Raw genomic sequence first — 142913 nt, forward strand, 5'->3', positions numbered from 1 at the left:
CTATAAAAGGGGATGTTTGGCCCCTCCTCTCTCTCTGCTCCTTCTCTCCCTGACTCTCTTATCTCCCTGACCCTCTTCTTCCTTTCTCCCCTTCCCCATCCACTCTCTCTACTCTCTCTGCTCCTGCCCCCCCATCTTTCTCTGTCTCTACTTCCTTCTCAACTCTCCTTCCCATACCCTAAATTCTATTCTATACTATACCCATTGTAAGGCTGGTACCTCAGGGGGAAGGGATGCCTCAGCATGGGCTGGTCAAGGCACCCCTCCCACCTCACCATACCTAGCTCTCCAAAACATATCCTGGTTAAAAAACAAAAACAAAACAAAACACTGGGCTGGAGAGATGGCTCAGCAGTTAAGAGCACCGACTGTTCTTCCAGAGGTCCTGGGTTCAATTCCCAGCAACCACATGGTGGCTCACAACCATCTGGAATGAGATCCGATGCCCTCTTCTGGTGTGTCTGAAGACAGCTACATTGTACTCATATACATTAAATAAATAAATAAATCTTAAAAACAACAAAAACCACAGCAGTCATGTTCAATGAGATTCAGACTAGGGATTTGTGGGAAGCCTTACTTTTCTGACATAATAGTTTTCTCATTCTTTCTTAGAAAAACAAGAGCATGGTGGCTGGAGTTAGAATGCTGGTTTTGCAATATGAGGAACACCACAGGAGAACTTCAAGGAACCCAACTGATATCCTTGAGGGCTAGAAACAGTGGCTGGGTGTGCTGGCTGGTTTTATATCAACTTGACGTGTGCTAAAGTCGCCTGAAAGGAAGGGAAGCTCAACTGAGGAAATGCCTCCATAGGATCTGGCTGTAGAGCATCCTCTTAATGATTGATTCGGGAAGGCCCAGCCCATTGTGGGTGGAGCCAGCCCTTTGCTGGTGGTCTTGGGTTCTATAAGAAAGCAGACTGAACAAGCCAAAAGGAGCAAGCCAGTAAGCAGCACCCCTCTGTGGCTTCTGCATCAGTTCCTGCCTCAAGGTTCCAGCCCTGCTTCAGTTCCTGTCCTGGCTTCCTTCAGTGACAGACTACTATGTTGTAGAGGTGTAAGCCAAATGCCCCCTTTCCTCCCCGACTTGCTTTTGGTCCTGGTGTTTCATCACAGCAATAGTAACCCTGACTATCACACTGTGGTTATCACACTGTGGTTATCTAACACACATTTTGTTAGCTGTTAATTTATGTCACTGGGTTCCTGGGCTTTCTACAACCCATGGCTAAAAGCAATATTTAACTGACTCACTCAGCCATGCAAAATGTTAATGTGTGTGGTGCAGACATAAAACTTTGCAAGCAAAATACCCATACACATAAAAAGGTAGATTAGATAGATAGATAGATAGATAGATACATACATACATACATACATACATACATACATACATACAGAATAGGAAGTTTGGGGACAAATGAAAAATTAAAGCAGTACCAATGTTTTATTTCAGATGGTCACCACCCAAAACTGAATTGTATGGTTTAGGGTGCATGAGGCCCTGGGTTCAATCTCCATGGCTAAGAGAAACAGAGAATGAGGAGAGGATGGAAGATCTGTTGTTAAAGCAATGTCAGCTGCAACCTGTTAATATAATCTTAAAGTATGCTTGAAGAGCTGAGAGCTTTGTGCTCGTGGAGGCCAGGTTTGGGTGTCTCCTTCCATGGCTCTCCACCTTATCATTCAGAGACACAAACTCTCACTGAACCCAGAACTGATTGATTGACGCATTCTAAAGATCTGCCTGTCTCCACCCACCCACACACTCTCATGCCCTCAGATCATGTCCCTGCCCAGCCCTGAAAATCCTAGCCAAGACTCCCAGCTAGGGTTATAGATGGCAAAAAACTATGCTGGTATCTTTGTTCCTATTATCTATCTATCTATCTATCTATCTATCTATCTATCATCAATCTATCTATTTATGGGTGGATATATATATATTTATGTATCGATCTATATGTCTATGTATCGGATAGATGGATGGATGGATGGATGGATGGATCTATCTATCTTTTTATGTGTGTATGAGTATTTTGCTTGCAAATTTTTATGTCTGCATGATACCCACAGAAGCCAGAAAAGGACACCAAATCCCCTGGAAAACAGAGTCAGAGGTGGTTGTGAGCTGCTGTGTGGGTGCTGGGACTCAAACCCAGGTCCTTTGGAAGAGCAGCCAGCGCTCTTAACTGCTGAGCCATCCCTCCAGCCAGACATCAGGCTTCTTGGCCTGGGTGCTGGGGATCCAAATTCAGGTCCTCACATTTGTGTGTTAAGCCCTTTAGTGACTGAGCCGTCTCCCCAGGGTCAGCTTCTTTGTTTGGTTTTGCTTCTAAACTCTAAAATTTTAAGCAAACGTGGATTTACAGAAAAGTTACAGAAACGGGTCCCAAAGTTCCCACTGGCCTTTCTCCCACTCCCTCTGACGTTAACAGCTTACATGAACACAGCACATTTGTAAAACTCAAAAGATGGACTTGGTGGCTGCAAGTCTATTATTAACTGTTCTACATATTTAATTCAGATTGTCTAATTTTTTCCCGATGATGTATTTTTTTTCTCTTCTAGGTCCTTAATTAGAACATCGCCCTATGTGTAGATGTCCCATCTCCTTGGTCTCCTCTGGCCTAGGAGCTTCTCAATTTTCTTGGCTTCCGGGCCTGACACTTTTGAAGAGTAGTGGTCAGATCCTCTCTATAGCGTCTCTAAGTTTAGCATGTCAGGCGTTTGGACTAAGACTGGGCAGGAGCCACAGGCTGCCCTCATCACATGATAAGGGACAATGCATGGTGCCCACCGAGATCTTCCCTGGCCACATTTTTGTTCTCTAATCTTTCTGCTTTTCCATGTTGCTTACCCATGAGTCCATGAAAAGAGTGAGTCTGGAGAATTCCACCAAGGTGGAGGCTCAGGTTTTTTTTTTTTTTTTTTTTTTTTTTTTTTTTTAGAGAGGGAATTGGTGCTCTGGGTTTGGCTGGAGGAAGAAAGGGGAGATGAGTCTAGCTGTGACATCAATGTTTAATCGGTCTGGAGACTGGCCAGGCTGAGCTGGCGAGAACTTTGAGGACTACGTGGCAGCTGGCAGAATGGAGACCTAGGGCCTTCTGGAGATGTTTCTAACACCACATTATTTTCTTCTTAACTTAACTCTCTGGGTGAGGGTAGGGGCTACCTGCTACTTTTTGGCTATAGCTGATTCTACTGCAGGGGTGAGTCGAGTGGGCCAGACATGGAAAAGCACAGCCTCTGTTGCAGGTGCCTCTCCTTATTTGCTGTGTCTACACGGTTCTGCTAGATAATTATGGAGACCTGTTAGGAGCCACGGTTAGCGGTGACAACATTCGCCATTACAAGATGGCGCGGGCATCCTGTGCTCCCACAAGTAAACAACTAACTGCGCAGGTGCAAAAGGCAAAAGTGCACCAAAGTCACTGCCCATCCCGGGGCGTAATATGGGGTGATGAGTGAACAGCCAATCAGAAGTGAACACGCCACTCTAGGGTATATATAGCAGTGCCTTTCCCGGGCTTGGGGTCTTTCCACTTCTGCTGATACAAGAATAAAGCCTCGCTGTAGTAACTACCCGAACACTGCCTCACGTGTCTCTTTCGCGGGCAAAGGGGACACGGAAGAGGCCCGGAATAGAGACCCTTGCTTTTTCATAGGGTAACAGACTCAGAAAAGTCAACGATTTGCCCCAAATCAGATATATTTTAACAATTGGAGACCCATTAGGCCATGCGCTGGGAGGTGCAGCAAAGTCAGTTTGGATTCAGATATCTGTAACGTCAAACCTGTGCTGTTGCTTTCCCACACCACACCACATGCTTCCTAGAAAAGTCCATGAGGGGTGTGGGAATCCAGCCATGGGCTTGCTCTGGACTATTCTCCAGCTGGAAGAGTCTTTGGGTTCTTTATACTCTCTTGGCTTCTTCACAGACCCATTGCCTGTTATGAATCCCTGGATTAGCACGACCCTCCCACTGAAGCTACAACCTTCTGAGACCAAGAGCCCCAGGGAGCTGGAAAAGTTTTCAGTGGCTCTTCTTAGCAGGACACCACTATGCAGGGAGAAACCAAGAAAGCAAGGATGGGCCATTGAGATGGCTCAGTATGTCAAAGTAATTGCTATGTAAGACTGATGACCCAATTCCTGAACTCACTATGGAAGGAGAGAAGTGACTTGTAAAAGTTGCCCTCTGGGGCTAAAGAGATGGCTCAGTGATTAAGAGCACTGACTGTTCTTCTGGAGGTCCTGAGTTCAATTCCCAGCCACCACATGGTGGCTCATAACCCTCTGTAATGGGATCTGATGCCCTCTTCTGGTGTACATGAAGATAGGGCACTCATATACATAAAATAAATAAATAAATGCATCTTTTTAAACAAAAGCTGTCCTCTGACCTCCATGTGTTCCTGCACTTACGTGCAGTAATAATAAGACATTAGTAATAATAAGTAAAATAAAGAAAAAAATAGATGGGTGGAGAGAAAGATAGACACAGAGATAGATAACACTCGAACTTCAGATTTCTCCTTCTCTTTGCCCAAAATCCTGATCACATTTTGCCTCTGTAAGGATGGATCTTAGCTAAAGAGACAGCCTTACTTTTTGAAGCTACTTCAAGTTTGGTGTCTAATCCAGGGATTCATAATAGGTGATGGGTCTGTGAAGAGGCCAACATATCCTAATGGACACTTCCTGCTCACTCCAGTTTCTCTCCTCCCAGAATGCCACGATTCCTGTGGTCTTCTCCTGTCTGGGCCTCCAGATCTGTCTCATGAGCATGGCCTCTGGAGTAAAAACAATCCGAGGGATTGGAGCCCAGTCCAGCTACACGGCCTTGGACAAAGACTTCCGCTCTATCTGATAAATGCAGATGATCTGATTACTGCAGGAAAGATGCACCTATGAGGCAAGATAAGTGCAGCGGCGTAGACCAAAATTAGCTGAGCATTCGCTGTGTGGTAGCCATGGCTAATGTTCAACTCTCTTTGCCAAGCGCCTGCAATTCACTTGCTTCTCAATTCCATGAGCCCTCTGGTAGCTGAGGCCATTCTTTGACCCACATGATCATATCCCACTGGAAGCTTCTAGAGAAGTCTCTCTGGTGCTAGGCTCCATCTCAGCCTCTTGCGTGTCGTCAAGGACTACAATTGTATGGTCCGTGCCGAGCTGTATGCTGGTAAATATTTATCAGAGATGGCATCCTTGTGCAGTGATTTCTTGAGTGATTTCTCAATAAACATGAGACAGGACATTCCTTTGCCCATTGCTGTGACAGAATACACAGAAGCAACTTGAAGGAAGAAGGGTTTGTTCTACTTGGAGCCTGAGGGTTCAGCCCATCATGGCAGAGAAGGCATGGCAGCAGGAACATGAAGCGGCAGCTGGTCACGTTGAGTCCTCAGCCAGGAGAGGAATATCAACAGAGATAATGCTGGCGCTCGACTCACTTTCTCCCTTTTATTCAGTCTGGGTCCCCGGCCCAAAGGTTGATGCCCACATTTAGGAGAGGTCTTTCCACCTCAGCTCACTTAATCTAGAAATTCCCTCACAGACATGTGAGAAGGTTTGTCGCCTGGATGAATGTAGGGCCTGTTCAGTTGGTGATCAATATTAATTAACCAGCACAGGGAGGAGAAAAGCAGCAAAGGACAAAACAGAAAACGGGATTTAAAAAAAGAACTCCTGGTCCAGCTGAGTCCCACAAAGGGCACTACGGCATGTCCACTCACCTTCATGGGGTTGTACAGGCATGACTCAAGGGAGAGGTGAGGGTAGGGGTTAGTGGAGACACCTCTCAGCCCCTACCTAGTCAGGGTGCCAGAGGCCTTTGGAGACAGGAATTTGTATTAGTTGGGTTCTCCAGAGTCACAGAACTTATGGAATGTCTCTTAATATTGAGGGAATTTACTGTGATGACTCACGGTCTGGAGTCCAACTCCCCAACAACGGGCAGCTGTGAACGGGAAGTCCAAGGACCTAGTAGTGGCTCAGTCCCACGAGGCTGGTTGTTTCAGCTGGTCTCCTGTAGAAGTAGATTCCAACAGACATGCTGGCAAGTAAGTGCAAGGAAAAAAGAAAGAATCTTCCTTCTTCCAATGTCCTTATGTAGGTCTCCAGCAGAAGGTGTGGCCCAGATTAAAGGTGTGTACCACCACACCTGGATCTAGGACTGGCTTTGTCCCAGGCTGACCTTGAACTCAGAGATCTTACCTCAGTCTCTTGGGACTAAAGGTGTGTACTACCTTGCCAGGGCCTAAACTTTTCGTGGCCACTATGCCTCAAGATCTCCATGCCAAGATCCAGGTCAGAAATTTGTGTCTTCCAATCTCAAGATCAGGATCACAGGTGAGCCCTCAAATCTGGATTGTAGTTCATTGCAGATATAGTGAAGCTGACAGCCAGGAAGAGCCATTACAGAGTCACCAGAAAGTTCCACTGGCTGAAGGAAATCCTGAGAAGGAAATAGCAGGAACCTCTGAGTGTGACAGAAGCTGGGGGCTGAGCAGCCTGTGTGGGGAAGGCCATATGGCCAAGGCCTTGGTGTGAATCATTCTCTGATGGCCACCACTCTGACGATCATTTTCATGGAAAAGTGATAAGACAGAGATGTGCTGAGATTGGTGCTGCCACGGTGGAGGGAGTGTGTGGCACTGTGGGGGCGGTGCTGATGACAGTGACTACGACAACGACCGTGGCTGCGAGCTGTTCCTGGTGGGAGTAAAGGTCACCAGTGCCCACGCCCCTGTTTCTTCAAGGTTTCTTTCTTTCTCTCATGCTCTGTGTTTCTTCAGTTACCCTGGAAATTAGAATGACAACATTTCGTCTTGTCAAGCCACGCAGACAAAAACAGGATGGAAAGACTGGAAATGCAGTCATTCTGCCTGTGCAGACCTGCTGTGTGTATAGTTAAAAAACAAAACAAAACAAAACAATGCACACGTTCCTGGGGCTGTCATTTATTCTGTTTGCTACCGTGTGTCATTGTTTACTTTGAGCTAGAGGGGCGTGGTGACTTCTGGCTCCCTGACATGTCAAACCTAGGAGTAGAATTTAACATGCCAACATTGTACAGGAAGCCCTGTAGTTGCTGACATGCATCTCCTCAGCACCCCCCAACACACACACACACACACACACACACACACACACACACACACACACACACACGACACCAAACTATGGGTCTAGCTTGGGAGTATGAAAGCTGAAGCCTATCCCTGTGGGTCGGCAGGTCAGCTGGCAGGCTGTGCTTACAGTGTAGGCTGCTGTGTCCCTCTTGGTGTGTGACAGGGTCTCTGATCCCTTCCTTTCTCCTTTGCAAGGTGAGGCAGCAAAGCAGGGGTTATGCTCACTGATGCTTTAAGAACTTGCCACTTACAGATGTGATCAAACAGCTCTCTACCCGGGAGCTATACTGAGGCACCTGTAAAGTTCATTTGCCCATTGGGTATCAGTGGATCAGTGGGGAACTGGACACTACAAACGGGGGAAGCGCGCGAAATCCCTGCCCTCCCAAGGAGAGTCACATGCTAGTAGGTTTTAGATATGGCACATTCTGATTATAAAGGGAGAAACTGAGGCCTAACGAACCTGATCAAAAGCAAGGAGCAGAGGTCAGAGTTAACAGTGTAACTGGCTTCAGCCTCATTCCAAAAGCCCCACGTGACAACAGTTTCATACTGGGCGTGTCTGCCTGCCTGCCTGCCTGCCTGCCTGTCCGTCTGTCTGTTTGCTTGTTTTGTCACCCCACCACCTCCCTCCATTCTTCTGGTACCAGAGTAATTAGCTGCTTTCAGAAAACCACCCTCCACAACGCCATCTCGAAATGCCAGCTGGGCATGCCGCCTTCCTTCATTGAGCCTGCACTGTTTGACACTCTTCCTATTTCTGAGATTTCTCGGAACTGGGGCTTCTGGTATGCCTAGCTTTGCTTACGGTTCTGTGTACTAGCCTATGACTCTTCTGTAAGGCAGTATTTTCCTTCAGTTCCGCAGACCCCCGCTTCCGTTGCACGTAATCTGATACCCGGGCCATGGGAGTCATGCGCCCTCCAAGCTTCCGTGTGGACCCGCACTGGCTTCTCACCTCCTCAGTCCCAGCACCCACCTCATGGAAAGAAGGAGGAGGGAGACCCCATTTAGCTGACTGAGCCGGGCTTTGCCAACACCCCTGCTCTCTATCCCCTTCTTCAGACTAGGACCTTCCATGAAATGCTTCTCAGCTCTTCACGAGGACCTCAAACACCCAGTGCTGCCCACTAAGCAGAAGGGGTGCAGAGTTTGTCCTGTAGTTGAGCTGCCCTACAAACACGCATGTGCAGCCCCTACTGCTCTGCTTGGCCGGGAGGGTGCTAATTACTGCACTCTTTCAGGAAGCTCAGCCACGACAGGTGATAGCTCAGCAAGTTCAGGATCAGCCAGCCCCTCCTCCCTCGTATCTATTTTTGGGTCACCACAGGTACTTATTAATACCACATGCCAGGACTATAGGTCAGAAAAGAGACATTTCTTAGATAATAATACATCTAGTCAGGATTGCAGTGAGAGGCATGGAACAGAAATCCAACCAAGGAATTTTCCTTTTCTTACCTGACAAGGCAATCTGGGCTGGCACAGGGGCTGAAAAAAAAGTCCCGTGAGACAAAAGTTTCCTCCTGTTCTGCTGTCCTCAGTCCTTAGGAGCCGGGCTCCCATCCTCACAGTCACAAGATGGCTGGCCCACTTCCAGAAATCTTACCTATACTCCAAGCAGAAATAAGAGCAAGCAAAAGGGGGAAGGAAAATGGCCTGTGCTGGCTGAGTGTGTGTGTGTGTGTGTGTGTGTGTGTGTGTGTGTGTGTCTGTGTGTAGTATGTGTATCTGTGTAAGGAAAACTGGAGATTCCCAGAGAGCCCTATCACAGTCCCACCTACATCTTGTTATGCTATGAGGGTCTCTCAGCTCTAGCCTCCTGGAAGGAAAGAACTCAGTCAAGACAGGTAGTTTGAGCAGCAGTTTACCAAACCAAACACCCAAAGAGAGACTGGAGTGGGCTGCCCCAGGTAGTGAGAAGCTCTGGGGTTTCTGCTCTGTGCATTATAAGGAAGTTTTTATGAATATTTATGAGGTGGACGGTAGACTTACAGGACAAGGCAAACATTTTGCTGTCCCAGATTGTGGTGCATTCACTTAGGATCAACAGTCTCACGGATGAACGACAGAGTAAATTTTATTAACCTACACTGTGCGTATGGAGCCTCCATATTTCTGTTTTTAAAAAAAAAAAAAAAAAAAAAAAAAAAAAAAAAAGGATTTAATTAAGTTTGAACAGCATGGAACTCTCCACGGCTTCTAGATCTGTCTGGTCATCTGAACTGAAAAAGAAGTTTGTTCAAAATGCTGCACTCCACACCCAGGACCTAACAGTGAATGTTCTGGTTCCTGTGGCCTGAGGAAGAGACCTTAATGCTTTCTAAGTTTTCGGTGTGCCTGTACATCAGATTCACAGCTCCCTGTCTCCTAAGCCCGAGCTGTAAGGCATGGGCTTCCAATGCTGACAGAAACTTGAAAGCCAATGTTGAGGGCCAGGAACAGTGGAATACATCATTAAGCCCAGCACTTAGGAGGCAAAGGCAAACAGATCTCCGTGAATTAAAGGCCAGCCTAGTCTACATAGTGAGCCCCAGGCCAGCTAGAGCTATACAGTGAGACTTTGTCTAAAAGAAAGAGGAGGGGAAGGGAGGAAGAGGAAGAGAAGGAAGGCCAATGATCGAATTTGTTCACCAGAGATTCTGATGAATTAGATCAGGGCTTAGATAGACATTATATTTTTAATTTCTATTATACTTTTCAACTCCAGTTTTTAAAGCAAAGAGTGACCATTTTTAAGTGTTTGTGTGTGTGTGTGTGTGTGTGTGTGTGTGTGTGTGTGACCACGACAGCCAGCAGAGCAATGAACTGTGGGAGGCAAGAAGGTATTTCGGTTCAAGCTGACTCAGTAGCCGCTGCTGGTTCAAACTTCAAGAGTCTGACCCCAAGTAGTTTATTTTAGGCATATTTGAGCACAGCACAATTTGGCGAGAATTTTTCCGGTGATAATTAACTCAATCCCACGTGCACAACAAAGCTTTTAGACATGAGAGCATCAGAAGTCTTTTTGAAGTTCATGTGGCATCTTTTATACAGATAGGTTCTATACATTAGCTGAGAAAGACAAGTAAGGGTCTGGGGGAGGACGTGGTGCTACACAGATAGCACAGGGTTCACCAGGCTATTAGCCATGTCCACTTCCAGACTTTTGGGTGGAAAACAGGCTATGCATCTCTCCCTTTAAAGAGACAACCCTGTGTATTTAACATTCCTGGTTCCCCTGGGGCTTATATGTGAGCACAAGGACCTACGTACCTCCTACATACAGATGCATGTCTGAGTGTGCCATGCCATACATGTGGAGGTCAGAGGACAACTCTGAGGAGTTAGTTCTCTCGTTCCCCTATGTAGGCTCCCAGTTACCAAATTCAGGTTGTCATTCTTGGTAGCAAGCACCCTTACCCACTAAGCCCTGACTGGCCCCTCAGCTCCAGGCTTTCTGCATAATTCTATATACTGTTTTATTTCTGTTATCCCTTTGAGCACATTTAAGATAGTTCTTTTTTTTTTCCTCTTGGTTTTTCGAGACGGGATTTCTGTGTAGCCTTGGATGTTCTGAACACTCTCTGTAGACCAGGCTGGCCTCAAACTCAGAAATCTTCCTCCCTCTGCGTCCCAGGTGCTGGGGTTAACGGAGTGTGCCACCATGCCTAGCTTAAGAGAGTTGGCTTGAAGTCTTTGGTGACTAGCTTCTGTTACTTCATTTAGTTCTGTGGAGGTTCTTGTTCTGTTTCCTTGTATGCCTGGTGATCTTAAAGACATGTGTGTGTGTATGCATGTATGTCCTTCTGTTAAAAACTGTACAATTGGGGCTGGCAAGATTTCTCAGTGGTTAAAGGTACCTGCCTTGGAGACCTGATTTGGATCACAGGACCCGCATGGTGGAGGAAAGAATCTGAACTTGCAGGTTGTCCTCTGACTTCCGCATATGCTGGGGTAGATGCACGCGCATCAGCCTACAAACACAAAATGAGTTAACAACTAAGAAAAAATTGAAACGGGACATTTGACTGTGATAGTGTAGTGACTGGAAAATCGGGTCCTGCTCCTTCATCAGTTTGTCATTTGATTACGGAAGCAGCAGCCATGCTTGTTTAGTGATTCTTATAAGTAATTCAGAAAAAAATCTTTTTAAAATATTCCTAGGGCCAGGCATGATGTGCATGCTGGTAATTCCAGACCTAGGGAAGTTGGGGGGAAAGGATCTGGAGTTAGAGGTCATTGCAAGCTAGGCAGTGAGTTCCAGGGAACTAGTTTCAGAGAGAGAGGGAGAGAGAGAGAGAGAGAAAGAGAGAGAGAGAGAAAGAGAGAGAGAGAGAGAGAGAGAGAGAGAGAGAGAGAGAGAACTGTATTCAGTTTCCCTTGGCTTTTGTTCAACCAAAGTTTTTACAGAGGCAAACAAGAAATCCAAGATGACAAAACACACCTCCCTTGGTCTTCGCAGACAGGCCTATGTTGACACTCTCCTTCAACGCTAAACTGGGCTATTCAGAACTCTGTCTCAGTCTTTGCTTCCATGGCGGGAAAGGGCTGCTTCTTTTAAGTTGTGCTTTCTTGATTTGTCATCCACTTGGGTACCGTGACCGTGTGAACCTTTAACAGTTTTCTCCAGTTCTGACAAAGCTGGTTCTGATGTTTCTGTCAGGGAGTGTGAGAGCCACTTGCTCCTATAGACATGGGCCGCCCGTGTGAAGCATCCTTGTCCCTGTCATGGGTAGCGAGATTGGTGCCTGCTGCCGTGGGAACGTAATTCTATGATGGTCAGTAAGACTTTCGGGGCCTGGAGGTGAATTAAGTCCTGGGTCTGACCCCACGGAGTCTGGTTTTGGCCTCCCATTAGAATCTTCACACTTTCCTCCAGTCCCTGTAAGATGGGCAGGGTGATTGGTCACACTTAGTGTGGATAGCTCTCCTTCCTCTGGCCGGCTGTACATGTGGGCATCATGGAGACACCTAGTGGCAAGTGAAAAGATTGGTCAATGGCTCCCATAAAACACAAAAAAGGCAAGAATCCAGAAGGCACTGGATTGCTGCCTCTGATGGGGACAGTTCAGTTGAAGTCGGACCTTAATGTATGGACTGGGTGTACTTCTGCTGTAAATTCTCTACGGAGTTACTGCTGGCTTACAGGTAAATACAACGAAGAGGAGGCTGCTGCTCCTGGCTGCGTGGCAGGGTTTGCCACTCCCAGAGATGACATCCTTAAAGATGAAGTTCTTCTGGGAGAGTTCTCCTTCTCTTACCATGTTCGATCACAGATGGGCTTAAGTCATCTCTCTCTCATTTCTCTTTTCTGTGCATTGAGAACCATCATCATCATCATCACATCATCACCATCATCATCATCATCTTGCTTGAGTTCCTAGTATTCATTTGAAAGGTCAGCACAATGTATTGATTAATCACAAAATTAAAAAATAATCACGACTCAATTAAATAAAGCACTCTACCATATAAAAAAATTAATTACAACAAACATATAGTCTAGGAGCTGAGAAGATGACTCAGCGGATACGAATGTTTGTTGAGCAAGCATGAGGACCTGAGATCTAGCCCAGCACCCAGGTTAATGGCTAAGAATGATCACATATATCTGCCGCCCTCACGCTCTGCTGGAGTTGGGTAGAGACCGGAGGATTGCTGGGAGCTTGCTGACTTTCAGCCTAGCTACAAACCTAAGGAGAGACTCCATCTCAAGAGAATAATACAGGGGGTCATAGAGAAGGACACCTGATGTCCTCCTCTGGCTTACATATATGTATGTGCATAGTCACATACAGACCTTCACCACCTGTAACTACAGCACACACACAATAAAAAGAAGTACATGTTTGACCCCGTTTGTTTAAAGCTATATATGCACATATCCTAATACATATATGTTTGTCTATGTAAAGGCTTATATGTGCGTGTGTATTTATTTATTTAAGCACGGAATGAAGCCCACCACACTAGCAATGAGATCATGGGTGACTGTTGTCCCTTTTGCATTTCTCTAACTGGTCCATGACGCATATGTATTCTGCACATATGTATTTGACTAAAGAAATTTGAGTGTGGACACCAAGGGGTCTTATTGAGTATGTCTGCTCATCTGCTCATCTTTCCTCTCTCCAAATATCCTATGGAAACTAAGAAAAGCATTTCAAAGTTTTAATGAAGGACTTTAAAATAATAGTAACTGCATCTTGGGATTAAGAAGTTTATAATCTGCCGTGTGGCAAGTGTGTGTGTGTCTGTGTGTGTGTGTGTGTGTGTGTATGTGTGTGTATGTGTTTGTATGTGTGTGTATATGTGTGTATGTGTGTGCATGTGTTTGTATGTATGTGTGTGTATGTGTGTGTGTGAGTATGTTGTGTATGTGTGTATGTATGTATGTGTGTGTGTTTGTGTGTATGTGTGTGTGTTTGTGTGTATATGTGTGTGTATGTGTATATGTGTGTGTGTATATGTGTGTGTGTATATGTGTGTGTTTGTGTGTGTGTATATGTGTGTGTGTGTATGTATGTGTGTGTTTGTGTGTATGTGTGTGTATATGTGTGTGTGTTTGTGTGTGTTTCTATGTGTGTGTGTGAGTATGTTGTGTATGTGTGTATGTATGTATGTATGTATGTGTGTATATGTGTGTGTGTTTGTGTGTATATGTGTGTGTGTGTTTGTGTGTGTATGTGTGTGTGTTCATCATTATCCTTTGTGCTCCCCATCCATGGACAGCTCTAAAAAGAATGTTACCACAGATGATTTTTGACCATTTTACAAAAAATACATTATTGCTGGTTGGTGGTGATACAAACCTTACCCCAGCACTCAGGAGGTGGAGATAGAGGCAGGCAGATCTCTGAGTTTAAGGCCAACCTGGTCTACAGAGTGAGTTCCAGCCTTACTTGGGGAGCTTCCACTAAGTACCTTCTTACTGTCTTCCCCTATGCTTGGTGTCTGACAACAGAGCCTTCTTACCACAGCTGTGGTATGCAGTATGGTATCCACAAGCCACAAGCAGATGTCTAAACTTAAAATAAATGTTCACCTCACATCTGTACTGGCCATATTTTAAAGTGTCTGATGGCCACATGTAGCAGCCACCAACTGTTCTACAGAGCAGTATACAACCCAGGTTTCAGAAAAGTCTCTGGAACGAGGTGCTCTTGAGCAGGGGTTGGCAAACTCTCCCTACCACAAGGTCTCTGCTGCTTGAGTTTGTCTCTGTCAGTGTGGCACAAGAGCAGCCATAAACAATGCAGGGCCCACCTGCTGGGACACATGGCCGTAATCCAAAGAGACCTGATTTAGGAGCCCTGAGTGCAAACTTTGCATCATTTTCACATATCGTAAAATATTACCACCCCTTTGATTGCTTTTCTAGAGTCATCCGGAAATGTAAAATGGTCCTCACCCTATGGACTGCAGGTGAAAGTAGATTTAAGCCACAGGTCACATGCGTTGACCCCTGTCCTAGTGAATCGCAATTTACAAGATTTATGGCTGTTATTTTAGTGAGTTCAGAGAGAAAGTGGAGGCTAACGTATTTGAGGCCTATTTCTTTGAACCCAGATGTCTGATCATCTATTCATGGCCTGCACTTCGGGATCTGTGGATGAGGACCGGTCCTTCTTATGAATTCTTCTCCCTTTGTTCAGAACGATGTTTGGCATCTGACAGCGAAACAGACACATGCACACCAGCTACCTCCCGAGTGTCGTTTGGCTTTTTCCCTTGCTTCTGCCTTCAAGCTGAGGAGATGATTTCTGTCTGCTCAACAATTTTTATTCCTTGTTATCAACAAACACATTGACGTTCCAATTTTTCACCAGAGTCCCAGGAGCTCGGCTTATGTATTTTCACCTCTGAGTGACAACAGCAGCTCCCCTGCTGTGCAGCAGGCTGGTCACAAAAGTGTAAGCTGCAAGCGGATTTGATAAGAAGACTCATAAAAGAGACAGGAAGCAACCTGAAGAATGTCAATATGTGGAGAATTTTCAACGATGAAATCGCCCTATCCAAGATAAAGATGAGACGGCTACACAACACTCGAGCATTTCTGCAATTCCAAGAGCACACTGTACTAGGTTGCAGACGAGCTGAACGGGGTAAAAGCCACAGACTATATTAAAAGTATGCATGCCCATGAAGAGTAGTTACCTGTGAGGGCTATAGACTAGGAGGGGGCCTGAGAGAGACCTCGGGTGTCTGCATCTTCATCAGTTAGTGGCTTCACACATAGATACTTGCCTGGCACTGTCCTGTATGTGAGCTATTTCTTAAGTTTAGGAAACGAAGCCGAACATTATGTGAATGAAATCAAAACCACGGCGAGACATCATCACCTCGGATGGATAAGGGTGGTGACTGTGGAAGACAAAAGGTGGCCGGGGAGACGGCTGGCAAGGGCTTGCTGGGAAAGCATGAGGACTCGAGTTCAGGCTCCCTGCTCCCACATAAAATCCTGTCATGACAGCACACATGGAATCCCAGCTCTGGAAGGGGATAAAGAGGGGTGACTCCTTCAAGCTCTCCAGCCAGATAATTTAGCTGAGTCAGTGAGCTCCAGGCTCAGTGGGAGACCCTGTCTCATAAATAAATAAATAAATAAATAAATAAATAAATAAATAAATAAATAAGCTGGACAGCAACCAAGGGAGACAGACACCCAATGTCAACCTCTGCCCTCTACACTCATACACACACATTTGCACATGTGTGCACATGCACTGCTACACACAACACACACACAAACATACACTTCCACATAACACACTCACATTAACACACACAAACACATATGCTTATTTACAACACATTCACACACCAACAAAATAATAAAAATATTATGGAATGTTGGTAAAATTGAGCCTTTGAGCACCTGTGTTGCAAATGAAAATTGCCATTAAAGAAAAGAGAATGTGGGGGCTGGAGCGATGGCTCAGTAGTTAAGAACACTGACTGCTCTTCCAGAGGTCTTGAACTCAATTTTCAGTAACCACATGGTGGCTCACAACCATCTGTAATGGGATCTGGTGCACCCTCTTCTGGTGTGCCTGAAGATAGCTACTGTGTACTCATATATATAAAGTAAATAATTCTTTGAGAGGGAGGGAGGGGGAGGGAGGAACACAGAGAGAGAGAAAGAGAGAGAAAATGGTAATTACACCCCAAAAAAGTAAAAATAGAAGAAACATGAGAGATGGCTCAGCAGTTAAGAGCTCTTGCCACTCTTACAGAGGACTGGAGTTCAGTTTCCACATACATAGGGTGGCTCATAATTGCTATAACTCCAGCTACACACACACAGACACACGCGCGCGAGAGGGAGAGAGAGAGAGAGAGAATTCATCTTTCTGCTTCCTGACTATGAATGCAATGTGACCAGTCACCTCACACTTTCACTGTCACACCTCTCCTCCCATAACTGGCAGGACGTTCAAGCTTCGAGAAACAAAGAAATACCCACATGCATTGAGTTTTCAGGTAATCGTCACATCAATAAGAAAAGTAGCTAATACAGAACATTGGTACCAGGAGTGGGGTTGTTGTTGATAAACGGTGTCAGGTTTGTAGGCCTTTGGAACTAGTTTGTGGGAGAAATGTATGAGTTTGAACTGGCAAGCTAGGGAAACATTTGAGTGGCCTAAGCAGAGCTTAAGACATCATTCTGATAGGAGTTTAGGAGATGAGAATGCTGAGAAAAATGTGGACCACCAAAGTCCTACTCATGAGATTTCAGAGATGGACAAGGACCTTACTCAAAACCAAACTAGAGGCCATTCGTGTTATTTTCTGGCAAAGAATTTGGCTGCATTGTGCCTCTGTCCTAAAAATATGAGAGAAATTGGATTTAAAGGTAATTTACAAATGTATTTGGCAGAGGAAATTCCAGGAGAGAGTAACACCCAGTCTGTGGAACGGTTATTGCTTATTGCTCTTAGTCAGACCTACAGTGAGAATAGAAATATTTAAAAATGTGTAATTTGGCCAAAAGAGAAACATAAGCAAATTTAAAGTTGCTGACAAGGTAGACAGGCAGAAACCAGCTATGATTGTCAAAGAGATTCGTTCACATAATTAAAGAGACATTCTGAGCTCTGTACTAGGACAACAGGAAAATGTCTTGAGAACAAGGCTCCACCCGTCAACGACTCCACCCCACCAAAGGTTCCAATGTGTAAAAATGCAAATTCATCTGAGAGGAAAGAGCCTGGATTCAGAGCACCACAGAAGAAACTCCCTACTTGAAAACAATGCTCTTTGAAAACAAGTGTTTTCCCAGGTTCAGCCAGTGCAGTGCCCACTACAGTCACGGCAAATCTCCTTTGGAATTGTCAGAGCTTTGCATTATCCATGTGGCATTAGTTTTGTGGGCATGTAGGATATAGCACCAATGCAGTCACAGAGGTTCTGGAAAGCTGCTGAGACTAGGCAATGTGTAGAGGGGTCATATTCCCTGAGCGAAGTCCCTGGGCGGCCATTGCTCGAAGCTGTGAAGATAAAGGTTAAGTGGCTATGAGGTTTCCAGGATGTTGTAGCTGAAGGGACCACAGGATAGCCACTGAGGCGAGCTGTAGGCACAGAGAGGAGCCAACCCATGAGAGAGGTAATATATGCTACAGGCAGTGGAACTAAGGGGTGGAGCTGTCTGTCTTAGTTACTTCTTTATTGCTATGGTAAGACACCATGGCTGTCATGGCAGGGAAGCATGGCAGCGGGCAAGCATGGTGCTAGAGCAAGAGCTGAGTGCTCACATCTTGAGACACAACCATAAGGCAGGAAGAGCTAATGAGAATGGCATGGGCATCTGAAAGCCCACCCCCAGTGACACACCTCCTCCAGCGAGGCCACACCTCCTAATCCTTCCCGAATAGTTCCACCAACTGGGGGCCAAGCCTTCAAACCACCATACTATCCAGTTCTCATTCAAATCACAGCCCACAAGAGCTGAGAGTCGGTGCTGGTTCTGCTGTGTTTCAGTCTTGATTCATCCGATTCTCCTTGTTGGCTTCTTCCTTCTGCCTCTTAGAGTTGGAGTGTTTACTCTGCACCAGTTAGGTTGGAGACACACAGCTTGTTTGTTATATACTAAGGCTCAGAGATAGCCTTCAGTCCCAGGAGAGACTTTGGACATGTGAACAGTATTGGGCCTGCTTAAGGTTGTGGACACTTTTAGAGATGTCCTAAATGCACTTCGCATCACGAGATGAGCGGGAAATTGTAGAGCTGAAGTCCGAATGTTATGATTAAGTGATATGTTTACTTCTCAAATCAACAAAGGGTGAATTGTGATGTTTAACCTTGATTGTCAATTTGATGGGATTTAAATCACTTAGGAGACAAACTTGCCAACTTATCTATGGGGGGTATTGATAGGCTTAACCGGCTGTGAGATGACTCACTCTGACTGTGGCAGGGGTACCGGGACAGGGCGGGGCAGACAGGCGGGAGTGGGGGTGGGAGGATGTTGGGGGGGAGGGAAGTCCTGGAATGGAAGTGAGGAAGTGAGTAGAAGCCAGGCTTTGGTCTCTGCTTCCTGACTGGATGAGATAAGACCGGCACTCTACTCTTTCCCCATCATGACTGACGGGAACCTTGAACCGTGAGACAAAATAACAGCCTTCGCCAGGCATTTTGTCACAGAAGCAAGAAAAATAACCAATACTCCAGCATCAGCTAAGAACCGCATGTGACGGGCCCATGGCGAGCGCTGGCGGGAGGGGGCTGGCCTGAGTCACGATGTACAGCAGTGACCTTAGGTACTTGGAGCCCATCCGACCTTCTGCCTATGTGACAGCTGAGGCTGTGTAGCCTGGGCTTACGCCTGGCTGCAGGAGGGCTCGGACTGCTGGGCTAGGCTTGGACTGGACTCCTGACTTCTAACCCAGGCCCTGCTGGCTGCTCCCGCCATCTCTGAGTCATCCCAGTGTGTTTGGCTCAGGGCACAGGGAACAGAACCGATGGTGGGCAGGGCTCATTCCCTCCTGCGCAAATTGCTTCTCTTTGTGCCGGTAAGCGCGAGGTGTTCAGATAAAGGTCAAGAGTATGTTTTTTTTAGTATTCCTGGGAATGAAATGGGAGAAATACAGGGTGGGACGAAGGAGTAAGGACTGGGAAGGAGAAAGACAGGAGCGTTGCCAAGTTCCATGGCTGAAAGGCCCTCTGATTACAGGAAACGGTCTTTTGCGGAGGGCATAAATACAGCCTCTGGTTTTCTATCAAAACCAGCAGAAGTTGTAATCAGGAAGATTGAGAGATGGTTGAGCGGGCAGGCCAGGGGCTCAAAGCCACGCTCTGTAGGTTCTGGGCCCCTGCAACCGGTCTCCTCCTCCTCCTTCCTCATCTGAGCCCTTGCCAGCCCCCTCCCTTGGGCTGTCCCCACTGACTGGCCTCTCTGAACCTAGCTTTGTGGCCTCCTCTAGGGTGCCTCTTGTTCTCTGGCACATCATATCATGTCTTCCTGAATTGCATTTAATGAACTGTGTCAGCATTGCTCTTTAGAGCCATCTGTTGGTCCCAGTAAGACTGAAGGTCATATCCTGGGCCTCTGGCTCAGGTCAAGAATTCATTAAAAATTATGCTTTTTTTTTCTTTGTCTATATGATTTTTTTTAATGTCTTATATTCACTGTCCCAAAGTGAAAACAGGAACTTTTGCATAAAAAACACCAATTTCTGGTTTTCCTGGACAAACTGAAAACCAAGAAACACAGGCTCTCTTCTCTGCCCTCAGAGCAGTGTCCCCTTTGAAATGTGTGTGCCTTTTCCACTTGGTCAGAGACCACCACCACACCCTACTGTCTCCCTGGCATGAATGCCTCATGTCGAAGACTGTGTGTCACCACATGGGCAATAGTGGTTTCTCTTACACTGTCCTTTTACCCATTTTTCTCTCTCAAGCTCACTTCTCAGATTTCACATCACCAGACTAAATCCTGCTGCCTGGGCTCCGCCCCCCACCGCCCTGTCCTGGAAGACAGTTGTATTCACATCTGGAGCTTCCACAGCCTACAGTGGGCGGCTGGAAGGATGATGGCGACTTGCTACTGTCCCATGAGCGCCTTCTGGATTCTTTCCTCACCTTTCAACATATTCATTCAACAGATATTTGCAAGTGGTAGAGAGCCTCCCTAGCTTGCTGAGGCCCTGGGTTCCATCCCTAAACTGGAAGGGGTTAGGGGAAGAGTCGCTGGACTCTGGAACCACTTCCAACACAGGGTGCTCTGTTATCTTTGGTGCCCCAGAGCTTCTGATGGCCCCAAAATTATGAAACTCTAACCCTAGAAGCCAGTCCAGGAACTTCTTACAAGCCTGCCTCTTGGCAGTTCTGTCAGAGGGCATTGAAAAAAATCATTGACGAATCATAGCGTGGTGTTAACACTAGCGATAGGTTATTCCTGGGAACTGGGGTCTTATGGATAGGTACATCTCATTTCCCAATCATGAGGCACCACCCACCCTGGCTGTAGTCATGACTGTCAGTTCCGAGTAGGAAAACCAACAGGATAACAGGATGACTGAAGGGCTTATGTAACTAAAAGCTCCAGGGGCCAACACAACCCTAAGGTTGTGCAGGTGTTCTTTTCTTCAGTCTTCCAGGCTGGGTTTTAGGGAAGGAAGCAATACGAATTCTGTTTTGCAGAGGGGAAATCTTGGGTGTCAGGATTGCAACAATGTTACCGAGAGAGTCCCGCTAAATGCTCTTCACTCCCTCACCCCTCCACCCTCTTGCTATACTGAAGAGAATTATCAACTTCATTGGATTCCTCAGGGCCCAGAGTCCAGTTACCACCAAGCATGACAGAAAACACTATATGCCCAGTGGCCAAGCATCCCTGGCTGCCAGAATGTGCACGGGCAGCAGGCTCTGCCAACCTGCTGCATGGACCTCGGACTCGGAGCTGAACACTCAAGAGGAGGGTGTTATCTGGCGGTTTTAATGAGAGCAGTGTGGGCTGGTTCTTGTGATTTAATGGCAGTCAGCTTTGGGGTAACATAATATCTGCAGCCAAGGGATACCTGTATGCCAGGGCCAATGTAAATATGAGTGCCATTCTTGGATGCTTGACCTAATTTTCCATACCTTAAAAAAGTGTATAGCTGTTTTGTCTGTACATATACCTGTATACTACACATGTCTGTGCATGCCTGGTCCCCATGGAGGCCAGAGAAGGGCACTGGATCCACTGAATCTGGAGTTACCAGTGGCTGTGAACCATCATGTGGGCCCTGAGAATTGAATCTAGGTCCTCTGGATCTGGAGTTACCAGTGGCTGTGAGCCATCATGTGGGTCCTGAGAACTGAATCTAGGTCCTCTGGAGGAGCAGCCAGTGAGCCATCTATGCAGCCTCATCTCTCAAACTTACTCCACATCTTGTGGCTCGGGATGACGCCACGTTGACAACCGATGTGTACATGTGAAGGTCCATCTCCACACCCCCCACAAACATCTATATCTAAATTCTTCTCTCAGTTCCTTCAATATTCATCTTATTCTTCACATCAAATTTCTGTGTGGACATGCATGTGTCCCTGTGCACGTGTGTGTGTGTGTGGGCACACACATGTACCACAGCACGCTTATGAAAATCAAACAACAACCTTCAGGGATTGATTCGCTCCTTCCACCACATAAGGTTTGGGGATAGCACTCAGGTCATCAGGCTTAGTCAAGTGCCATTACCCACTGAGCCACCTCGGCAGTCCATATTTATTTAGTTGTTGTATTTTTTTTTTTTTTTTAGTTCAGCTTCCCCAGTGCTGGGATCAGAGGTGTGTGCAACCATACCCAACTTACTGCAGTATTCACTTTAAAGGATGTTAACCGCAGGAGTCAGTGTTTCTAAAAAGGGACTTGCACTCATACAGTGTCTCTCTCTCTCTCTCTCTCTCTCTCTCTCTCTCTCTCTCTCTCTGTGTGTGTGTATGTGTGTGTGTGTGTGTGTGTGTGTGTGTGTGTGTCTTTTCCCAGTATGATTTCCTGTGGCCCAGGACACCTTCTAATTCACTGGGTAGAAAGCAAACCCTTAGACTTCTAATCCTCCTGCCGCTACCTCCTCCTCAGTGCTGGGACCTCGGGCATGGAATACCACACCTGGTTTATATGGGGCTGGGAACTAAACCTGAGCCCCATGCACGCTAAACAAGAACTCCACCAAACCAGCTACAACCCCAACCCCGGTGCCCTCTATGATAGTCCCAAACTGCTCTGCGTAGATGACCTTCAGGCAAGCTCATCTCCTAGTGTTTTGGGGTCAGGCGAGGGTAGGTATTTTTTGACTCCATACCCCTCCTGGCATTCAGGTGGGCATGCTGGCCTCTCTGCATAGGTCAAGGACCTACAAAGTCACTTCTTACTGGAGCTCCAGAACTCAGGTCCCCTTACCCCAACTCCCACTTAGCCCTTCAGCTCCTTCTCTCCTTCCCTTTATAGAGTTTCTTCTTCTTTCTCCTAGTTGGCAATTTTAATTAGTCTCAGATCAATGGCCATTAGAAGAAGCTGCAGATAGTCGCAGGGATGCCCCTTAGTGATTCCTGCAAAGGAATCGTTTGCTCTCTGACTCAGTGTCAACAGCCCAACTGGCTGCCAGGGACTTTTACATTTATGTTTTCCTTTTACATTCTAGTCACCATGATACTTTAGATGGGATTTAAAGCTGCTCTTCGGCTGCAGTCAACACTAGGTAAGCATTTGTTGAGGGAAAAGATGGAAGAATGAATGATGGATAATGCGCATTTGATGGGTGGATGATGCCAGAGGAGAATGGAATGCGCTCTCTCCAAGAGCAAAGACTGTGGCCTAATGTGCAGGCGCCACCTGCTGGACATAAGTTAGTATAACAGGTCCATGTCTGCTGTAGGGATGGAAAAGGCAGGCCAGTGAGTAAAAAGAGAACGAACAAAAATTTAACAAATCACCCCATCTCCTTTGTCTAGACCTCTTAATTATACTGCTGATTTTATCAGTTATATCAAGCGTCATTTTCTAATCAAAATAGGCATGTTATTGCTCGTTCATAGCATCTGACACACTGGAGATACTGAGTTAAACACATGTGCCGTTGTTCACCCGCAAAGTAACTGCAAAAGGCAGATACTATAATTAGTGTGGCTTCAGATCAAAGTCTCAAGGTTCACAGAGGCCTACGGTGCCTTATAATATTGAAAGTCACATGACGGTCTGTTTGGGAATGGAATGAAAGCCAGTTCCACCTCACTTCAGAATATGTTGTCAACAGGATTCCAAGAAGTCTGGCTCCAAGATGGGCTTCTCCAAGCAGGAAGCCTGCAGCCTCAGCAAGTGCCAGGTGATACGGGGTGTGGTAGTTAGGGTTTTACTGCTGGGAACAAACACCATGACTAAGGCAACTCTTCTAAGGACAACGTTGAACTGGGGCTGGCTTACAGGTTCAAAGGTTCTGTCCATTATCATCAAGGCAGGAGCATGGCAGAGTCCAGGCAGGCACGGTGCAGGAGGAGCTGAAAGTTCTACATCTCCATCCGAAGGCCCCTAGGAGAAGACTGGCTTCCGGGCAGCTAGGATGGGGGGTCTTAAAGCCCACGCCCACAGTGACACTACTCCAACAAGGCCACGCCTACTCCAACAAGGCCACACCTACTCTAACAAGGCCACGCCTCCAAATAGTGCCACTCCCTGGGCCAAACATATACAAACCAGGCATTGGCCAAACTGGGATGGCAAGGAGGCAGGACCTTGCCTCATACAATATTAGCTGCCTCAGGACCGGCGTGTGAATTTAGACCAGATTGCTCGCCTCACCCATGAGACAGTTCCACAGACAGACTCAGCTATGAGCTACCATCAGCCAAAGCGTGATTCCTGGAGTGGGAGGTCGGGTCAGTGTGCCACAGAGTGCACATCACCCATCCTACCTACCTCAATGCATGGCTCAGTGCTACTCAGGTGGCCTGAGGGTAGCAGTCAAGACGACAGAGGTAGCTATGAATTGTGGGGGTGTTTTTTAGATTTTATTTATTTATTTTATGTATATGACGAGTACACTATAGCTGTCTTCATACACACCAGAAGAGGACCCCATTACAGATGGTTGTGAGCCACCATGTGGTTTGCTGGGAATTGAACTCTGGACCTTTGGAAGAGCAGTCAGTGCTCTTTAACCGCTGAGCCATCTCTCCAGCCCCTGGATTGTGGTTTTAAAGAATGAAAATGGAGCTAGTAAGGTCATTCCATTGTGTGGATTGAAGGCACCTACCAGGCAAGTGTGAGGATCTGAGTTCGGTCCCTGCAACCCACTATGGAGGAAGAAAACTGATTCCTGCAAGTTGTTCTCTGACCGCCACATAAGTATGATGTGCATACACGCACACCACAAATAAAATAATTTTAAAAAATGATAATGGTCTGTCCATATGTACTCATGACCCAGATCCAGTCTGCCACAATAGCTAGTGTACTGTGGCCAATTTGTAGTGAAGTCATCTGTGAATAGAGAAGCAGGAAGGGCCATGGCACGTGACTGGTGAGTTGTTCAACATTTTCAAATAAATTAATACAACAGAGTAACTTGTTAAAACAACCATATTGTGGTAGGGTTTTTTTTTATTATTATTATTATTTTCTTGAGACAGGGTCTCATGTAATCCAGAATGGCCTTGGACTCCTGGTCCTCCCAGATACACCTGCCACCTGCTGGGACTACAGGCATTTGTCACCTGCTAAACTGTCTGAAAATATTTCACCCCACCCTGTCTCCTGCTTTCAGCTTAGGGCCAAGCCCTGCCAGGCCTGCCGAGCCTGTGAGGAGCAGTCAGCTGGCTGAAGCATATGTGAGAATCCATGGGTGTGAGTGTATGGCCACTTGATGTGGAGGTGACCTGTCATACAGCAGTAGCTGACAGGTATGGATTTATAAGATTTTAGAGGGCAACATAAGAATGCGTCAAAATATGACTGTGCTTGAGAGTTGTTTGTAAAGGTTACCTTCAGAATCTCATCTTCTGCTGGGTAGTGGTGGCACACAACTTTACTCCCAACACTTGGGAGACAGAGGCAGGCAGATCTCTGTGAGTTCAAGGCCAGCCTGGTCTACAGTACGAGTTTCAGGACAGCAAGCACTAGAGAGAAATCCTGTTTCTAAATAAATAAATAAATAAATAAATAAATAGACCTTCTTCTGGGCTGGTGAGATGACTCAGTGGTTAAAATCACTGGCTGCTTGTCCAGAGGTTCTGAGTTCAATTCCCAGCAACCACATGGTGGCTCATTATCATTGATAAAGAGATCTGATGCCTTCTTCTGGCATGCAGGTATACATGCAGATAGAGCACCTCAAAATTATATACATATACATATGATATATATATATATACATATATATGTGTATATATACACATATATATGTATATCTCATATATACATGCATAATATACATATATAATACACATAACATATATATGTAAAAATCTTTTAAAAAGAACTACTATATGTAACTCCTATGTTTTTATGTAGCAAAAAAGTAAGCCAGACACTTTCCTTTCTTTATTAAAATTAAGAATCATTAGCTCATACATGTAACAATGTATCTTAATCACAGTCACCTCCATCTCTCCTCACCCACTCCCCCACACCCCTCCCCCCTCCCCCCCAACCTTCACGCCCTCTGCATTTGTGTTTCATGATCCACTGAGTCTAGTACTGCTCGAACGTGCATATGTGTTGCACTCGCCACCAGAGCATGGGAGTCTATCAGCAGTCACACTCCTAAATAAAACGACTTCTTCACATCCATTCCTGCAGCCTCCTCTGCTGTGAATGGGTCGGGCCTTAAGCGCCCCTTCCCCACTCATGCCACAGTATTGACTGATCCCATCTTCTGCAGGTCTTGGGCAGGTAACCACAGGTGCATGAATGCACGAGTCCTGTCATGCCCAGGTGACATCTCACAGCCCTCGCATGGCCCTCGCACTCTCACACACTATCTGTCCCTCTTATACCATGTCGCTGGAGCCTTGGGACACCGATGTCCTATGTAAGGCTGAGGACTCGGCCAGGCACTTCTCTTACATCTGTGGCAGATGCCACAAAGTGTACCCTAAGAAAGCTCTCCCTTTTTCTTTCACAGAGTAATGAGAAATCCAGAGTCCCCAAATCATCAAACAATGGGGCTGGGAGGCTGGAGAGTTGACTCAGCCATTTAAAGTACTTGTTGCTCTCCCAGAGGACCAGGGTTTGATTCCCAGCACCCACATAATGGCTCACACCACTCTAATTCCAGGGTATCTGGTACCCTTTTCTTTCCTCTATGGGCACCAGACATGCATGTAGTGCATATATATACATGCAGGCAAAACATTCATATGGGTAAAAAAAAAAGTTTAAAATGTAGAAAGAAAAAACAAATGAATGGATGGATGAATGAATGAATGAATGAATGAATGAAAAGAAAAGGAAAAAGGAAGCTATAAAACCTGTGAAACTTTATTACTCATGGCCCTGAGGATGCTGGGTAAAGAAGAGCTGCCCAGAGGGTAGGGTCAGCCCCTGTGGAGAACAGACGGCAAGGACTTTCCTCCTGGATAGCCAGACTAACTGCCAGAGAAGTAAGTCTGTACAATTCTAAGCTTTGACGACTATTGATAAGTCATCTCTCTTGAATTTAGGAATATGGCCCACCCCTAAGAATATGTGGTGGGTCTCTGAACTCCACTCTGAACTGAGTCTTGTCCAACCGGGTATAGATCAAATAATCACATAGCAAGTTCTAGAACCTTCCTAAAGAAACATCAGGACACCACCCGTACTTCCACCCTCCATCCTTCCTTACATCTTGGGTACCAAGATAGTGGCAGAAGCTGAAGGAGCCATCTCAACCATGGGATAGGCAAAGAAAGAGCGGCTTATACAGAAGGAAGCAGCTGGACTAAAGGAGATCAACTCTGCGCTTCCTGCCTCCAACTTCAAACTTGTGAATGTTCCTGAGCACATCCCTTACTCACAGACAACCTAACTCCAATACAGCACCCACGTGGTAACAAGTCACGGGCCTTATATTATGTAGAAGGGAAGAGGGCTTTTTTTTTTTCTGCTGTGTTTCTGTAGGCAATTAATGGTACTCAAGATTGCTCTGCCGATGGCAGCACAAGTTCCTCACAACCCAATGTTTTGGATTCTCGAAGGAAATACACACACACACACACACACACATACACACTTAACCTTATATTTAATATGTTTTAATCAGTCCAATGGCTGGGCCACTCCTAAACCTCCACATGGCTAACACCTCCCCTCTGATATTTCTGAGTTATTACTTACTAAAATCTATATTCCATCTTTGTTGCCCTAGTTCCAAGGGGGCTCTGGGGTCACTCTTCCAGCTCTTACATGTTGGCTGTCTCACTATCCTGCACTTCGCCTGGCATAGTAGTTCTGTCCTTCTCTCCACTCCCTTGCCTGAGAAACCTAGTCCGGCCTCTGTCTCATTACCCAACCATTGGCCACTGGCAATTTTATTTACCAATCGAAACCAACTGAGGGCAGGGACCCTCAGCATTTTTTTTTTCTTTTTTCCTTCTTTCTTTCTTCTTTTTTTTTTTTTTCTCTCCGAGACAGGGTTTCACTGTGTACCTCTGGCTGTCCTGGAATTCACTCTGTAGACCAGGCTGGCCTTGAACTCAGAAATCCACCTGCCTCTGCCTCCCAAGTGCTGGGACCAAAGGCGTGCGCCACCACCGCCCAGCCCAACCCTCAGCATCTTACATGTGGGATTCTCGTGCTACTTAGGGAATCCAAATACCATAATGCACACTTTGGGCTAAATCCACAACGCTGCTGCTGTTGCTATTAGTAGAAAAAGCACACACTGGCCAGCACAAGCTCCAAAACATAGTCCTCAGAAAAATACCACTTTGACCATCTACTCCTGGATGAGATAATGCTAGGAGTGAATGGTGGAACTTCTACCCAAACCAATACTCTCCATCCACCACAAATGCCAGAAAAATCTAACTCTCCACAAATTGATGCTTCTTGACGCCGCTCACTTCTCTAGCTATGTTTTGAGTGGGAAAAAAACAAAACATGAGGAGCAGATCACATACCTTAGCTGCAAGGGAGTCGGGAGAAATTAATTCTTTTTAATTCTAACAAAAGCAAAATATAAAGAGTAAAAGTTAAAGTATCATTAAAAGATTTAAATTATTTGAGGGCTAAAACATAAAACTTTACTTTCTCATAGTTCTGGAGGCTAGATGTCAGAGGTCAAAGGTCAGAGTGCTGGTAAGGCCAGGTTCTAGTGAGGGCTCTCTTCCTCGATTCCAGACAGTCACATTTCTGCTGCATCCTCACATGACAGGAAGAGAGAGGGCAAGGCAAGTGGGCATGCAAGAAAAACACTGAAACCCACGCCGGTCAACTAATCACCATGAACCGAGAGATTTTAGCAGTTTGAACAAACATACCATATTAGTTACTTTATACATTGCTGAGACAAAATGGCTGACAAAAAGTACTTAGGAAAGGACAAGTTTGGGCTCAGGTTCCAGGGTAGAATCATCATGGCAGGGAAGTTTTAGCTACAAAGTCTTGGGGTAACTGGCTGCTTGCATCCTGCATCCAGTCAGGGAGCAGAAAGCAATAAACGCTCGTGCTTGGTTGGCTTCTCTTTCCCATGCAGGCCAGGACCCCCCTCCCCATGGAACGATGCCATCCACGTTTACCATCAATCTTCCTGCCTCAGTGAATCCTCAAGAGAATCCTCACAGACACGCCCAGAGATATGTGTCTAAGATGACTGTGGATGCTGTTAACAATCAATATAAGCCATCTCTTATACAACAACCAAGTTTTTAGGATGGGTATGTGATACACACCCGCAACCTTATCCAAAAAGGCTAAACAGGAGGGTTGTCACAAGTGTGAGGCCATCCTGGGCTATATAAGTAATGCCAGTACAGCCAGGGATACACAGCAAGGCCATCTCAAGACAAACAAATAAGCATTTTTAAATCGTGGAACAGAAGGTACCATTTTTAAATACCCACAAAATGGTGAAATGCCTAGGGTCTTCAAAATGTGCAAGGTCTTTAAAAACAAACACAGGTCTTTACTGTGAGACCTCACCAGATGGTCTAGATACATCATTACCTTTCTGAGTGCAAAAGACATAGTACCAAAAGGCCATTGATTTCCTCAAAATGAATCTAGACATACAAAGCAATTCCAAGAAAATCCTCTCATATCTTTTAGACTACCTGGAGATCTGACTCAAAACCTGTGAAACAATAAATGTTCAGGCTGAGCAAAAGCACCTTTAAAAAGAAGAAAAATGACAGCAAGGCTTTGCCAGATATCACAGCTCACAAAATACATTCAGGAATTAAACCAGTACCTAAATGAACAAACGCTTCCATGAAACCAGAACCCAGAATGTACACATGGGTTTTAGTTTATGTTACCTGCTACTTCTGTAGTGGAAACAAAGGACTGTTCAATAAATGCTGCTGTCACAGATAGCTATTTGGAGGGGGGAAATCAATTTGATTGTATCTCATACCATTTCCAAACAAAAATCCAAAATATTTGATCAAAGCCCTAACGGTGTCAGAAGAAATAAGGAAATGGCCAGGCGGTGGTGGCGCACACCTTTAATCCTAGCACTTGGGAGGCAGAGGCAGGCAGATTTCTGAGTTTGAGGCCAGCCTGGTCTACAGAGTAAGTTCCAGGACAGCCAGGGCTACATACAGAGAAACCCTGTCTTGAAAAATCAAACCAAAAAAAAAAAAAAAAAAAAGAAAAGAAAAGAAAAGAAAAAAGAAAGAAAGAAAGAATTAAGGAAATGTATGGATCCTTTGTGAGCAGGAAGGACACGATGCAAGACAACAGCTATAAAGGAAAGTATTGATTACATTATTTCACGGAAGCTGTGGTTGCCTGGATAAGATCTGTACAAAAACAGGCCACTCAGTGGTCCTCAGGCACGGGTGAGGCACTCGTGAGGCTTCCACTCCTAGCACTTGATGGCAGATGGAAGAGAGAGAGCCAGTTTTCTCAAGGGTATAGCCTCTGGTAAGTTGACCACACCTCAATAGTGGGCCTATACTCGAGCACCAATGGGCAGCACTGATCAGATTCAGTGGGTTACTTTAAAAAATTAAAAAACAGGACAGGAGAGATGGCTCAGCAGTTAAGAACCCTGACTGTTCTTCCAGAGGCTCTGAGTTCAATTCCCAGCAACCACATGGTAACTCACAACCATCTGTAATGGGATCTGATGCCCTCTTCTGGCCTGCAGGTGTACATGCAGATAGAGCACTCACACATGTTAAATGAATAAATTAAAAAAGACAGAGTGGGAAGGAGATCCTGGAAGAAATAGAAGTGAAGAGTCTAGGATGAATATGGTCACAATACATTGGATACATGTATGAAATTCTCAAACAACACATAAAAACATATTTTAAGTTTAAACAAAGAGATTTCTATTTAAATGTTTTGAGTGTTTCTATGCCAAAGCAAAAGTAAGATACATATCACCAGACGCTGTGAGACATCAGGTCTGTAAATTATTTCCATCCATCTTGTCATCAGAAAACAAAGCGTATGCCCGGAAATCAGAGCAAGAACAGACTGCCAATAAAATAGGAAATTGTTGATAGAAGTGAGAGGGCAATGGTTGCATAAGAACAAGAAAACACACCATGACGACAGACCGAACAACACAAAATGGATTTTCAACAAACTTCCATTTTTCACCTATGATATGGGCAAATGGTTGAACCCTTCCTCGGGAGGGTGGGTGAGGGTGTGGGGTACACACATCCTAGCTGGCTCTCTGTGCTTACGCTTTGTCTTCCTCATGCTCCTCTGTGTCCCATGACTCTGTGTCCCATGACTCTGTGTCCCATGAGACGGGCTTGCATGGACTTCATCAACACATTCTGCTGCCATCTGGTTGAGGTCAGCCCAGTAGGAGACAGAAAGACAAGAGTGACGCAAGACATATATTCCCATAGTTCCTTCCCTATGGGACCACACTGGACTGGTTTCCTCTCCCTCCCCACCCCACTCTTACCAGCCCCCTCTCATGCTACCATCAATAGTCTCCTAATGAGAGTGCTACATTTGGTTTGGAGATAAGTGGGCCCAGAGTCAATGGATACCTGCCCACCAGCAATTCCATATTGCCTTACCCACATCAGACACACACACACCGGCAGGTATCTGCACAAAGAGCAAGTGGAAGGTCATTTGCAACACCCTTGTTTATAAGAGTCAAAAATTAGAAATTGCTTAAATGCCTTCAAACAGAAAAACAGCTAAGCAAATTTTATTTATGGAGTTAACTATGCTATATCAATATGTATGATGATTTAAACAGGGATGGATCTATTTGTACATCATGGACTTAAAACATTATGGTTTCCTCTCTCTGTCTATCTCTGTCTCTGTCTCTCTGTCTCTCTGTTTCTCTATCCCCACTCTTACCAGCCTCTTCTCATGTTACCATCAACATTCTCCTAATGAGAACACTACATTTGGTTTAGAGATAATTTATTGTATGAAGAAAAACTAGAACCATAATAAATTACATGAGTGCTACAGTCTTATAGTTTCATGTGTTCCACAATTATGGAAAAATTCCCTCCACTTTTCCACAAGGAAGGATTATACACCCCTATCCCACCAAAGGCAGGCAGGTGTGGATATAGAATTTGCTATGGCCAAGAGATTGTGTGTGGCAGTGACATGGGAGACTTCTAAGCAGAAGCTTTAAGAGGCCACAGTGTTCTTGCTTTTCCCTCTGCCATCAGTACAGGCTGCTTCTTCCCTTTGTGTCCAGAAATACAGCTGAAGCTAACTCATACAAAGATGTGAAGAATACAGTGTGAATGGGCTGGGAAGGTTGCTCAGTGGATAATGTATTCGCTATACAAGTCTGATGGCTGAAGTCCTGATCTCCAGCATCCACATACATGCTGGGTGTGTGTGGCAGCTGCCTGTTACCCCTGTCCTCTGGGGGAAGTGTCAGGGGAACCCTGGGGATAGTTAGCTAGTTACAGTAGCTAACTCAGCTAGCTCTAGCTTTAAGTGAGGGACTCTGCCTCTGTGAATAGAATGGAAATCAATGAAGGGAGACACTGGCATCAACCTCTGACCTCCACATGCACGTGCGCCCCATATGCATGCACACACTCCCCCAATACGCCAAGATATAAATCTGTATCATTATGAAGCACTGAGGCCTTGGGGACATTTTCTTCAGTGTAGTCTCGCCTACAGTGGTTAATAGGTCTGCTATACAAGTGATCTGCAGTTACTTCTGGAGGGAGGAATAACATGGGAGGGGGAATCACATGAGGGGGGTGATGATCACAGGTGACTTTTATATTTAATTTTCATTTTCTTACACTGAAAATATATTCATGCGTCACCATATAATAAAAATACATCACTTAAAAAGAATATAGCAGGTGTTTTCTTACTTAAAATGAAATGCTAAAAAATATCAGTCTTAAAATACACACATAAACACCCTATAAATTAATGGCTCTTCCTGCCCAGCTGGTGCTCTGAAAGTGGAGACTAGAGACAGAGAGCTCCATGGAGCTTCTAGAGCAGGAGGAAGTGCCAGGGCATGACAGTGTCTTGTCAGTCTCTCTGCAGGTAGAAATCTACAGAGCCAACACAGGGAAACTTATTTCTGATTTAGCTATCATGAAATTGAAACATGGATTGGAGTAGAATGCCTTTTTTAAAATGCATTTTTAATTATATATATGGAGGGGTGCATGTGAGTGTACATACATATGGAGACCAGTAGAGGGCGTTAGATTCTCTGGAGCTAGAGTTACAAGCAGTTGTGAGCCACCCAATATGGGTGTTGTGAACCAAACTTGGGTCCTCTAGAAGAACAGCAGGTGCTTTCAACTACTAAGCCATCTCTTCAATAGAATGTTTGTTTGTTTGTTTGCTTGCTTGCTTGGTTTTATATTCATAATGTTACCTTTCCAGTGACTTCCAATTCACTTCAGGCAATCAAGGGGAATGCTGGTCTCTTCGGCACCGCATCCTCTTTTTTTGAGACAGGGTTTCTCTGTGTAGTCCTGGCTGTCCTGGAGCTCACTCTGTAGACCAGGCTGGCCTCAAACTCAGAAATCCACCTGCCTCTGCTTCCCAAGTGCTGGTATTAAAGGCGTGCACCACCACCGCCCGGCGGCACCGCATCCTCTTGCAATGTCAGTAAGAACTACAAACCTCTGTCTCTGATTTCTCTCATAGACTTCTCTGAACCAGAGAGGATAGATGTAAAAGATGACATGTAAATTGTCATGACATAGGCTTGACATTTTGGCTTTTCTCTCAAGTGAAATCAAACCTCAAGGAGATCCTGGATCTGTTGCACACTCCATCCTCACGTGTCAGGTGGTTATGGTGACAGCCTCAGAAGAAGCAGAAGCAGCCTGACCTTTCAGTCACAGCTGTGGTGAAACAAGTCCTCTTAGACTAGAACTCCTGTCCTCAGTTCACAAGACCCCATTCCTATACTCAAGCCTTTCCTGCTTCTAATACTGAGGGTGGTTTCCATTTCCGAGCCTTGAATGCAACATGGCTGAGTAAAGGTTGGAAAAGAATGTCCAGAAGGTAGACCCAAAGATGAAAAGATAAAGTAGTAAGAGAGGAAGAAAATTAGAAATTAGAAAACTGTCCCGTGGGGCCAGATCAGGGGGCTGGATAGATGGCTCAGTGGTTAAGAGCACTGACTGCTCTTTCAGAGGTCCTGAGTTCAATTCCCAGCAACCACATGGTGGCTCACAACCATCTGTAATGGGATCCGAGGCCCTCTTCTGGTGTGTCTGAAGAAAGTGATGGTGAACTCCCATGGGGACAGAACAGTTTGAGCCCCAAGAAATGAAAATATGGAAACCAGAGAGACAAAGAACAGGAGTTGACAAAATATAGTTTCACACATGCACAGCAATCACAGAAGATAGATTTTCTCACAGGGCAAACTCACTGGGAGCCAGCAGATGCACACCGCGCCTGTCACGGTGGTGTAGCAAGAAGTCCACAGTCCCACCAGTGAGAGTCTCTCAAACAGGACTGGACTCTAACTGGGTCTATCGCAAGACTTACCTATCCATTTATAACACATTCAAGGGTGCTGCCATATTTTCCAATATGTTGAGGGCTTGCGGACTCAGCAGTCAGATCCAGATTCTATTTCAACAGTAAAGCACACAGGAAGAGGAGGCAAGACACCTAATGAAGCAATCAACACAAAATGCTGTTTTTGAGATAAGTAGAAAAACTAAACCTAGCTTGTGTAAAAACCATTGCCAGTTTCTTATGTGTCACAGTGGGATAAATGGTTGCCTGTTTCTTTAAGTTCTTACCTGCACAATGTATGAAAATTGCTATAAAATACTGCTTACTCACCAGAAAAATAAAACCAAGCAACAGAAACATGTGGATTGATTGTATTATTCTCTAATTGTTTGGTGTTTACTTAGAATAATCATAAGTTTTAAATGAACCCCAAAGAGTGATGAAGCATACAGGCCAAAAGGAGGCAGGTCGGGCCCTTGGCCCGGTGGTATGTGTTTATCTATGTGCACGACCCTTAGTTCAGGTTGAGAGGATGGCCGAGGACATAAAGCCAAACGTGGTAGCACATGTCTGTTATCCCAATATTCCCACAGCAAGATAGGAGGCAGAGAAAAAATGTTCTTGACATTCACAGATCCAGTGGCCTGACTTAAATGATGTGGGACAAGAGCCACTGACTTACTCAGGCAAGGTGAGAGTTGAGGAACAACGCCAAGGCTGTCCTCTGACCCCAAGGCTCCTACACACACATACATGCATGCACACACTGGGGCGCATGTAAGCACATACAGACCCTTGGTTCTAAACACACACACATACACACAGACCCTTGGTTCTAACCCATACACACACACACATACATGCTCACATACACACATATACATACATACCAACCCTTGGTTCTAACCCACACATAGACACATACACATACAGATGCATACACACACATACAGATGTATACACACATACATACACACATATACAGATGCATATACATATGTACACATGCATACACACATACACAAACATGTATACACATACACACATGCACACACATACACAGACCCTTAGTTCTAATCGATACACACATATACATGTATGCACACACACATATACATGCATACTCATATGCAAATAACACATATATACATGTATACATACACATACATACACATACATACACACACATGCATACACACCCAGATCTTTAGTTCTAATCATACACACACACATATGCATGCACACACATACATATGCAGATACACACACACATATACCCAGACCTTTGGTTCTAATTTATACATACATACACATGCACACACACACCACACGCAGGTGAAAACATCTTTAAAAGAATCATTAAGGCATCAGATTTTGTCACAGCATAGAGACTTACTTGAGAAAAGTAAGACCAACGTCATCACAGCAGGGTGTGGTGGCCCACCCTTGTAATCCCAGCATTTGAGAAACAGAGGATGCAAGCTGACTTCCAGGGCAGCCTTAGCTACATAGCAAGACCTTGACTCAAACAAAAATCTAACCAACCAAAACCCAGAAACAAGCGTGGCAGCACTCCCCTGTCATCCCAGCAAGGAGCTGGGTGGGAGAGCAGGAGGACCCACAGTTACAGGTCATTAGCTATGGAAGTCAAGCGAGCCTAAGGAATCTGTGAGACCTTGTCTCAAAATAAAAAGTGGGCTGAGGACAGTAGAGTTCAACAGGAGACTTCTCGCTCCAGGCTCTCACATCAATGTGCTATACTTAAGAAAGGAAGGAAGAGGAAAGGAAGGGGGGGTTAATAAATATTTGTTGACTGGATTAATGTGGCAGAAAGAAAGCATACGGTATGCAGAACAGGCCCTCAAAGATGCTCATGGCCCACACTGCATTCTATGAATGCATTGTGCCGCACGACAAAGGGTCTTTGCAGATGCTATTGAGATACAGGCCTTAAAGTAGGGAAGGCCGCCCTAGATAAACTGAGTGAGTCAAGGGTGATCAGAAGAGCAGTCTCCTGCAGGGAGCCTTAAAGCTGGAAAGAGAGAGATGGCAGAAGAGGAAAGCAGAGAGATGATGTGTAAAGTGAAGGGTGCAGATTCCTGCCACCATTGTTGTGGGGTGAGCAGTGGGGAGGAGCAGGTACAAAGGAATGTGGACAGCCTCCAGGAACAGAGTGACTAGAAGGAAGTGGCTACCGGAAGTAGAATTAGAATTCTAGCCACAATCTCCTGAACCTGGAAATAGATTCAAATCCAACATCTGAATCAGCAAGGATTGTCCCTCAGCTGACACCCTTCTACCAGATGAGCCTCCAAGCAGGGGAGGGGATCTGACTCACACTGGACTCATTCTCATCTACTGAACCCTGAGAGAAGAATCAAATTGGTTTGGGGACTAAAGATGTCAGTCAATGATACAGCACTTGTCTAGGATGTATTCGAACACAAGGCCTTGTGTTCGAATTCTCAACACTTTCAAACACTGTAGGGAGAGGGGGCGGAGAAATAGGTGTTTCACAATAGGAATGAAAGTTGTAAGCAATTGTTGAAGCAGCAATAAGAAATGTCTTAGTTTCCTTTCCTATGTTTGTGATAAGATATTCTGACAAAAGCAACTTAAGGGAGAAAGGGTTTATTCCAAATCACAATCATGTATCATGGTAGGGAAGTGAACAGTGGCGTAAGCAACTGACATCCACCATCAGGAAGCAGAGAACACACTGCTATTCAGTTCTCCTCTCCTGTGTGTACAGTCTAGGGCCACAGCAAGGGAATGGTACTGCCCACACTGGGCAAGTCTTCACACCTTGTAGTGTCTGGATAGATATGGCCCCCATAGAGTCATGTGTTTAAATGCTTGGCCCATGGGGAATGACACTATTAGGAGGTGTAGCCTTGTTGGTATCGTAGTGGCCATGTTAGAGGAAGTGCGTCAGTGTGGGGGGTGGGCTTTGAGGTCTCCTATGCTCAAAATCAGCCCAGTATAGAACACCGTCCCCATCTGCTACCTGAAGATCAAATTGTAGAACTCTCAGCTCCTTTGCCAGTACCATGTCTGTCTGATGCCGTCATGTTTCCAACCGGATATTAATGGACTAAACCTCTGAAACTGTAAGCTGGCCCCAAATAAAATGTTTTCCTTTACAAGAGTTGCCTTGGTCATGGTATCTTTTCGCAGCAATGAAGACCTAACTAAGACACACTTCAACTGAATTAAAGGAGATAACCCCACAGGCATGCCCAGCGGCTCATCTCCCAGGTCATGCTGGATTCTGTCAAGTTGAAAATTAACAGTAAGCATCACAGGACAGTAATACAGGAGGGAGTGACCAGTGAGGAGAGGGTGGAAAACTGAGGGAAGAAATAAAGCTTTGCTTCTCTCTAGGACAAAGGGCATTTGTACAACAAGGAGAAGGCTGCCAAGGAAACAGAGCTAAGGCAAGGTGCTGTTGGCTTGTTTTTCAGTTAAGAAGAATGTGTAAACACTGAATATGGAGTTGACTAAAATTATGACATAATTATTTTGAAAGAAAACATGTGGAGGAGGCAGAAATAGATATTTACCTAGAAGATGTGGCAGGGAGTGGTTTTGTTTTGGGGGTTGTTGTTGTTGTTGTTATTGCCCCACACACCCATTTTGTTTTGTTTATTTGTATGTTTTTTCAAGACAGGGTTTCTCTGTGTAGCACTGGCTTCCTGGGACTCTCTTTGGAGATCAATCTGGCCTTGAACTCACAGAGATCCACCTGCCTCTGCCTCTGGAGGCTGGGATTAAAGGCATGTTCCACCATGCCTACTTTGACTTTATTTTTGTTTTTATGGTTTATTTATTTATTTTATGTATGTGAGTACACTATAGTTGTCTTCAGACACACCAGAAGAGGGCATCAGATCCCATTACAGATGGTTGTAAGCCGCCATGTGGTTCTGGGAATTGAACTCAGAACCTCTGGAAGAGCACTCAGTGCTCTTAACTGCTGAGCCATCTCTCCAGCCCCTGATTTTGTTTTATTCTAACCTGGGAGAATTGAAGGAATAGTATGTGGGGTATACAGGAAAAATATTGATCATTTATTTAACAAAAAGTACTCAACAGAAATTTCTAAAAGCATGTGAGGCATAAGCTCACAGACAGGATGCTTAGTTTTGGAATAGACAGCAGAAGGTTACTGCTCAGAGATGCAAGATAAGGGTGCTAGGGACTTTTAAAAACACACATCATGAATCAGAATGCTAAGTATATATACATATATACATATATGCATACATATATATACATCAGATGTAATAATAGTTCAATAGAATTTTTTCCTCTGGGGGGCTGGGGATATAGGTCAGTTGGTAGCACAAACTTTGAGTTGGATTCCCAGAATGGCATAAATCAGGCATGATAGTGTTTGTAATCTCAGTATTCAGGAAGTGGAAGCAGGAGGATCAGAAACAAGGTCATTCTTGGCTAGATAATAAAATCCAAGCCATCGTGAAGTAGAGACCTTGCCTTGGAAACAGATTTAATAATCAAATTTTTAAAGGGGGAGGGGGTTGTGTGTGGTAGTGATGGTTTGTCAACTTGGGTTTTTTGTTGTTGTTGTTGGTGGTGGTGGTGGTAGTGGGTTTTGCTGTTGTCGTTTATTTGTGTGTGGCCTACTAACCATATGGTTCGCTTCAACCATTTAGAGTGGTGAGATGACTCAGCAGGCAGAAGTGCCCTCTGCCCTGACTGACTGATAATAGGGCAGAAAGAAAACCAATTCCTTCAGTTGTTCTCTGACACCCCACCTCCACACACACACTATCTCACATAAATAAATGTGATTTAAAAAAAAACATTTAAAAATAAAAAAAATTTATTTTTACAGCAAATTGTTAAGGGGTTGGAGAGATGGCTTGGAGGTGAAGAGCAATGTCTGCCCTTATAGAAGATCCAGGTTCAATTCCCAGAACTCACATGACTATGACTACAGCTTCAGGGGATCTTGTCCTTCTTCTGGCCTTTTGGCCACTGCATGCACATGGTACATAGACATACATGCAGATAAAACATCCATATGTGTGGAATAAAAGTAAATATTTTAAAGTTTCCAAAGCGAATTGTTAACCCAGGGTAGGGGTACCCCAAGTTACATAATATAGATACAAAAACGGAAAAACAGGCACAGTCATGGGTGCATTAGAAAGTGGGGGGTACCAGGAATCAATGATCTGAGTTGAAGCTGTAGAAAACGTTCAGGTATCTGGAAATGTGGGGGCAAAGTAGCAGAACGAACAACTCCGTAAGTTACACATTGCCGCTCCTGAGAAGTTATTAGAAGATCAGGAGAAGAATGCCTGCAACCACACTAGCTTTCAAAAGTATGTGTTACTTTGATAAAAATAAAATTTATTACATTTCTACTTGATGGGTTGCCGGCCAGCCTGAACTACATAATGAGGCCCTGACTTAGTTAAGGTTTCTGTTGTTGAGATAAACACCATGACCAAAAGCAAGCTGGGGAGGAAGGGGTTTATTTCATCTTACAGTTCAGGTAACAATAGTTCATCACTAAGGAGAGTTGGGGCAGGGACTCATCCTGGAGGCAGGAACGGATGCAGAGGCCATGGAGGGGTGCTGCTTACTGGCTTGCTCCTCATGGCTTGCTCAGACTGCTTTCTTATAGCACCCAGGACCACCAGCTCAGGATAGCACCAGCCACAGTGAGCTGGGTCCTCCCACATTAGTTATCAATCAAGAAAATGTCTTAAAGCTTGCCCGCAGGCCCATCTGGTGGGTTATTTTTTCAGTCAGGGTTCCCTCATCTCAATGACTCTAGCTTGTGTCAAATTGACATAAAACTAGTCAGCACAGGCCCTAACAAGTGTGTGTGTGTGTGTGTGTATAAAAGAACAGAGGCTGGAGAGATGTCTCAGTAGCTAAGAGAACTGGCTGATCTTAGAGGCCGGGTTTAATTCCCAACACTCACACGGCATCTTACAACCTTATCTCTAACTCTCTGGCCTCCAAGGGCACCAGGCACACACATGATGATGCACAAACAAGGTGCAAGTGAATCCTCATAAAATAAAAATAACTAAATATCTTTAAAAATAAATTAAGCTGGATATGGTGGTGCACACCTTTAATCCCAGGACTTGAGAGGCAGAGGCGGGAGGATCTCTGAGTTCGAGGCCGGCCTGGCCTGCAGAATGAATTCCAGGACATCTAGTACTACACAGAGAAACTGTCTCAAAACAAACGAACAAAAAAGTCGAATCAAATCAAAAAACAATTGTTAGCTTTATAAATAAAATTATAAAATCAGGAGACTACACATACCTTAGATAGATGAAAGACAGTAAAATAATAATACTTTCATAAAGCCACGCTGTTCATTGACTGTAGTACATAGGTAAAGACAGTGTTTTCTGAACCTACTGTGAGAGGCCTGAAGCCTGTTGTTGGATACCAGCTGTGGGATTGAACACAATGGGCAAAATAGCTGTGGTCCTTTGGCTGAAGCCTCCACTGGGGTAGCCTCAGTTCCTGCTTTCTACCAAATCCTTATAAAGCCACCTGATCAAATTTCTCAGGAGGTAGGGGACAGCCTTGGAACGTCTAGGTCTGATATTCATTCCACTGTGGGACAGGGGCTCCTGTGCCTGATTTTGTTCACTCAGAGGCCGGCTCAGCATCCTCTGTACCCAGCATTGGCTCCAATGTGAAAATCATTTCTGTCCTCAAGGAAGCGCCAGGCCACTTAATTGCCGTAGTGGCTATTCCTGGTTGTCACCATGACTGTATCTGGAATGAACTACAATCCAGAATTGGAAGGCTCACCTGTGATCCTGATCTTGAGGCTGAGAGATACAAGTTTCTGACCATGGAGATCTAGAGGCATAGTGTCTATGAATGCTGGGAGATCAAGACAAAGAGATCTCTGAGTTCCCGGTCATCTGGGACAAAGCAAGTCCCAGATCCAGGCATGGTGGCACACATCTTTAATCTGGGCCACACCTTCTGCTGGAGACCTATATAAGGACATCGGAAGAAGGCAGATTTGCTCTTCTTTGCCTGCTTACCTTGTGGGGCTGAGCAACTGCTAGGTCCTGGGACTTCCATTCAGAGCTGCTGCTGACCATTGTTGGGGAGTTGAGTTCTGTTACCCTAGAGAACCCTGACTAATACACTTACTTACTCACTCACTCACTTACAAACCCTAACTTACAAAACCTAAAGTGTAGCTTTAGACAAACTCTTGTGCTTTTTTTTTCCCTTTTCATTCTTCTCTAGACTAATGAAAAATTCACTAGGATGACTTTGCATTTCTGTTCAAATTGTGTGCCAAGCTCAAAAGGCATGACCCCACTTCACAACGGAAGCAGGAACAAGCTGAGAGGTGGCAGCTCTTCTCAGAACCCTTAGAGATCAAGGGTCATAGGGAAATGACAGCGGTTAGAGAGTACACAGAAACAGCTCGGCAGGGCAGCCTCAGCTAAGCACAGTAACATGTTTAAGCCCTGAGAATCACTGGGGCCGGGTGTAGACTTCCCATTTCTGGACCAAACTGAGTCCAAAGATCTAGGCAAGAGAATTTTTTTTATTCTTTTTTAGAGCACTGTGTTCTCTGTGGCAGAGGCCTCCCTTCAAAAGAAACTACTTTTATCGGAGCCTTATCTACCTAGGGAACAGCCAATTAGACATCTTCAGCCTCCTTTAGCTTTGTGTCTCACAAAAGTGAAGGGGAAAAAGCTAAAATATATCTTGAAGTCTAGGGACTCTGGCCTACTAAAATACACACCCTCATACCGCACAAAAGAGACTTAATTGCAAGATTATCCAAAGATTCCCCTTACCAGAGCCTTACTGCAGCATCAACATGGCTTTGGTATAAAAACAGGGAATTACAATTGAGAAAGCTGTAAGCTTTCATTCAAACAAGTTTCTAGGAAAACTCAGACAAGGGAAGCAAATTAAAGAGGAAATTGAAGCCTTTGACACAGTTACCGTAAATGGTAAACACAGCCTAACTCCAGGCCGATCATCACAGGCCTGTCTCCCTCAGTCTCTATTAGACTACACATCATGTCTAACTACTGGAAAATTATAGGGGCATGTCTAGAGCAAGAAGGAAAAAATCCAGAAGACTGGTGCTGTAGCTCAATGGTAGAATTGTTGCCTAGTATGTATGAAGTCCTGAGTTGGTTTTTGTTTTTGATTTTGAACTGAGTTTTATACAGTAGAACTGGACTCTGTGTGTGTGTGTGTTTGTGTGTGTGTGTGTGTGTGTGTGTGTGTGTGTGTGAGAGAGAGAGAGAGAGAGAGAGAGAATCATAACTACTCTTAGACATGGCAAAGGGCATTACTGAACTAGGAATTTAACGTTACTAGGTCGAGCATTCTAAGGGTTCTAGTGGAAAGAGAGGATTACACATAACCCCAGTTCTAGGAGTGTCCAGGGGAGATGGTTGGTCCCCGAGGCTCACTGGTCAGTTATCCTAGACGAATAAGATCCTAGATTGAATAAGAAATTCTGTCTCAAAGACAAAGATGAAGATAGAGGAGACATAACGGTGGCCTCTGACCTCCATTCACATGTGTAAACACATATGCACACACCTGCACAAGCCTGTATACATACATACATACATACATACATACATACATGACACAGACACAGATACACACACACACACACACACACACACACACACACACACACACACACTAGACAGAACCCAGGTGTTCGTTTCACAGATAAATTGCCCTTTGCTGAGTGTGGCCTGTATGTGCCTTTAGTTCCCTTTCAAGGGTAGACACAGAAGAACCAGGAACTCAAGGCCATTCTCTTCTGAATGGCAAGCTTGAGACCAGACAGGGCTACAGGCAACTTTGTTTCAACAAAAGCAACCTTGTTTTTGCAGTGGGTTTTATGGATACTGAAGGAACAATCCATAGAGGAAAAAGAAACGTAAGTTTTATTTCATTAAACTAAAACCTCTGACTCTGAGAAGTTACTGCTAAGAGAATAAAAGGCAAGCCACAGGCAAAAGGAGAGTCCGCAGCACGCATTTGATAAAGGAGGGGAATGCAGAGTATCCTAACAAGTCCTAATATTTAACAAAAGAACAAACAACTCAGTTTAAATGGGTAAAAAAATAAAATATAAGCCAAAAGCCAGGGGAGAGAGAGAAAGCTTAGCAGTTAAGAGTCTTGGTGTTCTTGCAAAGGATCCAGGTTCGGTTCCCAGGCCCCACATGGTGGTGAATAACCATCCACAACAGTTCCGAGGGATCTGAGGGCCTCTTCTGACCTCTGTGGTACCAGGCACACAAGTAGCATATAGATAGACAGACAGACAGAGACACACACACAAAATAAAAGTAAATCAATCCTTCTTTAAGGGAAGAAAAGGAAATAGACACTTCAATAAAGATATGCATATAATAAATAGCCCATGACAAGGTGTCACCAAGGAACTGTAAATTAAGACAATAATAAGACACCATGCATGCCAATTCCAATGGCTCAAATCAACAAAACAAATCAACAGAAACTAAACTCTGACAAACCAGATATAGGCATGTTCAGGGAGCACCACTCTTCCCTGCCAGTGTAATAGAAAATGTACAGTCACTTTGAAGGCAGTTTCTCAAAAAGTCAGACATCGGGGCTGGAGAAATGGCTCAGCAGTTAAGAGCACTGACTTCTCTTATGGAGTTCCTGAGTTCAATTCCCAACAACCACATGGTGGCTCACAACCATCTGTAATGGGATCTGATGCTTCTCTTCTTGTGTGTCTGAAGACAGTGACAGTGTACTCACATACATAAAAAGAAGTCAGACCTGATTTGGGGGCTAGGGAGATGGCTCCATCTGTAAAGTGTCTGTAGCACATGCTCGGTGACTTGAGTTCAGGTCCCTAGCACCCGTGCAATAACCCAGGCACACCAGTACATATCTTTCACCCATTGGTCAGCCAGCCTAGTGGAATCAATGAGCAGTAGGTTCAGTGAGAGACTATGTCTCAAAAAATAAAATAAGATGAAGGATGAAAAAGACATGCAGGGGCTGGAGAGATGGCTCTGCTCTTAGGAGCACAGGCTCCTTTTCCAGAGGACCAAAACCCAAAACCAAAAACCTAGGTTAATAAATAATCTGTGGTATATTCATTTAATGGAATATTATTCAATGATGAGAAGAAATGAGCTAACAAGCTATAAAAAGACATGAAGGAAGTATAGTGAGAATCTTGGTTTCTTTAAAAAATACAGAAATAAGAATGTGTCTTTGAGGCTGGTGAGATGGCTCAGAGGTTAAGAGCACTGACTACTCTTCCAGAGGTCCTGAGTTCAATTCCCAGCAACCACATGGTGGTTCACAACCATCTGTAATGGGATCTGATGCCCTCTTCTGGTGTGTCTGAAGACAGCAACCATGTACTCACAGAAATAAATAAATCTTTTTAAAAAGAAAAGAAAAGAAAAGAAAAGAAAAGAAAAGAAAAGAAAAGAAAAGAAAAGAAAAGAAAGGTTAGTTTTTTGTTTTAATTCCAGGTTGTGGGCTACGGGGCTGCTTCACACTGTCCACAGCAGCTGACTATGATTTGCCTTGTGCTCTAGCAGGGGGATGAATTTTGCCAGCTGCAGATACTTTGTTTCTGCAATCATGTGACGTTTGGAAATCTGGGGACTTTTCAGAGAATATATAAATACTAGGGCCCCTAAAGAGTGTCTGTTGGTTGGTTGCTGTTGTTTGTTAAGTAATTGTGGGCAAAGAAGAAATCAAGATATCCTGACAGCAAAGATCAAACTTGCCCCAAGTAGCTTAATGCCCCCAATTAGCAAGTAGTCTAACATTATCTTTGCCCCCCGCTTCTCCTCTATCCTCTTTTTTTTTTTTTTTTAATCTTCTATCTAGTGTTAGGGGTTTGAAAGGGTTTGGAAGAAAAGGGGTGGAGAAGGGTGAGAGAAAGAAGAACACACAAAGTAACAAAGATACAGCTCCAAGGAGCTTTAAACCTGAAAGATGCCAATCAGAAGCTGCTACCTACTGTAACATGATCCAAGTCTCTCTAGAAAAGGCAAAACTACAGTGTAAAATATCAGTAGTTGCCAAAGGTTGGGGTTATAGAAGTAGGGGATGAATGAACGAAGCACAGGGGATTCTTGGGACAGTAAAACTTTTAGAAGACAGTGGTGGATACATTATCTGTCATGTTTGTCAAGATCTGTGGGAGTTTAAAAATCTAAAGAATACAGTCGGATGGGAAACCGGGTGCTGGTTAAAGATAATGTCTCAATACTGCTCATGTAGCAAATGAATCACAGGAATGTGGATACGTTATCAACAAGAAGAATGTGCAGTCAGGAATAGGGAGGTACTGGACTGATGTGCTGTCCAGTTAATCCACTCTTTCTTGTCCCAAGACAGCCATGTGCCCTTCTCCCACACTCCCGTAATCATTTGCCCATTTGGTTGGTCCTGTGCCACACTGTGCAGTTTAGTTTTTGTTTTTGTTTTTGTTTGAGACAGGGTTTCTCTGTGTAGCCTTGGCTGTCCTGGAACTCACTCTGTGTCCAGGCTGGCCTCGAACTCAGAAATCCGCCTGCCTCTGCCTCCCAAGTGCTGGGATTAAAGGCGTGTGCCACCACTGCCCGGCTTTTTTTTTTTTTTTTTTTTTTTTTTTCCCATGAATCACATGGGAAGAGGGAGAGGCAGCAGGATTCGAATTCGGGAAACAGGGCACGGTTGCTCTATGGAGGCGGCCGCCCAAGGCGTGCGCCGCCACCACTGGCTTGCTTGCTGTTTAGTTTTTGTCGACTTGACACACACTAGAATCATCTAGAAGAGGAAACCTCAACTGAAGGACTGCCTGCATCAGATTAACCTGTGGGCAGGTCTGTGGGCCATATTCTGATTAATGATTGATGTGGAGGAGCCCGGCCCACAGCGGGCAGTGCCAACCCTAGGCAGGTAGGTAGCCCATTGCTGAACAAGCTATGGAAAGGAAGTCAATAAGCAGTGTTCCTCCCCGGTGTTTACTTCCGTTCCTTCCTCCAGGTTCCTGCCTTAGCTTTCTTCAGTGATGGTCTACACTGTGGAAATATAAGACCAATAAACCCTTTCCTCCTCGCGTCGTTTTTATCTCAGCAACAGAGAAGTAAACTGGATGCACCTTTGAATCTGTCAGTTGGTTGTTGTGGCTTGCTGACCCCTGACCTAGAATGCAGAGATGGTGAAAGGATTTAATCCATGCAACCCTGTAGCAGGCACCCGGGGAGGCCTGACAAAGAGCACTTCTGTTCACTCCATGTACTGATGATGTAACTTGTGATGTAATCATTATAAGTAAGCCTCTAACCCATTAGGCCACTTTCTAGATGGGGGCCTAAGACTGTCCTGTCATTTTAGAGTTACTGCACTCTGAACAGACTCTAGATTTGTAAGTAACTGGTCTTTGGTCCACAAAGGACAAATCCCCATGAGGTGCTTGTGGTATTAAGAAACCAATCCAGTATTCCAGTTCAGTCGTTTTGATTAAAATCCATGTTTTTTTTTTTAATATTACACAATATACTCTTAATCTCGTTCAAGTTAAAAGTTGTACTTGATTCAGGACTCATGTAGTCTGCGTCTAAAGAACAAATGTCTGTACAACAGACGATGTAAATGAAAAAGGCCCACAGACTTGGAAAGGACCTTTATACCCTAGAAGGTCTGTGCATACATACGTAATCTGAAGCAACCAGCCACTCCATGGTCTCAGCTGCCATGCAGAAATGTAGACAGCATTCCGAAACAAGGCAGAGAAAGTAGTTTTCTGTCCATAGAAATCTGATTTTTTTTTTTTAAGTTGGTAACTGGACTGGGGCTATACCTTAGTTGGTAGGGTCCTTGACCTACTGCCCCCACACATATAAATATGCACACATGAGAAAGAAAAAATGTCAGCAACTGTGCTGGATAGTTTTATGTCAACTCTACACAAGCTACAATGGTCTGAGACAAGAAGAGCCTCGATTAAGAAAAAATACCTCCATTAGGCAAGCTGTACGCAAGCCTGTAGGACATTTTCTTAATTAGTAATTGATTGACGAGGGCAGCCCACTGTGGGCTGTACCATCCCTGAGCTTGTGGTTCTGAGTTTATAAGAAAGCAGACTGAGCAAGGCAGCCAGCAGAGCCCCTCCATGGCCTCTGCATCTGTTTCTACTTCCAGGTTCCTGCCCTGTTTGAGTTCTTGTCCTGACTTCCTTGATAATGAATAATTTGGAAGTGTAAGTCAAATAAACCCTTTCCTCTCCAGCATCACAGCAATAGAAACCCTAACTAAGACAGCAGCTATCTCAAACTGGAACTGTTCATAGGGAGGGTAGGGAGTTATGTACATGAATTGGGGTGCCGATGATGGGTAAGGACTGAGTTCTGACTCGCTCAGCTAACTATTATTAAGTCTGAGCCATCAGCAACCCACTTCAAAGTAACGGACACAGAATGACATTGAAATGACCACTTGGTACTTGATGGGGGCAGGGCAGGAGAGTCAAGCGGTGAATTTGAAGTCTGTCATTAAGCCAAGTAAGGGTAAAGGAGAAATGACAAAGGCCTATTGCTTTGTTCTTTCTCTAAAGACTGTAAGCTTCAAGAGGCAGGTCTTGCTGTGTTCTCCAGCATTCAGAAAGCTGCCACACACAATCTGTGGAAAATGAAGGAGTGGTGGTAGAGGTATTTTGAAGGGCTAGGCTTAAGGGTCAATAGGCTTGAGTGAAGTATTAATAAAATTTAGGTAACAGTGAACGACATTTGGAGATCCCGGAGTTCTTTCTGTCTTTGCCGCTTTCCCTTTGAAGGATACTTGGGGACCAGGGTATCTCAACGAAGAACTGATGTACACAGGGGTTTTTTTTGTTTGTTTGGTTGGTTGGTTTTTGTTTTTAAGACCTTGGGATGTTCTGTTCCTGACACTTCATGAAGCTTCCTTAGTCTAGGAAAGGAACAGTAAGTACCTTTTAGGACTGAAAGGTGAATTAACTGAAAATGGAGGGCTCAGCCATGTCTGTTCTCCTTTAGTTACAAGCACTCCCTTAACGCACAGCTAATAGGACTGCTAGGCCCTCCGACCCCGTGAGAATTAGTTTCAGGGTTGGGGAGGAACAGACGACCCTAGCCAGGACCAAGACCGCTCCAAGCTTCCGAACCCTCCCCTCCCGGGGCCCGCCCTGTTCTCACACATCCCAGCCCCGGGGCGGCCACCTCGGCTCCGCCCTCTCTTCTTCCTCCTTTTCCTGCTCCCCCGCCCCACTTCCTTTCCCTGCGTCCGCCCCCTCCTCGCTCCCACCCAGGCCCTGCGCCCTCCCACGACCGCTCCCTCTTGGCCCTCCGTGACTTCCCCTCCTCCTGGCTATCACCGCCCTTTTCGGGAGGATGGAGCAACCCCGTGCCTCACTCACCCAATGAGGAGTCGACTCAGGGTGGGGCGGGACTTGGGCTAGAGCGGAAGTGGTGGCCGGAGCGGAAGTGCAGCTGCCGCCGCCACCGCTGCCGCCGATTCCGGAGCCCGGTAGCCGCCGCCGCCGCCGCCGCCGCCGCCACTGCACCTACGATCGCCGCCAGCACCGCCTGAGGAGTGAGCCCGGGAAGGACGCAGTCGCTGCCCTCCGATCTTCCCGGAAGCGCCTTTGCTCCCGCTAGTCCTCCGCGGTGAGTGCGGCGTGGCTCCCAGGGGCCCCAGCGCGAAGCCCCTTCTCGGGCGGCGGCTGCGGCCAGTCTCACTGCCGCCCCTCCCCGCTTCCGGCCGGGCCTGCGCCTCCGCGGGAAGCCCGGGCTTCTCTCTCGGCGCGCTGTACGGGGTGCGGCCGGGCCTGCGCGGCTGGGGACCGCTGGGCCGCGGGCTCCTCTCCGCACCATCTCTGTTCGGCACCGCCCCTGCCTGCTCCCTTCGGGCTCGGAGCCATCCCTCTGAGCCTGTCAACCTCGCTCATTCTTTGTGGCTTTCAAAAATTGAAATGTAGTCGACGGCGGGCGAGTTTCCGAGCCACGACGCCCCTGCCGCACTCCCCTGGATGAGTAAGGCTTTAACCTTGGCGACAGCTGGGGCGAATCCCTCTCCCACTTTGCAGTAAAGCTGTTTCATCATCGCTGGTGTGGGAAACCCAGCTGGACCCGAGATTCCCTGACAGCAGGGTTGAGGTTTGAATTAAGAAATGGATTTGTCTGAACCTTTCACTGACTCAAACCGGATTCCCAGTGGGGTGGGGGAAGATCAGGCTGAGAATTGAGTCTTTTCTCTTGATATTTGTCGTCATTTACTGCCAGAATCTCGTGTGTTCGCTCTCCAAATTCATATATATATATATATGTATTTTTGAAATTTGGCTAGTAACCTCAGTGTTTAAGGAGTAGGCGAGATGTGGACTTTTTTTTTTTTTTTTTTTTTGCAAAATGAGCGCATCTGGGTCTGTTGCAAATGGAGAACATTCGAGCATCAAGAATTCCAAAGGTGGCAGCGTTGGTGAGAATTTGCCAACCTCTGTAAAAATGCATGGCTCATGTCCTTGCCTTCAGTACATTTTCTCTGGTGAGACCAGATAGCTCTTGATTTTACTTGCCTGGTGTGGGAGGTGGAATCTGGCAAGATATTACGAATCTGTAAAATCATGGGAGCCGGTGCAGAAAGGTGCAGCACTTAAGAGGATATGAAAATTCCATTCCTCACCGTATCCCAGGTGTTCCTGTGAGACCATACAGACACACAGTTTATAGGACTGAACACGTGCTTACTCAGCATCTCACATCTAGCTGCTGGAAATGTAGAAGAATATTACTGAGTTCTTGGTGGATTTTTCTTGACTGCCTCCAGTGCATTCCATTTCTTTGGATTGCCCAGGTCTTTTTTTCCCCTTAGCATTGTATAGCTGAAGAATATTGGTGTTTTTTGTTTCCTTCCCCACCCAGATTGAATTTTAAGCATGACCTTAGAAATGAAAGGCTGAAAACTCAAGTACCAAATGCTGAATTATTTTCTTAGCCTCTGCCTTCTAACTATAAAAAAAAAAAAAAACCATTCACCCATCTTCAAATGAAATCTTTATAAGAAATGAGGCGATTTGGCCTAAGCCACACACCTACTTACAGATTGAATATCGTCTTTCGTCAGTGGCAAGTATTTATGGACTGTCAGCCCCTGGAGTATGGCTCCTACCCTGTTATCTTCCATTTCCCATCATGCAGTGCTTGGGTTATATTGAAGCCATTTTAGACTTGGAGCTGTATGGATCAGGGAAGCAGCCTGTGTGGAAACCAGGCCGAGCACATTCCCTTGATGTTTCTTCCCTAGGCAGAGTCCCCAGAGATTTGGGCTGCTGCAAAAAGTGCATTTTTCCCATTTCGCTGTGGCTCCAAAAACAGCACTGGTTAGGTGGATTTGATTCAGTTCTTTCCTCTAGTGTTTGTTAGCTGTGATCTTCAGGAGTTAATTCATCTGTGCTTCTTAGCTTCCCTGTCTCCACCGGTGTCTGAGACCCCTTGTAAACTTGTGTTAAGTACAAACATTGGGTTTTATGGTATTTTAATCCTTGACTTCAATTTCTTCTTTTTCCCCTTTCTGATAAGGTACAATCTTGTTTGTTTCCACTTGCTATGAAAAGTGATGTATAACGTTCCATGTAGCATATCCAGTATTTCACATCTGAACTGTACAAACGTGTTTACCTCTTCACCTCTTAGGCCCAGACTCACTGCCTCAGACTTCTCCCCTCTGCCTCTTGGGTGCTGTGCTTACAGGTTTGCACCTCCGTGATGGGCTAGTAATATAGCTTTTGATATGTGGTGGCAGAAAAGAAAGTTAAGATAAACTTCTGGCACATAGATATTCTCAATACAAATAAAGTTAATAAATTGTAACATGAATAACTATATCCCCTGTGATGTTTAAGTATATGTATAATATTGTGTAATGTTTAAATAGCCTATCTCAGACTTGATCTTTTTTTATGGTGATAAAGTCTTTTCTTCTAGCCCATAAAGAAATATAGAATAGTGTTATGTATAGTCAGGGTGAAGTGCATAGCACAAATAAATTTGCAACTTCTTTGTAACTGTAACTTACACCCATTGATCAACTTGTATCTTGTTTTTGACTGTACATGAGTTCACATTCTCATTAGGTATAGCATTTGTGTTTGTAACATAGAAACACACAGAAGCTACCTGTGTGACTTAGTCATTAGCTACTGAGGTATCATCAGGTACTAGCCTGTGATCACACTGCTCACCACTCGTAGCACCAGGTGTGTGTCATGCTCCCTTGTAAACACTTGCAAGCATTGATTTAGTCTGCAGCCAGTGAAAGGCAAGTGCTGTTGGGCTCACCGTAGATGAGGGGACTGAGGTGCAGAAATGAGAATCTGCCCAAAACATACATGTCTGTGTATCACAAAATTAAATGCTGCAATCAGGAGTCACCTCTCTGGGTGACTCTGGGTAGTGATAGATTTGACTTGTGGTTGAACATGTAGTCTACGATCACAATTACTTTTTTTACATGCACCCTATTAATGTGTTCAGACTCCAGTTTTAGCTGTTCATTTGTAGGGTGGTATTGCTGGTCTATATCAGATGAAAGCTGCTGAAAAGGCCAGTGTTTCTAGTACTTGCTTTGTACTAGGGAGAAAGCCCATCAGGTGCACCGCAGAAAACCACCCTAGGTTCTCGTGTGCTATATATTAGCATAACCATCATTTGTTGTTGCTAACCATACCACTTTGTAGTATTTTAGGTTTCTGACGTTGTATGGGAGAAGGAAAAAAGGGAGATAATCCTCTCTATAAGTAGAGAAGTTACTACATCCTGTCAGAACTCTGCTCCTGCTTTGTCAGCAGCATCAGGCCAAAGCAGGTGTGTAAATGAGGGACTCGAGGAACAAAAACTTCAATGTAAGTTGATGTTTAAAAGATCCTTGGTTGTCTTTAATGTCAGCACTTGGGGGCAGAGGCAGGCAGATCCTGGTGAGTTTCAGCCCAGCATTCTATATAGTTCCAGGAAAGCCAGAGCTACATAGTGAGACTCTGAATCAAAAAACGACAAACAAACAGAAAAAACGAACCAAAGAAACCACTTGGTTTATACATTTACCTAAGGAGATAAAAATTCAGACTAGTTAGGGCCCAGGAGTGTATAGTTACATAGGACTTTTTAACTTTAGATCTGTCTTCACTACACAGATAGGAGTCTAGCAGATCTGCGTCTCATAATGAGAAACAGTTGGAGCTGGACTCTGAAGAGACTTCTAAGAATGTTAAAGGGAGAAATGGATTTGAAGTGCTTTCCTATTCTGCGATATGTCTGCTAAAAACAATTCCGAGGCTGCTATTGAGAGGCAGTTACATGTTTCTAATACTTGTAATGAGATGAAAGTGATCAGCTGCCTCACAAAACAAGCTCTTCTGGCAAATTGTAGGGTAAACTTTTGCTTCAAGTGCTGCCCAGTTCTTGATTATGTAAGTTTCCTGTTCTGGTTGTTTATTTCATTGTTTTCCTTAAAGACTCAACTAGAAGAATTATTTCTGAATGGCCTTGACATACAGATGAAGATCCAAATTAAAATAGATATGAGCCTGGTCTGTCATTGTTTGTCCTCATGGGGAGAGCTTTAAATTAAAGCTTGTTTGGTAGTTTGATGAGTTTTTAAGACTGTATTCTGGCCAGGCAATGGTGGCGCACGCCTTTAATCCCAGCACTTGGGAAGTTGGGAGGCAGAGGTGGGCCTGGTCTACAGAGTGAGTTCTGGGACAGCCAGGGCTGCACAGAGAAACCCTGTATCAAAAACAAAAACAAAACAACAACAACAAAAAAAGACTGTATTCTATATAACTTTACATGATTCTTCAAAACAATTAACTTTAACTATTTAACTTTAACTATGCTTTAACTATTGCTACATTGAGAAAAGAATGACTGTCGAGGGGCTGGTGAAAGGGCTTAGCTGGTAAAGGTGCTTGCCACCAAACCTGATATTTCAGATTCAGTTCCTGTTACCCACATAGTAGAGAGCCAACTCCCTCAATTGTCTTCTGACTTCCATGTGCACCCAAAATTAATGTCAACTTTTTAAAATTAATACTGTAGGAATAGCTTCATGGTAAAACACTTACTATGCAAGCGTAAGGACCTATGTTTTATCTCCAGCAACCACGTGAAAAAGCCAGATGATGTGTGCATCTGATCTCAGTCCTGGGGATGTGGAGGTGGGAGATACCTGGAGTGCTGTGGGTGGTCTTTATGAGAGGTCCGTCTAATATAAAAAACAAAACAAACAAAACCCAAGGACAGTTCCTGAGGAATGACACTTAAAAGTTGACCTGTGGTCTGAGTGTGTACCCACTCTGTCTGTCTGTCTGTCTGTCTGCCTGTCTATCTCTTGAGATAGATCCCAGGTATCTGAATCAATACAGATTCTTAAGTGCTTTGCCCATTTCAGTAGACCATAAATGATGATAAATGTTGTTACTTGGCCTTTAGCTGGGTTTTGTATGGGTACTGATATATTTAGTATGGAAGATATTATTTGAAAATATTTTAGGGACTTGGTTGGAATCCAGTTTTAGTCTCTTAAGTATGATAGCCTAGCCTAGACCTGATTTGAGCTGAGGTAGTGCTCTGAAAAGTCCAGCTCGATGTGATGGCTTACTTCTTACAGCCCCAGCATTCAGAGGGTGTGGTGGGAGAAGTGCCAAGGGTTTGAGGCCAGGCTGGGCTGCATAATGAGTTTCTGGCCAATTTAAGTTATAGAGGGAGACCAACAGGGTCCAAAAAAATAATCTAAGATAGACTAAATATATGGTTTGTGTTTTATAGCTCCAACATGGCCTACCTGCATCTGTCCCCATAGAAAATAATGGCTTGTTCACTTTTTAAAAATTCAACAGTGGGGGCAGGAGAGATAGCTCAGAGGTTTAGAACACTAACTGCTCTTTTAGAGGTCCTGAGTTCAATTCCCAGCAACCACATGGTGGCTCACAACCATCTGTAACGGGATCCAATGCCCTTTTCTAGTGTGTCTGAAGACAATGACAGTGTACTAATATACATTAAAAAAAAAATGGATAAATAAAGATTCATCGGTGACCAAGTGGCTTGAAATCCAGTGTGATGGGCATTAATTGCACTCTGGGTGTCCAAAGGATACTAGTATGGATTCCTAAGTTACTGCCCACTGTAGGTGCCAATGAAGGTGTTTACAGTAAACCCTAAGAGTCACATTCTAAAGATAAGCAGAAGTAATTAGGATGTACTATTCTTTTCAGTTCAGTAAAGAGAACAAGGTAGATTTAAAAGAAATGAGGTGCATATTAATGTGTTCCTTACTCATTGCCCCCTGTTAACTTTGTGAACTACTTGTCAGTGCTGTTAATTGTGTGCTTACACAGACTTCTAAACAACGGCATCACAAATTAGAAGTACTCTTTTTAAATGATTGGATAGTTAGAGTAGTGTAGTTGTAGATGATTTATCTCTTTACAATTATTTTGGCAACAAGAAGTACTGATTTTTGTCACTGATTCCCACAAGTAACCTTAGAAACATAGATACTGACTTAGAACAGTAATTAACTTCAATTTATCACCTTGTTTGTGTCTATGTGCTTTCAAATCTAATTAAATGGAGATAGATTCTTGCTTATAAATTTTAACTGTTTAAAAATGACTATAGGCTAAGAGTTTCTGAGTTCTCATTATGTGTAAGTCAACTGCTTGAACACAGTGCAAAGTTCTGCTGGCATCATACTGCGGTCTCCTTATAAGGAGATCCCCTCCCCATGGATATGTGCTATATGCTGGATCATAAGATGACTTAACCCGCAGCTAAGCACCTGAAGCAAAATGAATCCCCATAGTCCACAGCTGCCTACTGCATATAGTAAGGGGTGAGAACTCTAGAATGTTAGCCCATTCCATTTTGTGCAGGTGATCCCTGCTGAGTCATGAGTGCAAAAGCAACAAACACATGATGTCTAAGACAGCATTTCCCAGCCCTTCCCCATCCTCTGCCTTGTACATTGCTTAGGTCTGTCCACAGTGTTCCTGAGCTTTGGGGCTGTGTCCCGGACAGGCAGTACCTGCTTAATGTTCAGCACTTGGACCAGTTGGAGTCTTTGCATTAACCACCAACTGCCCATGAAGCATCTCTGATCAAGGTTGAGATGAATACTAATCTGTTGGTATAAGCATAGAAATTTAGAAGGTGGCTGGACAACATGCTTAATAAAACAACAGTAGCAGCTTTTCCTCAGGGCCTAGAACCTCCCTTAGCAATGGGCTTTGCCCAGGTCTACAGTCCTGTATGAATTCCTTTCTTCAGAGTGGGCCTCACCTCTAATCTCCAGTTGGTGTTTCTGTGCCATGTACAGAAGAAGGAGGAGGGGTTTATTCAGCTGACAGTTCCCTCCCCTTCCTCCTACACCTTTCCACCCTCTCAGTAGTTCCTCCTCTGTTTTCATATTGTCCCCTGCGTCCCTTAAGGTCTGTTCCCCCCCACTCAAGGGCCCTTTCTAAGCTTTCTGACCTCTATAGACACTTAAACACACACATCCAAAAACTTCAAAACTAGGATCTAGGCCTGGATTACCTCACTTAGAAGAGTATTGTCCAGTTTCATCCGTCTTCATGTAAATTTTGTAATTTTATTTTCCTTACAACAGAATAAAATTAATTTTAAGTATATATGCTCAATAGCTGGACACCTAGACTGGCTCATTTCCCCGGCTTTGTAACTACAGCAGTAGTGACTATGGATGCGTAGGTGTTTCTGTAGTAAGATAAGTTGGGTTGAGTGGCTTGATTATAATCTGTTCCTAGGGCCAGTCTCTTGGGCTGCCTTTATCAGTCAGAATTAGCATATGTCTTTGGATTGATCACTTAGAGCCAGCAGATCAGTTTATTGTGGTGCATGTTATTTGGTCACACTTGGACATGCCACTTTACACTGTTTCTAAGTGTTGGTTCATTGGGCATAGTTAGCAATGATGCTCGTACACTGATGTAGAAGATGGGGCCTGGCAGTGCTTGAAATCCCAGCACTGAGGAATACGAAGCAGGAGGATGGATCAGGAGTTCAGTTCCAGGCTAGCCTGGGCTACATGAGATCAGCTCAAAACAACATGGAATTTCACAACTGCTGTGGAAGAAGGAAAGGATTTTTTTTTTTTTTTTTTTTTTTACAATTTAGTGTTTGTTAGACACAGAACTGCTGTATTTCAGATATGTTGTTTCTGTTTTCGGCAAAGAATCTGTACATGTTGAATGAAATTGAAGTTTTACAAGACTACATTTTATGTGTGGAATGGCATACAGTCATTTTTAGAGTAGGTGTTCTTCAGTGAGTAGTTTTCTTTGAGAGCCAGGAGTGCTTCGCTTGTTCAGGATAACACCCACCAACCAGCTGGCCCCACTGGCTTTCATTAGGAGGTAGGTAGTTGCACCCTTCCTTTCCTTCCGCTCTGATGTGCTGTGTGGGGCTGGTGATGCTCTGGCTGGAGTGGTGGTGCGTCAGTGAGTGTGCTCAGCCCTCACGTTCACACTGGGAGCCTGGGCTGAGTCGGCTACCACTATAGCTTCTTTCTTACCACCTCACAGAGGAGCTGGGACACCTATCTCCTCCTCCTCCTTCTCTTCCTCCTTTTCTTCTTAGATTTTTTTTCTTTCATTTTTACATGTGTGTGAGACCAGAGGCATTGGGTCCCCTGGGGTTGGACTAGCAGGCAGAGTTGTGGGCTCCAGAGATGGGTTTCGGGAGGCAGACTGGTTCTTTGGAGCAGTGGATGCGCGCGCGTAACTGCTGAGCACTGACAGCAGGCCCAGGGGACACAGCCCTCAGCCGCTCCCCTCCAAGTGCAGTCGGTTGCTTTTTCAAGGTGACTTGGTATAGCTTTGAATATGTGCTGCCTTCGTGTTTCCACACAAGTGTGCGTGTGGGTTGTGGTGGGGGATGCTGGTAGTTCTTTTCAGCTACTCCAAGTGAATAATCCAAAGAATTCTTGGGCATGCTGGTCATTTCTGCAGTTGCTTCAACGCTGGATTGTAAGCATTTCCTTTTTGTGAAGTGCCCTAAGAGTCAGAATTCCTTGCTTGCTGTTAAGTGAATATTAACCAAAACAATTCAGAATGCCCATGATACAACTCACCATATGAAGCTTGAATAATCCAAAGAAGAATGCCACAAGAAGGAAGGCCAAAGTTTGGATACTTCAGTCCCACTTAGAAAGGGAAACAAAATAATCATGGGAGACAGGGGGAGGGGGGAGCTGGGTGGGAGAGGGGAAGAGGAAAAAGGGGGACAGGACCAGTTATGGGGGGAGGGGCAGGAGAAATGCCCAGAGGGCCAGGAGAATGAATAGAAATATGTAGCCGCCTGCGGCCACGAATCAACTGGGTTCACCTGAAAGGGGGGCTGGGAATGAAAGGGGATGGAGGGGGAGAAGAGATGAAGCCAAGACAAAGTTCTCTGATCAAGGCTCAAAGCTTTAATGTTCAGCTCTCAATTTAAAGGGGAAGGCCCAACCCACAACTCCTCCTGGTTTCAGCTGGAGATGGGTGGGATAATCCATAATCCATTCTAGGTCACAGCCTAGGGGCAGTTCTCCTTCTGTGTTCTGTGGAGCTAAGGTGGGTAACTCCACCTAGATCCTATTACTTGGTCTGTTGTGGTAAGCAAGGTCTCTCAGGCCGGCTCATGGCTGGGGGAAGTGTACAGAAATATGCAGCAGTGTGGAAAGGGAGGTGGGGAGAACCATCTAGAAAGTCCCAGACACCAGGGATGTGAGAGGCTCCCAGTACCCAATGGAGATGACCTTAGCTGAAACACCTAACAGTGGGAGATGGAACCTAAAGAGACTACATCCAGTAGATAGGCATGGCCCCCATTTGAGACATGGGGCCACCTACCCATCTTTAAAATTTTTGACCCAGAATTGTTTCTGTCTAAAGGAAATGCAGGGACAAAAATGGAGCAGAGACTGAAAGAATGGCCATCCAGAAACTGGCCCAACTTGGGATCCATCCCATGCACAGCCACCAAACCCAACACTGTTTATTACTAATGCCATGTTGTGCTTACAGACAGGAGCCTACCATGGCTGTCTGTCCTCTGAGAGGCTCTGCCAACAGCTATCTGAGACAGATGCAGATACTTACAGCAAACCATTGAACTGAGCCCAGGGACCCTATGGAAGAGTTAGGGAAGAACTGAAGGAGCTGAAGGGGATTGCAACCCCATAGGAAGAACAACAGTGTCACCTAACCCGGACTCCTCAGAGCTCCCAGAGACTACTCCACCAATCACATACGTAGCAGAGGACTGTCTTGTAAAGTTATCATTTTCAACTTTTCTTAATTTGAAATAAATTTTTAAAACAATATATAGATGAGTGGTAGTGATCTTCTGTTTGCTTGGCCGCTCTGAAATGAGTTGTCCAAATTTTAATGGACTCTAACTAGGACACGTCCCTACGCAAGGCATTGCTTAGAGGGTGAGGCTGGTCCCTGTGCAAGGCATTGCTTAGAGGGTGAGGTTGACTCACACTGTTGGGCTGAGGTAGCTCTGCATTTGCAGTTGCTTTTAGAATTGTATTCTGAAATATTCTTGTGATCGAAGCACTGGGGAGCCAGACCAGGAGGATGGAAGAGCTCCAGGCTACCCTGGGGTTACTTGCTGAGAGTCTGTCTCAAAACACCACCAAGGACTGCAAATGTAGCCCAGTGTTAAAGCACTTACCTGGTATGCCAAGTCTCTGGTGGGTTCCCCAGTACAGCTTCTTCATCAGAAAATTATAGGTTGGGGGCTTGCTTGCAGAGTTTAGAAGACAGTGTCTGGTCTCCTGGAGCTGGAGTTCAGGGCAGTTGTGAGCTACTGGACAGCGGTAACCACACCTGGGTCCTCTGAAAGAGCAGCAAGTCTGCCAAGCCTGTTGCTTTACCACCACCACCACACCCCTCGGCCCCCTGGCTTATTTCTTTGAAAGTATTTTAATTATGAGATAAAATAGTCTGTTCCTCTGGTGCTCTTCACAGGCTGTGTTCTTACACTAACTATAGAGTAAACTCACCCATATACACCTCAGCACTGGGGAATGCACACAGGATTTAGAGTTTAAGGCCCTGGGCCTCATCTGTTCTGGTGTATGTTGTGATCCAAACATGGGCCAAGATGATTTTAGAAGTAGTGCATTTTCAGGTTTGTTTGCATACATTCTTAACTTGAGCACTTAGGAGGGTTCCAGACCAGCCTGGACTACATAATAAATGAGACTTTGTCTCCCAAATAGAAAAGTCAACTTTAAAAATAAGGATTATAAAATACTAGCACCCAGAGATAGCACTGAGATTACTACACTTACGAATTTTGTGTTGATGTCTAATGATGTTTGTATGTTCTTGAGGAACATTTTAGGAACACTGTGTATCCCTTTGTACATAGCCCTGTGCATCCTAAATGTATCTTTCCTGTGCCGCCTCCTTTTGGAGTCCTGTAATTTTTACTGTCTTGACTTTTTTTTTTTTTTTTAACTAATCAGTTCTCTACTGTTAGGTATTTCCATTGTTTTCAGTATTTCACTAAGCATTTATTAGCAGTGTCGCCCAGTTCTGTGGCTTGCTGCTTCCAGTGGCTTAGAGCAAACAGATTGACAGCCAGCATTACCATGTGGGTGCGCATGAGATCTCTTGTTCTCCAACACGGCAGTGCCTTTCCACTGGCTCATTGCCAGGCTAGACTGTGGCCTCAGAGGAGTTCATCTGCTCTGGTAAAAAGCAAATAAAGGCTGTTTGGCCAAAATTGTCTTTGTCAAACTCTCATTCCAAGTCTCAGAAGAAATGCATGCCATTCTGTTAAATTGCCTAAGAACTCCAGAAAAATCTGATTGGCAACTGCTAAAATGTCACAATTAACATGTATGTCCGTTCATTTTGGCTCACTGAGAAAATGAGTCTCATGTTAACACATAACTACTTCCTGTGCAAAGATCAATCTATACTCACTTCTCCTTCCTGGTTTTTTTGTTCTTTGTTTTGATGCTGGGCGTTGACCCCAAGGCCTCACACATACAAAACAGGTGCTCCTTCAGTGAGCTAACAGTTTTTGAAATTGTATTTGTATATTTAAAAGAGGCCCACACTTTGGGTTAAAATAATAATATATAGGCACTTGGGGAGAACTAAAGGTCTTCAGATTTGTTTGTGCGGTATGTATTTTTAAGAAAGATTTTATTGAGGGCAGGGATTTGCAAGGGTGAGGGAGGGGGCTGAACTTGAAATGTAATGTGAATAGAAAAATAAATTATGAGAAAAAGAAAGGAAGAAAAGAAGGAAGATAGATGAGTGCGTGCATCCCGGGGCATAGCCTGTGGGGAATCCTTTGCCCAGCTGGTGAGAGTGAAAGATCTCGAGATGTCCGAACAACCAGTGTTAAAGCTCTCTGAGGAGAGGCTGGAGCAAGGCAGCCTGGAGTTAGTGGCATGCAGCAAGACATAGCTAGCAGCTAGGAGCCAAACAGGACTGAACAGGAAGTGGCTGTGGTCAAGCATGCTCACAGGTCTGTTTGTGCTGGGTCAAGGTCCATTGACAAAAGCTTGGGGAGAGAAAACTCCTTCCTAGGAATTGTTACGGCTCAGTAAGACAGGCACTCTCAGATGATTTGTGCACTTTATTCCGTGTGGATAGGACCTTAGAAACATTTGGGGTTGGGGTGGGATCTAGAGGCAGATGGTTTTTATTGACTTGGTGTGAGATGTTAGGGATGCCTCATCTGCATGTGGAAGGACTTCAGGTGTCCCTAAATGACTGTCAGTCCTCTCAGTGGGTTGTTGTGGTCATGTGTTCCAGGACAGGAACCTGGTTGGAGTAGATTTTAATGCCTATAGTCCTCAATTATGAGAATTGCCAGAGTTCCTGAACCTTACCAACTTTCTGTCTGATCCACTGTCCCACGGATAGATAGATGTGATGGATACCAGATTGATTAATTGATTGGTTTTTATAACTGTTGTTCTTTAATGCCCTGTTCCTGGTGGTCACAGCTACTCTGCTGAGAGAGATGCTGTTGTCTGCATTTGTAAACTGAAAATCTTGAATTTAATGGGATCCTTTTCTGTGGAGTGGCAGATTGTGCTTTGACACATGACGCTGTTGCCTTTCTGTGTGTTCTTTGTTCTCCCAGTCATGAGTGTTCAGAAACTTAACAGATGCTTATTTGAGCAGTTTGCAGCGTTATGTCTGAATCCTTCCTTTGAGAGTAGTGTGTGGGAAACTAAGCCGTAGAGCTTTCCCCACTACCGTGGACCAGTGTGAAGAAGCCCTAGACTGGAGTGTGTGTATTCAGAGTCCTGGATAGAGTTTGCATAGGCATGAAGTAAAATATCCAGGAAAGCATTCTAGATGAAGAGACCTGATGTTTGAGTGAGGTATGAACAAGGCATGTGGGAATGTGTACCTGAGAACCTCACAGGCTGAAGGACTTTGAAAGCAACCAAGTAGAGTTTCTTAGGTGATAGAGTAGCCCAAAGGGGCGCCTGGAGGTTACTGAGTGTGCCTAAAGTGGTAGGGAGTCTTTGGAGTGCGGGAGAACGCTTTTGAGGAGCAGGCTGCTCATTTGAGGAAGGGGAGAATACTGCCAAGTTTGTGGGAGGGGTAGGGGTGGGTTTGTTTGAGGGTCTCATTTAGGAGCTATTTACTCATACCAGTTAATGTGCAGGGGATACTGGGAGATACTAGAAATAGAATAAAAATTTTTGGTTGATTTATTACAAACTTAAAAAAAAAAAAAAAAAAAAAAAGATAAAGCCTAGGGCTTTTACACAATGCTAGAGTGTAATATACATGAGGCCCTGAGTTTAAGTCCCAACTTTAAGAAAGATAACACAACCAAAGACAAGCTAAATGAACATTTTTTTAAAGATTTATTTATTTATTTATTTATTTATTTATTTATTTATTTATTTTATGTATATGAATGAGTACACTGTCCCTGTCTTCAGACACTCCAGAAGAGAGCATCAGATCCCATTACAGATGATTGTGAGCCACCATGTGGGTGCTGGGAATTGAACTTGGGACCTTTGGAAGAACAGTCAGTGCTCTTAACCACTGAGCCATCTCTCCAGCCTGAACATTTTTTAAATATTCAGAATATTGTGGTTTCAGAAGTTGGCACTAGTCACATTTTCTAGTGAATAGCCATATGTGGCTAGTGACTATTGTAGCTTCATGGAACAGTTGGTGTATGGGTCACGTGAGGAAGAGCCATTGCCTAGTGAGTCAAGACAGAACGTGGACTTGTATGCAGACAGCTGTTTTGACAGCAGCACATGTGAGAAGGGTTTGTTGTCTGTTGCTGTCATCTCCATCTCCACGCTCTATGAAGGCACTGTGGAAACTTGGAATCAGGAAGTTTCTTTATGGGAGATTTCAGAGGATGGTTCTGATACTAGAAACGTGACGTCGTTCCAGACGATGACCCGGAGTGCAGGTTGGGTCTTATGTAGGTGAAGAAAGAGGAACTGTTGCGTTTTTTCCTTGTCTGTGCCTTCCTCCAAACTACTAGATGTTGTGTAACCCATTTCCTGTTGAAATTGGCCTAGCTGCTCCAAAATCCATGTTATATAAGTCTTGAGTTATGTAAATAGTAGGCATCAGGACCTTGAGTTAATGTTTTCGTGTGTGTGTGTGTGTGTGTGTGTGTGTGTGTGTGTGTGTATGTGTGTGTGTGTATGTTTGAAAGTTTTAGAAAAATACCAGTTTTCTTTTTAAAGACATACATTTATGTCTATAGTAACATGGTTTTTAATCTTCAAGAACTCTGTGACAGTGTCAAAGAATCTTGATATAGTTATTTGGGATTTGTTTGTTTGGTTGGTTGGTTTGGTTTGGTTTGGTTTGGTTTTTCAAGACAGGGTTTCTCTGTGTAGCTCTGGCTGACCAGGAATTCACTCTGTAGACCAGGCTAGCCTTGGAACTCACAGAGATCCACTTGCCTCTGCCAAGTGCTGGGATGGATTTATTTCTTTTTATTTATATAGGGGTGTGTGTGTGTGTGTGTGTGTGTGTGTGTGTGTGTGTGTGTGTATGCCTGTGCATATGTGTGTGCTTGTTGCTCACAGAAGATAAGAGGGATTGTATCATTGGAGTCAGAGTCCTAGGTGGTTGTAAGCCACTACAAGCATGAAGGAATTTGATCCCAAGTCCTCTTGAAAGAGCAGCTACCTGCTGAGCCATCTCCAGCCCCTGAAGTTTCTCTTTTGGTGCTGCGTGTCTAGTGTAGCATAGTCCCTCAGGAACTTGGGCTAATAGAAGTTCACCATTGGAGGGCTGCACATACAGAATACATGGACTTGTAGCTGACTGCTATTAGAGAAGAGGGCCTGGGACCTGCACTTGGGGTTTCAGCATTGTTTTGGCTTGGAGAACTGTTGTTTCTGCTGGCATTTCATCTAGCCCAAGTGCTTGCTGTTTGCCTCATTAACTATTGTGGGATGCAGTGAATACAGTGAGAAGGGTCTTCTATATTGGGAGGGTGTTGAGCTAAGGTTACTTTAAAAAAGAAAGCATTGGATGTGTATTGTTATTGTGTCCACATGTATATCTCTGCCACATGCATGCCTACTAATTTCTCTCAGAGACCGGAAGTCGGGTGATATGGGGAGGCGACAGAAGGTGGCTATCATCCTTGTAGCCATCTTGAGTCATATACCCTGATAAGAGACTTGATTGCATTAGCCTACAACAGCTGAGCACACTCTGATAACATCTTGCTTTAGATACCCAGGATTTTCCCTTGGGTGTGTGAGACTTAAGGGCATGACTTAGAGATCAGATTTAGAGACAAGACCTAAAGGCATGATTAAAGGTGTGACTTAGAGGCGTGGCTTAGAAGTAAGACATATAAAAGGCGAGAGGGGGTCAGAGAATCTGACACTTCAGAGAGACCCTAGGAACAGATTATTAGGTACTTGAGTACAACTTGGAACTAGGAACTCAAGACTTAGGACTTGGAGAGAAGAAGAGAGACTGAAGAATAAACGGGATTGAATCACACTCTGTCTGGTCTCCATTTCTCGTGTCCGTCCTCACTCCCTCTCTTGCTGAACCCCGACCCTCGGACTGAGGCAGCTTGGGGCAGTGCGGGCTCTAACAACTTAGCCTCCAAGGCTTTTGGCAGTGGGGTTCCAACATTGACAGAGCGGTTGGAGACATTTTGGCCCCCAAACGTGGGGCAGCTCAGGCCACAACAGGGTGAAAGTGATCAGATCCCCCAGGAACCAGAGTTATAAACTACCCTGTAGGTTTTTGGAGTCAAATGCAAGCCCTTTGGAATAGCAGGCAGCATAAACTTCAAAAAACAAGTCATTGGGTGGCTTTCAGGATGGCTGAGCAGGAGAGGGATATTGGAGCCAAACTTGAAGACCCAAGTTCAATCCCTGGAACCCACGTGGTGCTGGAGAGAACCAGCTCTCACAGTGACTTATTATCCTTTCCCCACACATGTCCATGCATGTCTTCTCCCATAGGCAGGCACACATAAATGAATATTTAAAATCAAGTATTTTTAAAAGCAGCTTCTGTGTATTGGGGAGGAGAGAATAGGGTAGTGGAACAGAGAAGCTCTAGAAGAAACAGGCAAGTTTAAAGGCCTTGTATTAAATAGTAAGGCGTGATAACGTCTGTGGCAGTCTCCACGAGGTCATCTAACTTAACCTGACTTCCAGGCTTGTCCTTGCCATGGGGCTGGTGGTTTACCTTCCTGCTCTGCTCTCTGCTCTCTGCTCTGCTCATCAGTGTCCTTTCCCTGTCAACTTTAACTCCTTCAGCTTGCCTCTCCTGCGCCACTCTCTGTGCCCAAAAGGTCCACCGTTGCACTTCCTGCCCCTGTTATTGGCCATCAGCTCTTTATTATAACCAACCAGCGAGTGAGCGGTAAGACAACTCCAGATCCAGCTCTTTGGTTGCCTAAGCCATTGAGGGTTGTTACAAATAGGAAGCTGGTGATGAGCTGTAGACATGACAGTACCAGAGTCCTTCCATCACCAGAATTACAGTTGAAAACACATGCCTTAACAGTGTGGGAAAGGCCACCCCAGCAGCCTTGACTCTCCACTGTGTTGTGCTTGCTGGGCTGTTCTGGGTTCATCGTTTTCTTTCTTTCAATCTTCGTGTTTTCTAAGAAGGTGAAGGGTTATTGGGATATGCCTACCATGTAGGATTGTTGCTAACAACTGACCAGAATGATTTAAAGCCTTGGCCCCGTCTTGGCTCTGTAGACATGATTCACATTCTTGATCGTGTTGTAAGAATGTTGGAAGCCTGACATTTGCTTTCTGTGTTCTTGCTCTTGTAGAGAATGACCATGGACAAAAGCGAGCTGGTGCAGAAAGCCAAGCTTGCTGAGCAGGCCGAGCGCTATGACGACATGGCTGCGGCTATGAAGGCCGTAACGGAACAGGGGCACGAACTCTCCAATGAAGAGAGGAATCTGCTCTCTGTTGCCTACAAGAATGTGGTGGGCGCCCGCCGTTCTTCCTGGCGTGTCATCTCCAGCATCGAACAGAAAACAGAGAGGAATGAGAAGAAGCAGCAGATGGGCAAAGAGTACCGGGAGAAGATCGAGGCCGAGCTGCAGGACATCTGCAATGACGTGCTGGTGAGGGCAGCGCTTCCACTTCAAACATCAGCCTCTAGGCCTGACAGTGCAAGCTCTCACACAGCTTAGGGGAGAGGGGAGCTGCCACTACTCTAGCTAAGAGCCACCTGTAACTTGTTCTAAAGCATGGATTTGGGTTTGTCACCCTTTCTTGATCAGTTTGTATTTTCTTGGGTGTTTTCCTTCCCTCCAAGAGACCTGCGGCAAACAGGAACATTTCATTACATTCCTCCGTTTTTCTTTAGAAATCGAAGCCAAAAGAAGAGGCTATTTAGAAAGATGCAGTTACTAGCAGACAGTTCTAGTAGTCTCAGTAGTGATTCGTCTCTGGAAAGGAAGGGATTTAAAGGCCTTCCAGCCTTTCCTTGGCCGTTCCCTCACAAAGTGTAGAAGCCTGATGTCGAAGCTTAGGCATGTCTGTCAAATGCATTGTAGCTTTAAAAGCCAACTCAGAGGTGGTATGGGGCTTCTCCCGTGTGTTGTGTACACTGCAGTCAGGTGATAGAGTCTTCCAGCTACATTTGGGCTTGGATGGGAGGGGTACCTACCCTGGAACACTCATGATTATGCCCTTTCCCTCATATCTGGAGCCCACTAGGAAATTTTATTTTGTACGTGAAAGCAGGTACAAAGTTACTGTGAGGCTGCTTTAAGAGAAAGGGAGGTGTCGTGTCCCGTGTGTGTCGTGTCCCCTGCCCCCGCAGTACTGTCTATCTCTAAAGTGCTTCCCTTGGCGGCTTCTTTTGAAAACCAGGATAAAGCTTGTCAGCTCTCAGGCAGTGCTCCTCCCCCTCAACCCACTGGAGTCATATCCATCTCTGTCTGCACAGTACTTACAAACAACTACTGCCTCTATTATATTCTGATATTGGTTAATGAAATCCTTGATAGCTGGGCTTTGCCTTGAGCCTCTCTTTTTTATCAGCTTCTTGGTGTCAGATAAGTTTCATGGCTAAACATGTTGCCTCTTGGTTGTTTGAGGGTTTGTTAATGGTGCACTAATTCCTGAATGTTAGGTGCATCTGGTATTCAGATGAAGTATGCATGCATCCCAAAGGCGAGAGAGTTCCATAATTCCTGAAATGTAGACCAGCTTTTAAGAGCATCTGAAAGAATGTGAAGAAGAGCATGGTACTCACTGCCTCTTAACCAGTTTTTCAGGATGCCACATTCTAAAACAACTCTTCGAAAATAATGCTCTGTATACGAAGCTTGGACTCCTTCAGAACTACTTTTGTTGTAAGCATAAATGTTTAAAGGAATTTGTTATTAATAGTTCTAGACTGAGTGCTTACTGCGTATCGAGCAGCGTGCTAAGCACTAGATAGAAGTTACCTCGCTTGTCCTTCCAACTGCCTTAGACGGTGGTCATGCTGGTCCCCTTTCCCAGTGTGCAGCCAAGGAATCTGAGGAGTGGGGTCCCAAGGCAGTCTCTCCAGGGTCATGTGGAAACAGACAGTAAGCATCAGAAGGTTTTCTTGCCAGGTCAGATGAAGTTTAAACTTAGTTCTTGGCTGTTTTGTTCTATTGCTGCTTTTTTCTTCCCAGAATGGAAAGGCCCCACACACTCACAATTACAGAAGCAATACAAGTGTCAGTGGGGGGGTTGTTTTGTTTTTAAGAGATGGACAGAAGTTACAAAGTAAAAGTCACTTCTCAGCATTGTTAATATTAATAAATGTTAATAAAGAGAAGAATTGTTAATATTAATCCTCGGAGGCTTTCCCCCATGTTTTGTGTGCATGCCCCCACACTTACTTTAACATTAAAGTGAGGTTCTTTTGTTGGTAGTCTTTCCATTTGGATTTGGGTTAGCAGTGTAGTTCTGGGCCATCTTTTTTCCATTGTGTTTCACTGTAGTGGTTACAGTATAAGGAGCCCTGTGGTGGTCTGGGGGACATGGAACTACAGGCTCCTGCTCTTAGGACTTGGCCAAATGGAATTTAGCAGCTTGAATGAAAATTGGTTGGTTGGGGGTTGCGGGGGGGGGGGGGGGGGGGGGTTGGGGGTTGGTTGGGTTTGGGGGAAGTCGTTGTTTGGGGCTTTTTGGTTTTAGTCTTCAGAAAAATCGTAGTAGTAGTATATATCTTAAATCTCAAATGTAATTTTAACATCTCACAAGCAATTCAAAATTCTTAATGTGAATCACTTTTTAGGAGCTGTTGGACAAATATCTCATTGTCAATGCTACACAGGCAGAAAGCAAAGTGTTCTACTTAAAAATGAAAGGAGACTATTTTAGGTATCTTTCTGAAGTTGCATCTGGAGATAATAAACAAAGTAAGTAACAAAGTTTAACAAATACAGTCAGTAGGAGAGCTAATGTTTCATAGTGAAATCTGTTTTTTGTTTACTATAGACACTAAGTTCACAGTAATGAGAATTTCAGAGACCACAGCATTGTCATGTGTGGGGTCAAAGAGTTAATAAATCTCTTTCTAATGGATAGACATGCAGGATGTTAGAAGTTTGGTATGTAATATGTTTGGCAAACTCTTATCTGGGAATTGATAGTTCTTTTTTGCAGGTAAAACTATAAAATACAATAATTTACCTTGGCTATGATTTTGCTTTACCCACTTTTACTTACTGCATCTGTAGTCTGAAGTCTAAATGGAAAATTCCAAAGATAAATGAGTCTTAAGTTTTGCCCCAAGTAACCCTGAATGCGCTACTTACCTGGTCATCACCGAGCTGCCATATTGATTTCTTGACTCTCAATTATGGCACTTCTTGTGTTCAAGTGACTTGCTGGTTTCTGAAGTGCAAATTACGTTACAGTATATTGTTAAGACTGTTACGTTGATTTTCTGCTTTATTTTATCTGAGTGTGTGTGATAGGCTTCAGACTGAATAGTGTCAGGCATCCGCAGATGAAGGAGACTTGTGTGAGACCACCATTGGGGAGTACCTTTCTTGCAGCACATGGCTTACTGCGATGTGATTGTAGCTGTTTTATTCAGTGTTCACTGGGTGCTAAGTAATTGGGCTTGCATTGTCCTCTTAGCACTTGGAATTTAGTCTCCCATGTTTTCCAGTAAAAGAAACCAGAGTTTGCGTTTAGACGGTTTTTACTTGCTCCAGGTCACATACAGGTGAGTTGAGAATTTGAATTTGTTTATGCCGATCTTAAATCCCATCACTTTTTTCACCAGATTATCCACATCCTTTCTTATGAAAGACGGTGTCTGTATTTTTTGGCTGCTTTAACAGACTTCATTATAACTGTTGTCTTCCAAAGCAGTTAGTACAGTGCTTAGCATAAACATTTAGCAGATGTTTAGGTTGAATGGTGAAGACATGGACCTTTGTTTTGATGGCTTGCTTGCTTAGCCTCTTACTAAAGTGTCTTGATAATGGATCATGTGTGATGCAGCCTGTGCGAGACGCTGACAGTTTTATCTTCCTTCCAGCCACGGTGTCAAACTCCCAGCAGGCTTACCAAGAAGCATTTGAAATCAGCAAGAAAGAAATGCAGCCTACACACCCCATTCGCCTCGGCCTGGCACTGAATTTCTCAGTCTTTTACTATGAGATTCTAAACTCTCCTGAAAAGGCCTGCAGCCTGGCCAAAACGGTGAGGGAAGACCCTTTGCTAGTTCCAGGAGCTTCCTTCTGTGTATGAGCAGTCCTCACTGTCTTAGCTTTCTAAGCATTTTCTAGGGAGTGGGACTTTAGAAAACCAGTGTAGACCTGTTACTTGGTGCTTTGATCTGAATCTATGCTGACTTTGTTTTGCTTTGCTTGGTTACTATTGGGGTCATTGGTAGAACCTTCCAGGTAAGAAGTACGAGTTCTTGTCAGGCTTTGGACATTGTCATCTTTGTTCCAAGATAGAACGCCATGAAGGCGGAGCTCACACTTTGTGCTGTGTTACTGCCTGTGTTCTTTGAGGAGCTCTCTTTCTGGTGCATACTGTTACTTGAATCTTTTTTAATTTGGAAGAGTACCTGAAGTGGATTCTACAACGTGAACCCCGAGACAAGTCAAGCTTAGTAGAGCGAGCTTTCCTGTTCTCCCCTTTGACCTTTGTGTCCAAACCTTTTTATCATTGCTGGTTGGTGTGTGTGTGTGTGTGTGTGTGTGTGTTAGAGAGAGAGAGAGAGAGAGAGAGAGAGAGAGAGAGAGAGAATATATACATTTGAAACAGGTGACAGACAGTTGAGCAGACCAGTTTGCATCCTCTTCAGCAGGAAAGATTGAGCTAGCACAGAGCATCTAGATCTTTGCTAAAAGCTCTTTGTTTTAGGCATTTGATGAAGCCATTGCTGAATTGGATACCCTGAATGAAGAGTCTTACAAAGACAGCACCCTGATCATGCAGCTGCTGAGGGACAATCTCACCGTAAGTACCTCAGGAGAGCGGATACCTGCTTAGCTCATTGTTACCCAGGATTTACAACGGCTCTGCACTCTGTTAAGTGCAGTTACCCATATCTTAATGCTGTACTTTATGCCTTTTAGTCATCACTGTCCATGGTAAGAGGGAATTTTGAATAGTTGAGTGGGGGCTGGGAACGTGGCTCGGTGTTTCTCAGGCTGTCTTCCAGAGGAGCCTCACCCTCACATACAGCCCACAGCTGTCTGTAACATCAGCTCTAAGGATGTAGTGCCCCCTTATGGCTTCCTAGGCCACTAGACATACAAAAGGCAGACAGACAGACCTGCAGGCAAACACCCATACATGAAAAACATTTTAGTTTTTTTCAGAATGGTAGTTAAGTAAGGAAAAATATACTGGGCCACCTCTTGAAGGAAACTTCTGATGGCCTTAATTTTATTACAGCTTTGTGTTTCTTTCTCTTTTGCAGCTGTGGACGTCAGAAAACCAGGGGGATGAAGGAGATGCTGGAGAGGGAGAGAACTAATGTCTGCTGTGCTCTGTGATCTGTTTGGTGTCACTTTGTATCCTCCACATTATGTCCCTTTGTGCGATAAACAAAAACAAAAAAATCGAATGTGGACTTTCGATTTTTCACAGCCTAAGCCTTGCAAAAATGGTCCCTGGGATGAACAGCTGGTATTTGTATCTAAAACTCAGGCTGGTCCCTTAAATGCCATGGTATTTTGAAGTCTTGATTTTGATCAGCATTGACAAGGATTACTGTGTTTAATTCTTACAAACTGAACACTGTGATTATGGGGTTTTATAACTTAGCAGAGCTCTTTCTGGTAGGAAAAATAGACCTGAATTATGTGTAACTTTTTGGAAAGTTTAATCTGATATCAAAATTCTCACTGAAATACAATTCTGTTGTAAAGTTGTACAGAAAGTTATAGACATTCTGTTGTGATGCTGGGACTTGAGTGAGATGCTTACTTACCATTGACATCCTGAGTTTGGTAACTCATGGTAATTCTGCCTGTGGTTGAGGGCTTATTGACCCTTGATCATTTTGGTCTGTCGCCACTCAAAAGTTCATGACCACAAATATCTGCAGTGTTTTCCGAGGAAACTCAAAACCTGAAAGTGAACTTCTTTGGCTGATAATCGGCTGTGACACCACAAAAATGTCCTGTGCTCATACCACATGTGTGACTAAACCCCTGTACTGTAGCAGTGTGTTCCTGGTTAGCAACGTATGAAAACAGGGCTGTTACCCCCTTGCTAAAGGAGAGGGGGAAACATAGAGAAAGTAGTGTATCTTACAAATGGCCATCCCAGTTTTCTGGATGATTCTGGGAGGCGCACCCCCCCTCCCTCCCTCCTTCTCTCCTCTTTCTCTCCTCTCCTCTTCTCCTCCTCCTCCTCCTCCTTCTTCTTCTTCTTCTTCCTTCTTCTTCTTCTTCTTCTTCTTCTTCTTCTTCTTCTTCTTCTTCTTCTTCTTCTTCTTCTTCTTCTTCTTCTCTCTCTCTCTCTCTCTCTCTCTCTCTCTCTCTCTCTCTCTCTCTCTCTCTCTCTCTCTCCCCCCTGAGGAACACCCATGGTCTTGGGGTTCTTCCTAGCTTGGAGGGTGGAAGCTTTGAAATTCAACATTCTTTCTGCCCTGTTCTTCTGACTGTTGACTTTTTTCCTTTTTAAATTTACAGCTTTCTGCTTCCTTGGGTGGTTTTCTTTGGAAGCCTTTATTAGTCAATACTGTATGAGCAGGGCAGGGTGTTGAGTGCGTGATGAGCAAGCTTTGCTTTAAGGCCTTGAGAAAGAAGACCTTCCAGCACCACTGCCCAGCCTTCCTCCAGTTCTCAGCACAGTTCTTCATAGTGTTACCCAAATCAAAAAAAAAAAAAAAAAAGTATTTTTAAGTCTCAATGATTTCCCCCTGCCCATGATTGCACCCAGCCCTGACAATGCTTGTTAGTGCCTGTCACCAGACCCCTGTCACCAGACTCCAGTGTACTCATCCAGCTCTGTTCTCAGACACGTCTCAACAAGACCTTAGAACACAGGGATGTTGCATGGACACTACAGTAGAGAGAACCATGAACAGCCAGGCCTTCAGTCTCACAGTCTCACCCCTCCACCTTGACATTCCATGTAGCCATAGCTGTAGAGTTCATCTGTTTGTCCATCTGCTGAAATACGAAAAGAATTCATGCACTGATTTAAACCAAAAAAAAAAAAAAAAAAAACCCACAAAAAAATCTCTTTTTAGCTGAACAAAAAATGTGCAGTTAATATTTGGCGCTTGACAACGCAGTAGTGCGTGTGGAACCAAGCCTGTCTGTATATCTGGTAGCTCTTTGCTCTGTTCTCTTTCCTTACCAGTATTCTGCCTAATGTTTGCTTCTGTGGTGGTTATATTTGCCTAGCAAGCACACCCGTGGTTGTGAAAATAGGATAGCAAAAAGAAAAAGAAACCCCCAGTTACTGATGTGCTAGATCCGTGTATGTCTTTTAAACATTCTAGTTTCACCTTACACAGAGTAATCAGGAAAATGTAAAAACTCAAAAGTGAAATAAAACATTTTATCAGTTAGTTGCCTGTGGATTGATGTCTCACTACCATCTGTCGTGCTCAGGACCATTCCGATCCCATCTGTTTTGGGCCTTTTCTCCAAAGAGTAAATGGTTTTACTTCACCCTTTAGAACCAGCAGTAGAGATGTCTTAGGCAGCTGTCTCTGTTACGTTGGATGTGATCATTGCCGGCTTGGACCAGAGCAGCCATGATCACCTATGCAAGACCTTGAGGGGGTGGGGCGTATTCCACACGATTTCATGAGCACTTTGGATAGTCACAGATGGCAGCATTGCTAGTGGCAAAGCCACTCTTAGGTGCAGGGGACCTGCCAATGATGCAGCTGCCTTAGAACCTGCCATGCTCCCTCCTGTCAGTAACCCAATAAAACTCAACTGGTTTGCCAAACTGGACTTGGATGGAATCCTTTCTTCAGTCTCTTATCTTCCCTATCTGGAGTGAATAGATGTGTCTCTGTATCTCCCTAGGAAAAAACCCTGTGATTCTCCATTCACCAAAACCAAAGATGAGTCTGCAAGGAGCAGTTAATGGCCCCAGCTATAGGTGATAAGACATACAACTGAGCCAAGGGTCAGGGAAACCCCAAAGTGGGTGTCTGCCTCTGTAATAGGGTCTTCCAGGTAAGTGATGCACTCCCTCCCCTCAAGCAGCTGGTGGACAAGAAAGTATGTTACAGTCTCAGAAGGTATTTGTGGGTCAGGATTGTAAGCAGGCAGTAGTGGCAGTTGCATGGCCCATGCTGTAGGTAAAAGGACATTTGGCTGAGGCCACGCTGCTGGCCCAGGATTTCCCTTTGTAAAGGAGGAATTAATAGTGGGAAGCATGGATGTTACCTGCTGTTTGCAGCTGTGTGTTAAGTGGGAGAAAGGGAGGGATGAGGTGGAGGGATTGTTATACAGCTGATTTAGTAAGTACACATTGAATGTGTTCTTCCTGGGATCCAAAAACATGGAAACCTGTAGGAAGAGTTGGTAGTACAGAGGAAGGGAAGGTCCATGGTTCAACATGCAGAGGTGGCCTTTGTGACAGCCCTGAAAGGAAAATGATGCTCAGATTATTCCACCTCAGAACAACCTGAGTGGGGAAAGCCTGAGATGGCTTCATGGGTGAAAACAAAATATGTACCTGCTGCCAAGCCAGAGGACCCGAGTTTGATTCCCAGGACCCACATAGAGGAAAGTAGGGAAGATGTCCTCTGACCACACATGCACCTTGGTGTGCATATTACCTTCCACCCCACCCCCCAAAGAAGATTAAGTTTGTCTTACAAGACTGGAGCATAGGGCAAGTTGGGGTAGAAATATAGATGTCATGAAAATGGAGATCACCCCTTCTTTCTTTAGAAAAAGGCTGTTGTCTGAGACAACAGGGAAATGTCCCTTGTAGACTGTTGGCTCATGTGGACTATTAGGGACACTTTGTTATTTCTTGAGGTTGCCACAAATATTTGGACCTGGAAAGCATTGAAAATGGCAGGCATTGGGGCTGGAGAGGCTCGGGTAAGGGTTACTGGCTGGTCTTCAGAGGACCCACGTTGAATTCCCTGATCATTGATGCCTGTAACTCAGTTCCAGGGGAGCTGTTTTCTTCTGGCCTCTACAGAGACCAGGCATGCACACAACTCACAGAGATTCATACAGGCAAAACACATACACACACAAAGGAAGAAAAAGAAAAATATAGCAGTCTATAGGGGCTTGGAGAGACAGCTCAGGGCTCAAGAGCACTGCCTGATCTTCCGGAGGACCCAGGTTCAATTCCCAGCACCCACATGGCAGCTCACAACTATAACTCCAGTTCCAGAGGATCTAACACCCTCACACCAATACATATAAAATTAAAATGAAAACAAAATGGTTTTCTTGGAAAAGGGCATTACTGAAAACTTGTTGCAGAGGAATTGATTGGTGCACAATTCACCACCTTGATCAGTTGACAAGAGAGAAGCTAGTTTAGCAGTGACCCCAGGACTGGTGTGGCCTTTAGTGGGTTTGCTGATAGAAGTGGGACGTGACCTGTATGACAGGAGAGGTCGTCAGGTCTGATGAAGAGTAGCACGCACATAGAGTAAATGTTAAGACACCTGAGAGGTTTGGGGGAAAGGGAAACCCAAGGATGGCTTTTGGTCATTGCTTAATAGGCAAATGAAGGATTTGCACTGAGCTGGGGGTGACAGGAAACTAAATTTGGTGCTTTTGAGTTTCTCACACAGTGGTTCTCAAGCTGTGGGTCTGAGGGATGAATGACCCTTTCACAGGGGTTGCAGATCAGACATTTATGTTATGATTCGTAACAGTAACAACTACAGTTAGGAGTAGCAATGAAATAATTTTATGGTTGGGGATCAGCACAGCATGAGCTGTTTAAAGGACTGCAGTGATAGGAAAGTTGGGAGCCACTGCTCTCAAACCCTGTGTCAGCTCATTCACGGGGTATATGGTGGCAGCGAGGGGATTGGGGTTGCCGTGGAAGAGGTTTCAGTGATTTCCGACTGCACCCCATTTTGGAAGAAGGTCTGAACCACCTCAGCCCTCCTTCAGAAGTGGCCAAGATTTAAATGAGGAACATAACAGAGAATGGCAGCTTTATCTGCCCTTCATTAATGTGGTAGGTTCTGGAGCTAAATGTACCTCAGCAACCTCAAAGGTGCCAAGAACAGCGAGCAGCGGTGGATGGGGAGATTGAGAGAATGGTACAGGTAGTCAGTTTGTCATGTGGGTGGATAATCATCTGCCCTGGGCTTCTGTGCACTTCTCCCCAGATAATAGATGGGCTGCTGGAGCACACTCCGCATACCACTTGGGAAAGTTCCCGTTGGATGTGAATTTAAAGCAGGCCTGCCTGTTGTTTAACCTCCTGCCACAGGCAAGAGATACCAACAATGGGCTGCCCGGGGATGTGGGACAAAACTACAGACACCATGAAGAATTTTTTTTTTTTTAAAAAGGGTTGATCATACACTTGGCCCCAAACCCTTTCGAGAGCCTAGTGTGTGTCCAGTAAAACCAGATGGAGGCCAGGCATGAAGGAAGGTAGATCCCTGCACATTTGAGACCATCCTAGTCTACATAGTGAGCTCCAGAACTACAGAGAGAGAGACTCCGGAGAGATACAGACACAGAGACAGAGATACGGAGAAGGAGGGAGACAGGCAGTCGCAATAGCAGCTGTATGCATTGAGCCATTGAGGTGGCTCAATTGGTGGGGGCTCCTGCTGCCAGGCCTGAGGATCTGAGTTTGATCTACAAGGGCCACATGCTGGAAGGAGAAAACCAACTTCCACATGTCCTTTGACTTGTACATACATACCATTGTGCACACAACACATGCATGGGTGTGCATACACAGAATGAATAAATTAACAAATGAATGTATGTGCTACAGCAAAAGAGCCCAACAGTTCACGGAGAATGGCTGAATTATAGACAGCTAAATAGAATACTGCTACCCTGCCCATGCTATACCCAACATCGCTCTTTTGCCAGTGGAAGTAGTGAGCTCTCCCCTCACCAATGCTTACACAACTGCCCTAGCTGCTGGATGGTCAGACCAACTCTTACTCAGCAGGAACAACCTCTGAAGTGCTTCCTCAAGGTTTTCTCTATAGCCCCATTGTCATGGGATTGTTAGCCAATAGGCAAGGCAGGAACCTTCAAGGTATGGGATTCCCCATCACTGTAACTTCAAAATGTTGATGATATGTTAAAACTTCATAGTGCAACCTGAATATGTCCAGATGCATTGCTATCCATTGCTTTAATCTTACACATGCATTTCATCATCTTAAACTGAGTGTTCTAAGGAGAATACTTTACCTGAGTGTACTTAGGAGGGAGCCACCTACTCCAGTATATATACAGTCTTGTATAAAAACCCCCATACTTACTTCATCCAAAGAGGGCATTGCTTTAGAAACAAATCACTCTGCTACAAGGCAATTGATTTTTGGGGGATGGGGGGAGCTTTTCTCATCAGTATGCAAACCCATCCTGTTTAGTTACGGAATAATAGTCCAGGACCTCGCCTATACTGTCTGCCCTCTGTAAGACAATTTCATTAAACAGATGATATGATCACCTCAGGGTTTTAGATTTAGAAACACACCTTGAAGATGAAGGGAAGAATGGGAAGTTATTTATTCCACACGGTGTGAGAGCCAGCTGAGAAATTCTTAAGAATTTTATGGTTGGGTAAGACATGTATGATTTCTAACAAGGGTATGGATCAAATTCTGCAGTATGACTGCTACGTTCATGAACTCCCAGCAGCTGTGGTTGCCGGCACAATTACTGGCTGAGGAGGGGAGGGGAGGGGAGGGGAGGGAGAGGAGGGAGGGGAAGGGAGGGGAGGAGAGTCAGTGTTTGTTCGGGGTGTGGCCCCTGGAAAGTTGACTGTGCTCCAGTAGATGGCTCCACACTCATGCATATATGGGCACCACTATTGAAATCAGCGGGCTATTAAAAAAAAAAAAAAAAAAAAAAAAAAAAAAGACAAGTCAGGAGGAAACATGGAAGGGAGGTTTGGAGGAAGTTGGAGAGGGGAGAGAAGATGGACATGATTAAAATATGTGTATGAAATCCTCAATAAAAAAAGAAGGAGCTGGAAAGATGGCTCAGTGGTGAGTACATGCTGCTCTTGCAGAGGGCCTAAATTTGTTCCCAGAACCTACATTGGTAGCTCACAACCTCCTGTAACAACCCCAGCTCCATGGAGGACCAACACCTCTGACCTCCACGGGTGTATGCACTCATGCGCAAATAACCCACACACATATATATCATTTTAAAAATAATCTTAAAGTGGGGTGGTAGTGGCACATGCTTTTAATTCCAGCACTATGGAGGGAGAGGCAGAAGGATCTCTGAGTTCGAGGCCAGCCTGGTCTTCAGAGTGAGTTCCAGGACAAATGAGGCTACATAAAGAAACCCTGTCTTGAAAAAAAACAAACCAAACCAAAATCTTAAAATAATAGTTTTTTTTTTTAAATCTATAATAGCTTGTGCTTAAGAATGTAGAACAGGATCTGGAGAGATGGCTCAGCATTTAAGAGGACTGACTGCTCTTCCTGAGGTCCTGAGGTCCTGAGTTCAGTTCCCAACAAGCACATAGTGGCTCACAACCATCTGTAATAGGGTCTAATGCACTCTTCTGGTGTGTCTGAAGATAGCTACAGTGTACTCATATAAATAAAAATAAATCTTTTTAAAAAAGAATGTAGAACAGACCTAAGTGTTAGGGGTCTCCTGGGTAATGGTGCATTTTTATTTTATTTGTATCCATTAAGATTTCTTTTTATTTCAAGTGTATGAATATTTTGCCCGAATGCATGAATTACATCATGAGCACACAGTACCCATGTCTCCACCTCCTCAGGGATTAAGGTCACAGGACCCCCTCACCATCACACTTAGCTTTTATATGGGCATTAGGGTCCTCATGCTTGCATGGAGGCTTCTACCCATTGGGCCATCTTCTCAGTCTCAAAACTCTTTAAAAACCTCGAAACAGGGTGGTTGAGTATACAAATTCTCTAGTTCGTATTCAAACCACACAAAGCCTTCTCCTTTAATCACTTCCAAGAGGGAGTTGTCCCCATTTTCTATAGAGAGAAAATGAATGACCTGATATCCGAACCTGCACTCTGCCTCTTCTGAAGGACGCCATCACGATCTGCCTTGGCTGCCATGCCCCAGACCTCTGACCTTCCTCCGAGGCAAGGTGGGAGATGCCAGCCACCTGTGCCTTTCTCTGCCTGAGGACTCCCAGGTGGTGGGGCTGGGCACTGGGATTGGCTTGCAATCGTGGTAAAGGCAAGGGGCCAGCGCAGGCAAACAAGACGACTGGCAGAGCCCTGCTACAGCCACCACACAATTGCCAGGCCCCATCACCCTGAGAGTTGGGGCTGCTTGCTGGCCCGCTTCTGGATACCCTGCACACCATGGACACCGGTGGCCAGGGCTGCTCACTCTCCTCACTCTATGTGGGCGATCTGCACCCCGACGTGACTGAAGCTATGCTCTATGAGATATTCTCCCCCATTGGCAATATTCTTTCCATCCGTGTGTGTCGGGACGTGGCCACCCGGCGCTCTCTGGGCTATGCCTACGTCAACTTCCAGCAGCCTGCTGACGGTGAGCCTTGGAGAAGAGAAAACTTTGCTTTTAACATTCTTGGGCCAAATACTTGCCTTTTGATAACTACCATTCTGAACTGGAAAGTTTTCTTTCAAGTGAACTTCTATTAGCTCAGTAATAGTGATTGTCTATTTATCTTTTGGGTAGAAATGGGCCTGTAGCTAATTTTGGATATTTTATATTACAGATCATAGCCAGGGAAGATTGGGCAGCCTGTGTTTCCATCTTCTGTATCATAGTTAGGGAAAATGAGGCCCAGAGACAGAGAGTTGGAAGGTAGGCATGCAGTCACTGAAGGGAGAATTAGCTATTACTTCTGGGCCTGCTGGTTGTTGCTGAGTGACTCTGGGATTAAGCAGAGCTGGGTTAGGAATCCAGGATCTGTGTGACATCAGGCAAGTGGCTCAACCACTCTGAGCTCAGTTGGTTGTGTGGAAGGAAACTAGGGTTCTGCCTCCCTTCCAAGTGGTTATCTATGACATTGACAGCACCTGGGAGGAAGCTGCCCAAAGCCTCGCAGGTGGGGACCGGGGAGGAGGCCTTGGGTTCCTGCCCTCCAGTGTAGCCTGACATGAGGCCTACGCCAGGTGCCTCACCTTTCTGATTCCGGAAGAGCTGCCTCCTGTAGGCTTTGTGAGCCACTGTCAGGGTGAAAGCATTGATTGGTAATTGTCAGCCGAGCGTGCCTGGTCTTCTGCTGAAAACACAGGACAAAGGTTAAGAACCATGGTTTTGCTGAGGCTATGCCACTGGGCAGGACCACTCTTGGTGAGAGGTCAAGGCTCAGCTCGTTTCTCTGTATCATGAAGAACAGGAAACCAGAGTGTGAAGTACCATTAGGGACACCGGATATACTCTCAAGTGACAGTGTATGAACCATGCCAGAGATGTATGTAACTAAGAATTGTCCTCCCCCAGCTACTGAGGACGCCATGGCAAGAATATGAATTTGAGGCCAGTATGGGCTACATAGCAAGATCCTGTCTCAAAATGAGTTCAGGCCTCCTGTGTGAGTTAGGGGGTTCCCTGAATCCAGGATGTTCCTGCCCTCCGCTACACCCCACTTCTGCCTATGCCTTTCTGCAAAGCTCCTGACTGAAACAGGACCTGACCATCAGGGCCCAGTCCATAGATGGGAGATCTGAACTGTGGAGATCCTGACTGGGTCTGTTAGCAATGGATGAGAAAGTACAGGCTTCTGTGGCCTGCCTCACTGCATCCTGTTTGCCTCTTTTGTGCCTCTGAAGCTAGCAGGGTCCTCGAAGCAGGCAGCACATTATCTGCAAGGAATAGGCTGTCCAGGTAGAAGGGTGCTGGGCGGAGACCTCTGGTTCTGCACGTGCCTCCATTTACCAAACACCTATTGCCTGCATCATGTAGAAACCAAGTACCGCTCACTGCATGTTTTACTTATCGACTGCTTGACAGCCCGGCAGTAGGTGACACTGCCTCATTTAGGTGTAGGAAGAAAGGTGCTGTCACCATCTCCTCACTTCACAGGTGGGGATGAGGGTCTGGTGAGGAAGGTTCTCTTTCCCTTCCAATACATGCTCACCCACACAATGTGTGTCCAAGGCTGGAAGAGCCTGGCTCTGCCTTTTGCAAGCTTCAGCTTCCCCATCCGTATGATAGGGATCCATGCTACTTGCTGCGAGTTGCTCTTTCTGCAATGCGTGAAGAGTACCATGTACAATTCCCTCAGCTTAATCCACTAGTCTCCCAGGCTCAAGTGAGACCCAGACTATGGCTTTCCTTTTTTTTTTTTTTTTTTTTTTTTTGATCCTAAAAGGACTTGAAGATTTAGGGTCTCAAGTGTCACCTGACTTGCCCCTTTTTCTCCTTGCCTCCTCTCCAGCGGAACGGGCACTGGACACAATGAACTTTGAGATGCTCAAAGGCCAGCCCATCCGAATCATGTGGTCCCATCGAGACCCAGGCCTTCGAAAGTCTGGGATGGGCAACATCTTTATCAAAAACTTGGAGAATTCCATTGACAACAAGGCTCTGTATGACACCTTCTCCACCTTTGGAAGCATCCTCTCTTCTAAGGTGGGTGTGCCTCCTCTGGGAAAGTCAGTTGGTGTCACCAAATACCTTTGTGGTAGAGGGATGCCAGCCAGCACCTCACTTCATGGCCTTTGGCACATAGCCAGTAGCTATTCCTGGTTTTATCTTCTCAGAACTGTTAGAGGTCACCTTTGCATCCAATAGCCAGTTCATGGTGTGTAATCACCCTACCTCTTGGCTGTCAGCAATACTGTTTTCTTAGTTTATAATTCTGAAATGGTGACTTGGGTTGAGCTCAGTTGGACAGCATTTCTGGCCTTGACTGGGTTCCCTTACCTGAGCCTGACGGCCCATGTGGGCCTGGCGAGCTGTCGTTTAAAACATCTGGGATTTCCTCCGTGTGGTCTTCTATGCCCCTGCAGGCTAGCCCAGGTCTTTCTCACAGCTGTGGCACTTCTGAGAAGATGGAGAGAAGTTCACCAGGCTACCTGAAACTTCAGCTCAGAATCAGGGTCCCTTTACCCCTACTGTTTTCTACAGGCCAAAACCAGTCACAGACCAATGCACACACATTCAAGTGAGGGGGTAGTTAACTACAAAAATGGCAAAACAGAATTAAGTGTATGGTTGCAACAAAGCTATTAATTGGAGACATTGAAGCAATCAGCAGATAGATTTTGCTTCTTGGTGCTGGAGATGGAACCCCCATCTACCACTGAACTTCAGGCCCAGCCCCTATCACATCTTGTTTTTAAGGTATTTCTTATATTAGACCTTAAAGTCCATTTTATTCTTAGCCACTGCTTGTCTCCGAGTCTTTCTTTGTACTCAGTTTTCTGCATCCATGGACACATTGAGTTTTTTCCCATTGTGTCATGCGGTAAATACTGAATGGATTATTATGGTTTGAGAAGGGTTCTCATTAGATCTCCAACCTTATATAGGAGGATGCTCAGGACTAGGCGCCTAACAGTAGGTCCGCGTCTGCTTAGTAGAGGGCTTATGTCTGGGGGTTGTGCCCTGGATGTCATTGAGGATGGCCAGTCAGGTTTCTAGAGAGGCAAAGGCAGAGGTACCATGATCTCTGGGTTTGAGTCTTTCCTAAGCACTGGTGTGAGCCTGCTACAGTCCGTCAGCTCTGAGCTGGGTACTTTGACCTTCCCTGTAGATAGAGCCTGTCTCTGCTACTCAATGGAGTAGACTGACACCTGAGGTGTATACTGTACTGAGAGAAACAGCAGCTCCTTGCTCTGAGGATCAGTGGAAGGAAGAAGCTTAGTTGTGGAATACGATGTTCTTGCATGTTGCGAGCAACTCAGCATGGTTGGTTGTTGGTGTTTGTAGCCTCTCTGGATTCCTCCCTCCCTAGTACTCTTTAAGACGTCCCCTAGGAGGATTCCTGACTTTTGCTTGAGGCCACAGAGGTTTGAAGCTGTAAGATTGCTTGTCTGCAGTTCAATGTCATAGATGGATGGAGGGGAGGGGTAACATTAAAAACTTTGGGTTTGATTTTGTGGGTTTTGTTGTTGTTGTTATTTGGGGTTTTCTTTGTTGTCATCATAATGTTTTTTGAGACAAGGTCTTACATAGTATTCTGTCTAGCCTTGAGTTACTATGGCTACTATGTAGATCAGCCACCCTCAAACTCAAAGCAGTCCTCCTGCCTCCGTCTTCTGGAGTGCTGGGATTACTGCTGTGCACCACCATGACTGGCTTTAGTCATTGAACTAGTAGGTTTGCCACATTAACTGAAGTAAATTGATCAGGGGAAGTCTATCCCCCTTCTTCAGGCCTTGAGTCCTCTGGGCCACTGAAGACTGCATAGCAAGCTTTGTGTGGCACAGGCAAGAAGTCCTTGTAGGCCTAAGGAACCCCTGTTGTGGGCGTGGTTAGAAACAAGGCTTACCATGCGGTCCTACCTCCACTCCTTGGCTTGGCTGGAGTTGGTAGGAGTTGTGGGAATAACTGGGAATTGGGCTCAGGGAGAAGACTGAGTTCTAATGGAGTCAGGGGTCCAGAAAAGGGGGAGCTATTAGTCCAGTCTGGAAAGACTTCTGTGGCACTTTGGGAGAACACACACATGATCAGAGTCGGGCCACCTAAGTGCAAAGCCAGCCCTGTAGCAGCAAGGCAACATAGTATGTTGGGCCAGAAAGAGGATACTCAAGGCCAATGTCCTGAGTTCAAATGCTTTCGCTTCCTAGCTGCACTGTCTGGCAGTTCATTACTACTCTGGCTTCCTCTAAAAGGGGCAGTGGTAGAACTCCCTTCATAGGTGTGCGGAGGTGACCGAGTTACATGTGCCATCTCTAACAAGGTACCTGGGACATGAAGCATCTAAATGAACATGCAATAATCTTGAAATTGCTACTGAATGGTTGATCTTGGACCAGTCATTTATTCTAATTTTCCCTGGGTCTCAGAAGTTAAGAATTCCTTGGGGGTTGGGGGGCGGGGGTGCTGGAGAGATGGCTCAGCGGGTTAAGAGTACTGACTGCTCTTTCAGAGGTCCTGAGTTCAATTCCCAGAAACCACATGGTGGCTCACAACCATCTGTAATGGGATCTGATGTTCTCTTCTGGTGGGTCTGAAGGCTGCAACAGTGTACTCACATAAAAAAAAAAAAACAAAAAAAAAACAAAAAAAAAAAAAACAACAAAAAAAAACCGGGGGCTGGAGACATGGCTCAATGGTTGAGAGCACTGACTGCTCTTCCAAAGGTCATGAGTTCAATTCCCAGCAACCACATGGTGGCTCACAACCATCTATAATTGGATCTGATGCCCTCTTCTGGTGTTTCAAGGGCAGTGTGCTTATATGCATTAAATAAATAAATCTAAAAAATAAAAATAAAAACCAAAGAATTCCTTGGGAAGGTATATATCTTTAGCTGGTGATAGACCCAGATTTGGTGGGGAGGGCAGTTGACATGGCTAGTTCTGAAAGGGGTGATCTTGAACTGAAAGTGGAAAGACTCTGCTTGGGGGTAGAGCCAAGGCGGAGTGTGTAATGGGTATGAGGCTGGGAATTGTATTTATGTACACTCGTTTGTGACTGCTTGTCTCTATGTGCTGTGTGTGTGTGTGTGTGTGTGTGTGTGTGTGTCTGTTTCAAAACGTACTATTTGCAGATCCCATTTTAATCCAAATGGGCATGCTTTGGGCCTGCCCCCTAGTTATACACTTCAGGTAACTGTAAGCCACATAGTCTACCACATACTCTTGTAGACCAGGCAACTGTTCTACAGCCTCTCTAACCAGCCTCCCTGTGATGTTCACAGTATCACAGTATCTTCAGTTCGCTGTCAGAATCAGGGGACAGCTGCAGGATTGAAGTCCTAAGTCTAATCCTAAATCTTCCGTAGGCTGTCACCTCAAGCAAGTGGATTGGCCTTTCTAAACTTCCGTTTCCCAATTCTAAGCTGGAGCTGTTGTGAGGTTAGGTCTCAGTCTTCCCCCAACCCGGGGATAAAACCCCAAGTCTGAGCCCCATCCCCAGCCTCCACGTGATTGTCTTTTATGCTCATCCATGAACATTCATGTACTGTCCTTACCCCTTTGTCCTCTTTCTCTCCCTGAAGTCCCCGCTGTCCTTCCTCCCTGTGACCCAGGTAGTATATAATGAACATGGATCACGGGGCTTTGGCTTTGTGCACTTTGAGACCCATGAGGCTGCCCAGAAGGCCATCAACACCATGAACGGGATGCTACTGAATGACCAGAAAGTGTGAGTCCCTGGGCCTGGGGGAGGGTAGAGGCTAAGAGGGCGGAGCTGTGAGATCAGGGGTGTTGCTTCTGTGACTGTCTAGTGGGCACCAGGTGCTGCTGTGCAGAGATCTTCCTTGGCCTGTAACCTCAGGTGAGTTGCTCAGCCTCTCAGGGACTCTTTCCTTGGGTAAAATTGGAGTTGACAGATGTCTAAGAACTATTCCAAGCAAGATTCTAGAGGCTGAGATTCTAGAGGGAATAGTTAATGGTCAAATCATTGATGGATGGGCTTGCTGACTTCCTCTGTTATTCAGACTGTACAGCTGTAGACTCTTTCCTTGAGCTTGTGAGCTGCTATTCCGTGGGACCTGGGGGCAGATGGGAAAGCAGTCACATGTTTTGTCTGCCCAGGTTTAGAATCACCCCATTTCACAGATGGGAAAATTGTGCTGCAAATCTGTAAAGAACCTGCCTTGGGCTGGCACATTTGGAATCTGCCTATCTGATGGCTCTGCCACATGGCCACGTGCTGTTCGAGGGAAGGCAACTTTTTTGTTTTGTGTTTATCTTTTTGAGACAGGAGTAAAAGGAATTACGAATTCTAGCTAGCCCATATGAAAGACACACGATCCAGGTATTTTATTTACAAGCTATAAGCCTAGATTGGGCGGGTTTTGAAGCTGTTCTAACTTACATTGGAGGCATATGTCCCTTGTGACCTGCAGTTTCTTCTGTCCACGTGATCATGGTCCATCTCCTCTCATGGTGGCTTCCTCCTCTCGCTTTCTTCTTCTTTTCTCTACCTGTGACCCTCAGTCAGGTAACTGAAAACCTGCCTAGCTCTATCTCTGCCTAATCACAGGCTTTAGCCTTTTGTTGAGCAGTTCACTCGGGGAACAAGGTTACATAGCATCACTTGGTGTATGTGTGGATGTCCTCATCAGGGGCAGCCAGATTTGGGGGGCCATTATTTAGCATTTGAATACACAGCAGCAGCAGACCAACCCCTGGCAGATGGGGTCTCATACTACGTAGCTGGGATGATCTTGAATGCCTCATCGTCCTGCCTCCACCTCCCAAGTACTAAAATTACCTGTGTGAACTACTAGCCTTGCCTGAGTTGCCAGAGACACTGGGTTCTTTGATCTGGAGTTTCTCTGGCTCCTGTCTCTGCTTATATAGCTTTGTCCTGAGGTCTCCTGGACTCACAGATGTCACTAGCAAACACTTCTCTGTGTTGATGCTTGGTGTTCAACTCTTGGTGTCTGCTCCAACTCACTTATGACACACGTTCTCCGTAAACTGCCTGCCTTTCATATACCTGGTCTTTGTTTGTTAATCAAGGATTCTTTTCGGCCAAGTGTGGTAGGATGTTCCTATAGTCCCAGCTACTTGGGAAGCTGAGGCAGAAGAATGACTTGAGTTCAGGAGTTTCAGGGAATCCTGGACAACATAGTAAAATCCTCTTCTCCCGCCTCGTCAGGAATGATTCTTAGATGTGTTTGTGTGAACTTGAATATTCTAGGTTTTTCCTTTCCTTTTTAGCTTTTTAGCTATGCTTGGGATTGAACTAGGAGCTCACACATTCTAGACAAGCTAGACAAGTGATGTCAGTCTATTTCCCTTTAACCACCAGTGACCCTGACACCGACCATGTCTGAAAAGCTCGCCTTGTTTCTCTGGAAGTCTCCAAACTTGTTAGATGGATAAACAAAGCCCCATGATGTGAATTGGACCCCAGGTTTACAGGAATAAGCCCTAAGGCACGGAGAGCTTCAGTAGCTGTCTTCGGATTCCACAGCTAAGCAACTGTTAATGAGATCCGGCTTGTGTCTGATTCCAGATCCATGCTCTCCGTTCTTGTGCCCTCAGGTACAAGAGAATTTATTCTGTGTGACTGTGTCACTAGAATAAAGTCCTTGTAACCTCATGTGAGGGTTGAGGTCTGGAATATTGATTCTTGACTATTGAAAACAACTAGCTTTGGACACATTCAGTCCATAGAGTATGGTCATTCCAGGGCTCCTAACAGCAGACAGGAAACTGAAGGATAGCAATTGGTCCAAGTGACCTAGGGTTGCCGGGTGGGCCCTGACTGGGATGGAGGGACGATGAACCTGGTGGTTTCTATTCTGTTGATGTGTCCACAGCTTTGTAGGTCATTTCAAGTCTCGACAGAAGCGAGAGGCAGAGCTGGGAGCTCGGGCCCTAGGGTTCACCAACATCTATGTGAAGAACCTGCATGTGGACATGGATGAGCAGGGCCTTCAGGACCTCTTCTCTGAGTTTGGTGGGCAGGCTCCCCAAAGGAGGAGGGGGAACACTATTGCTCTTCTTCCATTCCCAGGTCATGTGGGAAGAGGGCTTCCCCGGGGATTCCTGGGGACATACAGAAGGAAGGGGTCTTTCCCCTGACTCCCTGCTAAGCTGGTTTGGTCCTTCCTAGGAAAGATACAGAGCGTGAAGGTGATGAGAGACAGCAATGGGAAGTCCCGGGGCTTTGGCTTCGTCAACTTTGAGAAGCATGAGGAAGCCCAGAAGGTAGGTGCCTCCATGGTCCTGCTCCAGGAAGGTACCCCAAAGCTAGGCTTGGGAAGCCAGCCGATCAGGACAGGCCTGCCAGGGAAGGGCAAGAAACCCCCACCCCTGCCCCCACCCCCACCCTGACCCCTGCTCCCACCCCTGACAAATGCAAGGATTTGTCTTTATCCTTCCTTGTTGGTTTCTAAGCTTAGAAGTTCAAAGAATTGAACATTTAGGTACGGAAGCTTTCCTCACTGTGTACAAATACTTAGTAATAACTGACGTCTTGGGAAAACAGAGTCCCCCCTCAAATATTTTTCTTCATGCCAGTAAAAGATCCTAACCACCGAGTCAGTGTGCACTTGGGTCTGACATCCACGGCTTTCTGTGGATAAACCGATGGGAAGTCAATTCTTTAAGTGGATGTCCTCTGGCAGAAGATGCAGGATTGTATGCCATGTAACAGGGTCAGGCTTGTTAAGAAAAGAAAACTCTTATGGCTGGAGAGATGGCTCAACAGTTAAGAGCACTTGCTGCCCCTCCAGAGGTCACTGTTCCCAGCACCAACATCAGACGGCTCACAACTGGCTGTAACTCGTGCTCCAGGGATCTGCTACCCACTTCTGGCCCCTCCAACACCTGCCCACAGGCAGCACACTCACACACGGATACATACCATATACATACATTAATTTTTTTACATGTATTGTAATGTAAAAGACTGGGGTGGCTGTGAGATGGCAGAGTGGTTAAGAGCACTGGCTGTGTTTATGGAGGACCCAGGTTCAATTCCTAGCCCCCCCACGGTAGCTCACGACCATCCCTAACTCCATGTCCAGGGAATCTGACTCCCTCTTTTGGCCTCCGTGGGCACCAGGCACACACACGGTACACAGACACAAATGCAAACAGCTATCCACATAAAATAATAAAATAACTTTAAAATTTTTTAAATGATTTAAAAAAAAAAAAGAAGCTGGGTGGTGGTGGCACTCTCGGGAGGCAGAGGCAGGCAGATCTCATTAGTTCAAGGCCAGCCTGGTCTACAAAGTGAGTTCCAGGATAGCCAAGGCTACACAGAGAAATCCTGTCTCAAAAAAAGAAAGAAAGAAAGAAAGAAAGGAAGGAGGAAAGAAAGAAAAAAGAGGAAGAAGAAGGGGGAGGAAAAGGAGGGGAAAGTGAGGAGGAAGAGGAAGGAAGGAAGGAAGGAAGGAAGGAAGGAAAGGAAAGGAAGGAAGAGACAAGAAAAATCAGGATTGAAGTTCAATGTTTCTACAACTACTTATGAAAGCCCTCATGGTTAGCAAAAAGAATTGTTCTGTGATGTAGACTCTGCCACCAAGGATTGCAATAAGACACCAAGTCATCTTGGAAGAACGATGTTCGTTGCTTTGTTCTAATGAGTCCCTTGTGGGGGCAACAGAATACAAGTTTAACCTATTTTGTAATAGATCTAGAGCAGTGTGAAGTTCCGGCAGAACCGGGTAGATGGCGTAGTTATCCCACACACCTCTGCCACGCACAGCCTTTCCCATCCTCAGCGTCCCCAGCAGAGCGGTACATTTGTCACACTGTCGAATCTACTTCGACACACGCAGCGTCATCAACTGGGGGGTGTCTGGTTTACTCTGGGGTTCATTCTTGGGGCTGTTCACTCTCTGGGTTTGGACAAATATCATGTGTACCTACCATTACGGTAGTTTTAGCTCTCTGAAGCCTGTGCTCTTCCAATGCTCTGGGCTCCCACTCCCGCTGAGCTTTCCCCTGGCCACAGTTCCAGCCTCTTCCAGCTAAGCTGTCACCTGGAGAGAGTTAGATGTTAGAGCAAGTGTTAGTTACATCCTTTACTGACGGGCTTCTTTCAATGTCATGTGCATTTAGGTATTTGGAGAGATGGCTCAGCAGTTAAGAGTAAATCCTGTTCCTGCAGGAATCCAAGTTCAGTTCCCTGCAGTTGCAGTAGGAGGCTCACAACCCCCTATAGCTCCAGTTCTCTGGGACCCGATACCCTCCTCTGGCCTCTCTGAGCAAGACTTGCAGACAAGTGTTCATACCAACGCAGATATACACACCTACACATGCATTAAAGTCTCTAAAATTATTATTATTATTATTGGTTTTTTGAGACAGGGTTTCTCTCTGTATATCCCTGGCTGTCCTGGAACTCACTCTGTAGACCAGGCTGGCCTCAAACTCAGAAATCTGCCTGCCTCTGCCTCTGCCTCTGCCTCTGCCTCTGCCTCTGCCTCTGCCTCTGCCTCTGCCTCTGCCTCTGCCTCTGCCTCTGCCTCTGCCTCTGCCTCTGCCTCTGCCTCTGCCTCTGCCTCTGCCTCTGCCTCTGCCTCCTCTGCCTCTGCCTCTGCCTCTGCCTCTGCCTCTGCCTCTGCCTCCTCTGCCTCTGCCTCTGCCTCTGCCTCTGCCTCTGCCTCCTCTGCCTCTGCCTCTGCCTCTGCCTCCTCTGCCTCTGCCTCTGCCTCTGCCTCCTCTGCCTCTGCCTCCTCTGCCTCTGCCTCCTCTGCCTCTGCCTCTGCCTCTGCCTCCTCTGCCTCTGCCTTCTCTGCCTCTGCCTCCTCTGCCTCTGCCTTCTCTGCCTCTGCCTCCTCTGCCTCTCTGCCTCTGCCTCCTCTGCCTCTCTGCCTCTGCCTCCTCTGCCTCTCTGCCTCTGCCTCCTCTGCCTCTCTGCCTCTGCCTCCTCTGCCTCTCTGCCTCTGCCTCCTCTGCCTCCTCTGCCTCTGCCTCCTCTGCCTCCTCTGCCTCTGCCTCCTCTGCCTCTGCCTCCTCTGCCTCTGCCTCTGCCTCCTCTGCCTCTGCCTCCTCTGCCTCTGCCTCCTCTGCCTCTGCCTCCTCTGCCTCTGCCTCCTCTGCCTCTGCCTCTGCCTCTGCCTCTGCCTCTGCCTCTGCCTCTGCCTCTGCCTCTGCCTCTGCCTCTGCCTCTGCCTCTGCCTCTGCCTCTGCCTCTGCCTCTGCCTCTGCCTCTGCCTCTGCCTCTGCCTCTGCCTCTGCCTCTGCCTCTGCCTCCCAAGTACTGGGATTAAAGGCATGTGCCGCCACCACCTGGCACAGGCCATTTCTTTTAAAAGTGGTTGTCCTGTAAGCAACCTTTCCACGGTATTAATTACTCTCAGCTAGGAAGGCAAGCCTAGTTGTAGATGGTCTCCTCCAGCCCAGCAGTCAGGATTGAAGACAGGGCCACATCCAGATGGCTCACCGTGCACTCTTCTCCTCTCCCTCCTCTTCCTCTTCCTCCTCCTCTTCCTCCTCTCCAGGCTGTGGACCACATGAACGGGAAGGAGGTGAGCGGGCAGCTGCTGTATGTGGGCCGGGCCCAGAAGCGGGCAGAACGGCAGAACGAGCTGAAACGCAGGTTTGAACAAATGAAGCAGGAGAAGCAGAACCGGTACCAGGTGAGGCTTCATTGGAGGCTGCAAGGTCTGTGGGGGTGGGGTGGGGGAGGCTGTGCTGAGGGGATGCTCAATATGATTTCTTCCTATCGACACCCTGCTTCTAGAAACATGAATCAGGGCAGGGATTGGATGAGCACTGGGGTAGGCTTCCCTGCCTGGCTTGCGACAGAGGAGAAGTGGCACTTAACTGGACCACAAAGGGCTGGTTGGAATGCTGTCAACTTTAGTCAGAGTATCCTTTATGTGTCCAATACCCACTGCATCCTCCAGTGATGGACAGCAAGAATGCCCTACATATTTCCAAATGCCTCTGGAAGACACCCTACTCTAGGCTGAGAATAATTAGGCCAAACATGCTACATCTAGAAGTTGGAATGTTGCTTAGCCATTAAAGTCACTTTAAGTTGTGGCTCAGTCAGCAAAGTGCTTGCTATGCAAACATGAGAACTTGAGTTTGAGCCCCCAGTAGCCACATAAAAGCTGGTTATAACGGCACACAACTTAGTACAAACGCTGGGAGAGACAGGTGGATCCCTGGGACTTGCTGACCCACCAGCCCAGCCTAACTGGTGATTCTCAACTCCTGGTGAAGAGACCTAGTGTCAAAAAACAGGGAGTGATTGAGGAGGACAACCAAGGTCAACCATGGCTTCTACATGCATGTGCACACACACACACACACACACAGGCATGCACATGTGCATACACACAGATACAGTAATCTGTTTTTAATATTTATTTTATGAGTACGAGTGTTTGCCTAAATGTACATATATCACTGTATATATGCCTGCTACCTGGGGAGGTCAGAAGAGGGCATCAGATTCTCTGGAACCTGAGTCACAGATGGCTGTCAGCCATCATGTGGGCTCTAGAAACTGAATGTAGGTCCTCTCCAAGAGCAGCCGGCGGTCTTGCCTGCTGAGTCATCTCTCCAGCCCCTTGTTTCTGAGATGGAGTCTCACTATATAGTGGTGGTTGGCCTGGAGCTCCCTATGTAGACCAGGCTGGCCATGATCCTCCTGTGTCTCTTTCCAATGTGCTGGGATTACAGTCACGAGTCATCATACACCATTAGTCACAAAGTTAACTGATTAAGTTAGTTATCTACAACTAACTAATTAAAACTAGTTAATTAAAAGTCAGCGTAGATCAGTACACTGTAACTTCTTGGAGATGAGCCCCTCTCAATTTTTTAATTGAAGTTTTAGATTTTATGGAGAATGAACATGGTGTGTATACATGTATTCCATGTGTATACATACTCTTGTGTACATGATAGACAGCTTTATCCCCACTGCAGTGGCCCTGGAGAATGTCTAGAGCCCGCAGGTGTCACATTTGGGAGGTAGGGGACGCTGGCACAGATCCTGTGGTGGGCAGCACAGTCCACACAACAAAGAGCTGGCACAAAAGATTGTGCTGCAGTTTTGACATCTCTAAGATGGGCATTAAAGTCTCCTTATCTTAAGGTCCATGTGTAAAGGGCTTAGGGTGGTGGTCATGCATCATGTAAGATGATATGTCAAGCTGCCAGGTGGCGGAGTTGGCAGCTCTTCTGTACTCGATGGGTAAAGCCGAATTGGCCCGACAGGAGGTCTGCCTCTGGAGAGTCTCAGCCTGCGTAGGTCGGAGACCTCCTTCCATGGTCCTTCTGTGTGAAAGGGGAGGCTAGGGATTGTGCAGGTGTGCAGCAGCAGTTGTGGGCCTTAAAAGCTGTGTGACCTGCAGCACCTGGGGACAGGCAGACCGAGTGGCTGCATGAGGCTGGGCTCTGCACGTGCCTTGTGAGCGTGCCAGACACAGACTGATGCGCCACTTGCGGCAGTCTGGGACTCGAGGGGAAGGGGCTCTGAGCAGGATCCCCTCTTTCAGGGTGTGAACCTTTATGTGAAGAACCTGGACGACTCCATTAACGATGAGAGGCTGAGGGAAGTTTTCTCTACCTATGGAGTGATCACCAGCGCTAAGGTGAGGGTCGATGTACTCCTGGAGGACTCCCAGCCTTCATGCCTCCCCCACCCTCCCAGCCTCTCACCCCTACAGCCCCAGCCTCTCACCCTTGCACACCCAAGACTTTCAACTCTGCATATCCCCAACTTCTCACCCCTGCTTATCCCCGACCTCTCACCCCTGCTCAACCCCTAGCTTCTGACCCCTGCATACTCCAAGCCTCTCACCCCTGCACAACCCCAGCTTTTGACTCCTGTACAACCCTCAGCCTCTTGGTTAGCTTCCAGAGACTTTGGGTTGGGTCCTTCTTTCTCTTTCTGGCTAATACCTTTGGAGATCCATTGGCAGCCTTGTCTGGAATGGATGGGAAAAAAAAGAAACATATAATGTAGCCATAGGGCTGGGCATGAAGTACCATAGCCTTATTTTATTCAATAATTGCTCACAGATACCTACTGTATGCCAGATTCCAGAAATGTATCCTCTGTCTGGGCCTCAGTTTATTCATCTGAAAAATGGGATGACTGGCTGTCACTCATCACCCTTCACTCTTTCTTCCCCATTTGTTGAGTACCAGCTGTGTGCTCAATCTTGTGACTTACCTAAGGTGTGACAAATGACCATCCTCCTCAGCAGTTCCACGACTGTGAAGGAGGTTTAGGGTCCATGTCTCACTCATAAGATGAAAGTGCAGCATGAGTTGTATGGGCCTCAGCCCTGGCTTCTCATCTGGGTCAGACAGGCTGCATGTGGAATTCTGAGGGCATGACTTAAACATTTGACTCTTTGTTTTAATTAAAGTTGTATTACATCTTGTGTATGTGTGTGCATACATACCCCCAGAGCTCAGAGATCAACCTGTTGGGGGTCAGTTCTGTCCTTCCATACTGTATGGGTCCCTTGGGATCTAACTCAAGTCACTGGGCTTGACAGCAGGTACTTTTACCTGCTGAGTCTCCTCTCCCGCCCCGGGGATATTTGACTTTATAAAGCAGCCCAGGTGGTTGTAAAATGGCCCAGGATTTATTCATTTCACGCCAGGCTCTGAGGGAAGCATATGCAAATGAGTAAGACACAGTCCATGCCTTTGAAGGCTTTATGATCTGGTGATATGATCAGATGCATCACTATTGTGAGATAGGAGGCTGGGACTGGGGAGAGCTCTGTTGGTAACATGCTTGCCTTGCTAGCGTGAGGATCTGAGTTCTAGCCTAAGAACATGGGTAAAACTAAAGCCAAGTCTGGTGGTGTGTGCTGTGTGCTATGTGTGGTAGTGCAGTGCTGTGTGCAGTGATGCAGTGCTGTATGTTGTGTGCAGTGGTGCAGTGCACACACCACACACACATCACACACATACACGCCACATACACACAATATACACTATACACACCACACATACACACACCATACATACACATCACATATCTATACACACATATACACCACACACTATACATACACACACCACATACATACCCACACATTGCACACATACACACCACACACTCACACATACACATACACACACATACACACCACACACACACTACATACCACATACATACCCACACATCACAAAATACACACATACACCACACACACATACACATATCACACACATACACACCACACACACACTACATATCACATACATACAAACATATCACACATACACACACACACATGCCACACACCATATACATAACACACACATACACAGGCCACACATTCACACATACATCACACACACACATACAATCACATCACACACATACACACACACATACATACAATCACATCACACACACATACACACACATACATACAATCACATCACACACACACACACACACACACACACACTATGACATCTGGTCCGATGAGCTTGTGGGTCCCTTCTAAGAATATTTTTAAATGCAAAAAATAAAATTCATAGAATTATCAGGAAGCCAGTTGTATTGAAATCTAATTATCCAGCACTTGGGAGGCAGAGGCAGGAGGATTTCTGAGTTCGAGGCCAGCCTGGTCTACAGAGTGAATTCCAGGACAGCCAAGGCTACACAGAGAAACCCTGTCTCGAAAAACCAAAAAAAAAAAAAAAAAAAAAAAATCTAATTATCAAAATACGATAGCAACAGGCCTGTGTGCTGTGTTGTTGATGTCAGAAAGCTAAGGGTCATCACAGCAACATTGACAATAGATAGCGCGTTGTGAACACCGTTAGGATGACATAAAAACACTTGATTTCACAAGCAAGTCCCAGGCATGGCTGATACTGTTATGCGTCCTTTCTGTTGCACATTCCTGTAATGGAAGGAAATAAAGACGCCTTTGGACAAGCCCACCAGTGCCCCTCCCTTGGGGTCTGCGATCGATCGAGAGGCGTGGTGGTTCACTGTCAGAGCACGAGCTTCACTGGAGAGCTGCTTTAACGGGCTCTTGGCTCTCAGGCTTGAAAAGGATTAAGAATGTGCCCCGAGACTCATCTACGGAATGATGAGGATGATTATTAGTTCAAAAGCTCCGACCCGGCAAAGCCTGGAGGAAGAGCAGCAGCTGGTTGGCAGGAACTGGCAGCAGCACAGTCAGCAGCAGTGAGGAGCTCTGGGTCTTCTTGTTTTCTTTTATTGGGGGCTGTTGGGTTGGAGACAAGGTCAAACTGTATGTCTGGGATGTCTTTGAACTATGTAACACAGGCTGGCTTTGGACTCACTATGTAGTGCAGGCTAGTTTGAACTCTATGTGTTCAGGCTGGCTCTGAGCTCTCAATGATCCTCCTGCCTCAGCCTCCCGGTGCTGGAGTAACAGGGTCTACCACCACACATTGCTCTCTGTAAGGTTCTTTAGCTTTTCTGGAAGTATAAAGTAAAGTCTAAAGCCCGAATTTATAAGGTAAGAAGGCAGCTGGGAAAGTCTGCTGCAGACTTCTGAAGAACCCAACCTCATGCCTTGAGGAAGAGCAGAAACCAGAGTGTCTTGAGTCCTGGTTGTGCTTGAGCCGCCATTTTCTTCTGTAAAGGGGAAAGCCATGGTTCCTCCCTCACCAGGAGGCTGGGTATGAGCTACAAAGGCTAGTGAAGTGTGTGGCACACGGCAGGCCTCAGTAAATGATGGGTGTATGGTTCGTCCCTGCCATTATCACAGTATGTCTCAGGGTCTGCTGAGCGGTGGATAAGTTCCCAGGGCAGAAGTGTACATCCCATGAGTCTTGCTACCCTGTGCCCAGCAACCCTTGTCTCGTCTTGCTTTCAGGTGATGACAGAAAGCAACCAGAGCAAGGGCTTTGGCTTTGTGTGCTTTTCCTCTCCAGAAGAGGCAACAAAGGCGGTGACAGAGATGAATGGGCGTATCGTGGGTACGAAACCACTGTATGTGGCCCTGGCGCAGCGCAAGGAGGAGCGGAAGGCCATCTTGACCAACCAGTATAGGCGACGCCTCTCTCGCCATGTCTTGAGCTCCTTCCAGCAGCCTACCAGCTACCTGCTCCCTGCAGTATCCCAGGTGACAGTGTGTCTACAGCTCAGGCTGGGGGACAGAACTTCAGAGGTTCTGTTGAAAAGACCTTGGACAAGCTGCTCCAACCCCTGAAAGTCTCACTTGCTCCATCTTTAGAGGAACCTCCATGTTAGCTTGTCTTCCAGTCTGTGTGAGATTCCTGAATGTTATCCAGAAGGGACTCTGTGGTTAAATGAGTTTTGGAGATTTTTTTTTTTTTTTTTTTTTTGGTTTTTCGAGACAGGGTTTCTCTGTATAGCCTTGGCTGTCCTGGAACTCACTCGGTAGACCAGGCTGGCCTCAAACTCAGAAATCCGCCTTCCTCTGCCTTCCAAGTGCTGGGATTAAAGGCGTGCGCCACCACTGCCCGGCAAGTTTTGGAGATCTTGAATTAAGTATCAAAGCCTGAATTTCTTTCACGTATCCATTATCTTCCCCAATTATCTAGGCATCCATCGCCCCCTGCCCCCCCCAAACAGCCACAGTGCCTGTAGCGTTTTCTCAACTCAGATGGTCACAAGCTGCCCTGGCTGTTCATGCTCTGAGGAACATGGCTAAGGAGATGACCTCATAGAACTCAGAGCAATAGAAAGAAATGTGTGATTGGAGACCAGTTGCTGACATCCTTTAGCAACTGCTTTAGCTGAAACAAATTGGAGTGATGTACTTTATCTAGGTCACTGGGCCAGAGTAAGGAACAATGGTTGACATAAATCTGAGATCTTGCTCTGAGGGGTTGAGGGGTAAAGGGAGATGAGGTGGGAGGGTGGATTATCCATGGAGGCCTGAGCTGTTTCCTGCAGGGGATAGTGTTGTATCCTTGAAAAGGTGGGAAGCCCCTCACCTCGGATCCTCTTCTTCCACAGTCTACAGCCCAGGCTATGTACTATAGCTCTGGCTCCATAGCTGCAATGCAGCCTGACCCCAGGTGGACAGCCCAGCCACATGGACCTTCGTGTAAGTGACCCAGCCCTTTCCACCTCAGTCCGGCTTGTGGATGTGAGCCTCAGGAGAAGAGACGGTGTAAAACTATGGGATCAAGCCTGGCTCTGCATTTCTCAGAATTGGTTACCTTATTCCCCTCCTTTGAGCCTCAGTTGCCCCTCCCTGACTTGGGGCTAAATGAAATATTCACAAAGCACCAAACACTATGGCAACCTTGGCAAAGACATGCAGTATGGCAAGACACATAGTGTGGCCATTATCAGTTCTCTCCAAAGGCTACTCTGATTTGGGGCTGAAAATTCTTGCAAAGCAGAGAATAAAAAAATGAAACTCTTTTGGCCAAATTGCTGATGAGTGGCCTAAGAGCCAAGCTTACACGCAGTTCTGCTGGGACTAAAGTGAATGATCAGGGAACTTGAGAATTTCAGGGCCTGGGGAGACATGAGCTGGTTTTGTCACTGCAGATTTCTGTACACCCTCCATAGAGTTCTTGGTCTAGGTAAATTGACTCTCTTTATCTCTGTCTCTGTCTCTCTTTCTGTCTCTCTCGGTCTCTCTGCATCTCTCCATCTCTGCCTTTCTTTGTCTCTGTCTCTGTGTCTCTCTCTCTGTCTCCATTCCCCCCCCCCCCCCATCTCTCTGCTGTAAATTTCTACCTCTTCTCCAGTTCTGGGAACTTGGGGCACTGTGTGGCATTTTGATGATCACTTGAAACCTCTCTGTTTTTCCCTGTGCTATAAGCTACCTGCCCTCCAGCTGCCTCAGTGGTCCAGCCTCTAAGCATGATGCAGCATCCCTGTATCCACCTCAGCAGCACCAGCAAGGCCTCCAGCCAGGTGCCTCACACGCAAAGAGTAGGTAAGTGTGTGTGAGCGATGTCAGGATTCAGAATGGAAGGGTGGGTGTCAAAGAGTGAGAAAATGGGCGTTTGCAGTGGAGGTAAGTTTAGACCAGGCTCCATAGTGACCTTGCTTTCGTGGTGAGCCAGGCCAGCTTTGAAGGTTGTCTGTAACATAAATATTAGCATGGCATTCAGCCCTTGGATGTCACTTTGGGACCCTTGCTGATTGCTGTCTCTGTTGACTTAATCTTTAAAATAGGGATAAAAATAGTGTGCCCATTTTGTTGGGAGGATTGGTGAGTTCGAAAATGGAAGGACTTGAATCTTAGCAAGTATGGAAGGTGATGTGGGTTTGGAGACCAGTGTATCTGTCGGCCAGTATCCTCATATCTTTGTGCTGGCCCTGTGCTCAGCACTGAGAAGGGGGTTGTTCTTTGGGGATTCTACATAATGAGTCAGATGAAATCCCTGGTCTTCTGCGCTGCCAGGTTTCAACACCCATGGTCATCGCTATAATCTTCAACTGTGGCAAAATATGCCCAATGTATAATTGACTGCTTTACTATTTCATAAAGGTTTATTTATTTTTATTTTATATGCATGAGTATTAGCCTCCACATATGTATGTGTAGCGTGTGTGCAGTGTCCATGGAGGTCAGAGGAGGGTGCTGGATCCCCTGGAACTAGTCACAGGCAGCTGTGCATTGCTGGATGGGTGCTGGGAAGGGAACCGTGGTATATACAAGCCCAGCAAGAACTTGATTGTTCTTAAGCCTGCAGTTTAGTACCATCCAGTGCGTTCACAGTGCTGAGAACTAACTGCAGGCATTGCCACTGTTGTCTGGAAAACCAAACTTTCCATCGGCCATAATTCCTCATTCATAATTCTTTCTAGCCTCTGAAAAACAAACCCATCCTCTTTTTTGCCTCTTTGGATTTGCATTTGATCTCAGCCCAAAGGCTGAAAAGCAGTCGTTCCTGTGACTTGGAGTATGGTTACTTCATGTCAGTGGCAGCAGACTCTCAGTGCTTTGAGATTAACTGTCACTTAGCACACCATCCTCAAGATTCAGCGAGGTTCCCACAGTGTCCTGCACATGTAGATTCTGTGTCTTTTGGGTGTGCATTCACCCATTGAACACACGGATTGTTTTCACCCATGGGTTCTTGTACATGGACATTGCTATTATGAACACGGGGCTGCAGATTATCTCCTTGAGACTTTGCTTCCAATTCTTTTGAGTTGCACATCCAGAACCGAGATTGCTGGATGTGTTGACCCTGTGTTTAATTCTTTGAGGAACCCCTGGATTGTATTTCTACAGTTGCTGTATACCCAACATTCCTGTCCACAGTGCCCACATGTCTCAATCTCTTTACTGATTCACCTACTTTGCTATGTATTTTTCCTAAGTGGCTATTTGAAACCTGATTTTTTCTTTCTTTTTTATAGTCAACATTGGTACCCAGACTACAGGACCAGGTGGGGAGGGATCCTCTCTTCCAGGCCAGCCTCTCGTGCCACATAGAGGATCCTCAGCTGTACACAGTGCCCACGGGGTAAGGCTGTCTGCTCACTGTGGGCTCTGGGTATCCTGGCTCATAAGTTTGGCTAAGGAATTTTCCCTTTAGTCCTTGCCATTCTTGTTTTTTTTTTTTTTTTTTTTTTTTTTTTTTTTTTGTTTGTTTGTTTGGTTTTTCGAGACAGGGTTTCTCTGTGTAGCCCTGGCTGTCCTGGAACTCACTTTGTAGACCAGGCTGGCCTTGAACTCAGAAATCTGCCTGCCTCTGTCTCCCAAGTGCTGGGATTAAAGGCGTGCGCCACCACTGCCCGGCAGTCCTTGCCATTCTTAACTTACAAAATTTCATTTACTAATGCGTGCAATCAGTCAAAGGTCATTCCTGCTAACAGGGGAGAGAGGACCATGGACACGTTCTGTTTACTGGGTGCAAACTTTTTGCCTAGGTCATTACCAAAACGAATTTGAACTTGCTGTTGAGTGCAGGAAAAGGATTCTAAGAACATGCTGAGCATGGAAGGAATGAGATTAAACTTCAAATTAGGACTAAAAATGCTTATTATAATTAAAAGGCTATGTTTCTCCTGCCCCCACAAAGGTTTCAAATTCAGTATTACTGAAACATGTCTAGATTTTCAATGTCTTATTTGGATGGCTTCTTCTAAAAAGAACAATTGTCTTTAAATAGCAACAGTACTTTTAAAGTTAGCATGGGTTAGTTAGTTAGTAAGACCGTTATAGAGGGGCTGGAGAGATGGCTCAGTGGTTAAGAGCGCTGGCTGCTCTTCCAGAGGTTCTGAGTTCAATTCTCAGCAACCATGTGGTGGCTCACAACCATCAATAATGAGATCTCCTTCTCCTGGCTACACGTATACATGTAGCTACAGCACTCATATACATAAAATAAATGCATAAATCTTTTTTTTTAAAAAGCAAGCATAAAAAGTTCAAGGAGAACCGAGAATAGCACACACCACATGCACACACCTGATTAAGATGTGCATTTGCTGTTGCTGTGTTCATAAAGCCTGCTGAGAATAGTCCTTCACCAGATGCAAAGTGATTAAGTGTGGCTTTCATGTGACAGTGGCTTTTGAAGGGCCTTCATTGGTTCACAGCATCTCTGTTTGAGCATAACTTTGTCCTCCAGTCTACACCCTTGTTAGGGACTCTCTGCTCCCTGCATCCCCTGACTCTGTAGACCTTGCTTCCCTCTTCCAGAGCCTTTCATGGATGCTTGTGTTCACCTGATGGGGTAAGTGTGTGAGGCCTTTCCTACCCATGTCGTTAAGGAGTGTGTTCCTGGCACCATGTGCAGGTCCAGGAGTCGGCTGTGTATGTCCCTGGCCATCAGCCTCTGACTGTGTCCATGCTGGCTGCTGCACCTCTGCATGAGCAAAAACAGATGATTGGTGAGTTGCTGGATCTCCCCCACTGGGGCAGGTAGGAGGGCTCTAAGCTGGCTAGCCTACTGAGAACACCTTGAGTGAGGACGGACATGGGAACAAGGTCTCTTCCATCACTCAGACTAGGTAGCTTCACCCAAGCCACCTCTTTCTAAGCCTCTGTCCTTTTGTCTTGAAAATACCAGTGGGCTGACACTCCCAAGGCTTTTTGCCATCCTGCTATCTGGCTCTGACTTTAAGTGGGAGATCTGGATATGGGATCAGGGCCAAGAAGCAGGGTAGGAAAATATCCTTGGGTTTCTACTGGTCCAGGATGGTCATTACACATCTTCATGTCTCTTCCAAAGTGGGGAAGCTCTGGTTAAATTTTACCTGTCTCCTGGTGCTCACCATGGGAGGCAGGAAATCCCTGCATGCTGGGAAAATACCGGGTTCCCTCTGGACTCTGAACTCCAAGAGTACTTCCTCTCCAGCCCCAGAGTTTCTGACAAGCTCTAATAAAAGATGGCCCTAAGTGAAGATGGTGGGATGGCTCAGTAGGTAAGAGTGCTTCCTGTGTAAGCTGGAGGATCTGAGTTTGAATCCCTAGCAGCCACAGAAAAGTTGGCCAGAGCTAAGTATGCCCTAACTCCAGAGTTGGGGGATGGAGATGGGAAGACAGCAGGAACTTGTTGGCTAACCAGCCTAGCTGAACAGCCAGCTTCAGGGTCAGTGAGAGACACTGTTTTCAGGGGAGGCTGATAGAGCAGGACACCTGATGTCCTCCTCTGGTCTCTCTGTGCACATGCGCGCACACGCACACACACACACACACAAGCGCACACTATTAATTTTGGAATGAATGAGTAACTTGTTGCCGGTCGGCACGTTCTTCGCTTCATGACCACACAAATCTCAAGCCCCTTCACTACTGACCCACACTGCTATTGCTTCCTTAGCTTGCTTACTAGGGCTTGCCTCTTCATGGCCCAGCCCCCCATAAAGAAGAAAATTACAAATGCCTAATGTAGGCTCCATTGATCGGTGCCTGTAAACCGCCACTCCTTTATGGGAAGACCTTTCTAACCCAACTCAAGTGTCCCCATCCTGTAGTGTACCTCCATGCCTTGTCAAGACGGCCAGACACTAAAACTAGGTTGTATTGCTGGAAGGTAAATTGATGCTGTGTGTTTGCCTCAAGTTGAGTATTACATCCTAGCTGGAATCTCAGTGTGTCCAGTCACGACCACTTCTCACAAAACAAACAAATGGAGTCTTGAAACTCAACTGACTTTGCTGTAGATCCCTTTATAGAGTAGTGTTTATATTTATATATTACTGTTATTATGTTTATATTATTTATATCATTTATATATTTATAACTATATATTTATAATATATGTTAAATATATATATTTAACATATATTATAAATATGTTAAATATTTATAATATATATATATAATATTCAGCCTGACCCTTCAGATTGTCCTCAAAGGTGGGGTTGCTATGCCCACTTTATAAAATTGGAAAGAAGAGTTTCCAGTAATGTTACATGATATAGCTTGGGGTGACAGGTTCTAGGACAAGCTCCCAGGCACCCTCATTGTTCCACTCCACGATGCCACTCATGGAGCACTGGGCTTTGAGGCAGGTGTGTGTGTAAGCTATCAGGTTGTTCTACACAGGGGAGCGTCTCTACTCCCTCATCCACGAGGCCTGCGGCCCACTGACTGGCAAGATCACGGGCATGCTGCTGGAGATGGACAACCTGGAGCTTCTGTCATTGCTGGAGTCCCCAGAGTCCCTCCATGCCAAGGCAGGTGGAGACTGGGTGGCTACACAGCAAAGACCAAGGGCTGTCCTAGAGAAGAAGTTAGGGCAACTGACATTAATCAGCTGGGTCTTAGCTGAGGGGTCACAACTTCAGTCCCTCCACAGATGAGCTCTGTGTAGGTGCTGAGGAAAGCTTCAGTGCTGTGTTCCGACAGTAGAGTCATGTCTAGCAGTGTTGTCTCTATTTTAAGAAGGTGGCAGTGGGCTGGGATCATGTGAGCAGCAGGGTATGAGAGCTCCATGCATCCTTTATTACACAAGTGAGGTCATGACCCTTCTGGGGCGTCTCTTCTGGGGCAGCTGCACTAAACCCCTGTTTTGTGTCCTGTAGATAGAAGAGGCGGTAGCAGTGTTGCAGGCGCATCGGGAAACGGAGTCAGCAGACGGCTACAGGAACTGAACTCTGTGGGTCCCTGGGGATGGAAGGACCGACAGAGCAGCTGAGCTGCTCTCTGGAGACTCTGTAGAGAACCCAGCAGAGGCTGACAATCAGAAACTCACTGTGATGTGTTGGTGGCTTTGTCTAAAGCACCAGGGAGTTTGGTGAAGCTAAAGGAGTCACAGGAGATGTGCAGTGGCTGGATGTTCTCCTACTAGTTGTCCTGCCAGGCCTCAGTTTACTGCCTGGCTCCGTTCTGCCTGTCTGGAGGCCTGGTCTGCTGTAGGTCAGTCCACCTTCTTGACTAAAGATTGGGACTCTTCCATATTCTGGGAACATTTTTTTCCCCCTCCACTCCCCACCCCACACTGAGAATGGAATCCTCACTCCCTTGACTGCTGATTACTGCATCTCGGCTCTTGGTTCTAAGGCTGTGTGAACTCTTCTTTCCTGATGGGTCTCTCTGTTCTTGAGCTTCGGATATGTAATGAAGGCCGGACACAGTCCACTGCTGTTCTTTTTGCTTTATATATTAAAAAATGCTGCAAAAATCTCTGACCTCCCAGGAGGCATTCTTGTGCCGGAAGGAGGGTGGGGCAGACTTCACCATAGTGGGACTTTGGCTCTAAAGAAGCAGAACCAGAATCCCAAACAGGTGCTGAAGTACACAGAAAGTGTGCGTGTAACAGGAAACCTACCGGGAGCTGAGCTTGGGTATGTAACAGTTCTAAACTACAAACTGGCCAGCAACAGCAGATGGGTAAATGGGTCCCATCATGCAATGGACTGAGAAAATGAACTAAAGCTCAAGTTCATTTTCAAGTTCATTTTCAAGTTACATGTGAAGTACGTGGTATTTCTGCAGGCCAGGTGAGCACCACAGAAGGCAGCAACTGCATGCGGGTCCCAGGTGACCAAATGTGTAACGTAGTTAAGAACTCTGCAGAAATATACTAGAGTACCACTCTGCAGACATACACTAGTACCTTCCCTGGTAAGGGTCTTCATCCCTAACTAGGGTGCTCCTAAGGTTCTTGGGGCAGTGTTTACCTCAAGGAGTACAGACCCCAGGTCCTTGCCTTCCCCATTCCTTGTGTGACCAAAGAACAGTGATGCTACACTTCAAACACTGTGTTACTGTCACAAGTCCACTGGCCCCGTCATTCTGTCTCTCATCGTCCCTCCACCCCATAAAGGCCATTTTGGATTCCCCTATCTTCCAGCCTCCAAGCCACTGCTCTAGATGTCCTCCAGATGCTCAATGCTGGCACTTTCTCAGGCCTGAGCCTCGTTCCTCTTTTTTCTCTCCATGTTCTGCTCCTCCACATCTCATTCACAATTCCATTTCCAATTGTGCTTACTTGAATACTCTGGTTTCTTTGTTCATCATCTCCGTTCACGCTGGAAATTCCAGACTCACACCCTACACACCCTGAGTTCTTGGACCATCAGTACCAAGTCCGATCCACAACAAAAGACAAGTTTATGGCTCGGAGCTCCCTGCCCCTCTGGGTTTGAGTGTTCTCAGCACATTCTATCCCAAGGCTGAGGTCCCCACGCATGTTCCCTTCGCTTCCCCTCACCTTCCACAAGCAATCTATCTCTCAATTGTTTCAACTCTGTAAATCCCTCATTGCCATTCTGGGCTGAGCTCAGCTGGACTCTGGCAACAGCTCCCGTGGCTTCACTGTATTAATGTTTCTTTCCTCCAAGGAATCAGAAGGAAAAATCTGCTGTCTCTTAAGTCTGCTATCCCACTGTTTCCTCAAGGTTTGAACAATGTAACTTGCAGCCTCATCCGGTGTTGTTGAGAACTTTACAAATCTGAACTGTACTTCATTAGTCTTCCCTTAGTGACCAGCTAGGCAAGCACACTTTGTCCAACCTTCCGCCTTTCACCTATTCATATTACCTTAAGAATACTTTTCTCATTATTGCCAGCATGCACTTATCATACAAAATGTTTCATCATCACATGTATTATGTTCAGTATGCACTTTCCTCTAAGTGCATTATGCCCTCATTATGCCCTCCTGCCCCTCTTCCCAAATGTTCTCTTTCACACACACACATACACCCTCCTGCCCCTCTTCCCAAATGTTCTCTTTCACACACACACACACACACACACACACACACACCTATGGATAAATCTAGATTCCACACATAAGAAACCATGCAGTATTAGTCTGAATCTGGCTTAATTGCTTAACATGATCTCCAGCTCCATCCATTTTCCTGCAAAGAATTCCATTCTTTATGGCCAAATAAAACTCTACTGTATGGGCCAGAGAGATAATCCACCAGGTGATGGCGCTTGACACAGAAACCTGGTGACCTAAATTTGATCCTTGGAACTCATGTCAAGATGGAAACAACTCCACAAAGGTGTTCTCTCATGCCCACACCTGTACTGTAGCGCACATGTTCCTAAAAGAGACCCTTCTGCTCACTGTATCTTAGCCATTCGACTGCTGATGGTTATTTGGCTTGGGACTGCTGTCAGAATAAACATGTAGGTGTCTCTAGCACATGCTTCCTTGAGATTTTTGTAGCTAAGCGGTGGCAACCCTATGGTTGCCAGATGGGTATGAGTTTTGAGACAGGTTCTATGTAGCTCAGGAACTATGGGTACCTTTTGAGGACCCTCTATACAGATCTCCACACTTGGTAACTTTTCCCTTTACTTTTTGTGGTGCAGGAGCTTGAACCCGGGGCACTGTGCATGCTAGGCAAATGCTCTACCACTGAGCTATAGCCCCAGCTTAGGCTTCTCTTCTGAATTCAGTTCAAGCTCTCCTTTCCAGGGGACATTTATCCTGAAAATGCAAACTTCATGGAGGCAGACAAGACATCTGACTGCTGAATATTCCTTCATTATCTGAATAACTTCTTGTCTTCTCTCTCATAGGGCCATTTCTCAGAGAGCAGGGACTGTATATCCTGCTTCTCTTGGACTATACACATGCTTAGGCTGTTCAAAAAGTTTGTTTAATAAATACATCAATGTCCAAGAACCAGTAGCTGTTTCTTTCATAGATCACTCCCTATCTTATTCAGGAAATATTTAAAAATGTAACATTTCTTTTACAGGGTTGAAATTCAGTAGTATGAAAAGTATGTGTAAGATCTAGCTTGCCTTGCTTTCTGTCTTGTGTGTTACAGTCAACTGTTGCCACGACCAAGTTGCAGGCGCAAAACCGAGAAGGTATAAAGAAATGCACAAGAGCCGGCTATACAGAAGAAAACCTTTAATGCAACAGCAACACACACTTCAATAAAATCAGTTCAATTAACTTCAACATATTAACAACACAACAAAACAAAGAAGAAGCCTGAGGGGCTGCTGCTGGGGGAAAAGGTTAAGTTCCTGCTCAGACTGGAGGGACACGAATCTCAAGGAGGCCTCTCTCCCCATCCCAGGAGGAATATGGGCTCTTTGAACAGTGTAGGTAGCTCATACAGAAGGCAACAGCACAGAGCCTCTAAGGGTTAGGCTCTGCCTTCCCACAAAGGGCCTGGACTAAAGGCACTGGGGCTCAACACAGGACACTGTGCCAAGGACAGGGTGCAGATAGCAGCTGTCCCCTTGGGGAGATGGCAGCCTTGGAGAACCAGCTCAACAGGCTGCTGTGGGTATAGGTAAGCAAGCACTTTTAGCCTATCAATGCTACTCTCCCAGTTCAGGTGAACTGCAAAGGCATGGTGTCATAGGAAGCCACAAGGCACCCAGTCTGCACATATCTGGGTCAGGGACTCTGTTGACAAGGGCCAGGCAGAAGCAAGCGGATGAGGCCAGGGCTGTGGCTTCACACTTCTTTTTAACTCTAGTGGGGACCTTTCTCGGGGGGGTGGGGGGGGGGGGGAAGGAAGAAAAAAAAAGAGTCCTGTGCTTATCTGTAATGGACTTAATCTGAACCAGCAAAACTTCTCAGGTGGAAGGCTGCTACCTCTCCAAGGAGTCAAAGTGGGGTTAATTTTGCACTCCCTTGGTGGCATGCTGGGTATTGGGGCAGATGCAGGGGAGGCCCTAGCTTCTCCGGGGAGGTCAAGGACAGGGTTCTTGTTGCCCTCTATGGTTTAGTTCATGTTCTGGTTAACTTCCTGCCGTAACTTCTGTGCAGGGCCATTCCTAGGTTCAATTTGTAGGAGGCTGCTAATATCCGCAAGGCTGGATTTATAGTCCTATAAAAGAGAAAAGGAGTTGGGGCAGGGATCTAGAGAACCAGGGGTAGAGGGGACAGCTGCTGATGCAGGAGAATGGAGCTTTCCCAGGGCTTGGGAGAAGGAACACAGAAGTGCTGCATCACTTGATAAACCAAGAGCCAGCACCAGCATAAACCTCTAGCTAGGCCTGGGTGTCTGGGCAGGGCTCTTTACCTTGAGTGCCTTGTGGGCTTGAGCCCGTCTGTAAAATGCCTTTACATTCTTCCCATCCAGCTTGAGGGCTTCTGTGCAGTCCTTTACTGCCTCCTTGTACTGCTTCAGGACCAGATGACAGAGCGCTCTGATGCAGAAAGACCATTGCAGAAGTTCAGTTATTTGTGGATCCCCCCAAGCAAGCTGGAGAATGACCTGATTTGCTAAACACCTGCTCTGTGCTGCTGCTCTCTCCCTTCAATCATCTCAGTTCTAGCCCCGCCTCTCGACACTGTGCGCATGTGACCACCACATGTGCTGGGGCCCATGGAGAACAGGTGTTGGAGCCTCTGGAGCTGGAGGCAGCTCTGAGCCACCATGTCAGTACTGACAACTGGAACCGGTCCCCTGGAGCAGCCAGTCCACTTAACTGATGAGCCATTTCTCCAGTTCCCTACCCTTTTCTGAAGATGCTACAGCTAGAAGCTTTTCATAGTTGGCTCTGGAGGCAAGGGACTTGCCCAAGGTGATGGTACCAGTGAGGGGCAGTGAGTCTGCACAAACCTAGAGCCTGCCCCTGCATAATACCGCCACTCATCATCCTGTATCAGGTTTTTTAAACAAAGAAAAGTTTCCCAAAACCTTCCCCTCAGCAGATGGAAAAAAAAAACAACCCCCCCCAAAAAAAACCCCCCAAAAACCCCAAATGCACGAGTATGAAATACTAATTAACACTAATTAACATGCTGACATTTCAGGGGTAAAGTGTAAAGATTAAGCAATTCCTTTGGGACATATCAACAGTAAGATGGAGGCCTATGCTAAGCACTGGATAGGGTCCCCAGCATCATGTAACTACTGGAGAATTTAGGTGGTGGATGGACAGGTGTTCAAGGTACTCTGAAATTCCTTATAATACAATGTGCAAAATACCCCGTGTATTTCCATCCTTCAAGTCTGAGGACTAGAGGGAAGCCTTTCAGCTCTGCGCACTCCTCTTCCCTCACTGTTGAGTGGATAAGAACACTCGACAGTTGGACATGGCGTTATTTGTTTCAGCAATTCCTGCTCTGCATGTATCTCCACTGTTTCCAGCGAGTGCTACAGACTACTGCGGTGAGGACCAAGCGATCCTGACAGCTCAAATTCCGACCGCCACTGCCGGGCACTCTCAAGAAGTTACCTAGAGCTTCTTTTCCTACAATTTTATCAATTCTGGGCCTCAAATTTTAATTTCTGTTAAGATGCAAGAAAATGGTAGCTAATGTACTTTACCTTAGTTTTTTCTTCTGGTTTTTAGTTTCTATAAACATGAAAAGCTGAACATCTTTCACAAGGCATTTTAATGTTATAAAAGCTAAGTTATCCGATTTATCCTTAAGAACTTCTGCAGGGCTCTCCTTCCACTGTATGGCAATCAGCTCATATGTTCTGCAACTGTTTTGGTTCTTACATTTGAAATTGTACTCTTCTAAGAGTTTATTTTAGAATAAAGAGAGGAAGAACTTGTTATTTATTTATTGAATGATATCTTCCCCCCACACTTTATTATAAACTAAATGCTGTGCTATCTTAATTTTTTTTTTTCCTGACAAACTCTGGAAATCATCATCACAACTTAAAAACAAACACAAGACACAAATCCAAGTGGGGCTGGGCGTGCGGGTCAGTAGCAGAGCGCCGGCCCAGCACGCACGAGGCTTCAGTATGGTGCCTAGCACTGCACCCTCCTCACAGCCCCCATCCTGCCCAAGAGGAAAGGCCATTGTCTAAGTGAGCAGAGAGGGAAGTTAACTGAGGAGGAGGGAGAGTAACACTGTGGCCCAGATATATTTGCTTAAAGAGCAGTGTTTAAACAAAGACTCTTCCTAGGTATAGTAAAAGTACTTTGTGTTTTAGGAGTACAGGCTAATGGGTGTCCAGCAGCACCAAGGTCAAGAAGCGTAGGGACAGCAGGGGGCTGATGCCACAAACATGGAGCAAGTGGGCCACAGGCTTTCCTTACAAGTTAACCTAACAAAAAGAGGTACCCTGGTCCAGTCAGCTCAGAAAACCACAGGCCCAATTTTTATCTAAAATTTAAAACTAAAAGTTCTCTTTTTAACTCTTAAAAAGTAAAACCAAATCTAAGTGAGCGGAATCTACTTGTATCACCTCCTGTGGACATGGCTGCCACGGCTCATTGAAGAAAGCTGCCTCAGACCCTGTAGGAGGATTTCAGTATGTGGACCAAATCACCTCTGAAACATGCTTTCAAGTTTTCTTCATTAAAAAAAAAAATACTGTCTCTGTGTATGCATATGTTCATGTAGGCACGCATGCCATGACACACAGATGAAGCTGAGTGGACAGCTCTGTGTAGTGAGGCCACGGCACACAGATGAAGCTGAGTGGACAGCTCTGTGTAGTTAGGCCTTCCTTCCCCACTTTATTAAATGTGGGCTCAGGTTTCCAGACTTGTGTGGCAAGCGAGTTTAAGTAAGCTTAAAACACACACACACAAACCTGGCTTGAAACACATTTTTCCCTAATGTTTTTATGAAGGAACAATGAACTTCTTCTATCAGATCAAACAGGTTTTGAAAAGGTGTACTGTTAATGTGTGCCTGCATGTGTTTATGGGCACTACTCAGGTACAGGCAGGTGTCTGTAGAGACCAGAAGAGGGCACTGAATCCTCAGGAATGGAAGCTATAGCTGTGAACTGCTTAATACAATGCTGGGAATCGAACCTGGGTCCTCACATGAGTGGCAAATGCTCTTTACTTCTTAGCCCTCTCTCCAGCTCCCAGATTAAAGATGTTTTAAGTAGACTACTAAGCACATGTGGGTAGCAAGTGTGTTGATTAGACACAGCCTCTTGCTGACTGGATCAAGCTTCTGAAAATAAACTACCTGATTTCACAGGAGCAGATTCTGGTTCTGTTACCACCATTTTAATGGCTGGTCAGAGCTCAGACAGTAACACCTTCTATCACCTATGCTTCCTGAGCATCAGCGTATAGCCGAGGGTTCCCCACAGCAGGGATGGTGCCCTGTGTTCCTGTGCCTCTATTCTCAGTGCTTCCCAACATCAGTTCCTGATGTAAAGCTGGACAGGCCCACAGACAGGTCTGTACTCAGCCAGAATGCACTCTTCCTCCTGCTCCAGCCAGACAGCCAGACCCGTTCCCTAACCTTAACTCCACTCACTGTCCAGAACTGCCAGAAACAGGTGAGTTAAAGCAGCCACAGGATGGAAAGCAGGGTAGAAAGTTTGTGTTGACACTGCAAGCTCAAAATTCTGGGATAAAAATTTAGGACAATGAAGACTACCATTTAGCATCTCTTTAAGTCCCCTTTAAACCCTGTTTTGCAGTCCTGAGGTAGGTGGAAATGCACACGACTACCTGAAAAGGACCCGAACCCCTCCATTATTAGGAGTCTGTGTAAGCAAGGAAGTACACTGAGCTACATCCCAACCCCCACGGCCCATGGTAGGCAAGTATTCTCCCACTGAGCTACATCCCAGCCTTCAGAGGGTCAAATGTTCTGAAGTCCCCAAGGCCAGCAGCTGTGCAGAAGATACCTGTTGCTGTATGTGGCAGATTCCAGGCTACTAAACAAGAGGCTTTCACTGTACTTCTCAATAGCTTTCTTATGGTTGCCTTTCTTTACAAGCTCATTGCCTTCTTCTTTCAGAACTTTGGCTCTCTCCACATCCCCAGCAGAAGGCACTAGACACAAATTCAGAAGAGGAAAAAACCATGGATCAGGTGCTCACATGAGATCAGTGAGATCTCCTCAGCATAGTCCCTTCCAAGTCAGGGACTGCTTGGGCAGCTGTGGAGCGTTCTTCCTGATTACTGAGTCCCCTAATTAATGGCTTCTAGTCGATTAAAGCTTTTCATTAGAAGAGGACGGAGACTTATAAACACACTTACACATGCATATTACATACATGATAAAAAGCAAGTGAGGTTTCCTCATGGGACTGCCACAGGGTAGCTGGAATGACCTACTTAACTTCAGTACCTTGGTTTCTCCCCAGTGCAAAGGGCTATGTTAGCATCAGATCTGAGAAAAATACGCAGCAAGTGGACAGCAGCCTACAAACTTCCTGAGGAGTGGCCTAGTACAGAAAGGACTGGCTTCTGGGTTTCAGCAAAGGGTTGAAGAGGGTTTGTTCTACCTTGCACTCAGCCTGTAAGTATCTACTTTTACCTGCCACATGCAGTGCTGCTCCAGCCCTTAAGGGGAGAGAGCAGAGAACTAGGGAACCCAAGCGGCCTCACCACAGTGTTTTAAGGTCCTTCACTGTGCAGCTCCAATTAATTGCCCCAGTCTTGGTCCCACAGCACCATTTCTCATCTTTAAAAACTATCCATGTAAAACAGTGTTTACAACCCAGGACAAGGCTGTAGGAATAAGTCAGTGTGCCAAGTCATCCCCTGTTTAGGAACCTCCCTAGCCCACCCACCCTTGAAAGAAACTAGAATTTCTCATTCTGTGTTTCCCTGTCCCTCACTTAAGCTAAGTCTTCCTCCCTCCTTCCCGCCCTCCCTATCTATCTCCATCTATGGCTACAACAGCATTTATAAGCCACTTGCCATGGAGCCTCATTGAACAAACAAGTCCCTCATAGTCTTTCATGGCTTGGTTACTTTCCTCTCAATGTTCTACTTCTGAGATTTGTATGTGCTAATATATAGACCTGTAGTTGATACATTTTCACTTCCAAAATTCCAGGAAAGATTTGTCCCCTGTCCTGTTTGTGGTGACCTGGCAATTTCTGGCTTTGGTTTGCTATTATACAACAGTGCAGCAAACACTCCTGTGCACAGAGCCTGAGTCCTTAGAAGCAGCCCAGTAAGTGGCTGTGTGCACTCAGCTCCGCCCGGGTTCTGCAGTGCCCCTCTCTGCAGTTCTGTTTACCCATGCAGCTCCTTCCTACTGTCTCTGCCTCCAAGTTTCCTCCCGAATAACCTCATCCTTTAAGGTCCACTCAAGACAGTACTTTTATCACCTGCCCCTGTGTTTAAACTTCCGAAACATCAACAATCCTATGGCACTCGCTTTTCCTCCATGTACTTTAAATCAGTTTCCAAGATCTATTTGCTCACTAGACTAGGAACTCCCTCAGGGTCCACTTCTGTCCTCTGTGCTACACTGGTTAGCACAGAGCTTGTTAACACTTGGCTCAGTGACTTCAAAGAACAAAAGAAGAGTCAGGTACCTTGAGCCATCTAGTTTCTTAGCATGTTTCCATCTCCTTCTAAGGAAAAATGGGAAACAACGACCAGGCTCACATGGCTGCATAGGCATTTTTCTGCCAACTCTGTAATGAGTGCCCTCCTTCACTACTTAGGGCTCACTCATTGATAAAAAGCTCTACCCATGATCCCTTCTGCACTTCCCTGTCTGCACTGATGCTCGCTAGCCTAGGAGAGCTCTCCTGGAACATCACCAGAGTTTCCCAGCACATGGTCTCCTGCTATGCTCGTCCAGCTATGCTCTGGCTCTCCCCACCCTTCTCCAGAGTCACCCAGGATGTATGTTCTCTATCCATATATCACTTTCTGGTTATGGGAATGGGTGGATGGTCCCGGGGGAGGGGGCTTGCAGTTACAAAATGTCATTTCCTGGTCATAGGAGCCTGTGAAACACTGGGAAATTGTAAGCTAAGATATGGGGGAGGGGGAAATATCTTAATTTAACTAATAAGTCGAGGGGTAGGTGAAGTGGGATGGGGTTTTTGGCACATCACACGTTAATTGTGAGCCAATACGTTTCCGTTATTAATTTACCATGTTGGAAGTTTCTGTTTTTGCAATCAAAACCACTGTGAGCAATCAGAGTTAGTATTTGTATGTGTGTGCCAGGCCGGGAGGTCCATATCCCGTGCAGAACTTAAACTTTACACTGATGATATCATCGTACAGTCAGGGAGACAATCTCTAAGACATTGAGACCTTTTCATGTTTTCACTCCATTTCTCTCCATAGGAGACAAACGAGGAGATGAGGCCAGTCTCTGGAAGCTACTCTCAACTTAGACCCGGCCCCGGCTCACCTCTGCTCTTTGTGGCTGTGGTTTCTTTGGATTTGGTTTTAGCTGTCTCTTTGTGGTTCTCCGAAGGCAAGGAATTCCATCTCTTCTGGGCTGAAACAGGCACCACAGGGATAGGGGGCAGCTTCTGGCGCCACTCAGGTCCCAGGGAGTCCATGAGAGCTCTGGTTATTCTGGAAGGCAAGGATCAAGAACAGGTGTCTGGCTTGGCCAAGCTGTTCCTCTTTCACACCCAAGGAGTGGAGGCTCCTTTACAAAGTCACAACATTTCACCCCCACCACTTGTATTTCCCACAAGCTCTAACAGAGACACAGTAGTCTACTGTCTATCAACTCTTCCTCAGATCCAACACCATGGGGGCATTCTCTCTTAGCATAGTCGTTACATGTGATTTAAAGGTGTTCTGCTACTGGTTAAGGATAAACTTTGCATCCTCAAGAAAGAATCAAAAAAAAAAAAAAAATCTCAATGAAGCTAGTTCAAAGCATGCAAACGCTTGCAATTTGCTCACTGTTCATCTGAAGTGTCCATCTTAGCCCATTCAGCAATCTTAAAAGCCACAGTAGCTCCTACTTGCAGGCTAATGTGGCCTGTGATCTCTGGTAATCTCCTTCCTCTGCATTTTTATTTCACTCCTGACCCTTGGGGTGGCTGTGTGGCTCAGTGATGGCATTTGCCTAGCCTGTGCAATGCACTAGGTTTGATTCCCCTGCGCTGCAAAAACAAAGCAAGCTCCTTCCCCGCCGCCCCTTATGTATACATCCTTCCTCTCTCTGTGTTACTCCATGTCCTCCATTTTCCATTCCTCCCCTGTAGAACCGGCTGCTCCTCCTTATTCACTTCTCATCCAGTGTGTCCACGTTGTTAATGCAGTTCCAGCACCTGGTGCCGACAGGCACGCATGTGCTGCACGAGTCAGTGATGCTCCCACAGCCTGGCTCCTAAGTCACAAGAATAAAAAACCACACAGACGGAAACTACAACACACTCATAGCCTCTCACTTGGCTTTGAGAGGTTTTCCTGCCAGGCCCAGTTATTCCAATTCTCCTTATCTGTATTCCCTAATGTTTGTTTTTCAAAGCATTCTTCCTTATACCCCAAATAAAAACCTACCTGCCTGTGTGCTTGATGATTAATCTTAATTATTGGGCCTGAGAGATAGCTCAGCGTAATGGTTGGTTTTGTGTCAACCTGACATAAGCTAAAGTTATCACAGAGAAAGGAACCTCCCTTGAGGAAATGCCTCCATGAGATCCAGCTGTAAGGAATTTTCTCAATTAGTGATCAAGGGTGGGTTGATCCTCCCTTGGTACCTCCATTGTGGCTGGTACCATCCCTGGGCTCGTAATCTTGGATTCTATAAGAAAGTAAGCCAGTAAGTAACACCCCTCCATGGCCTCTGCATCAGCTCCTGCTTCCTGACCTGCTTGAGTTCCAGTCCTGATTTCCTTTGGTGATGAACAGCAGTGTGGAAGTGTAAGCTGAATAAACCCTTTCCTCCCCAACTTGCTTCTTGGTCATGATGTTTTGTGCAGGAATAGAGACTCTGACTAAGACACTCAGTGTCTATTATTCTTGCAGAAGACTTGGGTTTGGTTCCGAGTAGCCACATGGTGGCTAACAACCATCTCTAATTCAGGGCATCCCACATGCTCCTTTGACCTCTGAGGGCAGCAGGAATGCACATAGCACATATACACACAGATAAAACACTCTCAAAAAATCAAGTAACAAACAAAGCCCCAAACAAACCCCTCAACTGTTGACTTGAGAGCCAGAACTACCAAAGAAACAGTAGTCTGAGCAAGCCAATGAGGGCTTATCTTGCTAGGTTAACTGAGGGGGAAGACCCATTCATTCCCTGAGTTTGGGTCCTGGACTGCATACAATGGAGATCAGCTGAGTATCAGCACTGAGTCTCCTGCTGCTTGCCATGACAGACTGCATCCTGTAACTGTGGGCCCAAATAAACCTGTGTTCTGTCATCTCTGCTTCTCTCCTGTCACAGAGTATGTAAGCTCTGTGTCCTATCCCTGCCTCTTTCAGGGACCTCACCTGGACAGTATCTCTCCTTACTGCCTTATCATTTCTCCCAAGTGACTCCAGACAGAAATCCCTTCAACTCTGCTCACTTATTAAACTCCTGTGAGCAACCCTTACTACTCACCGCAGCTGCTTCCTAACGACATAACTACTTTTTGAACTGCCATCTGCGTCTGGCCTCACTGAGTTGCTTCTCTCAGCTTCACTTGTGACTTCACTAAGAAAGCACCCTATGGCCCCCTTCCTCTCAGCCAGGTGAGCACCTGTCTTCTGTCCCGGAACAACTTGTGCTGGCTGCTCCCGTGTAATACTAAACACTGCACTGACGCCACTGAGCCCGTGTAACACCGACTACTACACCCTCCAGCTAAGAGCAGTGCAGGGACAGGAGTCACACCTCGTTCAGCAGCCCAAGTCCTTGTATAAAGGCTAGCACACAACTGGTAGCCTTGGTGAAAGACAAAAAGACTTGAAGAGAAAACTGGACGTTAAAAGTCAACCAAGAAACCAAACATAAACCATATTATGCTATCAGTTTGGCTACTACTTTTTAGCAGCCCACATGAAGGAGAATCACAATCAATTACAAAAGCAAGGGTATGTATCAGAGAAAAACCAGCCATGGCTCAAGAGACCAGACTGATGTTTTTACACTTGAGTGTGTCCACCTGGGTGCCATGTCTATGCATGTATCAGATCACTTTAGAGCCAGAGTTATAGGTGGTTGTGGGCTGCCCAATGTACATGCTGGGAGTCGTGAACTCAGGTCCCCTGCCAAAACAGTAAGCATCCATAACTGCTGCGCTCTCTCTTCAGCTCTAGTAACACATTACATAACCTGCTAAGCACAGCGGCGGACTCTCTGTATGTACTGTGGTGAGCTTATTCATTAAGAGTTTTCCAAGCTGGCCCATGACCTGTGTTCCCACTGACTGTAAAGAGCAAGGAGGCTACTTTTGCCTCGATATCAGTGACAACACAGTTGAGGAGGGACACAAAAGGCTTCTGTGACAACCCCTACCCAACTCCCCAAAAAGAACTACTATACAGTGTGATAAGGATGCTGAAGTGTAGCTCTGGCGGGATGTGGGAGGGAGGACTCAGTTCTATTGAAGGGGCAGGCCACCGAGTCTGACCACGCTCCAGTGAGTGTATAGATAACACAAATTGAACTTTCTGTTTTCTATTTTAAAATTCTTTTTTTTTTTTTTTTAAAGGTGGGGTGGCCACTGGGTAGGAAGCACACATGGAAGGACTGGGAAGTGGTGGGGTGGCCACTGGGTAGGAGGCACACATGGAAGGACTGGGAAGTGAGTCTGATCTGGATGCATGATGTACAAGTCTCAGAAAATCAATAAAAATGTTATGTTGAAAAAATACAAGTTTTCCAAGTCTCCATGGCCAGCCTGGTCTACAGAGTGAGTTCCAGGACAGTCAGAGATACATAGTGAGACCCTGTTTAAAAACAAACCAACCAACCTTTCCCAAGTCAATGGAGCTAAAAAGATGCTTGCCATCTAAGTATCAGGGCTGATTCTGAATATCAAACACCTGAATAAGAAGCTGAGCATGGTTACGTGTGACAGTAGTGTGCGTCTGTACTAACCCTGGAGAGGCAGACAGGAGGGTCTCTGGAGGTTGCCGGCCAGTTAGTCTAGCCAAACTGATGGGCTTTGTGCTCAATGCAACTGTCAAAAAATGAGGTTGGGAATGGTAAAGGAAGATACCCAATATCAACCCATGGCCTCTTACGTGTATACACAAACTCACACACAGAAATTTTAAAGCACAGTCAAAGGGACCATATTTGGAAAATAGCCAAAGCAATGGGCCAACGACAGTCAACAGTACTGGTTCCATGAGGAAGTTCTGCAGCACACTGGGTTCACCTGTTGATGCCTTCCAGGGCTGATGCCACACTGTTATCAATCTGCAGCACAGTCTTATAGTCGACATAGGCTAAGGAGTACTTCTCCAGGGCCTCATATGCAGATGCTCTTCGCAGCAAGGGCTTGATGCTGAAGGGAACCAAGGCCAGTGCTCTAGAACAGGAGGTTAAAAAAAAGTCACCTGTCTGCTGGGCCAACAGTACAGTGATTCAGAGTCACCTGGAGCAGTCAGCAAATCAGAGTTACTTTCTGGTAGAAAAACACCATCTCTAGGATAGGTAGGGATTTTCACCTTACACTGAATTGGGAAAGGAATGAAGGCAGATGACCACTAACAAAATGCATATGTGTATGTGTCTATGTTCATACCCCTTACCCCTGCCCAGATGAAGACCAAGAGCCTCAGTTTCATGTGTCCATGTGTCTACACTGTGGTCCAGCAGGATAAACAAGCCTAGGATTGGGATTGCATTCTATCCACGCTACCACTAGCCACGGGACCTCAGCCCAACACTTTATCATCCCAGTCTTTGTCACCTCAGTTGTGCCCTGGGAAGAAGGGTAAACTTACCACCAGAGTAAATACCCTGTGAAAGAAAAAAGGAAATAGCACGGGCTCCATGAACATGCCTCTCCCTATTCCTCCCATGCATGTAGAACAGCACCAGACTCAGGGTTAGCCAAAGAACCCAGTTAGCAAATGTATGCTACTTTAGCCTCGATGAACAGAGGCTAGCCTGAAGAATGAGACAGAGAAACTGTTCAATGCTCTGTACAACGGATTACTGACAGACTGTCCTTTCTTCTTTTCTCTTTGCCCCGCACCCCCTTTTTTTGAGACAGGGTCTCACTATGTAGTCCTGGCTGGTCTGGAACTTGCTATACAGAATAGGCTAGTCTTGATCTCACAAGGACCTGCCTGCTTCTGCCTACTAAACACTGGGATTAAAGGTGATCTCTTTGTTTCTTTAGACAAGAAACAATCTGTTAACATCTATTATCTCCCCCCCCCCTTTTTTTCCCCTTTATTCTTACTTCTCACATCATCATCCCAGGAAAACACCTGAGCATGTCAGTCACCGTGACTGTGCCTCACCTCATGTGCCAAGAGTCACAGAGGTGTTACAGTCTACTTATGACTTCTTATCATATACCATTACAGAAGCAGTGAGCCCAAACTGCAAAGGACCCAGTAGAGCCTGTCATTCTAAGTGGCCTGATGGTACCTACATGTTCTACTATCTGTAAAAAAAGAGAAAGGTGGTATTCTCCCAGGAGAAAGTTAGCTTGCTCTTTGCTAACCCTCAGGTCCTCCAGAGGATGCCTGGGCCACTTACGAAGTGCAATCTTTGATGCAGTCTGTGCAGTTTCCATCCTTCAAGTAGCACGCTGCACGGTTGGAGTACAGAACACTTTCTTCTTCTGGGTCTGCAGAACCTGCCCAGATGGAGGCGGGAAGAGCAAGATCATGAGTTGGGAAACAGATGTCAGAGCATAGGGATGCACCTCATACTCGGGAGAAGGCGGCAGAGAGTCTTGTAGGCTAACCAGGCTTATATGTTGTGTAGGATAACACATTTACCATTTTTATCACAACAGTGGGGAAAACCAAATCTCTGCCATTCACAGGAAGTTAAGCATCCATCCCCACTCATTTTAGCATTAAACTTGGTACCAGATAAGAAGATAAACATAAGGCAGGGGCTTCTGCCTGAGAGAAAACCATGTTCTAATTACTCAGGTGCATGGCTAACTTATTACAGAAAGCATGGGGACTCAATGGGGAAAGGAAAAGGAAAATAACAAATGCCTGAAGGAGGGAGTAACCCAGAGTTGGAGGGAAATGCAAGCTCAAGAGCAGTTAAGTCAGGAAAGCCTCTACCAGAGAAGCAGAACCGAGCTGAGTCTGCCAGGACTATGGGCACCTCAGTCAAGAAATGTGAACTGGGCTGGTGAGATGGCTCAGTGGTTAAGATCACCGACTGCTCTTCCAGAGGTCCTGAGATCAATTCCCAGCAACCACATGGTGGCTCACAACCATCTGTAATGGGATCTGATGCCCTCTTCTGGTGTGTCTGAAGACAGCTACAGTGTACTCATATAAATAAATAAATAAATAAAAAATAAATGTGAACTACTCAAAAGGTTACTTATTAGTCATTTCTCTAAAGTCAATACTCTTACCCAGACACAGAAGCTCAAACCTCTCACTGTGACTGTAATCACTTTCATTTCTTAAAATTTACTGGGTGTGAGCACGTGTGTGCACAAGCTCACATGCAGAAAGAAGACATGCTTATGGAGATGCAACAGCTAGAGGGAATCAGTTCTCTCCTTCCACCACGCGGGGCCTAAGGAGCGGAACTCAGCAAGTGCCTTCACCTGCTGTGTAGACCCCCAATTTTCACTTTTTTGAGAATTTCATTAAATGAGTTTTGATCGTATTAACTCTTCCTCCTCCTCTAACTTCGCCTAGATTCACTTCCACGTCCACACTCTCCAACTCTGTACTTTCTTTTAACCTCTGATTTTCATTCTAAAGATATTTTCAACTACATTTTACTCACTAGCATGGATCATAAAACACCACAAAACAGCAAAACACAGAACATGAGAAAACAGCGTGGACCAAGTAACTCCTAGGTATATAGAGCAAAGGTCTTACTGAAATATTTGATTTAGACATTAAACTGTATGACATCCAGTAGCTACCATTTTATCAAAATAAGTTGTTCCCACGTCTAACCGCCTTTGAGTGAGGTCTCACTACCATTTCCAGGTTGGCCTTGAACTAGCAATTTTCCTGCCTCAGTCTCCCAAACTTTCTCCCCCTCCCCCTTCCTTTCTTAAAAACTTAAAACAAATTGCTGGTATGGTGGCATGTCTTTAACCTCAGCAGTCCTGAGGCAGGAGCAGGCAGAGTACCATCTTACTATGTGGAGAAGGCTAGCCTGCTCTGGCCTCCTGCTCCAGCATCCTGTGTGCTGGGATGACAGGTGGGCACCTCCCCAGCGCCACTCTTTCATTCCTTTACTAGGGAGCAAGGTTTCACTGTAGCCCTAAGGGGCCTGGAAGCCACTACCTACATCACACTAGCCTCCATTTTACTTTCAAAATGGCTAAAGCTCCAACCATCCTCATCTTTGCCCCATGCTCCTTTTCCCTGGAGGCCAGCAAACTTCAAGTCAGTGTGTGAATTCTCAAGCCCTGCCTGTTTTAGTTCACATCATTAACACATTAGGTACTGTACCACTAAAGTGTTTCCCAAGGGGCACCACGTGGCCTATCCTTTTGCACTTGCTTCAGAAGTATGATACCATGTTGACACTTGGTATCTTTCACTCAATACTAACAATGAATAATAAACATAATAAATTTATACTCCCTTCATTCTTCTCTTGGGCCAGAAAAATACAGAGGTAAGGTAAATCATCCTTGCCGTAAGGCACAAGCATTGAAAGGTTGTCAGAACCTCTTCCTAGCTGATGGTCCTATGCAATTCACTCAACTCTTCTGAGTACCTGAGTCCATCTACATTTGAAGGTTTCGAGTCTGACTTCCTACAAGGCTTCCCTGTGCTCCTTATAATGCCAAGAAAACCGATCTGAGAAGTCAAGAGAATACCCACATAATCACATGGAAAATTAGTAGTAGGAACACAAATAAAATCTGGCAAATTTAAACAGCAGGGCAACTATTCTAGTGGTCTTGGAATAAACCCACACAAAAGCAAGCTTCTGGGCTTTTACTCAGGGAAGTCGGCTGAGAAGAAAAGAGCCACCTCAGTGTCCTCAACAACTTCAAGATGTGGAACTGACATAGGGGGAGGAGCCTAAGAGGGTTTCCAGAGAAAACAACAGGGTGTGTGAGTACCCATGCATAGCTTCAACCCATAAAATCTCTAAAAAGGAGGATTTAGGAATTAGTCTAGCTAATGATTAAAAATTTGGACTCAAGGGGCTGGAGGGATGGCTTAGGGGTTAAAAGCACGTACTGATCTTGCAGAAGACCAGAGTTTAGTTCTCAGCACCCATATGAGGCAGAGCACAACATCTGTAACTCCAGTCCCAGGGGGGTACCACCTCACGAACATTACCCCACTCCATGATCACAAATAAAACTGAATTCAGAAATCAGACAAATCTATATTCAAATTCTGGGTCTAACATCTTCATTGTGTAATCCTAGTAAGGCAATTCTTTGGAATTCCTCTATCTACAGGTGTCTAGTTGATTTGTTGGTCATTGTGAAGACAAACGTAACATCTAACACACAGAAAAATATGCAACAAATGCTGATCAAGAAAATGAGAATGAGGACTTACAGAAAACGAGATTCAAGGCTGCTCTCAAGTCAAAGCTTCTGGAACTTTGGGCAAAGGCTAGGAGCACTGATAATGTGCTGTTCCTTTGTTTAAAATGCTTCCGGTTAGGGGATAAGATCCCGACTCTTTGGAGGGTTTAAAGCACCAACACAATAAGGTTTTGTCTATTCATGTCTTAAATACTCTCATTAATAGCTTATGCCGCTTAGTCTATCCGATGGTTCTCTACAGCTGGGATGCAGTAGACACCGAGTTTCTCATGGACATCTCAAATATCTCTTGAGAAGTCGTCCATGACTTTCTTTCTAAAGGATCCAACTATCACATTACTTTGTCTTAATAGTTCTAAACTTAGAGGTCTCATTTACTTATTCACAAACACAAGACAACTGCCCACCAGGAAGTTCTATCCTTGAAAGAACCCCATCTTGCCACATTCAGTCAGTATGCAAAAGGTGCTCAATTGAATTGTAAAATGAATACCTGAGGGGAAGGACAGGTGCGCTATACCTCAAAGGTCAGAGGGAGGCCTCAGTAATTTAGGATATTAGCCAATAGGGCAACTAAAAGGCAGGCAGAAAGAGCTAAGTAGGGTACTAAAGTGGGGAAGATGCGAGGGAGTGGTGGGAGTGGCTGGTGCGGCAGATGGCTGGGGTGGGCGGGGGAAGAAAGACCCAGAGGACTAGATCAACACGAGGTCCAGGGCGCTGATGCGGGTGCAGGACGCCTGCAGGCCTGGAGGGGAAACAAGGGGCGGGTTCCTACCTCGCGCCTGCAGCAGTCGCAACGCGCGCTCGTACAGCGCCGAAGCCTCGGCGTACTGGCCGTTGCGGAAACTCTGGTTGCCGGCAGCGCGGAGCTCTTCCACAGAGTCTGAGAGTTTGGGGGCCATCCCGGGAGGCCGGCAAACAGGGACCACCTCCGTTCCCCGCTGAGTAGTGCGCAACAGCTTCCGGGTGGAAGCAGCGGATGCGTGCCCTTAAGGCCCGCAGCCGACTGGCCTCGGGGTGGGGGTGGTGGTGATAGACGGGGTCGCGGCTAGGCGGCCAGGGACGGAAGGAAGCGCGGGATTAAGCCCTGGGAGGGCCTGGTGCGGCGGTTGGACGCGGGGAAGGGAAAGCCAGGAAGGCTAGGCCAACGTGAGGCCCGGTGCGGGGATGCGGGTAGAGGACGCAGGCCGGGAGGGAAACGTGGGGCGGGTTCCTACCTCGCGCCTGCAGCAGCCGCAGTGCGCGCTCGTACAGCGCCGAGGCCTCGCCGTACTGGCCATTGCGGAAGTTCTGGTTGCCGGCAGCGCGGAGCTGTTCCACAGAGTCCGAGACTTTGGGGGCCATCCCGGGCGGGCTGGTAAACGGGGACCAAGGCGTTTCCCGACTAGTAGTGCGTAACAGCTTCCACCCGGAAGCTACAGCTGCGTGCCTTTAAGGCTCGCTGCTGACCGGCCTTGAGGGGCGGGGCCAGGCGGGGCGGGGCTAGGTGGCTAGGGGCGGGCGGAAGGGTGGGCTCGCTCAAGCCCTTAGGTAGGTCCGGCCGCTCTTCGTTATCCAGGGGCGGGGCTAGGAAAGGGCGGGGCTAAGAGGGTCGGAGGCGGGGTCTTTGGGAAAAGAGGGCCCGTGGCGTGTGCTCAGTCTGGAACTCGTGGTCAACAAGCTTGAAGGTGGTGGTGCTCCATTGCAGAGGCGACAGTGGCTGAATCACCGAAGGAGGCAGATTATTATTTTTCGTTGAGCCTGGGAAGCAATTAATCCACGACCAAAAGAAGACGCACTTTTCGACAAGATCTTAATACTTATAAAAAAGCAAACAGCAGGCTAATGCAAGTCTATGGAAGGCTAAGGCACCTTTAAGGACTGTATAGGATAGAGTGAACATGATGAAAATTTATCATACAAAAGAATACAGTGCTCTTAAAAAAATAGCAGCAACAAAATCCAAAGTTCAAGTCTGCAATTCTACCACTTAGGAGGCCAAGGCCAGTATAGCTGAACTCCTGTTTTAAAACATAACCAAGAAAACACAATGATGTTACAGGTGATAAATTATTTCTCCGTTGCCGGTGAAATGAGCCAATTTCAGCCAGATTAGATTACATTAAAGGCAGGTTTATTGGGAAGCTGCTCTCAGGCAAGTTCACTGGTCCCAAAGGAGGAGGCCAGGGAAGTCGCCATGGGGGGAGTGGAAGAGAAAGGAGAAGGGAGTTTATGCACTGATCGAAAAGGAGAAGAGCAAGAGACCAACCAAAATGTCTAGATTAACGTTCAGGGGTGGGGCCAGGGTATGGCCTGGAGATCCCAGGAAACCAAACAATAGGAAATAATCTTGTGGAAGATGTTAAAGGTGAGCAGGCCACAGAAAGCCTCCGAGGGTGAGAGTTGAGCAGAATCCTGAGATGTAAGGAACAAGATTCCAGAGAGCTGAAAAGCACCTGGCATCTTGTGGACCATAAAACTTATTTAGTGGATGAATACAGATGAATCATGATCTTCCACTGAAGCTGGGCCTTGTGCTGTGTGCTTTAATCTCAGCACTTAGGAGGTAGAGGCAGGTTGGGTTATGAATTTGAGGCCAATCTGGTCTACGTAGCACGTTCCAGGCCAGCCAGGGCTATACAGATGCTGTCTCAAATCCCTACAAACAACCCCAAACTAAAAATATAACCACCATGCCCCTAAAAACAGAACTGTGAGGGCTCAGCGAAGGAACTACAGACATCTGTGAGCTTTATTTTTATTTGCCATTAGCCCTATGGTTCAGCTTGAGCTGAGTCTAGACTGTCATTTTGGACTAAGTCAGTGGGTCTGCCCGTTGTGGGAGTGTTCCAGGTTCAAAGGAAACCCCCAATTCCTCCTCCCAAAGGGCAGGCTTGTGTTGAATATTGAGAGGGTAAACAAATGGATTGCTGGTGGATAGAGCCGAGTATTCCTCTAGAACCTGTTGGTTTCTGCCTAACAAAAGGAGCCATTCCTTTCTCTTCCTTGCCTTTGGCAAAGAAGACTTATGGCTACCCATTGAGACTCAGCTGTGATTACATATCAAAGTCCAAGCTAACCTGCAGGTTCCTTGAGTCCCTAGTTTCACGTATCTGTTAGGAGTAGCACGCTAGAATCCTGGCCCTCCTTACCTCCTCCACTATGCTCTCAGGCTGTTCCAGATTACAACTTGTTCACTCCCCTCCGCAGCAGTTACCCTACAGCAAGGTCCCGACCCGCTATTCTCTGTTATTTTCTCTGCCCAGAGATATAGCCCTGGACTTGGCCAGTTTGTTTTTTTTCCTCTCTGCATCTACAATAAAACCTCCCCAGTCTTGGAGCAGGCATTTTGGTGGTTTCTTTACTGCGCCCTAGAGTGCTTGGGGCTTTTCCCTTTGGCCCGAACAAGAACTCAATTCTTATCAAGTCCATGCTTTGCTGAGAAATTGGGGAACCCTCAAGCAGTCAGGCTTGAAAGTATTCAGTCCAAAGGCAAGTCAAGGAGAGGGTGTCGCTAACACTTCAGCCACTAGAGGCCGCCCGAGAGGCATCTCTTTGGTCTCTGACTTCTGTATCCGCCCGCCACTGTACCACGTGACCCACGCCGATCAGCCCGGCCTCCTCTCGCTTCCGGTAGGGGCGGAAAGCGGAAGTGTGGGAGGGTTTGCGGGGCGGGCTCCCGGAGGATGGAGCATTGAGGCAGTCTGGGCGGCTGCCGGCAGCGCCATGGAGACCGTGCAGCTGAGGAACCCACCGCGCAGGTGAGGGGCCGTAGCCTGAGAGGACGAGAGTTGGGTGGAGAGGGAAGGCGCGAACTTGCTGAGGGTAGACCCCGGTGTGCAAGCTTCGGCCGGGCGGAGGGGGACCCGCGAGGCTAGCGACCGGGCTGCAGGAGCACCTGCTGAGTGAGGGAGCATCCGCTGGCCGGGACAGAAGTGATTTGGGTTAGATAGAGAACTCTCTGGGCAACGTGCGGACAAGTTAGGGAGATACCAGCAGAGGCCGGGAAAGGCGCCCCAGGAAGGCACTCGGGGATGTAGGGGCGAATGCTGAGGCCGGGTGAGAGCGAGGACTTACTGAGAGGGTCCTGAGTACCACAGACCGTGCGGTGGAAAAAGGTCCGTTGCTTTGCTTCTGAGCAACTGAGGCAGAAGTCGTTAGAAAAATTGATTGGAGGTCCCATGGCAAAGTAAGAGGTGGAGTGGGGATTTTGTGTCCTGGTAGTCCTGTCCAAAGTCATTGCTCCTAACCGCCTTTCTGTGGAAGTACCAGTGTTTCGTGGGTCTAGTAATGGAGAGAGGATTATGGGGGCTAGAGTTTTCAAGGGTTTTCAGAGTGTCAGCCCCATGTAGGATGATGTAGTGGTGGTGGTGGTAATGGCTTTTATTATTGATGTCCTGAGGGTCTGCTTAATTTTCTTCAAATCCTCCTCAGCCGTCCCAACACCCAAAGTTGGGACGTCGATAAAGAAAAAAAAACAAACCCGGGAGTGGGTAAGCTGAGGTCCAATAAACAGAGTTTAGACACAGTAGGTTCAGTCAGACTTTGTCCTTTTCAAATTCTGAGAGTTTCAATACTCTCAGCTCCAGATTCTAGAAGTATCTAGAATTGTTTTGGGTCAAGATGAAGGTGACTGACTTTAGGAAGTCTCAACTCCTAAACTGGTTGTTGTTGTGTTGGACCACTCCCCCTCACCTGGAGAAAAGATCGTGGAGCCTGAGGGAGTCATGCATCTCTCAGATACAGCTAAAAACTCGAGTTTCACAGAGAAGACATTTGACTTCCTGCAGCAGAATGAGCACTAAAATAGGAAGTATTCAGAGTAAGGGAGTGCCCGCCATCCGAGAGGTGAAGGGAGGGGACTGAAAGCCTTAGGCAGCCCTCTTGGGGTGGGGGTTATTGGAAGTACACAAACATGGAATCAAACAATTGGCTTGTTGAGATGGGCTCAGGTTTGACTTGTTGTGGTGTGCTGAGGCTCTAAAAGCAATAATTATTAATTACAGCCAGAGAGGGCTTACAGGTTGGCAGGCACTGTCTTAATAGCTTTCCAGCTTGCCTGTTCAACCATACGAAATTGCTGGTGTTTGACCACTTTTGAACTTGTAAAAATGGTACTTTGAAAAGGTACACCTTACTGACTCAACTGGCCTTCACGACTCTCATGTAAGGAGGATGTCCTTATATCTTTACTTTAGATATGCTAAAGCCAGGCCACAGAGAGGCAGGCCATTTGTTAACTGCAGTATTTATGCAGTCAGTAACCACTAGACCCGTTCTTTTTCTTTGGTTCCTCTCTTCAAAAACTTTCATTTAATTAAAAGTTTTGTTTTGTTTTTTTCCCCTTTGTGTTTGTTGATTGTGGGCTGGGTAAAGTTTTGTTTGTTTTGTTTTGACTTTGCTCAATTGTTGTTTATTTTTCTTTCTTCCTTCTTTCCTTTCTTTTTTTCTTCCCCCCCCCCCCCCCCATGGGTTTCTCTGTGTAAATGTTCTGGTTGTCCTGGAGCTCACTCTGGAGACCATGCTGGCCTCAAACTCACAGGAATCCACCTGCCTCTGCCTCCTGATTGCACCACCATAGCCCGCCGACTTTGTTTATTACGCCTTTTGGATTTTAAGAACTGTAATAAAGTGCAAGAGAAGAGTGTGGCAGGATCTAGTCCTTGAACGATTGGTGCTTCCTGTTCATTGTAACTAGTGGACTGCTGCATTTTATTATCAGAATTAACTGGTTCAGATTACTGTAACAAGCACCACATCTGAGTAGTTTAAGCAACAGAGATTAATTTTTTTTTTTAGTTGCCATTTTGGAGGCTGGACGTTTGAAATCAGATGTCTTTGGCTTTCATACAAATGACCACCTTTCCCCAACCTCTCCATGTGGTCTTCGTTCGTGTCTGTCTATGGTTTCATCTCTTCCGATTTCAAAGTCAGCTATCTCCAGATGCAATCTCATGTTCTGAGGTTCTCTGAGTTAGAATCCCAATATTCACATGAAGGAGGGGTGCAGTTAATTCAGTTACCCATTTTGTTTATTTCGAGACAGGGTCTCACACAGTAGCTCAGGCTGTCCTCAAATATACTACAATCCCGCAGCAGCATCCGGCTGGCTGCATCAGCCTCCTGAGTGCCGAGATTACAGGCAGAAGCCACTGGACTTGACAACTTTGTTATTGAAATGTTTTGGTTATCTTTTATAGTTGTTGTAATCTGTAAAATTCTGTTAGAGGGATAAATATGTATAAATGCATCGAGCCTCTGAGAGTTCTGACATGGAATAGTTGATTGAGAGTTAGTCATCTGAGAGATCACTTCTTAATACCTTGTGTTTGGAAACTACAGATGTCTTTTTGAGAGGTTCAGATGATGTGCATCCCAACAGTCTCAGTGCAGGAAACACTCTCTGCTGTCATGAGCTTGATGTTTGTGTGTGACTCAGTGGCTAGTGATGGATCAGTGTCTTGCAAGACTTAGTGATTTTAAAATGTAAGTCGCTGTTGGGTAATGGTATAGTGGAAGGCTTAGGGTGCATTCCTGGGATGCTGGCCATTCCTGTGTCAGCTGACACAGGAGAGGAACGTCACCAATATTTGGTGTGTGTAATTGCATTGGCCAGGCCTAGTCATTATGAACAAATGAAAACTGGCGAAGGATGTCAACGCTGTTCAAACCTCGTCACCACCGTTCACCAAAGTCAAGACTGTTTGGATGGTATAGTCCTCGTCCTTGAGGACTCAGTCACTTAACAGATATTTCATGAGATTTATTTGTTGATAACCTACTAGTTAGCATCTCAGAAGAAATTTTATTTTCATGAGCCAGGTGTGGTGGTGCACACTTTTAATCCCAGCATTCTTCTGGAAGGCAGAAGCAGATGAAACTCTGAGCTTGAAGCCAACCTGTCTATAGAGTGAGTTCTAGGACAGCCAGTGTTACAGAGAGAAACCCTGTCTCAGAAAAGAAAGAATGAAATTCTATTTTGATAACACAGAGAACACAGAGATTGCTATTCAAGGTTATGTGATTGCCGCCCTTACATTGGCTTATCCATTTAGCAAATATTTTTCTGATCATCTCTTGTTTATTTGACACCAGAGATAATAAAGCTTCTTTAAGTTTGAAGTGTTTTAAAAACTCTAGGTGCAAAACAAAACTCTCACAAGGTTGTTTAAAGTTTGTCTGTCTGTCTCAGCGTTATCAGTCTTACAACTGTCTCTTAGGGTCCTGGCAGTTTCCTTTGTTATTCTGTGGTCTCTGAAATAGCAACTTTTGCTTTTATTAAACTCTAAGAGTCACCACTTGAAAGGGAATCCGGTCTTCCTTTATATAAGTTGTTTATAAGAGTTTATTCTCGATGAATGAAGTATTGTCCATTGTTTATACAGCCATGATTGGGGGTTTTACCAAAAACTCCCAGCATATGAGTGGTTGGTTTTAACTTCTGAGTTCGTAGAAATATCACTTCTGAAGCTTAAGAGGAGTTTCACTTCAGCCCTTTTGTTTTGAAGCTGGGAGTTTTTATGAAGTCATTGGGATTTTAGTTCTAGGATCTTTTGAATCTCTAAATGTCAGTGTGTTGGTTATCTTCAGGTTGAGGTATTACACTCTCTGTAGTTCTCCATTTCTTTGTAAAATTCTGCAGGCTCGCACCTTTGAGGTCAGGGACTGTTGCTAGTTATATTTCATGTGGTCAGGCTTTTTTTTTTTATTTTTAACTTTATATCTTTCTAACTTTTCTATTTTTATTTAAAGTAATTTCTTTTAAGAATTGGTATTGTTCAGAAAGTTCAAGCGTTTTTTTTGCACAAGAAATTTAGAGTGTGACCGCTTCCATATTGCACCGTTTCCTGAAGCTGTCTTTTCTTGTCTTTTGTAGTTTCAGGAAATCATTGTGTAGAAGACACATTCTCTCTCTCTCTCTCTCTCTCTCTCTCTCTCTCTCTCTCTCTCACACACACACACACACACACACTCTCTCTCTCTCTCTCTCTCTCTCTCTCTATATATATATATATATATATATATATATATATACTCTCTACAACGAACTCTTGAAGTCTGTTAATACGTTTTTTAGAGGTCTCAGAGTTTACAACTTGAGTGTTGCTTCGTAGCCTCTCCAGTGTAGAAGTCGTGGGTGACCTGTTTGATTTTTGCTCTTGTGAAAGGTCCGTGGCTGATCGTGGTGGGGAGGGTCTTAGTGAGATACTTAAATTCCCTGCTGCCAAGTTAGTTTGTACTTTTGCTTCTGTATAAATGTCTGCTTTCTACTTCCTGTTTCTGTGTTACCTATAGAACTTAATTGGGTAGACAAGATGACCAAAACTTTCCCAATAGAGTTAAAAGGTCAGCTAGTCCACTTCAGGCTTAAATATGCAGCGTTACTTACACACTTTTTTTTTTTTTTTTTTTTTTTTTTGAGATAGCTATGCCATTTAAGCTCATAGGATGAATTTACGTAATGTTTGACTCTGTGCTATAGCATTTCAGTCACATGATACTTTATTTTCCATAAGTTTTTCAACCATACAGAACTTGGCCTTCTCAAGGCAGTCTGTATCACTCTAGGGCAGCTCATCTTATTAGAAAATCATACAGATGTTGAACTGAAATTTGATTCTTTATGTTCTGGTCCAGAATGTGCTCATTGGGTGACCCAGCAAAAGTATCCCTTCCACAGAGCAGTCTGTTAATGTCCTTTAAAGGAGCCAGGAATGGTGTTGTACACCTATAATCCTGGCACATGACAGGCTGAGGCAGGGGGATTGTGAGTTTGATGCTAATCTGAGTTACAATCTGAGCCTGACTTAAACAAACAAAACAAACAAAAAACCCTCTTAGTTTGCCTTAATTATTAGTTATTAGTAGAGAAATTAGACTTCATAGAGCAATTCCTAGAATAGTAATCATAAAATACAGTGTTCTTTATTTTTTAGTTGCAAGTAAGACACATTTTGTGTTTATGTCTTTTTATCCACAGGCAGCTGAAAAAGTTGGATGAAGATAGTTTAACTAAACAGCCAGAAGAAGTGTTTGATGTCTTAGAGAAGCTTGGAGAAGGGTGAGTACAGATAAGCTACATCTGACCCGTGGGTCCCAGTCTTTCCCCAGCCTAGCAGCCTAGCATGTGAATTTCTCATGGTGTGACACTCAAGCCTTTGAAAAAGAAAGAACGTCATGTGTCAGCATGGTTCTAGGTGCTGGGGGAGGTGCGTCTGCTACTTGCAATGCCTTTGCATTCTTTGCCCTTATCACTAAACAGATTTAGTGAATTCCAGGCTTTTTAATATTAACTTATCTATTGTTTTCTCTTACAGAATCTGTGATGCATATGGTTTTATATAATTAAAATGAAACACTAATTAGATTATAATTCACTTAGGTTTTTAAAAAATCAGCCAGGATGGAGACACATACCTTTAATTCTAGTATTTAGGAAGTAGAAGCAGGCAGATCTTTGTGAGTTTGAGGCAGGTCTGCCTTACATAGCAGGTTCCAAGCCAGAAACATAGTGAGATCCTATCTAAGTTAGACTTGGTCAGTTTTGTATGCTGTTCAGGATTTCTGCCTAGTATGTAATCACCAGTCAGTAAAAAACAGGAAGTCAACATTTCTGTTGAACTTTGTGATAAAGAGCAAATAAGCCGAGAACTGTTTGCATCTTCTCAGGAGATCCAGCATCCCGGTTGGGAACCAGTGGAGGTTGTGAAATGCACCGCACGCAGGGACTTTCAGTACTAGATGATGGGCTCTGACTGCCTTTCACTGATACAGTAGGGCATGGTGTCAGCGTTTCTTACATTTCTGCATATCATTGCAATTTAATTCTGTGTATTCATTCCTTCTGTAATGATCAGTGCATTAAAATGCCAGGGATACCTTAAGTGTTTAACTTTTGAATATGTAATAAGTTCATATGATTCAGAGATAGATGATGCGTAAGTCGATAAGTATGTGCTCTGTGTGAAATTTCAGTGTCTTCAGAAACCTTTGACTAATGTCTGTCTTGAACATACGCTTCTTTTCTTTCTCAGTGATGCTAGGGATTGAACCTGGGGTCATGTGCTCTGCCAGAGCAAAGCCTCCCCTTCCCTGACTGTTTTGAGAGTTTAGTATTATTTATGTTTAACACAGATCTGTGACAATAACAAATGCAAATCTGGATTACATGGAATAGATTTTCATGGATTACCTCCTTGTTAAAAACACGAGTCTTCACTTTCTGTTAGTTGCAAAAGTACTTTTTGGGATCCATCAGAATCAAGCAGGGGAAGGAAGGAAGAGAACATGAGTGGTAGCCCCATGACAAGCCCAAGATGGTGGAAGACTGCCAGTTGGACTGCTTCAGTAAAGGTATGAGGTGGCAGAAGCCACTCTGTATCTCTTTCTTGCTATCTGTAGCTTTAGCTTGCCATTCTTGATATTCTCCTGAAGGCAATTAGTCGATATGCCTTGATTAAACAATGTTCACAGGTTATTTTTGGAATAGAATATAAGTTTGTAGACATAATTGTATGTGTAACCAGCTGGTTCTTTTTATTTTTAATAAAAGCATGTCAGGGTAATGAAGTCATGCAGACCTGAGTTAAAGGTCTTGGTGTCCTGTTATTAGTCATAGCAATGAGCTTATATGTCTCGGAGCCTCATAACCTTCATCTGTAAAGTGGGGAAAATAATAATATTTATTACATGGTGTCATGGAAGAATTGCATGAAATAATAGAGAGGTACTGGGAACAGTGATTGTCACGCACTGAGTGCTCACTAAGTCACAACCGTTGTTTTTGAGTGTATTAACTGGAGCATTTTTCAGACCTTACGTCAAATCAAAGCTAAATCTTAACTCTTTAAGTACAGTTAGGTATCCTTAGCAGGGATATTTCTTGGGGTGCTTAATTTAGGAACTATCATGGTTATAGACAGAAAATGTCAGAAATACCATGTTAGGAAAAAAGCAAGCTAACTGATTTTTTTTTTTTTAATTGTGTTTAGATATGGATGACTTCAACAAAGAACTTGGGAATGTCCCTCTAAAGATCCTTCTCATGCTATCATCTCATTGAACTTTTAAATGGCACCATAGACACTTGGATTTTTGCCATCCTGATGTATTGAACCTGAGCAAGTTTTATGGAACCAGCATGATCCTGAAGGAAGGCCTTACCTCTGCTTCTCTTCTGATGTGGATGGCAGTGTCTTCAGATGTTCCCGCAGGGCAGGACTGCAATTTCCCAGGACTTGAGGGCGTGTGCTGAAGAAGCACATTGAGTTCTGCAGCTGTGGTCATGCTCTTTTGAAGAAATCCTGTGGCTCTGTGGCAGGGCAAAGTCACAGCTCGAGCCAGGCTGAGTGGCGAGCGAGCACCTGGAGGGTTTAGAATGGAGCCTTGCCTTCTGCCTCTGTGATTTCTACTTTTATACATTAGCTCACTTAAGTTTCTCTGTTTTTCCCTTTAGTCTTAGCGCCTCATGGACTTTAGGCACGTGCTCTGTCACTGAGCTACACTCCTAGCCTTCGTTATGTTTTTACTATTAGATAATAGCACATTGTTCCCATAGTTTGATAGCTAATGTTCCCATAGTTTGATAGTTAAAGCGTGGAGTGCTGTGGAGAGCTTATCTGTGAAGAATGGTACTCTAATGAGAGCTGACTTCCAGAAGCAGTAGGTGTGGGAAAACTGCAGTACGAGTGCTGAGGGAAAGAGTTCTGCAGCCAGCAAAACTCGCTCCAGCCTGAAGCCGACATGAAGAGATTCTTGCACATACGCTCGGTCTAGTATTTCAAAAAGGCCTGTGGATGTCAGTAACAGAGTACTTGCCAACAATGGCTAACTACGGAGGCATGCACTGACAGCCTAATCAATCTTCTCTAAGTGGATAGTTGACTTGACAGTGGTTGATCTGGGCAGTTCCTACGGTCACAAGATGGTTATGTTAGTTTCAAGTGTCATTCCCCCTGATAGTCTCCAAAGCACGGCCGAAAGTGACAAGTGAAAATGAACAGCCTTGTTTGCTTGTCTTACCTGGGAAGGAAGTCTCGAGAATTCTAGCCATACACTAGCCAGATCTAGGTTAGATTCTTGCTGCAGGTTCATTCACCAGGAGGAGAAATGGCACAGCCTATCGCGATTTGTCCTAAATGAAGGTTATTTTAGCAAGAAGAGAAGGTGCTGGCTGGGTCTTCCACACATGCTCAACAGTTGTTTTCTGTGATAAAACAATATTTGAAGGTCCTTTGAGTGTCTTTATTCCTTTTTAAGTATAAGGGATTCAGATAGAACCTTTTATGTGCTCTGTATTCATAGATATTTCTTTTTTTAAAGAAGTTTTTAAAATCTATTTTGACATTGAGATAATTTCTTCTTGGTAGTGACAGAGCTCTGTTATTTTGACATCTTATGCCACATTCTTTATTTTGATTTTCTCTTCATCAAGATAGCATGTAGAAATAGGTATGTTTGTGAAATTTATTTATTCTTTTTGGTTTTTCAGATTTTTGAGACAAGGTTTTTCTGTGTAGCCCTGGCTATCCTGGAACTCCCTCTGTAGACCAGGCTGGCCCTGATCTTACAGAGATCTACATGCCTCAGCCTCCCAAGTGCTGGGATTCAAGTTGTGTGCCACCACCACCCGGCATGTTTGGGAAATTTAAGAGATGATTTTCTCTTATCACTGAGAGCTGCCCAGGGTCTGTAAAGTTCTAGCATATTTCTCATGGGCACCATAGCTGTCTGGTAAGAGAGTTTGTGTTTTGTTGTTGTCATCTTGTGAAGAAGACAGTTGAGACACAAGGAGCTCACTCAGGTTATGATAGTGTGTATTGGCAGTGGGTGGCAGTCTGCCATCTTCAGATTCTAAACCTCAAGTTCTTGGAGCACCTAGATTGAATGAACATGGAACCTTAGTTTTGATAAGCATTTCGGGGAAGATGAAATGCAAGGCAAAAAGATTTGAATGTGCACTGTTCTTTGGATTCTGGCACAAAAGAGACTTGGGTTTTCATGAGATTGTGTATTTTAAGCCTTGCAGCTGTGAGAGGAATAAGGCCAGAGAGGCTGGTAATAGAGTGGTCATAGGAAAACACACACATGTACTGTGTTGCTGTGGAGAGAAATCAAGCATCACGTTCAGACTGCATGGGTTCAGATCATAAGCTCATCACTTCCGTGACCTTGGTAATTTATGTGATTGTGCCACACCTGGTCTTGTGTCTGGGTGCTCTGGCTTTATGAATGGTCTCCTTCCTCCAAATGCAGGTCTTATGGCAGTGTGTACAAGGCTATTCATAAGGAGACTGGTCAGATTGTTGCTATCAAGCAAGTGCCTGTGGAATCGGACCTGCAGGAGATAATCAAAGAAATCTCCATAATGCAGCAGTGTGACAGGTAAAGCATGTGGGGTCCTTGACAGAACAAGCCCCTGCATCAGCTGGGATTGTACGGATTGACACCTACAGATTGATTGCTGAGATAGTCTCAGGAGGGTGGGGTTAGGGGAGTCACTATGCATGTTTTTTTCTGAAAAGTATAAGAAAATGTATATTTTAGTAGATAAGTTCCATTTTTATATTTTTTCCTTCATTAGTCATACCTTTAAGAGACTAGAAGAAGAGGCAGAAGGTGGTACTGGCTTTCTTTCTATTTTTCTTTTGGTAATGCTCTCTCTTACTTCCTGTTGCACAGATAGCTAAGATAAATCAAATACTTTTTAGCTCCAGGAACCATAGAATAGCAGATTGGTGTATAAAAAGAGAATATTTGCTTAGGTAGCTGTTTCTTTTTTGCCGTTAAGAATGGTTCCAGTCAAGAGTACTTAAGTGTTTTATTTTTGAGGAACTAAGATTTGTCAAGCTTTAAGCAGGAAATTGGCCCCAAAGTCAACCACAGAAGAGCACGTGATCTGCTCTGAAGTTCCATGACAACATGCTGGTTGACGGCGCAGGCATAGGGCAGCACTGTTAGATGTGCAAGTACAGTAAGGGCCGTGCTGGGGCCAGGGGTTGGGAGAGCAGGGACGAGGTTTGCACTGGAGCATTGCCTGTCGGTCCAAGGCCAGTCTGGTCAGATGATCTGTTACCTCCCCAGTCAGGCTTCGGGGGAGACTGTGGGGGAGTGCATCTTGTTATTTTGTATCGACCTCAGATCTCCCTGTTTTTGAAGTACAGCAGCTACTGTCTTCCTCCTGCTTTAGTTTTCATTTTGTGACTATTGTCTACTATACAAACACCTGCACTCCACCCCCACAGCTGCATTGGTGGGATTAAGTTAGCAGGTTTTCTTCTGGTCCACATGACTCACTCGAACTCTTCAGCTCGCAAATGGGGTCTGTATCTAGACAGTATAGAAATGCTTCTGACTAATGATTTGATTTTTAAAGATTTATTTATCTTTACTTTTTATGTGTATGCCTGTATGTATGTATCTGGCCTGAATGTGTGTGTGTGGCCCACATGAGACTGAAGCCTGTGGAAGCTAGAAGATGGTATCAGACCCCTTGGAATTGAGTTATGCACAGTCGTGTGCTGCCATGTGGGTACTGGGGTCTGAGCCTGGGTTCTCTGCAAGAGCAGCAAGTGCTAAGAAATGACGTTTAAAGATCCTCTGTGTTAAACTTGTATTTTTTTTTTTTTTAAAGCCAGGGCAGAATCCTTGTGTCCTGGAGCTTTGTTTGCTTGCTTCTTTGTTTTATTTTTATGTCATTCACTGTCTTTTGAGGAAAGGGAGGGTTTAGGGAGTAAGTGTGTCAGTAGGTTCTCTTTGTTTTCTGTGAGGTCACAGTCTAGGCGTGAACAGTGCAGGAAATCTTAGCCAGCAGTACAAGACTGCACAGATCTTATCCCAACAGTGTGTTTTCACAATAAAGTCAGTGCCTACAGGAGGAGAGGAGCAGAGCACCCGGATTGTAACTGTGGGTACTCAGTTACCTGTGCTTCCACCAATACTCATTTTATGTGCCATGCTTGCTTTCTTTTCTTTCTTTCTTTCTTTCTTTCTTTCTTTCTTTCTTTCTTTCTTTCTTTTTTCTTTTTTTTTTTTTTTTTGCCACTGGCATATGTCCCAAGGACAAAGGGGCGTTTGAAATAAAAAGTCAAGGAAGCCAGGAGAGTTTTAGCATCTTTTGTTGCTATGCAACCTGTCTTTCAAAGTAGTCCAGCTGTTTATGGCACAGTTGTTGAGACAGATTGTTCATTTTCCTGAGATGCTTGATTCCTCACATATTTCTTTCTTACTTGGTGTCTCTCATCGAATTTAAGACCTAAGGTTCCAGATTTGATGCTAAGTAGTCTTTACACTATAAAGTGATGATTTTGTTACTCCCAATTATATCATGACTTTTAGAAAAAAAAAGAGAAAGAAAAAAGATTACTTTTCATGATTGTTATGTATCCCTTGATATATCTGTCTGTCCTGTCTCATTGGGAGTTTACTGTGTTTGCTTACTCTTTTATAGCTTATCTTCCCCTCTCTTATGCTGCTCTTTTAAATTTAAATTTCATGTCTCTGTATCACTTGCATGCCTATTGCCAGAGGCCAGAAGAGGGCATCAGGTCCCAGGAACTGGAGTTACAGATAGTTATGAGCCACATGTGGTGCTGGGAACCAAAACCAGGTCCTCTAGAAGATCAGCATGTGCTCTCAACATCTGATCCACGTGTCTAATCCCAGGATATATTAATACTTATTTATTGACCATTCCTCTAACATGTTCCATGGACTTGTGGTGTTTAGTATGTAGTATGGCATTATTTCTTACCTTCCCTCATGTTGGCTGGTCACGCACCTCATGTCTCTTTTATCAGTTCTGTGTTCATAGCTAATGTTTTGAGAATCTGTGATTCTTTTCTGAAGATAAGTTACACACTTAGAAATATTGTTCTCTTGCTTTGAATCTGTATATTACTCTTAGGAAGAGCTGATCTTTATCTTCTTATCAAGAGATTGCTTTTGTTAGTCCTAACTAGAAATAATTTATTTTTATGAAATGAGAAATTACTTTCCATGCATTGAACAGAATGGATTCAAATGTTTGAAGAACATTCCACTAAATTGTATTGTGTCTCTTTCCAGCCCTCATGTAGTCAAATACTATGGCAGCTACTTTAAGAACACAGACCTGTGGATTGTTATGGAGTACTGTGGGGCTGGCTCTGTATCTGATATCATTCGGCTGCGAAACAAGACGGTAAGTTTGCCTGCTAGGTGGTGCTGCTAGAGCACTTTCACCAGCTTCTTCTGGCCTTTTGTGTGTGTGCTTCTACTCAGGGAGGAGTGACTGCCATGTCCATGTTTCCTTGCATCTCTACTCTCTTTTACTCACCTCCCCCAACCTCAAACAGGGATAATCCCAGTGTGCTCTCTTACCTTTGATCCTTCTGGTCCAGTCCGAGTGCTAGGTCACAGGGGTCAGCCACCTTGCTCAGTTTCCTTCTAAACGTGGCAGCTTGATGCTACTTGTTCCAGTGATTTATGTTTAGTAGGCGAAACAGTTACCAAATCATGGTTTAGGATGAATTCTCATTTTTTAATATAGGATTTCATGGGGGCCTTGAACTCACACTCCTGTGTCATTCTCCCAACCATGTCTGGCTGCTGTAGAATGACTTTTAAACATACTTGATCTTTTAAAGGTTATGTGTCTTTGTGTGGGTTTGCGCATGTGAGTGCAGGTGTCCATACAGGCCAGGCTTCTCTACCCTGCCTCAGGATTTACAGGCAACGTATGAGCCACACATTGTGGGAATGAAGCCAAGGGCTTCTGCAAGAGCAGAGTGCACTCCTAACTGCTGAGTTATCTCTTCAGCTTCTAAAAAGAGTTTCAAATGTTGACTTTTGGATTTGAATTTGTCCTCTTACCCAGTATGTCTAGAATGCCTTCTACTTGCTGTTGGACAGGGAATGAAACTGTTGTAAAAATTATTTATGTCTAAGATTTCAGGATCTGACTCAAGAGTCATGGATTCTAGTTCTTAGTTGCAGAACGAACGGTGCTGGTGGCATTAGGGGTCCAGAAGTGGGTAAAAGAGCACAGCATACAGTGCGTTGCGCTCTCTGGCAGCACACCTTCTGGTACAGAAACAAAAAGAAAACAGGCGGCAACTAGGAAGGAAGTGCCAGGTAATGAGAAATACTTTAAAAATAATTAGTAAGGCTGGTGTTGTAGCATTTTATTGCTGTGAAGAGACACCATGACCACAGTAGCGCCTCTAAAGGGAACATTTAATTGGAGCTGGCTTACAGTGTTAGAGGTTTAGTCCATCATCATCATGGTGGGAAGCATGGTGCCACACAGGCAGACATGATGCTGGAGAGGTAACAGAGTTCTACATCTTAGTCTGCAGGCAGCAGAAGGAGACCATGTGCCACGCTGGGTGTAACTTAAGCATAGGAGACCTCAAAGCCCGCCTCCACAGTGACACACTTCCTCCAGCAAGGCCACACCTCCTAATAGTGCCACTCCCCATGGGCCAAGCATTCAAACACATGGTTCTGTGGGTGCCATTCCTATCCAAATCACCACAGATGGTGATGGGAAGGTGCTAGAGAGCCTTGGTAGGCAGAGCAGTAGGAGCGAAGGGACTGTGCAGGTAGGACCCAGCCAGTGTGAAGGCCCCAGACTGCACGTGCTTGCTATATTTGCTGATAGAAGTGGCAGCCACTGAGACGGAGGGGAGGTCAGGCTAGAGAGGTGGGCAGGTTTGCTGGTGTTGGATCCTGTAGGGCGTGGTATTGTGGGTGAGTCTTAGTCCAGGTGCAGAGGGAAAAAATGTCTAGGCTCTAAAAAGCTGAGTGAGTCAACTGCCACACAGTTTGAGGACCAAGCCTAGTTGCTCTGTAGATGTCGAGATGGGATGTTTGTCTTTGGTTGTGAGGATGGGAGTGAGCATCTCTATAAGTGTTTGCAGTGCTGTAAAGATGAAGTTAAGTATGCAGAAGTGTCTTAGTTATAAAGTTTGTATTCTATCACTGTTTCACTTTCTTTTTTTGTTTTAAATATTTATTTGTTTTATTTATATGAATACACTGTAGCTTCAGACACACCAGAAGAGGGCATCTGATCTTACTACAGATGGTTGTGAGCCACCATGTGGTTGCTGGGAATTGAACTCAGGACCTCTGGAAGAGCAGTCAGTGCCCTTAACCACTGAACCATCTCTCCAGCCCACTGTTTCACTTTCTTAATTTACATTATTGAAAATTTGTATGTTTTCTTGATTGACAGTAAGTTCTTTAGCCAAGAATAGTGTTCTGACATAAAATTTGTGTGTGTACATACAAACATATATGAATGTAATAATAATGAAAAAAGAGGCCACGAATCTGAAGGAGGGGGGGGTGTTACATGGGAGGCTTGGGAAGGGGGAGATGATATAATTATATTATAATTGCAAAAAATGGAATAAATAATTAAATAGAAGCCTAAGCCTTGACTGACTTGTTGATTTAAAATTGAAGCCTGGAGAGCTGGCTCGAGAGTATAGGCTGCTCTCAGAGGACTCTGGTTCAATTCTCAGCACCCACATGGTGGCTCACAACCGTCTGTAACTCTAGTTCCAGTAAGTCTGACATCCTCACACAGACATACATGTAGGAAAAACACCAGTTTCTAAAAAACAAAAATAAATAAATCATTAAAAAATACCTAAAAAGCCGGGCAGTGGTGGCGCATGCCTGTAATCCCAGCACTTGGGAGGCAGAGGCAGGTGGATTTCTGAGTTCAAGGCCAGCCTGGTCTACAGAGTGAGTTCCAGGACAGCCAGAACTACACAGAGAAACCCTGTCTTGAAGAAAAAAAAAAAAAAACTAAAAAAAATAAACAAAATTGGAGCCCCAGGGCTTTGTGTTCAGCACAGAGTTGTTCCTGGTACCTCAGCAGTCCAGAATTAACTCTGATGGCAATTTCTGAATCTAATGCTAGTTTCATACTAGTTTATTAGTCTACGTGATTTAATTATTATTTTGCTGTGTGTTATATAAAAAACATTCAGTGTGACCACTGCCAGCTACAGATGACGAGAAATACTGTTTAAATTTGAAGAAATGTGACCAGGGATAGATACAAAAAACTATTATTTCTCATGATAGAACCAGTCTTCACAAAAGATTACGGTAGACTGATGATGATACTGCTGTGCTAAGTGAGGTTACCCAGGCTGAAACCACAGACACTGCTTGCTCTCTTGGCCGTGGGTCTGTTCTGATGTGGCTCTCAGCCTCTCATGTTTTATTTTTTATTTATTTTTTTTATTTTTTATTTTTTCCCACAAGACGTGGGAGCAGGAGCGCGGGATCCGAACGCGAGCACCAAGAGACGCCCTCTGCGGGCGGGTGCCTTAAGGGCCGAGCCACCGGCAGTTCGCTGCCTCTCATGTTTTATAAATGCTGTCTACATGGGGGTGGGGAGGACAGATGCCAGGAAACATGAGGTGGGAAATAGTGTACTTTAAGCAGAAAATTACCCTATCATTAAGTCTAAGTAGATGGCAGCCATATTTAAAGCCTCAAGTCCTGGTTGATGGATTATGACTGACCCCCTGTGAGGTGTCAGTTCCTGGTTATGTTCCTTTGGGAATTGCTGTTGAGGCTCACTTGCAGGTGCAGTTCCCTTCTGATCATTACTGCTGCTGATAATGTGGTGGTCGATTTTTGTCCTTTCTACACACTCGACTGTTTTCCTCTGAGTTTCAGTTTTGTCCTTGTCTTGATGACTTCTCTCCTTCATAGTCCTCATTCAGCAATTTCAGATCTTAGAATAAAAGTAAAAGAAAGTAGTGCCTGAAGTGCAGGCTGGGTCCTTCTAATCCTGGGTCCTACTGTCCACAGTTTACTCCCAAATGTGAGTTGGTTGTCACACAGGAGTTGTGTGAGCGTTTGATGGGATCTGTTTAGGACTAGGGTATGCTCAGAGGCCCGTGCCAGCCTCCAGCACTGTCTTTCCAGAACAGTTTCAGTTCCCACTCTTGATACCCGGGCTGTAGGAGCAGGCAATAAAAGACAGCTTTTAATGGAGTGTGTATCTGTAATGAGCAGGACTCCCATCATATCTCAGGTTGTCTGCGAGCTGACAGGGTAAGAGAAGGGAACAGAGAATGACCCAGGCGTGGAGAAGGCCTCTGCTGTCTGATGAGTGACATTTGGGCAGACTGGGGAAGGCCTGCACTACAGATGTATGGAGGGAGAGCCTTAGAGGTAGATAGAACAGGCAGGTGAGAGGAGTCTGGGGACCGGATCTCGGAATTCACAGTTGGCAGTTCTCAGGGAACAGGCAGGACACAGCAAGGCTGAAGCAGCTGTGTGTGAGGTTTGGTGTTTTCTCTTTTCTCCTGTGTGATGTTACAGGGTTGAGACTTCTTACTGTTTTTTGTTTTTCAGTTAACAGAAGATGAAATAGCTACAATATTACAGTCAACTCTTAAGGGACTAGAATACCTCCATTTTATGAGAAAAATACATCGAGATATCAAGGCTGGAAATATTTTGCTAAACACAGAAGGCCATGCAAAGCTTGCAGACTTTGGAGTCGCAGGTCAACTTACAGTAAGTGGAAATGGTGACTGGTACCAGTACTTTAGGCTATGTCCTGAGAAGTCAATTCTAATAAGTGATTTTATTAATTTGTGTGTATGTGTGTGTGTGCATGCCTGTTGGCTCATGTGCACCTTTGTGTGCTGTGGAAGCTAGTTTATGTTGATTGTGGTAGTTGTTCTTCCCCTTACTTTCTGAGACCCCGTCCTTCACTGACCTAGAGGTCATTGATTCAGATAGGCTGGCTGGCTAGTGAGCTCCCAGAGTCCATCTGTCCCTGCCCAGCAGTCAGGGTTTACAGGCGTGTGCCGTAGCATCCTGCATTGTGTAGATCTGGAGAACTGTACTCAGCTTCTCAGGTATGCATGGCAAATGCTTTACTGACATCACTCCAATCCCTACTTCCTCATTTTTAAAAAATATAATACTTGGTTTAATTGTCTTAGTAGAAATTTGTAGAATTTACAAGTACGTTATCATAGAGCTAATAGGAATTTTAGATTTTTTTCTGGGATTCAGGTTCCATGGTTCAATCTTTGTATAGAAATGAAAACTAACATAAGAAATGAGCCTTAGGTTAACTCTGGTACATCAGATAGAAAAGCTTCATTAAACCAGGCTGCTTTCCTCCAGCAAGGCAGAGACCTCTCCTGTCAGCTTCTGAGCAGCTCCGCTGCTGTCCTGGAAGCGCCCCTCCTGCTTCAGTGTTGGCTCTTGATTTCCCTCCTGTCTCTGCAGTGCTTGCCAGTGAGAAAGAAAACTGTTCAAAATGGGGGAGGGGGTGGCTAGAATTATCTGGTTTTGTAAAATAACCACTGAATGTGAAAGTCTATGTAGGAAAAT

General features: G+C 45.4%; 4 protein-coding genes and 1 long non-coding RNA gene across 9 annotated transcripts in view; 3 read left to right on the forward strand and 2 right to left on the reverse strand.

Moving 5' to 3' along the window:
- Nucleotides 1-1478: 1478 nt before the first annotated feature.
- On the reverse strand, nt 1479-48774 carry LOC143441489 (uncharacterized). 2 transcript variants are annotated; one of them, XR_013108961.1, is made up of 6 exons: nt 48638-48774; nt 34240-34365; nt 12209-12504; nt 10985-12095; nt 8604-8751; nt 1479-6811 (listed from the first exon to the last, which is right to left on the reverse strand). It is a non-coding gene; the product is annotated as an uncharacterized LOC143441489 (long non-coding RNA). The 2 variants fall into 2 exon arrangements; XR_013108962.1 differs by lacking the exon at nt 48638-48774 and adding an exon at nt 41268-41582 and having other exon boundaries at nt 10985-12504.
- On the forward strand, nt 48675-72787 carry Ywhab (tyrosine 3-monooxygenase/tryptophan 5-monooxygenase activation protein beta). The gene is made up of 6 exons (XM_034494439.2): nt 48675-48887; nt 65568-65870; nt 68027-68150; nt 69284-69447; nt 70120-70215; nt 70682-72787. The coding sequence occupies exons 2-6, from the start codon at nt 65571-65573 to the stop codon at nt 70736-70738; spliced, it is 741 nt and encodes a 246-aa protein (XP_034350330.1). The 5' UTR covers nt 48675-48887; nt 65568-65570; the 3' UTR covers nt 70739-72787.
- A 5858-nt stretch (nt 72788-78645) lies between these two features.
- On the forward strand, nt 78646-103408 carry Pabpc1l (poly(A) binding protein cytoplasmic 1 like). Its single transcript, XM_034495698.2, has 14 exons — nt 78646-78920; nt 80779-80972; nt 84541-84656; nt 86788-86927; nt 87084-87178; nt 90427-90564; nt 92440-92535; nt 95770-96018; nt 96879-96969; nt 97699-97815; nt 99252-99358; nt 100637-100730; nt 102391-102521; nt 102870-103408. Exons 1-14 carry the CDS (start codon nt 78728-78730, stop codon nt 102936-102938), a joined length of 1830 nt encoding a protein of 609 aa, XP_034351589.1. The 5' UTR covers nt 78646-78727; the 3' UTR covers nt 102939-103408.
- A 2745-nt stretch (nt 103409-106153) lies between these two features.
- Nucleotides 106154-122926, reverse strand: Tomm34 (translocase of outer mitochondrial membrane 34). Of its 2 annotated transcripts, XM_034496324.2 has the most exons (8): nt 122789-122923; nt 122347-122530; nt 118595-118694; nt 117258-117410; nt 113327-113496; nt 110844-110991; nt 107298-107424; nt 106154-107102 (listed from the first exon to the last, which is right to left on the reverse strand). In XM_034496324.2, exons 1-8 carry the CDS (start codon nt 122849-122851, stop codon nt 106998-107000), a joined length of 1050 nt encoding a protein of 349 aa, XP_034352215.1. In that variant the 5' UTR covers nt 122852-122923; the 3' UTR covers nt 106154-106997. The 2 variants fall into 2 exon arrangements, with proteins under 2 accessions (XP_034352215.1, XP_034352216.1); XM_034496325.2 differs by lacking the exon at nt 122347-122530 and having other exon boundaries at nt 122789-122926.
- A 92-nt stretch (nt 122927-123018) lies between these two features.
- The window catches only part of Stk4 (serine/threonine kinase 4), a 90395-nt gene continuing 70500 nt past the window's right edge, over nt 123019-142913 (forward strand). Inside the window, exons 1-7 of one of the 3 annotated variants that reach the window (XM_076930197.1) lie at nt 125282-125311; nt 130531-130611; nt 131685-131903; nt 132542-132950; nt 134805-134933; nt 137616-137730; nt 141918-142082. In XM_076930197.1, the coding sequence (XP_076786312.1) occupies nt 132928-132950; nt 134805-134933; nt 137616-137730; nt 141918-142082 (432 nt within the window). In that variant the 5' untranslated portion in view covers nt 125282-125311; nt 130531-130611; nt 131685-131903; nt 132542-132927. Of the gene's footprint in view, nt 125312-130530; nt 130612-131684; nt 131904-132541; nt 132951-134804; nt 134934-137615; nt 137731-141917; nt 142083-142913 lie in introns of those variants that run through there. The other 2 variants (XM_076930198.1, XM_034496326.2) reach the window with 2 other exon arrangements.

The sequence above is a fragment of the Arvicanthis niloticus genome, chromosome 2, assembly GCF_011762505.2.
Source record: "Arvicanthis niloticus isolate mArvNil1 chromosome 2, mArvNil1.pat.X, whole genome shotgun sequence".
Classification (NCBI taxonomy): Eukaryota; Metazoa; Chordata; class Mammalia; order Rodentia; family Muridae; genus Arvicanthis; species Arvicanthis niloticus.

Coding starts and splice junctions, on each gene's coding strand:
- Ywhab (XM_034494439.2), top strand. CDS start 65,571: ATGACCATGGACAAAAGCGAGCTGGTGCAGAAAGCCAAGCTTGCTGAG. Junction 65,871..68,026: donor ACATCTGCAATGACGTGCTG/GTGAGGGCAGCG, acceptor ATCACTTTTTAG/GAGCTGTTGGACAAATATCT. Junction 69,448..70,119: donor CCTGCAGCCTGGCCAAAACG/GTGAGGGAAGAC, acceptor TCTTTGTTTTAG/GCATTTGATGAAGCCATTGC.
- Pabpc1l (XM_034495698.2), top strand. CDS start 78,728: ATGGACACCGGTGGCCAGGGCTGCTCACTCTCCTCACTCTATGTGGGC. Junction 80,973..84,540: donor GAAGCATCCTCTCTTCTAAG/GTGGGTGTGCCT, acceptor CCTGTGACCCAG/GTAGTATATAATGAACATGG. Junction 100,731..102,390: donor TGAGCAAAAACAGATGATTG/GTGAGTTGCTGG, acceptor TGTTCTACACAG/GGGAGCGTCTCTACTCCCTC.
- Tomm34 (XM_034496324.2), bottom strand. CDS start 122,851: ATGGCCAGTACGGCGAGGCCTCGGCGCTGTACGAGCGCGCACTGCGGC. Junction 118,695..122,346: donor GCGACTGCTGCAGGCGCGAG/GTAGGAACCCGC, acceptor CCATCTGGGCAG/GTTCTGCAGACCCAGAAGAA. Junction 110,992..113,326: donor CACAGCCACAAAGAGCAGAG/GTGAGCCGGGGC, acceptor ATTTGTGTCTAG/TGCCTTCTGCTGGGGATGTG.